The sequence below is a fragment of the Athene noctua genome, chromosome 2 (genome assembly GCF_965140245.1).
Source record: "Athene noctua chromosome 2, bAthNoc1.hap1.1, whole genome shotgun sequence".
Taxonomy (NCBI): domain Eukaryota; kingdom Metazoa; phylum Chordata; class Aves; order Strigiformes; family Strigidae; genus Athene; species Athene noctua.
The window spans coordinates 155,121,805-155,265,983 of NC_134038.1; the positions used below are offsets into that span (position 1 = coordinate 155,121,805).

Here is a 144,179-nt window from a genome sequence, read left to right on the forward strand (position 1 = left end):
TGCTGGGATTTGTAGCCGTAGCCGGAGAGGTGCTGCTCGCACCCCAGCGTTCCCTCCCCAGCACCAACATCCCCCCCTCAGCAGCACGCTGGGGTGGGCAACATCTCGGGAGGGGACACAGCCAGGACAGCTGACCCAAACTGACCAAAGGGATATTCCATAGCATGTAACATCATGCTCAGCAATAAAAAAATAAGAGAAAGGGCAGGGGGACATTTTTTTATTAGGTTTGTCTTCTGGAGCAACAGCTATGCTACTAAAGCCCTGCTGCCTGGGAAGTGGCTAGACATGGCCTGCTGATGGGAAGTAGAGAATAAATCTTTTGTTTTCCATTGCTTCCACATGAGGCCTTTGTTTTTGCTTTCCTAAACTGCCTTTATCTTGACCCACAAGGGGGTTTTTTCTATCTTATTTTCTCCCCTCCCCGTCTTACTGATGAGGGGAGTGATAGAGTGGCTTGGTGGGCACCTGGCATCCAGCCAAGGTCAACCCACCCCATTCTGATATAAAAATGAATTTCTGCTAACCATCCATCTTCTGCACTGAGTTTTCACATAAATTATCCTGCTGCCCATTTAGGGACTGGAGAAACAAAGTAATGCTAACCTTAGCATGGGTGTGTTTAGCACTTGGCTCCAAGTGGCATACATCAAAATAATGAGGCAAAGTCACTCTAAAAAAAAAAAAAAAAAAAAAAAGCAGCCAAAAGTACAGCCACTGTTGTTGTTTTGGAGCTGCATGGATACAAGGTGGGAAAACTGCATGCTCACCAGTGTAATCTTGTTTGCTAAGTGACTTAAAGAAATCAAAGTCCATGGGTGGGATTCTGCAGTTCTTATTCAGGCAAAATTGCTTGTGTGAAAGAACAGAATATTAATGTTGAGAGGAATGAGTGCAGACTAATGTATTTGGCATTTCATGTAACCTCTGAACTCCCTATCATTATTATTTAGGGGTGTTTCACTTCAGCACAGAGAAACCAAGGACCAACACACCTAAGTTTCAGTGAAGAAAGTGGAAAACACTGCTTTTTGGCTTGGAAGGGACCCTGACCTAAACCTACAGTCTTTCCTACATCTGTCTGCAAGCCATGGTGTGTTTGTCAAACCAGTCTTGAGACAGAAGACAAAACTTTTTTTATTTACAGCTGTAAAAATGAAACTTGGCAGCTTGCAAGACTTCCACGGGGTGTGCAGCGGGGCGTTCCCTTCTCATGCAGAGTGAAATACTTCCAAAAGCTGCCACGCACACATATTGCCAGTGAATTACTGAGTCTGCAAATTATTGCATTTCCCGATTCTAAACGAGTGGAGAAGGAACAGAAACTAGAAAGGGCGGACCCACTTGGGGAGGCAGTGCCTCATGTCTGCGAGCACCGGCGCTCAGAGAAGTAAGCGGGTGGACTGGCTGATACGGGGTGCTTCGGCGCAGAAGAAGGAACACTGGGAGAAGGTGCTCATAAAGTCCAACAAGGACTGGCAGCATAAAATGATGTATAAAGCCCTTTCTGCCTAGCTCCTACACCCCTTCTGTTGCAACTGTAGAGGCATTGGTGTGGGTACATTTCAAAGGAAAATATTACTTCGGGGTGGGAGTGTGAGTACAGATCCCTCCGCTTCCTTGTCACTCCATTCAAGAACCTGTGCATCAGAGCTCATGATGGAGGTGCACCCACTGCATGGAAGGGACGGGCCTTGGCACAAGTCTGATGCTAGAAATCGTGCTTTTTACCTCTGCTTCATTTTCAATGATGGGAAAACCTCACCTTGAGGGGAAGAACACCCTTCGTAACACATCCAGGAAAGAGTTGCAGCACGTGTCACAAGCCCTCAGCCGTGCTGAGCTTGAGGGATCTACTGGGCCAACAGCTCCTGCTTTCCTGAGCAGCCAGCATCTCCTGGCTCCTGGAAGCAGAGCACCAAGCCTGGGTAGATGTTACTACATATTACTACAGACCTGCATCTGGTGGGATGCAGACTCAGCTCCCAGCTGAAGGCATTGCATCTATTGTAGTGGCAACATACACCTGACACTGACAACCTGAATGGGTAAACGGACATTGTTCTCTCTCCCTCGCGGACCCAAGCAAACTATACCATACGTCAGGGCCCTGGGGACACCAGTCAGCCTTAAGGACCCTGACTAACCTCACCAGCCTATGGGCCTGGCAATCACAGGGCTGTGTGAACCCATGGTTCCCATCACCGGGCCTGATCCTGACACCCACCTTCAGGCTGACATCCCAGTCTGGCCTCAGCCTGTCCCCATCCCCATCTGCATGGAGGTGCCCAAGGCCCTGGGCAGGGGGCTGCACCCGGCTGCCCTCAGCCTGCCCAGCTCCCTCACTGGGGGCAGTGGGAGGGACCCTGGTTTGGGGAGGCCCTGCCTGACCTGTGCCCTGGAGACCCCCATGTCTCTCCAACCCTTGGGAGCAGCCAGCTGTTGCTGCTCCCTGACACCGTACATGGAAAAATATATTGTTCCTGGTATAACTGCTCCACACGAGAGACTTAGTCATCAAAAATACACTGGCCATAAATGATGTCTCCAGCTATTACACTGATATGGGCAAAAGTTTGTGTTGTAGGTGTGGTTTTGTGGAGGTACCCAAGCTACAGCTCCTATCAGGGTGATTATTTCGGGATGTTTGCTTCACTTTAAAAGCATATCTGCAAACTGACATAGTAATACTGGAGATGAACTTCTGTTCACCCTAGTTTATTTCTGAGGTCAAGAAACTTGTCCCAGAGCAATCAGCTACTTCAGAATAATAGCTTTAAAAGAACTACTAATGGAATCTTAGGTACATAATAAGTAAAGGATAATGCAACACAACTAATGGTAAATATCTGCCTATTTTATTATTTGTCTTCTAGTTTCCCTAATGCTGAAAATTTCCTTCACATCTCTCCTGTCCAATGTATCTTGCCTATTTTCCTTTCCTGTTACTCCTTTTCCATAAAGCCTGACTGCTTAACCTGGTAGTGTCAGCATCATATAGGCTAGTATACTTGTAAAACATCTGAATGTCTATTAGGGCATTTTATAGCCCTCCAAGAAGAGGTCTGTATCATTGTACAAGCAGCGGTCAGTGATCCACACACAATTATTGGTGCTCTTTGCAAAACAAGGGGTTTTGTTCCTTCTGTGCTTGCCACCACCATAGTCCACAGCCATTTTCTGGTGTTATTCTTTATACACTTAAAACAGTTGGGGCACAGTATGTCCTGAGCTGGGACTGAAGTCCTGTGACAGCAAGCACTCTGTATCTTGTTAGGAAAGCAAGATAATCTTTTATACCAAAAGGACTGTTGTACATGGAAGGACTCCTTTAGGGATGTCTCTTAGCTAGACTTTAACTCAACTATTGATAGCAACATTGAAGCTGCAGAAGTATAAAACTCATTCAAGTATCGCACAAATAGTTATCTTCCTTCACTATCTTCTTTTACAGCTGCTGAACAATTTGGAATTACCCAGTCAGTTCAGGACTGTTTACATGAAGTGTAGTCACTCCTGTGGGTGCAGTTCAAATAGTCTTAGAAGGGGCAGAAACTGAGCCATGCCAGCGATTAAGAATGGATAGGGACAGCAATTGGTGTGACCAGGGTAAAGAGACGTGCTCCTTCTGCAGCTGTCATCTCAACCTATTTGCTCTGGAGGCAAAACAGCTGAGCAAGGGGGAGTGGGGAGAAAAGAGAGAATGGTGGAGAACAGAGAAGATGACTGTTTTGGGAAAAACACTCTCTGAGGCTCACTGATACAGGCTGGGACTGGTGAGTCTCCCCTTCAGTGCCTGAAGGAATCTGGAGAAAGGGCAACCAACAGCTGGCATCAAGAGAACAAACCAAACCACGGGGCTTGTCATCAGAGATGAGTCCTCCTGGGAGAAACCCCTAATCATAATAAAACAAAGATACATACTTTCATACTCTTTCATTTTGAAATAAATCCATAAATTTGCCCCAGTTCTGGTTCAGGTAACGTTGAGCCAATAACTTCAGGTCCATGTCCCTGTTCTTCCATACCAGTATGTTCTAATGGGGCACTATGGATGGTGTGATATGGGAATGCCAAAGCCCCAAGATAACTATGACTGCATGAAGCCAATAATGAAAATAATAGTAGCAATAGGCCATTGGCTGCTTTGGAGCATGAAGTTAAAGCCTTAATCAGCAAAGAACACATCCACCCACACCAAGGACTGGATGGGATTTTAACAAGAGAGAGTGGCATTACTTCATGAGAAACAGAGGTGACAGGCTTGGTAACACAGAGGAAGAGGGATGCTCCTAGGAAGAGGTGCCCAAAGCCCAGCAGATGTTTGTGCTTCAGGAAAACAGTCAAGAATCTGTGTAGGCTAACCAGGACAACTAAGTCAAATATGTCCCCATCCAGATCTCAGAACCAGTATGCTCCTAGCTGCACACCAGCAGAGATTGGCAGGGTTTTCTGCGTTTGTTTTTGTAATGAGTCCATGCCAAGTTTTAAGCAGAAGATAATTATTTTTACTGCCAACAGTGGGCACGACCATTGTGGGTGCAGAGGAGCAAACAGCTTTTCCAAATTCCTCTTCTCCCCTTATGCAGTTCAAACTCACAAAACCAGCCCATGACAGTGACTACTAAAAAGGACACCTTCTGCCACCCATCCTTCCAGCTGAGCCAGTGTGATCCCCTCCATCCCAGAGGTACAGTGTGGCTGGCATGGCCATCCTCTACAAAACTGAGCATCCAGCCACTGCACCCCTCTGCCTGCTCCATCCACGCAGGATGTTTCCTCCAGCTGCAGGACTGCTTTCTTGGTCTGTATCTAGTCCTTTGCCTGGTTCTGGAGTTGCTGGCAGGATTTTGCTTCCTGAATTACTTATTCCTTACCCAACGCTCTCACTCACATACATCCCCTCCACTAAATGTCTGCTATGTTAAGATAAAAAAGGAATCAGTGAAAAACAGGTTGCTTTTGTGTCCATTCCATTTTGTACCCTGCAAAAAGGCACATCTTGTTTGCACATTTACTGTCATACTACTAGAGGAAGACATTATAGTGTGATATACTCTGATTACTTTCAAAATTGGTGGGGTTCTCTTAATGTCTGAATACTGGTTATTCAAATATCTTAGCAAGATTTCCACAAGCACTTTTAGCTCTCACATGTCTACACACCTGTTTAATTATAGTCCAAGAAGGAAACAATTTCTGAATTATATGCTGCAGATAGTATTATCTAAAAGCCCCAGAATTCTCTGCAGAATGAGGCAAGTTTTACGCAATTCTGCAGGTCACTCTGCTCTTCTGGTTACGTGGCTCCTCTGAACAACAGCCATGTATTGCAGCACGGGGGTCTCCCTCTGATTGGGCATGTAGCTATCTGCTTTGGGCTTTTTAGTCACTGGGAGCAAGGTCTCTCCGCAGAAGTGAAACTCCAAAGTGAAAATGCAGCAAAGCTTCAGGAGCCCATTTGCCCTCCACTAACATAAAAGCCTTTTTACTTCTTACGATTTCCCCTTCCTTCCTCTCTTCTCCCCTCCCAACTACGGCACAGAGGGTAAACCACATGCAAATGCCAAGTCATTTTTATTTAATTACTGATGACACTGTCATTGCTGCGTGCTGCAAGGCTCAGTGCATCCAAAACCCTTCATGTGTTTTCAGCTGACTGAAGTCCATGGAGCTTTTGCTACTCTTCACATCCATTGAAGAGAAACTAAATATCCTGAGAACAGTGGTGGCAAAAATTCCCCAGACCCTGTCCAGTAACTGAATAGTTATATATTTACTAAAATGGGACATCTAAATTTTAGAGCATGCAGGTTACTGACTGGAGGTGAGAGAGGATGGTTTATCCCCTCTTGCACTTTTTTTCTGGAAACTAAGCTTCTTCTATTTATTTATTTATTTATTTATTTATTTATTTTACCTTAGAAAGTTCAGGAATATATAGGTCATAAGAGAGCTCTTGGCCCAAGACTCAGGTGTCGCTCAAGAGCTAGTTCATCTATTAAAGGAAAGACTGAGTTATTGAAACTTCAGCACATCTATCTTGTCCATTCTTGTAAGGTATTTAAGTTAAAGAGCAAAATCAAAGTGGGACTTTTTCATTCTCTAGTAACCACAATAAAAATTAGGTTAAAATACCCCCAGTATTTACTGCCAAAGAAAATATTAGAAAACAATTATTTTAGCCTGCAGTCCAATCATGCAATAATCACAGAACCACAGAAGAGCCCAAGTTGGAAGGGGCTTCCAAAAATCATCTGGTCTAACCTGTTGTGGGAAAGGGAGCCTACATGAGATTATCTAGCACCTTGTTCAGTTGCATCTTGGAAACCTCCAGCACTGGGGGCTCTACCGCATCCCTGGGGAGATTTTTCCACTGATTGATTGTTCTCACTGTGTCATGTCCCGTTCCCCAGCAAGTGCAAGTGGGGAGACAGTAATTCCCTCCTCCCTTAGAAAGCATTTCACTGACCAGTAATAGTCAGGAGAGTCAGACAGAGGAAAATCAACCCCAAATTTTAATAATCTCTTTCTTTTTCCAATGTCGTTTATCAACTTAATAACACTCAATAGGTATCAGTCATGCATAATGATCTAGAAATTAAGAAGGCAAAGAAGAGGGGAAAAAAGACAGAGAGCAGAGGCTGAAGAAAGATCATGCGACCTGTCCAATGGTCAGGGAGGTAAGCAGCATGGGGTCTCCGTCCGGCTGAAGGGAATTCTGAAGAATGATTTTTGCCCCCCTGCCTTATATCCTACATTAATGCTTAGTAGCGCATGTAGCCTTATGATAAGTTTCTTCAGCTCATCTACTTGCAGTGTGAAGATGTGTGTAAATCATAGATGGGAGCTGCTTGACATAATACAGCATAACAACAGGGGAAAGGAAAACTCTGGTGGTTCATCAAACACCTTTAGTACCACAACTTTTAGGTAACTATTGAGTCTAGCTTTTGATCGTAAATTGTTATAGTATAGCTTAATATAGATGACAGTTCCCAACTTGTTAATAGTACAAGGCCAGTTCTGTGGTTTCTCAGGTTCTTGACATGACTCTAGGCCATAGCCTGTGGTGACGGATAAACAGCAAAAGGAGTGTCAGAGGCATTTTCTGCACACCCAGGGCAGCTGTTAACAGGCTATCCAGTCTCCACTCCGTCCCCGCTCTCCATCATTGCACAGTGATTGCATCCCCTTCTTCAACAGATTGTTTACAACTGAGCAGAGCCTCACACACTGCAAAAAAATTCTTTTTTATATTTTAAGGACACATGTATATAATTGTAAATACATTTATTCTTTAATTTATTTCCATTGATATATAATACTTTTATATAATTAATGTAGTACTTTTAAGTTCATCTTAAGCTTCCCCTAACTGAGACTATGCCAAAAAACCTGATCTTTCAGAGTATACTAAGTCCCAGAGGAAGAAAAACAGTGACAGAACACATACAATGTTATGCAGTAGTAGGTACACCATCAAACATAAGTTACTGTCCAGAGCTTACAAAATGTTTTATAAAGATAAGTCTTATATTCTGCAGAATACACAGTCACACAGAAAATAAGTTATAAAAATGAAGGAAAAAACTAGGGCTTCTGTTTCATACATCTTGACTGGCCCAGAATTTTTGTTTCAAAGGAAAAGATAAGTAGAATATCAGAAAAACGAGCATCATTGTGAACAGCAGCTTGGAAAAAATCTAAACACTGTGGAATGATGCAGTTACTGTAATGGGGGGGAAAAAAAAAAAAAAAAAAGTTGGCATAAATTTGGTCTCATGAATTCCATCTTTATACCATTTTAGGAACATGAAAAATGCTGCCTCCGTACCAATATGTGATTAATTTACATAAGCGTTCTGCTTGTGACATGTTTTAATGTCAGATGAAAAGAAGAGATAACAACTAATGTTCTGGTATGTTTGCAAAGGACAGTTACAGAGTGCCTTGCCTACAGCAGTGTTGTGCCTAAGAATCAGGACTTCGTATGCAGCTAAGTAAACATTTTTGACATTACAAGTGAAAGGCTGAAGGATTAGCACTGGCTTGACAGGACAGGGTCTCAGCACTTGCCTCGGTTATGTTGGCCTAAACTGATTTTGCCTTATTTTAGGGTGATAGCAATTATCTAGTGGTCAGGTTGGGTTTAGGTTAGCTTTAGTTCATCATGGCAACATGTAGTTATTTTTTGTTGACTGTGTTATCTGTCATCCTAGAACAAAATGGGAGGTACAAGAATCAAAAATGGGATGGTACCAGAGGTCCCAGGCTATGAACACAAACCACAGTGGTCATTCATTACAGGAGGATAACCTTGTTCAGATATAAAAGAAGGAACAGACAGCTGAACAATTGAGAACCAATGAAGAGCAAGTTCACATACACAGATTCCATTAAGAGAATATGTAAGAGTAAAAGCAGGCAATCTCCAAGACCAAGGAGGAAAGGACCTCCACCTCAGCATCACCCTTCTCCCAAGGAAGAACCTGGGATGCTGGTCTGTTGGTGACACCCTCTGCAGCCTCTCTGCCTGAGGCACGCTGGAAGATGGAGCATGACACCAGAGAAAGAGGGTAGGTACTCGGAATATTTTTCTGTGTAACAATTTAAAGTGTACTAGTGAGACTTCCCTGTACTCATTTGGACTACAAATGGTGGTAGTATTGCAACTGGGCTAACATTAATGCTCTGTTGGATGTTGGTTAGAATGTCAAATTAGACTAAGGACAAATGCTTAACTCCACATATATGTTGTGTTCCATTTTACCTGTAAGACTTGGAGTGTAACAAGTGTTCAGCTTGTACAGCAGAGTAAATTATTCTTTCTAGGAGATTCAACTATGAATATTTTAACGTCCGTATAAATAAATGCCCACATTCTAGATAGAGAAGTGGTCTTATGGTTAACATATTGAGAGAAAGAATGAACTCTGATTCCAAATTCTATCAGGCATGTCCTAAAGGGCCTTGTACAAATCATCCTGCTCATCTGGGTGCCCTGGAGTCCTACAGAGTGCACTTAATAATAATTCCTTGTCTGACAGGACTGCACACACAGGGTATGATGAGGGGATATAAATACATAGCATATGGACTTCAAAGCTATTTTCTTATCATGAGCTTCCAGAACTTGCTTTCCTTAAAAATACATATAAATGTACAGTAAACTAGGGTGAAAAATCTTAATTGGGGCAATATTTTCTAGCAAAACCTCCTCTTGCAATATGTAAATGCCTGAAGCTATGTATAAGGGCATGCAACGTGAAATCTTGAGCAGCTCTTCTACTCACAGAAGCACAATTTTCACCTAGCCCTGGACCACGAGATACAGACTCAGAATATAATTACTACAGCTTAACAAGTGATCCTGTGTCAGGTGAGCAACAGTAACTGACTGGAATCATATACGGGATAATCAAACTTCACTGGAACGTGAGTCTGGTGCTTTTTTCCGGCTTGGAATGGGGTTTTTTGTGGTTTGTTTTTTTTCTTTTAGGTAGATGCTGCATTAACTTGGAGCAGCTCCTTCTCTGTAAATAGGTTTAGTAATATATCAGTACCAGGAGTGCTATTGCTTCTGCTGTTGATATATAGTCAACGACTGTAGCACAAATTCTGTGTTAATATTTTATTATGTATCCTAAAGCTGCATGAAATTCACTTCAGGCTGAATGGGTCTGTATTCGGCAATGGTAAGGGTTAAAGGAACTGCCTGGACACTCTGTGTGCTTGTCAAGACAAGCTGAAAAGAAGCAGAAGTCTGTGAATCAAGGTTATTTGGTCTGCATTCTCTCTCTTATCTCTTTCTAGCCAACTGGAGACAGTTTTAAGAAATTATCATAAACTTTGATACTGTTTGGCAGTAAAAAGTGTAAGAAGGGTGAAAGATACCATTTCCCATGACATCAGGGAAAATTATTTAAGGGTAAATGAGAAGACATTTCCAGAGACTGGAATATCACCTATGAAAAAAGCTGTTTCTTACAAAGAATTTTATACAAACACTAGCATAAAAAAAAAAAAAAAAAAAAAAAAAAGTTACTTCCTGGAATGCTGCTCAACTTGCTTGTCTTTAAAAATAAAAAGAAATAACTAGGCTGTTTTGCTCAAGCAATACTCATCTTTTAACCTGCTATTCTGCTTGAGCTGCAGTCTAAAACTCTAATAATTTTAACCTTTTAAATGGAATTCATCACTCTTCAGCCCTTTCTCCAATGTAGCAGGTCTCTATCTTTTTGTAGCCTTGCTACAAAAAAAGCTGTGTTACAGGGTGTAGTCTTGTGCCCACCAGGATTTACTGGTTGTTTCCCCTATGTTACAATCCCATACTCCAATTCTTTCTAAACCTTGTTTGCTACTTCTTAATGCTTTCCTTTAATTGCTCAAGCCAAATAAAGCAATGATGACTTTGACTGAGGCACCAATGAATTACAAATAAGTTTAAAAATGGTTTTCTGGGCTTCTTCATACATTTGAGTTGGAATAGTAACTATGTGCTGCAGATAAAACAGTAAGTGGGTAAGATTTGAAAATGGTATATACAATATAGTAGATTAAGATTATCAGACCCAAAACTAGACAGATCTTTGTATTTAAAAAAAATAAAAAATAAAAGTAAAAGAATTCAAAATCCATCTTGTTTGCTGGCACTTGGGCCACCTCTTCTCATCAGTGAGAAGGATTTTGGTAAGACTGCAGTTCTCTCACTGCATTATTTTTTTCTTTTTAATTAAATGGTCCTCTATGTCTCCAGGGGAAAGACTCACTGCATTTCTCTAGCTCTCTAGTGGGGCTGTTTCAGTTTTGTTTGTTTCTAAGAAACTAATTCTTGCCTTCTGAAATTTCTTAGCATTGATTTCTATATATATCAGCTTTCCTCTTTGGGATCTTAAAAAGCATTAAGATTCCAACAGGCTTTTTTCATTAATTCCTCACCACTTCTGTTGCCCTGACACCACTTCGGAGCCCTGGCATCAAAATACACGGGTTATATCTTCCTAAACTATTCAAAATTAAATCTAGATCATTTGTTTTCAAATTGTGTTAATAAAAACAAATGCATACATTATTTATCTTCTTACTAAAAACAAAATATCTAAAAATCAAAGAAGTATTTTACCATGACACATATGTCTCTACCACACTTCTCTGGTGAATTATTTTTAGCAACTAAGTTGTTACTGATGTTTCCCTTCTTCGGTGGATTGTCACACAAAACAACAGTTTAAACTTGAATGTGTCTGAGCAAAGCTTGCAGGGTAGGAACAGGCGGGGCTGACCTTCAGTTGGAGAGGTTGTGATGCAAATATGGAAGTCTTTTGACAGCTACTTGCAGCCAAACAGAAAAACAGATTTATTCACATCAGCTTCTACATGAAAATCAGCAGTTTGGCAGAGACTGCACAAGATTATAAAGCTTCATGCAAGCAACATTCAGTAAGATGAACTGCGTCTGTATGATACAAACTATGTAACACAGGTATAATTAATAAAAGGTGGAAATTTTCCTCCTGGCTGGTCTAGGGCAGATACTGACAGCGCAAATAGCTGTCAGCAACAACAGGGACAAGGAAGAGCTTGAGTAAATGTGTTCCATCCCAGACTGTGTGCTGAGATCCAGCACATGCCTTCTGCTTTCCCGCTCCCATTACCAGCTGCTCTGGATAAGGCTTGTGCCAGGCTGCCTGCGGCCACTGAAACCAGATTCCTCCCCTAGGTTCAGGTCCTGGAGCAGAGCCAGATTCCTCTGCTCTGAAGCTCAGTGCTCCCAATGCTCCTGGTGCTCCCCAGATCGGTGTAGGGTCAAGGTTGGTGCACAGTCTCTCCACCTCTCTTTGTGCCTATTAACCCTTTGCCACCTGCCCTGCCCAGGATAACAGGGGGGCTTGTACCAAAGTCCCGAACCTTCTCCTGCCAGTCAAAGCAGAAGTGCACCATGGCCCAGGTACTTGTTCCTGCAGCCAGAAGGTTCACAAGCCAGGAGGTTGCAGGACTGCTGGCCTCCACCCAGGTGGTTTTTCCAAGAGCAACAAGTGGAGAACCTGAAGTCAGCCTCAAAAGTGGCTTTGTGGAGATCTTTCATGCCTGGGGGCACTGCAGTCACCTGCCCATATGGAGAGGAATTAGACAGAGTGACACTTTATAGCAACCATCCTGGACAGTGCTGAGGACAAAAATGTCCTCACAAGACAAAGCATCTTATAGCAAGGTACTGCTAATCCATGTTTCGAACACTTAATCCTTAACACTCACAAAAAAAAATGGTTTTGCTTCACATTTCTGTCATGCTTTAAACCTGGCTGGCAGTCAAACACGATGTAGCCACTCACTCACGCACCCTTGCCCCAGAGGTGGGGAAAAGAATTGGAGAGGTAAGGGTAAGGAGACTAGTAGGTTGAGAGAAAAACAGTTTAATAATTGAAATAGAATATAATAACAACAACAATAGTAGAAAATACAAATGGATAGTGAACAATGCAGTGGCTCACCACCCGACGACCAATGCCCAGCCCGTTCCCGGCTAGCGATCCCAGAGAAACCAAGATCCCAAATCCACAATCCTGAAGCGAGAGTCTCCACTTCCTGACCAACCATCCTCTATACACTGAGCATGACATTCTGTGGTATAGAATATTTCTTTGGCCAGTTTGGGTCCATTGCTCTGGCCATGCTCCCTCTTGGCTCCTTGTGCACCTGCACGCCTGCAGGACATGGGAAGTTGCAAAGTCCTTGGCTTCTTAGCAACAACTGAAAACATCAGTGTATTATCAACATTCTTCTCATACCAAATCCCATACTGAATGCAAAACACAGCATTATTCTAGCTACTAAGAAGAAAAATTTGCTCTATCCCAGCTGATACCAGGAGACCTTCATGCATTTCTTTCAGGGCCTGCATCTGCTTCACGCACTTGGCCAGGGTACAGCCACACACATGATCATCGGCCTCTTGTTTGAAGTGTCACCTGTGAAGGTATACTTCTCATGATGTTATTTTTTTTAATTTCTGCAAAGTGAAAACTGCTCTATTGGTTGCTGTCAACATTTTGCAATTAATATAGGATCCCAAAAATGAAGACAGGCATTTATGAAGAGGATGAGAAGTTGTTGAAGTTACATTACATTAGGTCAAGAGATGCAAATAGTAAAGCATTTTCAACTGGTATTGTTATCCAAAAGGTGGATTCGTGCCCAGCATGCCAGAAACCAATCTTAACATGCTCAGGAGAGAAGCTGTATTTATTCAGGCCTGGGTGCTCGGTGGACTTTTCCACAAATCAAACACCCCAACAGCAGCTTTTCCTGCTGCTTTTACACACAGAAATCAGAGGTGAGCACTTTTCCAAACACACCCATCAGATAGTGATCGGTTAGCGATTAACATACAATTATAATACACCGTACATAATGCTTCTACTGCTATGCATGCTCAGGGGGGTGTTACCCCGGGCAGGGGTCTTTTTGACCTGTGGGTGTGGTTTTTCGTATTATAATGAAGGAACTTCACTTTTAGGACACTCAAATGTGAGTTTCATTGCTGAGTTAATTAATCGATTAGTCATTTTGTCCGACTGACAAATAACTCATTTTCAACACAGTCCCAGACATTTTCTTCATGGTCTAGGATGTTCTGCTTATTTTCTAGGATTCAGAGAGCAAAGTCTTAATCAAGGTCATCTTGACCACACTTCAAAACCTTGTAATTGTTCCCACATGTGCGGTAACTATAGCTACTAGCACAGTGATTAACCATGACTACTAGCAGATGTGAAGTATACTACATCAATATGATGTCCAATTTTTGGCACTGAAGCTACAAGGCAGCTCATAAACGACATGAATATACTGTGGTGTTTTGCACAGTGACACAGCAACTACACCACTCTGACAAGGCACTGCAGCGATGCTGCCTTCCCAGAGAAGCTTTTGCTTCTCTGAAGCTCCATGTGCAGCTTGCCTGAGAGATGTGGTGGTTGTTGTGCTTAGGGAAGTGCAGTGAAGAGCTGTTTTGCACCAGGTGTTGCTAGTCTGTTATGATCCCAGAAAGAGACAATAGTCCAGACAATCTTGCGTGCCTTTTGATGCTGGAACCTGGAGTTATGTAGCACTGAATGGGCTTCCAGTGCACGTGCAGCGCACCATGCAGACCCTGTCCGTAGAAAGGGTTACTCCATTTTGGTCATTCGAGCTATCGTAGGGTTTTCTTGCATGAAAACAACTCCACTCATCATTTCTACTGTCAAACAGAAAGGATGTTCACATAACTCCTTGCTGAGTTTCTAGATAAGAGCAAGGCAATGCAGGTGGTGTAATCGCTGGTACTGAGGGGGAGCTGCCTGCAGGCTCCTGCATTCGTGAGCTGAGGTCATCGTGCGGTCAAGGGATTTGTGCAGCACAACACAGGCCCAAAGGCCATGCTGGTGTGCAGCAGTTTAATTGTATTGTAGTCCACTAACTCTTCCATGTGCAACGATCAGGATCCCCATGAAAGCCAGCAGGTTTCACTGCAGGGTGGCTGTGACCTTTTGATACAGTGTACTTCACATTTGCTAGTAGCCATAGATAATTATTGTGCTAGTATGGGAGTTGTTTAGTCTGGAGAAGAGGAGGCTGAGGGGAGACCACATCGCCCTCTACAGCTCCCTGAAAGGAGGGTGCAGAGACCTGGGGATGAGTCTTTTGAACCAATAAGCTATAGGACAAGAGGGAATGGCCTCAAGTTGCACCAAGGAAGGTTTAGACTTGTTGTCAGGAAGTATTTCTTTACAGAAGGCGTTGTTGGGTGTTGGAATGGGCTGCCCAGGGCAGGGGTGGAGTCCCCATCCCTGGAGGGGTTTAAGAGTCGGGTTGACCCAGCGCTGAGGGATCTGGTGGAGTTGAGAACGGTCAGTGTGAGGTTAATGGCTGGACTGGAGGAGCTTCAAGGTCTTTTCCAACCTAGCTGATTCTGTGATAGTAGCTACAATTACTGCACATATGGGGATGATTACAAGGCTTCAAAGCTTGGGAGAGTGAGACTTTGAAGTGTGGTCAAGATGACCTCAAGTAGCAGCAGAAAATCATAAAGGATTGATTTTGCTCTCTGAACCCTAAAAATAAGCAGAACATCTCGGACCATGAAAAAAATGACTGAGATTGTGTTATTTAACAACCTGGCAAAATGACTAATCGATTAATTAACTCAGCAATGAAACTCACATTTGAGTGTCCTAAAAGTGAAGTTCCTTCATTATAATACGAAAAACCACACCCACAGGTCAAAAAGACCCCTGCCCGGGGTAACACCCTTCCCCTGAGCATGCACAGCAGTAGAAGCATTATGTACGGTGTATTATAATTGTATGTTAATCGCTAACCGATCACTATCTGATGGGTGTGTTTGGAAAAGTGCTCACCTCTGATTTCTGTGTGTAAAAGCAGCAGGAAAAGCTGCTGTTGGGGTGTTTGATTTGTGGAAAAGTCCACCGAGCACCCAGGCCTGAATAAATACAGTTTCTCTCCTGAGCATGTTAAGATTGGTTTCTGGCACGCTGGGCACGAACCCGCTTCTCGGGTAACACCTTCCCCAGCCGCACTCCCGGTCAGAGCGCCCCGCGCGCCGCCGCCGCCGCCGCCGCCGCCGCCGCCGCCGCCGCTGCTGCTGCTGCTGCCACCGCTCACACCCCGGGGCCGTGACCGGGGCCGTGACCGCGGCCGCACGGCGGGACGCGCTCCAGGGCCGCACAACCCAGCGTGCACCGCGCGCCGCGGCACCACCCACGCCGCACACGTCACGTGCAGTCACGTACCGCACCGCCTGCGTCGGGGGGCACGTCGTCACGCAGTGCAACCTCCCGCCGCCAGGCGGCGCGCTCCGCCCCGACGGCCGCCCGCACGCACGCCCCCGCGTCGCCCCGCCTCCGCAGCACCGCTCCGCCCCCCGCGCCATTTAGCCAATCGCCGCGGAGCCTCGCGGCCCCCCCGCCCTGCCCCCGCCTCCGTCCGTGTTTATTTTTGCCGCGGGAAGGCAAGGAGGCCGTGTGATGGGCACTTGCGTTGCCTAATCGGAGAGCCGTTCGCTCGAGGGGGCGGGCAAGCGGCGGTTTGGCGGGAGCTGGGCCGCGCGGCTTCCCCTCAGCCCCCCTCAAGGCGGCCGCCCCGCCCCGCTCCCTCCTCCTCCGCGTCGTCAGCTCCTTGTAGCCTTCCTCCGCTCGGGCTCCCCCCTGGGCCCCCCCCTCTCCCGTCAGAGACCCGCTTTTTGGGGCTGCCCGAGCAGCCGGTCTCCGTCTCTCGGCTCTGACGCCCTTCCCGCCCGGCAGCCGCCCAGGCCGGGCTCCTGTCACGGCGCCGATGGCCGGCGTGATCCGGCGGCTGGATGAAGCCGTGGTCAACCGCATCGCGGCCGGCGAGGTCATCCAGAGGCCGGCCAACGCCATCAAGGAGATGATCGAAAACTGGTAACGCGGGGCTCGCCCCTTCTGTCCTGCTGGGGCCGCTGGGGCGCAGCCTGGCCTTGCTCGGGGTGGGCGGGGGGCTGTCCCGGGGCTCCCCTCGGGCGGGGGGCGAGGGCGCTGGGCGCGCTGGGTACGCCCGAGTTGGGGTGCTGAGGAGAGAATCCGTGGGTGCTCGTACTGAATATACAGAGGGACAACGCCGTTCGAAAAGGCTTTCTAAATTTGTGTTTGGGTTTGTTTTGTTGTTGCTTAGTTTCTGAATCATTTGCTTTCAGCGTCAGGTTAATAACTTGGTTATTTGTTCCGAAGTCTGTCTGGGATTACAGTTGCTGCCTTTTCCCTAGTAAGTGTAGTGAGCTGTATCAGCTGTGCGAAGTCAAGCAGCAGAGTCTGCAGTAGGTTTCAGTAATGGGTAGAGGTGGTCTACTTGTTGGACAAGTCACCTTCTTAATTTTTAAATTCCTGAAAGTTCTCCATAATTGTTGTGGATGGTGATTTAGAACAATAATCACTGTACTTAAGAAAAAAAAAAAAAGAGACAGTAAGGATTTATTTGAAGCAGAATGAATTCTAATATGAATGACAAGTAGAACAGAAACAAATTATCACTTGTGAGAAAAATTCAATTTTAAATCAAAGTCATGTAGCCCTTTGTTCTCTAGAATTGCTCTTCTCTGCAATGCTTTCTTGTTTTTTGCAGTTTGGATGCTAAATCTACAAGTATCCAGGTAGTAGTTAAAGAAGGTGGTCTGAAGCTCATCCAGGTCCAAGATAATGGCTGTGGTATCAGAGTGAGTAAATGAAGTTGACAGCTGTATACTGATGTTTAATACTACCTTTTAAAATTTATTTAAATTTATTAATGTTTCTGATCTTGAAAAAGTTGGAAAGGAGGGAGGCAACTTATTACTTGTCCCTTTCACGTAGAAAGAAGATCTGGACATTGTATGTGAGAGATTTACGACGAGTAAACTTCAAAAATTTGAGGATTTGGCTAGTATTTCTACATACGGTTTTAGGGGTGAGGTAAGATCTTCATCAAGATTTTTCAAACTGTTAATTGTTGTTATCCTGTTGTAGTGGGTTTTACATACTTTCTCATTCCTAATAGTCTTTACAGAGTACTCTTTACTCTGAGAGAGTCTGCTGTGTGAATATAGTTTAAAATACATTTCTATGTCTTTCAAGATGAGATGGATGCCTAGGGAAAGGTACATATTTTTTTTTAAAAAAGAAATCTTACTCCAGAAAGCAAAAAAAAGTAAACGAAGGCCTGTCTTCTCAGTGCTTCAGGAACCTACAGGTGAAAGATTTGACTGGAAGGTGGATCTCTGATGTCAGACATTTGTCTAAATACAATACTTAAAACTAAATGTTTGAAATGGACATTTGTCTTCCTTTGTTTTTGCTATTAGTCAAAATTAGTATCTCTGACCCCTCATATGTACTAGTTCTCCGTATCCTCAGAAGCTGTCTGAAGGAACAGTGCGGGATGGGTTCTGCTTTCCCCTCCAGATGGACAGCAAGATACAGAAGTACGTTGGCTGTGCTCAGCAACGTAGATCCTTGCATGCTCCGGAGAACAGAATCCCCGAGGCCTCTCCTCACATGCTTTCAATCTAATCAGCTCTGCAGCCAGTAGAGTCTGGTCCTGAGACTGGTTTCAGCAGGCTGTGCAGACATATCCATTGAGTTTTTCAGGAAAACCTTTGTAACTGAAGTTTGTAATATTGTCTACAGGCAGGAGAAAAACTTGGGCAGGGATGAGAGGATAATGGCCAAAACCTCTCAGCTGTTTTTTGTTTAACATGAAAGAAAGGGTACAACTGTAATAACTTTGCAAATTTCTTTTAGTTATGTCACATGGTTAGCTGCTTGCATTGTCAGAGAATATGAAATTCTAAAAAAGCTAAAAGAAGGTTCTGGATAAAAGTCAGTGTTATAGGTACTAAAATTTGTTAAAGATTTACTGACCTGGAATTTTCTTGTAAAAGCATTTATTAATTATTTCCAAATGGTATAGCGAAATTCAGGGGTGCTGTTCAAAGTGTGGACACTCCTCAGTGGCCTCCAGCACAAGGTTTACAAAGATGCTTTCTCTTTCTCTAGGCATTGGCCAGCATCAGTCATGTTGCCCATGTGACGGTAACAACTAAAACAGCCGATGCAAAGTGTGCATACAGGTACGCTACCCGTTGTCCAAGGGACTTCTGCTGCATGCAATAATGAACAGGTGTATTTAATTATCTTTTCAGTGCTGTTAGGAGGAGAGTGGGGTAAGGAATTAAGTGTTTCTGGGGTAGTTACAAAGAAGATCCAGAATGTGAGAAAACGTAGTTTGAGATATTTTATTCCAGACCATAAAGGTAAGCTTTAGCTAAACAATGTATTTTAAAAGTTAAGAGTAGTGGAGGATCTTAAAGGGAATTGTACTTCAGCAGTCAGTGTAAGGTAAACTTTCATCTTTTTCTGCATTTCAGGATAAAATGATGTATATACACAGTCAGCATGTCTTGCGAATTGTCTAAGTCTCTGAGCATTAGTTTGCTTTTGTATGGAGCCTAATCCTATAGAAGAAAAGGTTTTGAATATTCTTCTGAAAACTTACTCTGAATCTATGCAAGCCTATCCATTAATTCCTCAACTACTTTTAAAAAAAAGAAGGTGGGGGGGGGGAAAAAGAGACGCTTTGCATCTTTCTTTTTCAAAAGATTGTGTGACTACGGTCTTTCTTGCATTAAGTTTGTAGGGTATGTGAGAGGGTAAAAAAAAGTATGCCCTTTCAAATTATGCCCCTTTATCACTTGCTGAAAGACCTACATGGGTCAGAAATCTCTTGTGCTCAAAATCCTCTTACAGGCAAAACGGAAACATCTTATACGTAAAGTCAAGAATCTCTTATTAGTACCGCTGAATTATGAAGTCTAGTGGAAAAATTATTATTAGTTCAGGTCTAGCTATTGAAGAAAAATAAAATACAGTAGTCCTGCCTTTACAGGAAAAGTCTCAGTAATACAATTTCAAAACACATATCCCGTTACCTGTCCCTTTTTCTCTGCCGCTGTTCCCACTCTCCCACTGCCCCTCTGGGTCCTACGGTCAGACAGCTTTCCCCTAGCAGAAAGGTGGGGGGGTTGCAGCCAACTGTCAGTGTCCCAGGTCCTTTGCTGGGAGGAGTGTGATGATGATGGGATTTCTGTTGTCTTCTCCCTTTGTCTGTGTCTGACCCCCTGTAAATCTAGATGTCTGACAACTTTTTGCTTGTATTTTCTGCCTAGAGCTGCTTACAGTGATGGAAAAATTAAAGCCCCTCCGAAACCCTGTGCTGGAAACCAAGGAACTCAGATCACAGTAGGTTTTTGTGCCTGTTCTCTCTTGTCCCTTTTCTGTTTCCCGGTGGTTGTGCTTGCACCACTTATGGTATGTGTTTACATTGTAAGGTATATGACAGTAACACCTTATAGAATATTTTCCAAATGGTGTGTGGTTTTGTTGGGTTTTTTGTTTTTTCTTCACCAAAGACAGCAAGGTAAATTTTAGATCCTCTTTTTTTTTTTCTTTTTTCTTCCTTCTGAGGATAGCATCATCAATTACATTCATAAATATTTGGTAATCCTGGACTGCTGAAAGCCTCAGTGGACAGTTTGGGCTACAAGAAGCTCAGAATATGGAGGAGTGGTTTGCGTTATATGAGCCAGGGTGGGAAGATGAGGGCTGGCACAGGAAACTGCCGAACCGCTGTTTGGTTTTCAGTCATATCTTTCATATATACCATGATTTGAATGTGGGTTGGGGTTAGGATTGGCATTAAGGTTATGAAGAATAAGGAGCTCAGAATGGGAAGGTATTACTACATTGACAGCCCTGATTGCAGCAACTGTTTTAACATTCATTTGCATTTCATTAAAACAGGGTGTAATCAGGGAATCCATTGTCATCTGCAGAGGAAGGTCTGTAACTTGTACTGAAAAGTGAGCTGTAGAGTTGTTTTTATTATTGGTAAAAATACTGATGTGCCCAAATATTTGAAAACATACATTTCTCTGGAGTTGGGTTTTGTTAGGAGAACTGAAGCAGGTGAGGAATAAATTGAATGTTGATCATCCATAAACTGAAATATTCTTAGAGAATTTAGTAGTATCTATTAAGAAGATGATTTAGATTAATTATACAGTAAGAGAATATTTTTGTAAAATGCTTTTTAATGGTCGTCTCTTTCTCTGTAGGTTGAAGATCTATTTTACAATGTAAATACAAGGAGGAAAGCTTTAAAAAATCCAAATGAAGAATACGCAAAAATACTAGAAGTTGTTAGCAGGTAAACTGAAATAGGCTCCAATTTCTTATACTGCCATGAGCAGTAATGTTTTTTTTCAGAGGGACTGGCATATGTGTTTGATGTAATTTGTTTTTGTTTTTTAACTGTCTGTTAGCGTAAGATGTCAGATAACGACAATTTGATGCGGAGAATCCAGAGGGAAAACTGTGTACTCAGTCTATGACTATTATTAGTAAGGATTCCAGCAAATAGATGATGATGATGATAGTGTTGAATGACTGAACTCCCAATAAACTTGGGCTGAATAGAATCCCAAGTAAAAACTGTGCAGGAGCATTGAGATTTGGCTGAATGTGAAAAAGCTGACTGACAATTTCACGTCCTCAAAAAAGAAATTGTATCACTTTAGCTACCAGATGTTCCCTTCCTGGGTCCCTTTGTTGCATCCTTTGCCAGGTGCAGGGGCTTGGCAAGCAGGATCTACACAATTTAACCAAAATAACTGCTTTACACTTTTGGTAAACACAAAATCTAGCAAAGAGTATCAAGCCTGTGTGCTAAGTGTTATAGCTTGCTCCCCAAATGAGCTACTTACGAGTCTCTGCTGGCCAGGCAGACTTCAGCCAGGGGGTGAAGTGTCAAAGGCTCGGGTCCTGCTGCTCCGTGGAACAGACTGATCTGAAGTCTTGCCGAGTTACAGGCTTCCAACTCACTGGGGCTTTTTTCCATTAGGATTTTGCATCTTTCCCCCCCCCCCCCCCCCCCCCCCCCCGGAGTTTTTGCGTTACTAACTGTCCCAGTCTGAACAGTCTAACCATGGTCTGCATTTTTGCATTTGTTACCTTGCAAGGCTCTACGGTGTGTTCTTTCTCATGACTTAGCAACTTTCCTGGAAGTTTGAGTCAAGGTTATGCAGCTGTAGTGTATCAGAACTTGGCCCTGGGGTCAGAGACAGCTGAGCCATCTGTGTAGGGGAAGTTAAAAGGGTGAGCCAGACTTTTCAGATTCTTCTTTTTAGTGGTTCAGACTTGATTCTGTTATACTGAGGGGGGGTTGCTGCTCTTATAGTTAAACCTGTGCAATGAAACTGAACCAGCTACATCTGTAGAAGTCGATCAGGTTTTTTTGAGGAATAAGCTCATTCTTGAATTTCATATGGTTACAGGTGAGTTATAAATAGAAAAGATTTATTTTTATGGCCATTTAGTCTACAGCTCAATTTGACTCAAATCACATTACTGTGTAACAGGAGAGGAATAGTTTGTCCCTGTTACTAGCCACTTTTTGGCATCCAGGGAAGGTAACCTTTTCTTTCACATACTGCAGCCTTATGTTTATCTGTTTTTCAGGTATGCCATCCATAACTCGGGCATCAGCTTTTCAGCTAAAAAGGTATGTAAACAAAGTCTTTTAAGTTCACTGTGTGTCTGATATATGTGTAATATGTGTACCTGAAAAGGCCAGAAAACTTGCCCTGCATCTTTTGCAGTGGGACTGGTGTCCAGAGCTTTCCCTTGTACTGAAATGTTCAAGTGTATGTTGATATGTTGATGCAGTTTGGATAGAGAACATACTAGTTAAAAGTAAACAGGACAAAAATATATTTATCAGGAGTTTGGAGTTTTCTATGTGGTCAACGTTTTGTTTTAGCTTTATGAGCTGTTTCAACTTCTTTTGAGAGTCTGGTTACTAATTACTTTATGAAAGCGGATGGGGTAGAGTACCCTCCTTCTGAGGCATTCTTGATAATTATTTACTCAACTACTTATGTTCCTCATGTTCAAAGATGGAGTTGCTGGCCTGAACGGGTTGATGTCATCTAGCAAATCTTGTATTCCTGTGTCATTTACCTTCATTGTTTTTTCTGAACACAAATAAATAAATAATACAAAACGTTATAATGACGTCCCATGCCTTTGTGTCCGCAATGTTATCGTTTAACGTATGTCTAAAACTTCGGCCAGAACTGTGAATTGATGGATACTCATGTCTGCTCTCTTTAGCAAGGTGATACTGTGTCAGATGTTAGAACATTATCAAACGCCTCAACAGTGGACAACATCAGGTCCATCTTTGGAAACGCTGTTAGCAGGTATGTCGATGTCAAGGTTCCTTTTGACATGAAATTTTCTAGTAAGTATCCCTCTCCTTTCTCTTAAAGAAGATGGGCGGTGCTGACTTTTCCTGCTTCCTTCAAGGTAAGTTACAGAGAAGAGGGAGTGTTCAATAATAGAGCTCTCCTTTGTCTTGCAGAAACGTGTGACTCGTTTTTAGTATCTCAGAGGAAAGAGGGAGGTTGCAAAGCTGTTCCTTTAATGCACTTGAAGGGAACCATCTGCTTGTAGCTTTCTGTGTGCTCATTTAAAAAGAGCAAGCTGTACCTGTGTTCTCTACAAGTTCCTAGCCTCTTCCTATGTCATGAAAATCTTGCTACTTCTTACCACAGCCTGCTCCCTGATACATTCTGAGTCTCCTCAGATTTGTTTTTCTGAAATCTTACAGTTTAATATTTTGACAAAAGCTACATTAGCTGAGGCTGAGTAAACCAGGCAGAAAAACTGAAAGTGAATAAAAACAATCAGATTTTTGAAAATACATCTGCCACTTCAGGAATAAGTCTCTCTTTATAAGACATTCATCTGTGAATAACTCATTGAATGAACTTGTGGAATGGATTTGTCCCACCAGTACTTGGGTGTCAATTTGATTCAGTTAATAGTCACACTTCTCATGTAAGGAATGTAACTTTTAATACATGGAAACCTTTATGAAACACAGCGAACTAGAGAGGCTGTTTAGTGGTAAGGTTTGCAGTGTTGTTTGTATTTCTTTGTTACGCATTTGGTTTTGTCTACTGCTAAAGCCTGTTTGGTAGTTTTTCCTTTTCACAGTTTGAATAAATTGTCCATTTCCACTTAAATGTTTTGATTCTACGTTTTCAAATGAAACTTTTATTTTAGCTAATTTAAGATGGTGATTAGTCTACCTTGTTATTTTGACTTAAAAAATGAAAACAAATAAAAATGTAACTCGGTATATATTGAGGTTGATTTGGAAATAAGTACCCTGTAAGACTTTTTTCTGTGTTAACTTTAGAAGTTGGCATAATGCCTTGCTAGAGAGCTGTGCTCACAAAGTAACAAAGTGGACTTCTTCGACTAATGAATCATGAGAACTATAAAAACTATTACGAGAATTGTTAATGTTAGGTTCTGTATGCATGAGCAAGAAAAAATTTTTTACATCTTTATGACTTCTTAACAGCCCACCAATAAATTTTAGACTGGCAGAAGTAGACAGAGTAGTTCAAGAAAAACAATGTTCTTCCCTGGCTGCTGACAGTTTTGAAGTGTCCTTGTCTGTCACTGTCAATGACCTGAAACAGTGAAATGCATATTAGAATTATCGATAGATGTTTATAATACTGTGTATACTGTGATGTGTTAAGGTATTAAAAAGATAATGTGGATAGTTTTACAGACTCCGATCATACGGTGTTACTAGCTTACACTTACTCAGAAAGAAGAAACACTACAGTTCAGGTTAAATATTTTTTGTGGCTTGGCAATGGAAGTTTGAACTCTTAAATAATTCCAATGTTTTCATTAACTGTGATATAAATAGAATATAGAACAACATATCGCTACTTATGAGTACTGTTTGAAATTTGCATCAACAGAAGAATTAATTTTTTGTGTGTGGTACTATCAATAGGGAACTGATAGAAGTGGGCTGTGAAGATGCAAGTCTGGCCTTTAAAATGAAAGGCTACATCACGAATGCAAACTACTCTGTGAAGAAATGCATATTTTTACTCTTCATAAACCGTAAGTTTAGAAAAAAAGGCAGCATTTTGTACAGTCATATGTTACTTATGTAACATTCAGAAAAATGAAAGTTTCTGAAGATCCACAAAATGTATGAACGTTCTTAAAAACCCCAAAAATTAAGTATTACAGTTAATTGTAGATCTTAAGGTGTTTTTCTGTTTGTAATGTGCATCATGCTTTTCACTCTGGTGGAAAGCAGCTAAGACCGGGCCTAAAGAAACTTAAGCTTGTGGAGTATCGAGCTTATGATTGTGTCCTGCCAACTTAGACAGAGTAGTCTCTCTGTTCTGCAGCAACACTGGCTTGGGGTGCAACAGACCTTAACTGTGAAATAATGGTTATTTCAGCATTTGTGGGAAAAAAACAAACTTCTAAATAAAAAACTTACTGAGCAGATACTGTCTATTCCTGGTTTTATATGAAGAATAAATAGGTCTCAGAAAAAACGGGTATAACGGATGCCCTTTGAAGATACAAAGCATGAAGATGTTGGCCTGAAGGAGAAGTTGGGCACTGTGCAGTGTATTTCAGTGAGCCTCTTTGAAAAGAACATTTTGTTCTGTGTTTCAGATCGATTGGTAGAGTCAGCCGCTTTGCGGAAAGCCATAGAAACGGTTTATGCTGCTTATTTGCCAAAAAGTACGCATCCTTTCCTATACTTAAGGTAAAGTAATAGGAAGAAGTAGCCTTTTAATACTATGTTGCAGGATATAGCTAGGGTGAGTAGATTTAGAAGGATGTTTGTGTTCCTAATACTAGTGTTAAGCATTACACTGAGGTAATTAATTGCCAGACAGGAGATAATTAAATCACGAAATAGAAATCTTAAGACAGGCCTTGTTTTTAGAAGTACTCTCTGGTATTTCAGCCTTAAGTCCTTTAACTCGCAAGACACTGCAAGTAATATTTCTAAAACCTGTTTTTTGTAGTAGTACAATGGAGAGATTGGTTTAAGCTTACCTACGTAACCTGATTTTGGTGAGTTTGGAATAGAGTTCTTCAGATTATTTTTTAATATACCCGGCAAATCTGACTGTAGTGCAACTTTAGCAGGTTTCAGGACCATTTTGACTTGGAGTTGCATGGAGTAATGCTCCAAGCCTGACAAATTCTATACTGAACCAGTTTGCACCCTCTGCGATCCATGGGAAATTTTAGGTTAACTTCTTTTAAAATGTTTTCTAGCCTGGAAATAGCCCCTCAGAACGTAGATGTGAACGTGCACCCTACAAAACACGAGGTCCACTTCCTTCATGAGGACAGTATTCTGGAGCGTGTGCAACAGCATGTAGAGAACAAGTTACTGGGCTCTAATTCTTCAAGGATGTACTTCACTCAGGTGAGAATGTGTCTGAAGTGACCACAGCTCTGCACTATTTAATCTATTGTGGGTACATTTATTGTGTTCCATAGTACAATCTGTGCAGTGATTCAGTCATCAGCATTACGCTGGTACCTTGAGATCTTTGCTCTATGTTTCAGGGATGAAACTGCTTTAAGATACCAATGTTAACAGTGTGGTGAGAGAGAAAAAGTGTACAAAAACAGTTTAAATACCTTTTTGTCAAGTATCTGATTGGTCTTTTTGATTTTACAAGTATATTAGCCTTCATGTGTGGTAAACTGGTTTTTATTCTGCCCTGGTTTATGTGACAGTCATGTGACTGAGGAAATTTTTCTTTGTATTTGACGACACTTTGGATTTAATCTAACCAGAAAAAAAATCAGGAAGAAGGTTTCTTAATCTCTCTCTATGTGGAGCATAGCATAAGAATTTTAATTATTTTTAAAAGAACCAAATTTCCTTGTGATTTTTTTTTTCCATTAAAGATTTTCCCTTTGAGACAAAAGAACACTAACTTTAACTGCCAAGATGATGACAGTCATGCTATGTGGATAACAAGTGCAAAGCTTGTGGCCTGTTTAAGCAGTTAACACTGGTTTTGGGGTTTGAAAGTTACTTGCCCCTGAGCAGTAAGATGCTATGAGAAGTGTGACTGATCTGTTTGGGTTTTTTTTCTTGTTGTTGAATCTCTTCTCTTTGTTTCCCTGTATCTGAACGAAGACATTGCTTCCAGGGGCCGACTGTTCTTCCAGTGAGGTGGTAAAATCAGCAGCGAGCTCTTCTGCAGTTACCAGAGGAAGCGGTGATAAGGTTTATGCACATCAGATGGTCCGTACTGATGCCCGAGAGCAGAAATTGGATGCTTTTCTCCAGCCGGTGAACAACCCCCTAAGTACAGGCCCCCCTGAAGCAACAACAGAGGTTACTGCAGGACCTCCGGAGGGTGCGGCCAGGCTGCAGGATGCTGAAATGGAAGATGTCAGTGATCAGGTTGAAATGGCAGATGTTCAGGGGGACACGGTGGTGCCTGGGGGGCTGAGCGAGAGTAGACGCTTGTCTCCTGAGACAGTGCCTCCTCGGTAAGTCTCATCCTGCCTGAGGTCATACAAGGTGACCCCTTTATTTCATGACATGGCCCTGAAACTAAGATTTTTCTTTATCTCTTTGGCCTTTTTGCTTTTTCAGAAGGAAAAATTTTCCTAGAATAATTTTCCATGGTATTTTATTAAGAAATTAAATTTCATCTGTGAACTGTAAATTACAGAACTTGTGATAAATTTTTTAACTGGAATGGGATTTCCACACCTACTGAAAGGCAGAAAGCGGTATAAATGATGCCATTAACTTTAGTTTAGGGAGATTGTACTGGTCTGTCTCTCTTGGGAGACCCTTCTCTTGGGGGGGGATAGAAACTACATAATTGAATTTTGCAGACTTTACCCTAGTAAAATAAGAGCTGTAATATTTTATAGCTCCTGCAGGAGCTGTTAGGTAAGGCCAAAATCTGAGGGAATCTGATTCCCCTCCTGCCCCCCCCCTCCCCAGTATTACAGAAAAATTATCATGCAAAAAATTACTAGAAATACCAATATTTTTTTGATGTGTCCTTTAGAGCCCAGTTCGCTTGGTGCTTAAACAACAGATGTTTGAAGTGATTGGTATTAGAGAAGCTTAAATTATCTCATGAACTACCTTTTCTGAACAAATTGTGCCTCGGAAGTAAAATAAAGGAGTCTAGCATACAGCATGTGAATTGAGAATCCCATCTGTTGGTGTGTTTTGCCTAAGTGATAGAGAATTGAATGTAATTCTTTTTGTTTTGGTATTGCAGAAAGAGACCACGGGAAGATGTGGACATAGAAATGGAGAAAGATGACAGCAGGAAGGACATGACTGCTGCCTGCACCCCTAGAAGAAGAATCATCAATTTGACCAGTGTATTGACTCTGCAGGAGGAAATTAGTAACCAGACACATGCAAGTAAGCAAGCCTTTTGCTTCTCAAGGTTGTTGTTATTCCACCAACTAAATACTATTGTTTGAACTGAGGAAAGTGATATTTAAAAGGTGGCCCAGCCAGCTCACTGTGCCGCTAAGCGAGCTTTTAACAAAATTGTGTTAAATGTCAAGGGCCAAACTTGAACAGGCAGCTGCCACACTGGAGGACTGTTTTAAAGACTTCCATGTATCTTGTTAGTTGATAGGTGTTTTATGCATTCTAAATATTTTGCAAACCTTAACTTGCATCATAATTAATAACACTAGAAAATTGCATCTTGAAAAGCTAAAGCATGCACTTGTACTTTATTTGTGCTCCAGAAGAAGTTTTGCATTAGACTGGTAATCTGACTGTCACTGTTTAAATACTGAAATCAGAGAGTTGTCCCTGAGCCATAAAATGTCCAAAAATGTCTCAAAATACATGGTAGAACTTGTGCAGCAGCTTGAGGTTGCATCTTGTCTTCATACATGTAAGAAGTAGCTACAGGAGACCTTTGGAAGAAAAGAATAACCATTCTCATGATACTGTATTCCTTTGGAAAAGGTAACAATGGAGTTTGGGTAGCATAGTGCTCTGTGCATGCTGTGACTGCACTGCCAGGCTCCTCTGATGAGGAGCTCTTGTGGAATGCCAAAAATGAAATCCAACTTCTCATACCTTTTTTTAAAGTATATGTAAGTGAGAAAGCTGGATACATATTTTGGGAGAAGAAAATAAATAAATGATGAACATGCTCTATCACACTTAAGAATTTAGTCTGACAATACTAGATTTTGTTGCAAAGTTGTTTTACATCTGCAGTTTTCTTTGAAGTATGTTTGTGCTCTGTTACTAATCTGTGGCTGGAAACAAATTCTGAAAGGCTATTCAAGTCAAACACAGATTTATTTTATTTTTTTTTTAATTTGCATTCGTAGCTTAACTGTTATATAACTATTCTCACTTATGTTTTAATATATATGTGTATGCACACAAATGATTGATCTTCCAAAACGTGGATGATTGGTAGTACAGCAGGGGTGTAGTAGTGACTGAACAGTGATCTGAGAATTCAATGCTAAAAAGACACAAACCACAACTAAATAACTAGGGCAGAGTTGCAAATATGAAATTACATCCTCTTGTTTCTTCCCCACCCCTTCAATCGTTTCAGATCTTCAGGAGATGCTACGTGATCACTCATTTGTTGGCTGTGTCAGTCCTCAGTGGGCTCTCGCCCAGTATCAGACAAAACTGTATCTTCTCAATACCACAAAACTCAGGTAAAGAAGCTGTTAGACTTGTTGGCAGTTGAAATAAGTACCAAAGACCAAGCTAATTAAAAGAAGGAAGAAAATGACAGGAAAAACATAATTTTCTTGTTGCCTATCCAAAAAGTCATGAGGCTAAAGATGAAGCAATCTGTTCAGAACAGTGGAAACAAGTCTGGCATGCTTGGGAGAAGCTGCAGGGAATCGCTGTGATGAAAATGCCAGCTACTGTATTGTGTGCTCACAGACTGGGGGGAAGGAAAGACATTCTGTTGGTTTCGTGATCATCTACAGCAGCAACTGGTCTACAGCACGCTGTTAAAGATGAGCAAGCAGAAGCTTCAAAAGAGACAAGCAAAATGTTGTATGTAAAATGTTAAGAGGAGCTGCAGGACATGATCATAACACAAAGTTTGTGGTTTTGCATATGCAGCCTTATGGGGCTGGCTACATACATTTTGTAACAAATCAGAGGCTATCCTTAAGATAGACATGTCTATCAACTTCCAAGCTCCTGTGAATTTCTTGCAGTGCAGCAAAGGAGTAAAGAGGTATCTGGGAATAAAATGATAGTGGCTGTATGCTTGAGTATGTAAACATTTCTGTGCCAGTGTGGCTGATGATGTCAGAAACCAAGAATCAGATTTAATTGTAAACATCTCGATAGTCCATGTGAATCTTAAACAGTTTAGTTTAAAATCTTTGTTAATATGAATGGAAAGAGCAGACATACATATCCAAAATGACCCTTACTTTCCCCTCTTGATTATGGTAACTTGGAGATCTGTGATTCTGTCCATGTAACTAATTTTTGTACTTCAATTTAGCCAAGAACTCTTCTACCAGATACTTATTTATGACTTTGCAAACTTTGGAGTCTTAAGGTTGTCAGTAAGTATAATTTTACATTATATCATACATAAGATTTTTTCAAAATTCATTTACAGTAAGTCTCTCCTTTCAGCCAAATATATAGTTTTACAGGTTTTTTTTCTGCTACAAGAACAACGTTTTGTTTCTTTTACAGTAAGGATAGAATGTAGAAAACTATTAGTAATTTTGTAGCTACTACTGTTAAGTTGTCATCCTGGTTGCTTGTTATTCATGTCACTTATATATATTCACCTTGTTGCTTGTTACATTGGGACAGATAATTAATTTGATTTCTAATCAAATCTATCAGAAGTAGTGTTGGTTGCTAGCGTTTATCCTGTAAGTATCACAGCACTTTGCACGACTGTGGATTGCACAGAATTATATCAGAAGGATATTAATACTTTTTAGACTGGTTATGATAAGCAGAACAGTTTGTTCTGCAGGCCAGAAACAGTATATTACAGTTAGCTTATAAATGTGAAGGGAAAAGCTGTAGATTTCCAGTAGAGCACGTTCATCATTAACAATGGTTTTGCCTTCTCCATATTTAGGAGCCAGCTCCTTTGTATGAGCTTTCAATGCTTGCTTTAGAGGATCCTGAAAGTGGCTGGACAGAAGAAGATGGACCAAAAGAGGGGCTTGCCGAGTATATTGTGGAGTTTCTGAAAAAGAAGACTGAAATGTTGAAAGATTATTTTTCTCTTGAAATTGATGAGGTGACGCTGCTATTACTTCTGACAGTAAATGAATGGTGGACTTGGCAGTGTGAGGTTTATGGTTGGACTCGGTGATCTTAAAGGTCTTTTCCAACTTAAATAATTCTGTGATTCTACTTTTGGTAACAGATAACCACAGCAGTTTGCTTGCAGTTCTTACTAAGACCTATCTCTGGGAAGATTTAGGTGGCTTACCCCCATCATTAAAAATGCTCAGGACATTTGCTGCTTTTAGAAGGGCACTACACGTGAACTTCATATATAATGAGCTACTAAATAAAAATAATTTGGTCACTGCTTCCATAACTAGAATGCAGATCTTTTATCCAGCCTGGTGTGCAGCTTAACCAGCTCTCTAGCCAGGCAGGGCTGCAGCATCACTATTGCTTGCAATGTTTCTTTTTTTTTTTTTTTTGGTGGCCCAATGCATCCCTTTCTCTACACAAAGCTGATCAGCTTCATCAAGGGTCATATAGCCCAGACATGTCTCTCAGATATTCCCCTAGGAAGTGTGATCTCTGTAGTCAGTGGCTGGAGTTGGAGGAGGGGGCTGAATTCAGGTCTTCCTGAGCCGAGTGGCTTAAATCCAGCCCTCGTGAAGTTAAACACCAGTACTAACCCTCTTCCTGCAAAGTCTACCTGGCATCAGGCTTTAAAAACGTGTAATTTCAGATACCCCCAAGGCTCACTAGGTTTAGTAAGCATCAGTTTTACAATAAGTTTTCTTGCATGTACTGCAAGAAAGAACTTTTTTTTTTTTTTTTTTTACTGAAGCAGCAACGTTGCCTTGCAGGAAGGAAACCTGATTGGGTTACCACTTCTGATAGACAACTATGTTCCGCCACTGGAAGGACTACCCATGTTCATCCTTCGCTTGGCCACAGAGGTATATTCTCTTAATGATTTCTAGTCATTCACAGATGACTCTTTCTATTTGGGAAAGAATGAAGTGAACCAAATTAATTCATCAGAAGCTGCAAAGGAAAAGCTGGAGTTGGTTAAATGTCCTGTTAAGACACACTTGATAAGGTTATTGATTAGTGGTGCTTTGCCCCTGTGTTCATAACTACTGACTGAATGAGCAGATATTTTGATTTGAAAGCCTTCACTTCTACCTTTTTTTTTTTCTATACCTTTACCTTATCCAAGACATTATTATGACTTTTCCATTTTAAGAATCTCTATAGAGTCTCAGACTGCTACCTCAATTCTATTAAATTACTACTTTTTCTTGTTATAGGTAAACTGGGATGAAGAGAAGGAGTGTTTTGAAACCCTAAGTAAAGAATTAGCTATGTTCTACTCCATTAGAAAGCAATATATACTAGATGAAGCCAACCTGACAACCTCTCAGGTATGAGACTATGTAACAAGTCATATGAACAACTAACATCACCCAGGAAACTTTTTTTCAATTGTAAACTTCTAGTCCCAACTCTACTTTCAGTGAAGCAAATCAAGTAGCAGTGTGGCAAGAATCTGAAAGAATGTGGCTTAAATTTTCTGCAGTATTGTATGATTTCAGAGAACCTTTTAACTTTGGGTATTGCAATCTACTTTAATAATACTACAGTTCTTGGCCTCTGAGTTTGGGATGTATTTTTTTTTTAACCTGGTGAGCTATGATAAATTTCTATAGAAGAATAAGGATGCATATAACCTAAAAATAGTCTGCTTGTGTCTGCTTAATCATTCACTTAAGCTAGCTCATTCTGCAGGTGACTTTCCAGAGCTTAAAATTAACTTGACTGTATAGAATGAACTTCCCCAATTTTAAAATCGATGTAGTCTTATTTTCTAAAGAAACTTTATTATGTTTCAGAGAAATTCAGTTTAATTATTTGTCCTTTTTTTTTTTCTGTATTTCAGAATGAAGAGCCTGACTCCAGTTCAACCACATGGAAATGGACAGTGGAACATGTACTTTACAAAGCTTTTAGGACTCATCTTTTACCTCCTAAACACTTCACAGAGGATGGCAACATTTTGCAGCTTGCTAACCTCCCTGACCTCTACAAAGTTTTTGAGAGATGTTGAGCAAGTAGTTAGTGGAGACTGGTGCATATCTAAAAAATGTTCATGCTACATTCTGTTTTACTCTGTAGATGATAAAGCTGGACTTGATGGAGGAAAGAAAACGGAGTTTTAATATCATGCTAACACAACAGCAAATGGTCAATCTTTCTTCTTTTGATCAAAGAATAAAAAGAATTGTTTTAGCTATATCTAAACCCAACTGAAGTTCTTAAAATCTCCACTTATGCTTTGAGTTTCACTATTATGCACTATGTGAACTGAATACAACTACTGAAGAAAATTCTTGTGGACTGTGGAAGGGTTCAAATGAAGTTGTGCACCTAGATGAAGTTCAGAGGTTTAAGGGAACTAGATGTATTTTTCCCATGGAGTTTACTATTTGGTTAGGAAAATTTCAGCACTGTTAAATAATAGGTTTTATTTTGTTCTTCTAATGCTTTACTCTTACTTGCATCCTCTGAAACAGATCTTGAATACTCTGAAGTGACATAAGTGATAGACTTGATCTTAGCTTTTTTTTCATCCAGCATTTCCAAAAGGGAATTTTAGGAACAGCATACTGAAGCCACTGCCTTCAGTGTGTATCAGCATTTGTGAAGGAAGATGGACTTCATACACATATATACAGACCTGTTATTTGGAGCAAAGAGGGAGGTGATGATTTTACTGTTGAGGCTTGATAGTAAATAAAGTGAAATAAAATAGCTGTGAAGGTATTCTCAAAACATCTGTTTAAATGTAGCTCTTGCAGACTCTGATAGCATCACTTCTACCTCTTCCTCCCCTTTCCCCTTGTACTGCCCCCAGCCTGGTGTATATTTGGTGCTGTAGCCTCAGCTCCAACAGGATGAGTAAGCCAGTGATGATGTTCACAACTCAAGCCCACCTTTAATAAATGATCTCCCAGCTTGCTTGCAATGTCTTATACCAGAAACTGAGAAGATGAAAGAAATCCTGCATCCACACAGCCCTAGAGAGTGGTGAACATGGTATCCACCTGCAATTCCTGGGGATCATCAAGTTCATGGCTGTGACTTTGACAGCTGCCTACAAGCCCCTGCTGCTAGTTTACTGATATATTAAGACCAAAAAAGGGGAAGCTAGTGTATGATTTAATGCTCTGAGGGGACTGGATTGTGGTGGGAAAATCCTGTAAACTGTAACAGTCACTGCTGCTTCAAAGAGCTGTGATTGGAAGAGATAGACCACAGCCCATCCTGTCTCCTACCCCACAGCGATGGAAATAATACAAAACATAACATAAAAGAATAGGTTGGTACTTAATATTTGCTGTGCAGGTTGCTAATAAAACCTAATGACTATATAAGGAAAGTGACAGCACTTACATTCCTCTTCAGGTAACACCTAATTCCTACCTAAAGCTTTTGATCAAGCATCAGTTAACACTTAAAACCTGTATTTGAAAATACTGACCTACATCAAATGATTAGCTACCTAACTTTCACTACTGAGGTAATACAAGTGTTTATTGGGCCCACTTACTCCAGTTTCCTCCTTGAACTTGAATAACATCCACCACCAGTACAGGAACTAAGTTATTTCAAAAAGCTCCTTGCATCCTTTTGTTATCACAATTGCCACAAAGAAATGATGTTCTACTACCACTGCATCCCTACAGGGGGCCAAACAGCACTGCAACACCTTTTGCCCAAAATCTAGGCAGACTGGGATCCTTGCTACTTCACAAGAAATAAAGGAGTGGTACACATAGATTTTCAGTCGATAAGGCAACAAAACATCATGATGCGTTACCCACGTTTTAACATTTTTATTTTAGAAAGTGAACATACCCATTAAAAAAGAAAAAAAACATGGAGTTAAAAAAAGTAAACATAAAACTAATGACAAATTTGTATTAAACATAAAATAGTTTTACCAAGTGAGTCCCAACAATCATTAAATATACTTCCACCATGGAGTAGTTTTACTTCATTATATTACCAGTCTCTTGATTAGGTACACAAGACAACACTTTCCAGTAATTACCTAGTCATTAGAAGATCAACTTCAGGAATCACTGAAAGTAAATCACATAAAATACATGGACAAATATTTTCATACCACCTGGGAGGCAATCTAATATACATATGTCAACAGGTACATCTTTGTGAGGTATTACAGTACATGGGAACCATTCCCTTTCTAATGAATGAATTCTCCTGTCAGCAGCTCCACCAGCAAGTCAGCCACAGACTCTGTTGCCAGCTTCCAAACCCAAACAATTTCCCTCAGAGATTTTCTTTCTGAAACAGATGACACAAGTCTGGATGAATGAAGAGGCAACTCAAGAAAACAGATACTGAAAACAGGGAGGCTGAAAAGTCATCCACTCTTCCAGACAAGCACTAGATTTTCAAATCAGAAGCTTCAGCTTCTCAAGAATATTTAATACCTCCCCTAGCTTGAGCTTTGCCATGTGTGGTGAAGTGAAAGCCTGGGGCAAGATAATTCCAGAAGTAAATGAAGTATTTTCCAAAATAAGGAAATCATCTCTCATATTTAACCAAAGTAGACTACAAAGATCTGAAGACACCACAGCTCCAATGTAACCCATTTGTAGTATTAAACAGACTGAGAAGGGGAAATACTGAAGGAATTTTGCCCATGCAGTCTTCAAGATGAGTATATTTGTCCTAGAGCTAAACTACAAGAAAATCTCTTCCTAGCACTCTTGCATTGCCATCTTCAAAGAAATACCTCACCCCACTTCCAAAAAACCTGAGCTTTTACACATCTGGTCCACGATTGTCCTTTCCAGGACAGCCAACAAATAAATGCTAGAGACGTTCCACCCCAAGCCTGCAGTCTTTTACACTATAGTCTGGAACAGCGCTCTCAGTCCCTTGGGCCTGATTTAACCAGAACTCGGCAGCAGAGGACCCCAGCTACAGGCAGGCTGTCAAGATCCTGGCGGGATTTCCTGCATGAAGGTTGCTAAGACAGACTGGGTTCAAAGACGCTAACTCCTAAGATTTAGCCCACTATTCAAATTATTTGGGAAGGAATGAAAAAGAAAAAAATATTTTTATGAATATTCAGGTTCTGGCAAAGGAATTTACCTGCTCTTTCATATTTGCTATACAACTGGTTTTTCACTGTCTTGTTTTTCTTCAGAGTCTTCATCAGATCCTGAAAAGGAAGAAAAGGAAGACAAGCTATTAGGGCAGTTTAAAGAAGAAAAAGAAAAAGCAAGCAGCAAACCACCACTGGTAATGGCTTATCGCAAGGCAATTCAAAGCAACTATTTCTCATAAAAGTATTTACTTTTATTTTTTGATTTCTTATGGTTTTGGATGTTTCACACTGAAGGCTTTTTTTAACAGTTATCAAACCCAAAACCCAGCACTGGGATCATTCTTGAAATACGTACCCTGTCAACACATGCAGTTAGCAGGAGCTTCAAGTTTTCACTGCAACACACTCAGGACAATCAACACCACATTTGCTCACTGACAAGCAGCTTTTCCCACTTGCTACATCCTGCCCTTTGGAAGACAACTTCAGAAGACACTTTCAAAGCAGCCAGAAATACTGCTTTACAAATTAATAATTTCTAGTGTTCTGGCAAGAAACAGATTATCTCACTCTAAGCCAGAAACCAAACAGGTCTCTGCCTCTGCCTCTCCCTGCCCAGTTCTCTTCTCCTGTCCCCTGACTGCCCTCAGCTCTCTGCTGCAACAAAGCCCTGGAAGGCCCCAAAAAGAAAGCTGAGCGGGTCACAGGGCTATGCGCCCAGAGAGGGCTCCTGCTGGAGACACTGCTCTGCACGAAGGTGGCGTGATGGATCAGTTGGTTCAGGGAGAGCAAGAGGACACCAAGCAAGCAGGGTGAGCAGTGTGACCCGCCGTTTGGAGACCCAATCCGAGCCGCAGATGTCTCTGCCCACAGCAGAGGTGGCAGTCAGTCCTTGTCGGGGGGACTGAGGAAATTGCCAGCCCAGGCATTTCACCAGACATGTCTCGGGCAGTTTAAATAAGACTCGTGCAGGGAAAACAAAAGGTGAGTAAAGAACTGTCTTTGATAAAAAGTCTGGGAGACTTACTTGGGCTTTTGCCATCAATTTAAAGCTGAACTATGGACCAACATTCCCTCTCACAAACAAGTAATAAACATAATGACAAAGGTGTTAAGCAGGGGTTTTTTTTGGCCAAACTTGTCTGAAGTCCTTTCCTTTCTTGGAATAGCATACCTGCCTTCCAACCATCCTCAAGATAGGCTCACAGCTTTAATTAAAATACATTTATACTGAATTATTAGTTATACTCGACATTATCTTAATGCTTTGTCAACCCTAGATGGAGCTCTAAGTCATTCGTTATGCCCAGATACTCAGCAACCAGACAACCATTAAACTGGAAAGTATCACCAACATGTTTAATTCTATAATGCAAGATAGGCAAGTGTATTTGTAACAATTAGCAGATATTAACATTTTAAATACATTGTATAATACTGCACAGCTTTACAGAAAAGATTTACATTTTATCATAAAAAGACTGACAGGATTGGATGGCTCACCCGGTGTCCTCAGATAACTCAAATCCACTCAACTCATAAATTACTCATTTCCTTGAAATGCCCGCAAACACATTCTTAAATCTTGCAGTATTTGCACTTATTTTTTGACTTACTCGGCTCATACCTCAGGTAGAATGAAACATATGATATGCAGAGTTAAGATGTAATTAACACTTGCCCTCAGTTTAATATACACATAGAACTCACCTTTTTCTACAGAGAGGGCTTTTTCTTTTTGCTACATGAAAGGAAAAGAGCCTCTGATTTAAACTGCAGTTTGCTTTAGAGCAGTTTCAGGTTCACTGTTCATCCTAAAATACTGTAAAGCTCCAAGTTTAGGCTGGATTAAATAGCGCACTGCTGCACGAACACGATTGCTAGCAGATAGGAGATCACAGAATCACAGAATATCTCAAGGTGGAAGGGACCCATAAGGATCATCAATGGCAGAAGCAAACAATAACCACCTCCTTCCAGTTGCAGTGCCATTTTCTTTCAGACTTATCTTGGTTTTAACACATTTGGGGCATGTCAGAGGCCCCATTAAATATGTGTATTGTAATTTGTCTGATAGGTAGTAACTAAACCGAATTACTGATTAAGAAAGAATCTTTCATTTTAGGATTGTAGATTACATTTTTAATTTAAAAAGGCAAATATATTTTCTTCCCTTCACCCTTTCCCTCTGAAGGGGGTGAAGTATGCAGGAGTTTAGTGTAAATACAGAAAATCATTCACTATGCAAAAATAACTACCTGCTACAGATTCAGGAGGAGAATAGAACTGCCCATCAGAGAGGACTCCTGGGTGAAGAAGAGCTGCTCGTTCAGAAGCATCCTGTGCTATCAAAAATCCTAAAAACAAAAAAACAAATCCTCAATGCTATCACATGGCACCTTAAAGATCAAGTATTGATGAAGAATCTTAAAGACTGATGTATTTTATTAGCGTTCCTAACGAGTTACTTCTGTAAATATCCCAAGGAAAAAAAAAAAGTAAACTGTTATTTTAACATTTGTCTTCTACTAACTTTAGGCAGCTAAGAAGACACACTAACAAAACAGAGGCACTCTATGCATGAATTAAGGAATCCTTCCTTCTACAATGTGCAATTGCATGATTAGGATGCCATATGTAAATTCATCAATATTCACTGGCTAACTAAAACTCTAAAATGTATCTTCAGTGATCAGTGTGCTGCCACGCATAACCAAGTAAATTATTTTCTTACTTTGCCACTATAAGACTCCTTGCTAATGGCTTGCTTTCACCTATCTCTCTCAACACATCTAGTTACTCCAAGCTTCAACTCCTTTTGGCTCAATTTCATCTAAAATCAGGAAAATGATTTGGAAATGACATGGGGCTATTCTGGTGTGTTTAATACAGGACAAAAACCAAAAGGGGTTGGGAGAGAAGCTAATTCATCTCATCCCTACTGCCATCAACAGGTCTTCTGATAATAACAGTGCAAACATGACATTTTAGGTCAACATACAGCTATTGAACCTCCATCCTTTACTCTCTGCTGAGAGTACTCTCTACTGATGGGAGAAAAAAAAGCTTTGCTGTTTTACCGAATCGGGAGAGCTATCTGAGGTAGCTGGCAATTATTACAAAAATCTCTCTCCAACTCAAACTACGATTTCTACATACCAATTAACTTATTAAGCAGTTCGAAGTTCCCAAAAGAGACATCTATTTTACTTATATTTCCACCCTGTCCAAAAGAGGAAGGACACTTAATGAGTCACAAGATACTAGAAGACACAAAATGGTTGGATTTTAGCTTTAAATTCTGCTCACGGGAGGGAACTTTTAGAGCTGGAAATCTTCACAGTGGTAAGACAGTTTTGCCCTTTTTTTTTTCTTTTTAAAAAAAAATTACAGACAAAACACCTCCAAATTATGAGTGTTGTTGCACTAGGCAGAAAATTGCTGTAGTGGGGTGGGGGTTTTTTTGGTTGTTTTTTTTTAAAGCAAAACAGTGAGATGGGAAAATTCAGCTTCCACTCCCACTGGAGATAGCAGAGAAAAATACCTGATCGAAAAGCAAAAACTATTCAAATATGCTGTTATTATCCGACTCAGATTTAAGGGCAAATAAGGTGCTCCATAAGTACTATCACACAACACAATCCAAATGTGCCCATCGTTTGTCTGACTTAATTGCTTAATATCAGCATTTTCCAGTGAAACCCAATCTTTTAGGGAAATACGCAGAGTTCAACTAAAAAGTATTGACTTCTACATAAATCCCATCTATTTAAAGTTCAGTAGGAACGAAGTAAAAGAAAGTGTGATTGAATCCCACAGGGATTTATCAATAATATCGATAAATACGATCATCAAGTATTTACATGTGTATGTATCAAATACTTTGTCTACCAATATTCAGTATAAAAAAATGCAAAAGTCTCTGGTCTCATTCTGTCTGTGCATGAAGCAGACTCTCCTCAATACTTCTTTGCTTTCCCTACTCCACTGTAAAATAAGAGGTTAGTGACACTGAGTTACTTATTGTCACCACTCTTCCTAAAAGAGGAACCAGACACTTATTCCATGTATTACGCAGAAAATAAAATTTTACAAGCCCGTCAGTTAAATTTTCATGTCTTAAGCATACAAAACTATGTATGTTCCTGAGTGCTTGACAAATTGCTGATCTGCCACATGTAACTTTTAACTTTACCTCCCTAAATTAAAACTCCACTTCTCTGAAAGCATATGTTCCTTTCCAGAAAAAGAAAAATTCTTCCATATGATTTAATTTTTTCCCACAGCTCTTCAAATTTTGAGAAGCTGAAAGAAGTGTTCTTCTGCCAGATAACATGGGATCGAATGTTGCCAACTGCAGTGATTGAAGGGAATTATCAAAAGCTTACTGTTTTCTTCTTCAGCTTCCTGCGGTAACACTTTAAAGTCCAAGAACCAAGTTTCAATCCAGGCAAGTATGAAGGATATGATGGGCAGCACGTAGCCAAAAGCACCCTGTGAGAACAGCTTCAAGGAAACAAAAATCACACAACATTGCAGAAATTACCCTGAAGAATCTTGCTTTCAAGAAAAAAACAAAGTAAAACAAACGTTTGATTAGAATATATACCTGTGAAATAATTACTTTTGCTAATAAAAAGGCACTGGTCACTGCTGTTGTAAACTGAAAGAGACAGGGTAAGAACAGTTAAGACTAATAAATGGATTTACTTTCTCATTTCTGCCATTATCTATCAGTTGCAACCAACAACATCATAGATTAATAAAACATGACAAGTATGATACAATTAACTTAAAGTGTTATTTAAAAAACCTCCTTAATAAAGGTAACTCCAAATGTTGATTTCCCCACAGCAGATAAGCAGTTTAGATGCTACACAGATGCTGAGTTATACAAATTGTGATCTTACTGTATAATGAAGATGCAGTATTTTATTCACCAAGTCCCTTAACAAAAATAATCTACCTATGTATTTGGGAAAAAGCAATTGCTCCAAATGCTTTTCACTATCATCTAAATCAAAAGATCCATTTCAAATAACAAAATATCTTTGCAGGAGTAAATTTGAATTAATATTTTAATTCTCATACTGATAACTGTGAAAAGTGAATAATTTTGAAGATTTGATACTCATTGTATTCCCTGTCATATTTTAAAAATGTCAGGCTGCATAAAACGTCTAAAAAAATCAAAAAAAAGCAGTGGACAAGTGCTGACCACTTAAGCAAGGCTTCTCACTCTGTTAGTGTGTTTGAGTCCAGCAATTCTTTAAATAATAGCAGAACCTAACTGGCTTCTGGTAAGCACAGGTAGGATTTTAAGATTAATGGCTTCTGCAAAACCTTCAGTGAAGCTTTATATATCTAATTACTTACAACCGTGATGGGTTCACTCTCACCACCTCAAAAACAACCGCATCAAGTTGGAGGATGTCACTAGAAGAAATATACTAAAGCTACACAACTAAGAGGAAGGGATTTTTGAGAGGTGTGCACTTAAACACCATCAGAGCAGCAGTTACTATGACATGTTTGTGCTATGCTAATAACACATTTAAAAAAAAATCATGGCATGTAATCTCAGACTACTAAACGAACTGCATGCTACTCACTTGAAGAAAGTTATACATGAACACATTCTATGTGCATCCATCACAGGGTAAGGGAAAAAAAAGTCTAAGATATACAACATGCTAAGCCAGCAATATTGCCTATTGTAATTACAGTCTATAGTATTGACTGGTGGAAGCATGAGTTTCTCATCCACACAGTACAGCTGCATTAAAGATATTTGCTCCGATCCACTGTGGTTGCCTACAGTTCTCAAGAACTTCCTTTCTAAGGAAGGATGCTTATTCAACATTTTGTATTAGAGCAGGAAGCAACACAGGTGCTTGTGCTCAATGAGTGGCACCTAAAACTCTAAAAAGCTAAGAAGTTCATGGACAGCTGGGTCTCTGGTACAGTAATGCCAATTCTTTTTGAATACAGTTCACTATTTCAAAAGCAAATATATTTCAAACATTAATTAACAAGTCAGAGGTAACAAGGAGTTATGACTAGCCATCCATACAGGATTCAAAATAAGTCTTCAATTTACATTAACATGTTACCACAACCACTGTGCTATTAATTCTTGTCTTTAGGCTGCAAATCTTCCAGAACAGAATTTTTTACTCTGTTACTGTACAGTGAATTTTCATATATAGCATCAAGATGTTTCTTAACATACAAGCGTTAAGAGGCATCTAAAATTTTGTCTCTTTGATCCACTCTAGTTAATACTCCATTATGCTTGGCTACTACTCACAGCTATTGCCCACCAATGGCGCAGTCTGCACATTGCATATGCAAGTATTAACACCTTAAATCGAAAGACTGCCAGTAGCTATAGAGAAAGGAAAAAAATATTTGTTGGTTAATTCAGAACACAGAAGAACCACAAGATTCTCAGCTCACTGAAAATACTAACTGCTTACAGAACAACTTAAAACAGGACAATCCAAGATCTGTTATTGAGAAACAAATTTGCATGTGTGCTCATAAAATGGAAAGAGAACATAATTTCCCATTTGTAAAGCAAATGGCACCACTCACATGCCTACATAGGCTGAAATGTGCAAGCATGTGCAATTCCACAAATAAGTTAGAAACATAAGAAAGCTACACAAAGTATGTTCATGACGATTTTACCTGACTAAGCACTTAAATTAAATTAGATGCAATTAATCTAGCAAATACTTTGAGCATCACTGTGCATCTCACCGAACTTAGTGGTGTGCTACTGCATGAGAGTATCATTAAAAACTGTAAAGACTTCATAAATGCAATCAGAAAGTGGGAAAGTTTTAAAAGCAATTTTCTACTTACTAAGTTTTTAGTAATTATTGAAATATTAATATTGCAACAATCAATTATTCTTTATGGAGATGCCTGCAATAGCAAGCTGTTGCAAATATTCTGCAGTAAATACAGGTAAGATATGGTATTTCTAGGCCAGAAAATTAAATCAATAGCAGAAAGATGAGATTTCTGAGACAAGGACCCTAACCCTCAATTTTCCTGTTCATTCTTCGATATTAGACTGCCTTCAATTCATTTTAAAAGATGTATTCAGGACCTCAAAAATGTGAGACAAATGCTTAAAAAATTAACAGAAATCAAGGATAGACATGGCCAGAGGTATAACAAACTCTCTTCATCTTATGCAAATATACATGTTCCTGTGATGTCTAGTAGTAACAGAAGAAATCCTGCATAAGGCCACAAAACATTTTGCAGAATTCAATAACCTATACTTTTCCCAGGGAATAAGTCTATTATTTTGCATGACATGTTTTTAACCCTTGGTTCAACTACAGGGCAAAATACTTTCCAGAGCACCAACACTTACAGGTAACAATTTTTGCTTTATGCAGTAAGGTATATCACGGAGAGAACGTGCCAGCAAAATAATGAGAGAGAAAGGGAGAAGTAGCAGAATTTGCTAGCTTAAGAAAATTTGTATCCAGTACCTCATTCCATTTGACACAGCAAATGGAGAAGCAAGGATGGGTTTTACACCAGTTTCAAAGAGAGGTTCTGGATACAGTCATCAATATAAAATGACTGATACCAAACCATCTCATCTCTTCCAGACAAGTAAGATCTGGTAGAACTAATAATCTTGCAAAAACATGGAGCCCTTTAGAATAACCATAAAGAAACAGCTTTTACTTTCAGATCAGTAATTCGGCCATGCACTGTAAAACACGTGGAAACTACAGAGCTACAGTGTTGCTAAAATACAGGGAGATTTCCTAATGCCGTAGAGTTCCTCCCACATGCCCAAGGTGCTTATATAGAGCAAAGGAGCATTATACTTTGTTATCTATTTTACTACAATGTTAAAGAACTCTGTTTGAGTTAAACCACAGAAATTTGAAAAACACCTGACCTATACAGGCCAACCTGGGAACAAGTCTCTCCTCACTGCAGCTGACTTATTTCTGTGGAAGGACAAAAATGTCAGTTCAAACAAAATGATTTTACAGCTGGAGGACTATTGGTCTTGTCCTCTTAACAAATTACCTTTGTTACATCAGTCTCACATGCTTGATGGAGGGTTGGTTTTTTTTCATCTGCTTTTTTCACACCCCCCAAAGTGGAAGATGCAATTAAATGTGGCTAAGCATCTCTACCCACAGGCTCCATGAGCCTGCTCCCAAAGCAGGACTGAGCAACCCCTAGACAGGTGAAACTTGGCACAAGTCCTTCTGGTTTAAATTATCAAGATCAGCCCTTTCACAGGACTCAAACTATGAAACATCTGTGGAAGAAGGAATGTGAGAAAACAATATGTTTGCTGCCTTTTTTTTTTTTTTTAAACAACACTTACAAATATATCAAAATATGAAGAAGAGTAGTCATATTGGAGGACTTCTTTCTCTAAGGTAGTCTCAATGCCTCCTTTTACCTACAAAGAAACAACAAGCACAGATTTAGAACAGAATGTACTGAAGCGAAAATACACACAAATCTGAAGGCTGAAATTAGTAATTCCCCACTGGTGTGCAAAAAAGATCATTAAACTAAGCACAGAGGACATATCTGCTAATAATGTCAATTTCAAGATTAATGTCCTTATTTGCTTTTCATGATTATACACAATTTTCAAAGTGAACGCATTTAGGATTACCACCTGGCCTAGCAAGCTACATTTCAGACTGTTCCAAAATAAAAGCAAACAAGTTGAGAGAAGAAATGTTTAAATGTAAGGTTTGTTACACAAATTCACAGAGCAATTTATGTCTCATGAGGAGGATCAAAACAGCTGATAAAAACGCCACCCAGAAACTAGCTTTAGTTAGCCACATTAGCAAATAGGAAACAAAACAATAACTGAATTCATACTCCAGATTTCTTCCTTATCAGCATACATACTATTTGTTTAAAGAGAGCTGAGCAAAAAAACCCACTGTAAAAGACACAGAAGCTGCAAGTATTAGATCATTCTCCCACCAATAACTAATGTCCAAGCTTAAGTCTTTCATCTGCTTGAGGGGATTCAAAATTATATCTTCCGTAGCCCCTATGTTTCTTTCCAGTGGAAGGACTCCTGTTCAAACAGTGTCACTTTCCTGTTCAGACTGGCTTAGTAAGAAAATCATTGATGTATTGGGTCAGAGTAAGAGGAATATATATCTTAGATGGGAGCAAAAAACCTTAGTGTCCATATCCTCTTGTTTTTAATACTAAATTCAGTAATTAAGCACTACATTAAATACTTGTGTAAAGCACTGGAAAACACCACCAACAGAAGGCTTTAATACCGTGTCTGACTACTGTCATCCTTTCAAAGAAAGGAGGTACCAAAGCACACCAACATCCTATGCTCATCATGTCACAGCAATGCAGTCTAGACCCTTGCACACTCTTCCCAACTACACTGCTGGACAGTGTTTTCCTGAGACTATTCATGCCAACTCCAAATTTCTTTTATTTCTTCTCCTCTCCCTCCACTGTATGGCTACCTGACAAAGAACTTTCAAATACAGCTTCTCCTTGGTTGCTCTAATGCATCAGGTGTGATCATCTGTTTCCAGCATAAATAAGGAAGATCAACTTGGCCCCTCCCCAAGTTGTTCACTGGCTGCAGGAGCACCACATTAACTTAAGGATGGACAGAGAACCATGACAGCCTCAATTTAGGGTTTGCTGAAACTGCCATAGAGCTCCTCCCTGAAGCATTTAAAAAAATAAATTACATCTAAGCACACTTGATAATGGTAACAAAGGAAAAACAATACTTACAGGAACTGTGGCAGCAATTCTGAAGTCCCACTATTTATGTGCCAGTGACAGACTGTCCTAATGCAGTGTTATTTGACTTCCCAATGAACAAAACTTAATTTAAAAAACAGATCAAAAAAACTTAATCATGTGTCAGATCCTATATCCCAAATGATGGCTTCTAATATTATGAATTCTGAAGACAAAGAAATAGTTTTCATTCTTGCTGACATTTGGTGGCATAGGACTCCAGTTCATAATATGTTCTCCTTAAAACAAAGATTTTCACAAAGAAAATTGCTAGGATCTTGAGGTCCGTTAATGATGTGGCATTCAAAATGAGACATGAGTTAGTAGCATTTTCTATACAGAGTCTTAAATATTCTGAGAGAACCAATATGAAAATCTGTACTCTGAATTCTCAACAAGAGATACAAACCCAGACTCTGCTCCTCTTCGTTGAACAAGCTGTTGAGAAACTGGCTTAAAAAAAGAAGTGCGTCAGAATACTATGCTGCTTTTCTGAGCCAAGCTAACTTCATGCACTGGATACAAGCCTTTCCAACTAGAGAGATGACGGAAATCTAGTCCCAGAACTACAACATTCAGGCGAGAAGTCTGCTTTCTCAAATTAAATTAGAAAGTGTATTTTTCACTATATCAATGAACTACTTGAACAGTCAGCTCCTGAAACTTCATAACGTCAGATCAATAACCAAGGTTATTTATCCTGTAAAGGAAGCTGACAAAAAATGTTTACTCAAGATCTTGTCTAGAAAAGGGATTCCTCCCATTTTTCCTGTGTGTCTTTTCTTAAATGCATACTTCAGATTATAGCTTAAAACTGAGTCAAGAAGTAGGATGCTACTTATGAAATAATAACAAATCAACTATCCTATTGCTTTCTGGAAATTTCAGGACAACTGCCTTGTTTTCCAAATCACGAACGTTGGAATTAAAAGGTGGCAACTGTAGGAGTTTATGTTGCTTAAATGCATCCTGCCATACACAATGTATGACCAAGTTTGTCTCAAAGAAAATACATCACAGCAAAAGAAAGGGTTTGGTCATTGGAAGTCTTTCCAGGGACTAACACCTCCATGAAATATCACTGACTGAGTTAGAAGGCAAACTCTCGAATCCTGTTCAAATTCACACTTCTTGCCAAATTCAAATATGTACAACAACATTTTTGTTTACTTCCTGCCTGAAAAGTTCACTGGATTTCCAATGGTTTCTTCAGCATGGTTCACAGACTACAGGAACATCAAATGGTTTAATGATAAGAAGATAATAAACCATGTATCCTAATGACTAAAAGTAGATGCAGTTGAGTAGATACTATGCTCATGAAAGCTTGAAAATAAGAAGCTGCTCTAATTTAGATACAAATAGCATAAAATTTGGGATAGAAAAGAGCAACTTATTAACCATTCCTGAAGTGAATAAATACATTAAAGTCTAAGGGTACTGAAGAAAAAACTCACATTTAATTCTATTATCCAGAGCAAGGTTATGAATAAGAGATCAAATGTAACAAACAAACAGAAAGTCCTTCTGACATCTGATATGCCTTTCTTCTCTCTGCCTTCATATGACTCAATCCTTGCCATCAGCTGCGCTGGGTTGATGGAGTGGACATCCCGCAAGGAAGGACAGGACTCCACACTGCTACTGTGAGCATTTTCTGCATCACCTGGCACCCGATTCATCCTGGGTTTGCTTAGAGCGGTGGTCTTCCAGTTTCACCATCACTAGAAGGCTGATCCATATAGGAAGAATTTCTAAACAAACAAACAAAACCAAAACACATTAGTCACCAAAACCCCAGAATTCCAGTAGATATTTTCATCTTACTATGTCAGTTGTCTTTTTGCTAAACCAACGACTAAGAGAATTTGGCAAGTAGGCTCTAAAAATTGTTTCTAAAATATTTCTAGGCTCACTTCATCTCTCAGAGGATTTGTGAAACAAGAGAATTAACGTTCAGTTAGACTGGTGGGAATAAGGGAGCACCATCTAGATTTAGAAGGCTCCATTCTCCATGTTGTTAGAGTGAGATCATTAAATGGGAATGAATAAAAAGCATGATGCTGTGCATCTTTTAAGGTTTCCAATTCGCGTTTAAATGCTCTCAATAGGCAGACAACTTAAACGAAGTTCCACATACAATTCCTGAAAAATGGTGCTTAGCTAACAGCACATCCAGAGCTGACACAACCAAAAGATTAAAAGTCCATTAAAACCCCTGGATACTGTGGTAATCTTTCTATAAAGCAAATACACTGCTATTTGCTCTATAAATTCAGCTGCTATGACAACTTACATGGCTAGACAGGGTCTCTGAAAAAACTGTATGCAACCCAGTGGTTAACAGGCAATGCAATTACATTAAGTCTCTCCTGACTACAAGGCTTTTAAAAAAACAATTCAGGTTAAATTTCTTGTAAAACGGAAGCAGTTTGACGTATGATACACTACATTACTCCATGAGAACCTTTTTCCAATTAGAGTTTCTAGAAGGAATTGACCAAGAAGGTCATAAAAGCTTCAAGGATAATGCAGAGAAGATTTAATTTTATGCAAAATACTTAGAAGATTAAGCTATACATCCTGCAACACAAATCACATCAGACAAGCTACTGTAACGTTGGGGGAATAACCTTTAGAAATTCAAGAACAAAATTTTGTCTCTTCCTGTGTCAGCTGTCTTTCAGTAAACCACAAAACAGAAAGATTAAAGTCCAACAGTGTTTCAACTCCAAGCCTGAAAGAATACAGCCAGCCAAAGCCCAACAGAAAAAGCAGACAGGGGATCTGTAACACATCGCTAGCCAAATATGAGGCTACAAGGATGCAGGGGAAAAGGAAAGGTGGGGCAGAGAGTTGTCAGTGCACCCACATCACAGCCAAGGAAGAGGCAGGCCAGCTAGAGATGGCCAGCATCTATGTCAGGTCACACCTAACAGCCTTCAGGCAGCTCAAAGTCCGCTTTTCTTGGGCTACGTCATGAGAACAGTAGCAGACCTGCACTGAGACAGAAACTACCTTGCCAGCTGAGTCTCTGCCTGCAGGGAACAAGGGATCAGAGGCAAACCAAGATGGCATCAATCACCATCTCATTCTGAGATGCAGGTGTGAGCCGAACCAAGCACTAGGCCAGGAACAAGCACAGGCAGGCTCCTGCCATCCTGCTCCTGCCCATGGCTTTCCAAAGCCAAGCCAAGGTATACGTCTTCTAGGTCTCAGTTGTAAGCCAAGGAACCAGGAAAGCTGACAGGGCTTTTGCTGGGGCTAATCTCCTTTAAAGAGGTGTCAGCAGAGAACACAGGACCAGAGATATTAAATGGAAATATGAGATTGAATCAGTTTCATCATTAACCGGAATAAAGACAGAAATTGTACTGCACTTGCGCCTGTTTCGAGATCTTCACACGTAGATTTACAACTGAGCATCTTCACTACTTCTTATTCTCACCCTTTTGTTTACTCAACTTTGGGCGAGAGATGTCAGGATTCATGCAGTGACTTTTCCCAGTAAGTACTAGTCTCAGCTCTGTAACACATGCTGCCTCCCTTCCTCTCAGTCATGTGCAGCTTAGAGTTCATAAACACCATTCAGCAAGAGGACAAACTTTGAAGTTAAAAGAACTTGCATCGGGTTTCTACTTTAAAAAAAAAACAAAACACAAAACTAACAAAACCCACACCTGTACAGTTATAGTACTGAAAGGAATAGGAAGCTTCACAGTAGGAACACGAATGCAGACTTACTCCACATTAAGAACACCAGTGAACCCGCTTCTCTCCAACTATCCCATGTTGATATACATTTTCAGTCCAAAACTGGTTTGCAATTATTTCTATACCTGTTTCAAATACCAGCTACTAAACATTATGCATCACATTTATCTGTTAGTTTGATAATATCCATGTTATCTAAAATGCCTGTCTACTCAAACCAAAGTGTTTTATTTAATTATTCACTATGCACAGATCTATTTCAGTACAGTACACAGTAAAATTGAGCAAAACCATGGTTAACTCATAACATCCTCTAATAAAGGTTAGTCCATACCCAAGGATTCATGTTGCTTTTTTGAGAAAAAGAACATTTTGAAAAGTAAGTTCTGAAGAACTTCCATTTACTCTGTCCTCCCTTCCCCCAACAGAAATAGGACTAATTGCCATTAATTTGATTAGTACCATCAGACTGACAATTCTATAGGACAGAATAGTTCGGTTCAGTTGGAAGGGATCCACAAGGATTATCTAGTCCAACTGCCTGACCGCTTCAGGGCTGACCAAAAAGCACGGTATTAAGAGCATTGTCCAAATGCCTCTAAAACACTGACAGGCCTGAGGCACTGACCACATCTCCAGGAAACCTTGACAGAAAAATACCTCAAACGAGGTATTTTTTTTAACACAACAGTGCTAGAAGTAAACAACAATTTTTTAAAAGATCTCAAGGAGAAGCCCACATGTCTCTGCACACCAGAGCCAGTGATGGTGCTGGGCCTGCCACAGGACTCTCACACACCTCTACACAGAGCCAACACTTTGCCTTCTGCCCACAAATACCGTTAAACAAAACAGCTGCAGCAAAGGAGGCAAATCCCAGATGAAAGGAGAGGTACTAATTTTGCAGTACGGTTTAGGTTTGTATTGTTCCTTTGTATCCTAGCCCTAAGTACCTGCAGACGCCAACAGCAAAGGAGATCAGAAACAATGCTATATTCCTAATTATTAAAACCATTTTTATCCAGCTGAATCTCCATCCCATCAAATAAAATCTTTCTTTATTTGCTAATCAATTCTCTGACCTACAGGTGAACTGTCTCGGGACATCAAGGTCATCAGCCTGCATCAGCAACATTTGACCCTAAGATTTTCTTAAATCACTGACAATAAATGACACAGCTTCTCAGAAGGGCTGAACTCTGAATAACTACTCTTGTCTAGCATACACCTTTGAAAGATGCTGCTTCTGTTGTGGGCTTGAAGAGGGGCTCTTGCCTAAAGTTTGATGCTTTTTCCAACAATATCAAGCTAATGAAAGATATTGCCTCTTCCTACAAACCTCGTTCTGTCAAAGGGATGGGGTTTCTTTACTTGTGTGTATACTTAGCACTCTGCAGATTTCCAAAGAAAGATGATGGTTTATGCCAGCACAGGTTCTCTCCCGGATTTTTGTCAAACACACTTGCTTGTACACAGGGCAGACTATGAGCAATAGCAAGTGTCCCTTATCAAGGAAGAAAGCTTACCCAAACTGTTAACTTTTCTCCCTGTTTTCTGCCAGCTGAGGCATCCTAGACTGGAAATCCCATTCAGAAACCTATAATGTTTATGTTCTGTGTAGGTGAGAATGGGAGAAAAACAGAAATAAAAGAGCAAGGTGAAAAAAAGAACTGAGAAGAAAAAAGTTTTCTTAAGTGAGCTGCTGAATTTGAACATTGAGAGCGCCTAACTCCCTTCCATTTAATTTCCACCTTGTGCAAGCTCAGGCTGCCAGAATGATATTGCCCTTGGGATTATTTGTTCCAACAGCCTCACTCCTACAGATGTGATGAAAAGGACAGATGGTCCCTGTGGGAAGCTTTAGAAGTAATCAGAGGGAGAAGTCCAGAATGAAGCAAGGCAGGACATGTTCCCTTGCACCTGCTGCCTTTCCCATCACACCAGCCACCCAAGCCGGACTTGCAAAATGGGCAGCCACGAAAACTGAGCCACAGGAAGCAAAGTGCTACCGTGCCTCAAAGATTGGGGCTAATACTGTCTCCATTAGAAGAGCACTCATGTGTTGTCAGACATGTCGCTCCCTAACAAAATCTCCCTCTCTGGAGGATCTCTTTTAAGAGCAGAAGGAAATGTTGGATATCGCCTCCACGGCGAGTCCTGTCCCAGACAGCCAAAAGCACCAGGCAAGGGCAGCCAAGCACAATACAACTTTAAAACTCCCTCCTTCATTTCTACAGCAGCTGCCTGAAACATGGCTGTCAAAGGGCTTCCGAGGAGGAATGGCGTGTGTTTGGTCAGGTGTCTGAGGCGCGGCAGTGAATTTTGGGTCACGGGGACCCGAGGGTGTCAGCAGAATCATTGCGCTCGAGTGCTGTAAACAGCCCTCACTTTGTCCTGAAAACCCTGACAGCGAAGTGCCCTGCTGTGCAACAGGCTTCCTAGGAAAACATTTGGGGTGAGATATGAACCCCAGATCAGGCCATCAGTGGCCATACTTAAAGAAGAAAAGAAAAGCCAAGAAATTGTTAAAGAAAGGAAAAAGCCAAGTAACACCTGCACTTCCAAAAGAATTTCCATCCACATTGCCTGAAAGATGTGACTTCTTTTTTTTGGGGGGGGGTGGTGGGGAGTGGGGGAGTGGTGCGTGGGGCAGTCAGTGCAATTATCTAGGAATTTGATACTTCCAGCCTGGACTGTTGCTACATACAGCACTATATGGGAATGTAATGGCTACAGCTACAGCTAATTACTTCAGCATGTGCTACAGTTCAGCAACCATTTGCCTTGTGGGGCCCTTCGCAAAGAGGAAAGCATGGTTTTAAGATGCACTGGCTACCAGTTCGTTTTCAAGTATAACTCAAAACTTCGGTTTTGGCTTATAAATTCCATACAATCTGAGATGCTTGCTACTGACAGACTGCCTTTTGCCACAAAGCCCTCTGGACAGGGGGCACTCCTGGCAGGGGAGTTGTCTCTAGCCTTGCTCTGCCTGCTGGTCCATCAGATCCATGTTTGGACACATGCGAGGGCCTGTCTCGTCACACTGAGCTGGCATCAAAACGCTGAGACTCTTTAACTGAACAGACGTAGCCTGGCAGCTTTCTGCACTCGTTGCACCAGTTTTACAAACTGATTAATCACAAAGCGTGTGCTAGAAGATTGTTTTCCATAATTTCTTCCATTGTTAAAAAAAAAAAAAAAGATCCTTTGTATCTGAAGAACAGAATCAGTAATTTCATCACACCAACATCCTCAGTTGGTTTCAGGGGGCGTATATAAAGCAAAATCTTCAGTCCTTCTTGGCAGCTGTCTTACAGGTTTGTCTTAAGGGACTCTTTAAAGAGAGGCAGATGCCTTCTAGTGTTGGATGGCCACCTGACCAGCCACCTCCTTACCCATATCAGCATTACCAGCAACAGCGTTCCGCTTCACTAGATGCCTGCAGAATTCATTTTAAAAGCCAGCACCAGTAAAGCATATCACTACAGACAGCAGTGCCACGAACTGCGTCACAAAGACCCACCAGTGTTTCCTGTAGCTTTTCCAGGGTCTGGGCTGATTTGGCAATTTCTCCAATGAGACTTCCAAAATGGAAGCTCAGTTATTGCCAGCTGTGGTTATTTTCTTCCCTGGGAGGCAGACATCCATTTTGAAAGTGACTGAACTGACACTACCAGCTTCATGTTCAGAGCCCACACCGTGGAGGGCTGGGTCTGCAGGTCATGGCTGCACGGAGCAGGACTCCACCAGGCCACTGACGGATGAAAGCCCCTTAGCACATCTCTCAGGCTCTACCCTTCACGCTTTTCTGTAATCAAATGTAGAAACAGTGAGGTTCACGGTTAGGTCTTTTGAATTTAGACTGCAGAAAACCATCAAGACATGGAGGCTTTCTGCCTTCTCTAAAAGATGTATTCACTGGGCACATCTCACTCTGGATTTCAAGGCATCCATGAACCCAAAAGCGCTGTATCTCGCGGTAGAATTCTATGCCCCCCCCTACTCCCTACCAGCGGAAGCTCTGACAGAAGAGATATCCCCTACATCAATAAACCCTGTGTGAAGAACTGCAGGCTGGAAATGGTTAACACAATGTTAGGTGGAGCGCCATGAGTTTCTGCTCCAGTTCGGAAACATCGGAGCAGGCAAATGTTCCTGGAGGCATGACTAGGTCACCGGGTGACTATGAGCCACAGATCTGACACAGGCAAATGCATTCTTTTGTGTCAAGCAAGGTATTTCCACAGGAAAGGCAAGGAGTCTGCAAAGCCTTGGTGAGCACTCACCTGTACCACTATGAGCATTTCTCATTACTTGGGTTCAGGAAAGAAAAATTCTGTCTAGAATGTAAGCAAACAAAGACTAAGCAATCGTTTAGGGGCACGGAGGACCTACTGAAGATGATGAAAATGACAAGAAGGAGCAGACAAACTCTGAGAAAGAAATAAAGGATGAAGGCCAAAGGAGGAAAAGAGCTGTTGAAATTTAAGGAAATATATGATAAAGAATAAAAAAAGACCTCACCATAAACTGCATAGAAGCAAACGTCCCTTGGAAAGGTGAGGAAGTCATGCATGGTCTCTATATCCCTGCAAAGTTCATGCAGAGGGAACTAAACTATTTCTTCCACCTCTGGCATCACAACCAAGTAAACGTATATGGTACAAACGCTCTTTTTTACCTGAATGTACAGATGAGTTTTGGCACAAACATACAAAACTACAATAATACTACCTTCCTTACTCTTTTGGTACTCAAATACTAAATCCTAAAGGAAAAAATAGATTTGCCAGGGCCTTAGATGAGGTAGAGAAATAACTCTCAGAAAGGGGGAAGTCACAAATGAGCTGTGGAAGTTTTACCCTGTGGCTGAAGCGTGTGTTCTTATTCCATATCAACACGGCCAACTGCACAGCTTGGTTTCAGTGGGAAAAGGGGATGTGATGACAGCAGCAGCAATGGGCTAATTTTGCCATTTAGACAAGTCATGGTTTGCCTGGCTGTGCTTTGGGCATGCAAAAGTTCGAGGTCTGCAAATGACCAGCCTTTCCACCACAGCTGTGTCACCTCCACTCACTTGTCTTTCAAAGCCTGCCTCATTTCCACAGTGGTGTGTTAGTACTGTCCCTCCCAGCCTATGGCTCTGTTGGCACTGTGGCTTTCCTGCCAGCTGCAGCTGTCAAAACCATCCCCTGTTCTCCCCCAGAAGAGGATTTGTGTCCCTGGTCCTCCTCGCTGCAGGGCCTCATGGCCGTTAGCTCTGTGGCAGAGAGGGCACAGCTAATAGGGGAGGTCTCTGGGCTGCAGGGCTGGTTTCTGCCATGGCCTGAGAGAACAGTCACAGCCCTGAGTTTGTCCTCGGAGCCGAGGGGCAGAGGACGAGCCAGGAACACCCAGCAGCTGTGCCCAGCGCATGGCCACCAAGGGCAGGGACAGCCCCGGGGCCTCCTGGGCACAGCGACTGCCTCGGGGCCGGCACCCCAAAGGCTTCCTCCGAAGGGGGCTAGGCGGTGGGGCTGCACATGGGGGCCCCTGTCGGTCACCCCCAGGTCACAGTGCCACCCCCATGGCACAATGCCACCCCTATGTCACAAAGCCACCTCCAGCAACGCAGCAGTTGCCGTGCACCAGGGCAGCCCAAAGACACCCGAGAGGAAGCCCTTGAGGAGAGCGGGGGATTACTGGCAGGGGGCTGAGGGAGGAAGACTGGAGCCTGGTCGAGGCTGTGGAGGTTCTCTGCTGCAAGGCCAGCTGCTGGCACGGCCACATTCAAATCTCATCTGATGGATGGAAATCCACCTTCAAGCCTTCCGGGAGCAGACGCAAGTCCCTCAGGAGAGGAGAAGAATCACCAACCGCTGGAGGTGCCCCAGGCTCTCAGGCCGTTTCCACTGGAGAGCCGTGGCCAGCCCCAGGGAGTGCCGCCGTGAGGAGCACTGCAGAGCGCGCCGGCCTCATCCCCTGCGGAGCCAGGGGCAGCAGCCGTAAGAAATGGGATGGATGCAGGGACGTTGCCAGGGCTCCCAGTGCTTTGGAGCACCTGCTAGACAGGCACAGGAAAGATTCTTGCCCCCAGGGTCAATCGGGCCGCGGGCATTTGGCGACTCCTGGAAGCCCCTGAGATGGCTCCAGGCTGAGGGAGAACAGGGCTTGGGCATCTCCTGGGAGGCGTGACCAGCCTGTGGGACGCGGAGGCAGGTCTTGCTCACCTGCTCAGGGAGTAGCCGATCGCCATTGCAGGGGTCAGGAAGGAATTTTCCCCCGGGGCACATTGGCGCTGGCCCGCGGGGGTTTTTTGCCTTCCTCTGCAGCACTGAGCATGACCACTTGCCAGGGCTCCTCCGGCCCCTTTTGGCCGGGTCACTGCCTGCTGCTCGTGCACCACGAAGGCGGCCTCTCGTGCCCTGCAGCTGGGGGGAGGAAGGCTTTTTTTCCCCCACAGTGGGCTAGCCAGTGTCCCCGGGGGTTTTTTGCCTTCCTCTGCAGCGCTGAGCACGGCCCCTGGCCAGGGCTCCTTTGGGCCATGCTGGCCAGGTGCCTGCTGCTCCACGAAGATGGCCCTCGTGCCCCGCATCCGGGGGGAGGAACCTTTCTGGACTCCCAGGGTGGGCCCTTGGGTGTCCCCCAGGGGTTGTTGCTTCTCCTCTGTAGCACTGAGCACAGCCCCTTCTCGGGGCTCAGATGAGCCCTTTCACTGGGTTCTTGCCTGTGGCTCTCGCCCCTCCAAGGCCCCCCTCATGCCCTGGCTCTCCCTGGCTCTCTCGCCCGTCACAAGCTTGTAGCGGGAGTGACTCTGCTCTTCCCTTGGCTCCATTTCCCCGGGGGTTCTTGCTCGTACCCACAGCCTGTGCTTGGAAGGGCTCCAGGCTTGCTGCACCATCCAGAGCTGCCACTTTCCAGCTCTCCCTGCCTGCAATACAAGCGCTGGGCAGGCACCAGAGCGCTTCTCATGCATCACTGGCCAGGAAACACAGCGGAGCAAGTTTTGGAAGGTAAAACGCGTGCTTGTCATCGACACGTGTCATACTTCTGAAAATCGAAAAATATCACGGCACCTCTTCTTCCTTCAAGTGTGATTGGCACTGATCCTTATTCTCGCTCTTTGGGAAACAGCGACTGCTTGGCCTGTATGCGTGCTGCCGCGTTAGTTGAGTTTCTGCATCCTAAGTGATACAGGACGTTGGTTAGAGCCTTTCTTCTCAAAGGGTAAAAGAGAAAAAAAATTACTAACAAAAGACAAAAAATAACTATAAGCTAGGAGGTATGAGAGTGTTTGGGAGTGGCTTTGTTTTCAATGCCAAAACAGAAATTCATAGAAAAAAATTTATTACCAAAGAAAGAAAGTCACGTTCTTAAAGCTTTTGAGTTCCTTCTAGAAAGAGCCTTCTTTGTGCGTCAGCCAGTTATCTGCTTTCCTGTTTCTGGCAAAGGTTAATATCTTATAGTTCATTTTTGCTTCTTCCATATCAGTTACAGATTTTCAGGATTGTTGTATCATCTGTGGGTTGACCCAGTGTCTGCCTCTGCCTCGGAGGAGGCTGGGTTCTGCTGGCACCCTTTCTTTTGGCTCCAGGCAGTCCCATTGTTTGGGTTAGTTTAGATGGCAGCTTCGGGAAGGATGTGTGGTCAAAATAAAGTATGTCCTACGAAGGAATGAAGTTTACAGACCGGCATGTTCATTCCCTGCTGCGCCTGGGTGAAGGACGTTCACCAGGAAGACACAGAGCCCGTAATTCATGATATTGCAAGAAACTCAATGGGCAAACTGGCCTGGAGAGGTGGAGTTCATCGCAACCGTGCTGGATAGTGACTGCGCCGTTAACTCCTTGTCACAAGAGACGTGTGAGCGAGCCAGAAACCGGCATTCCCCACGCAGTCTCAAGAGCACACGGCTCTCCACAAGATGTGGGGGATTTGGGACTTTCTGTAGCTCTCTGGCGTTCCCTTGCCAGACTTCAAGCGATGATTTTTCAAGCTAAACTGAGGATTGCATCAGCCTGCTCCTGGCTACACTTGCACATTGTGTTAATGCTGGGGAGTATCAGCTCTGAAACAGAGTCAGAAAAACAAAATAAAATCCTGTTTCCACTTGTATCCTTTCTGTTATGTGTCCTTGAAAGTGTTTTGGGAGCTGAAAAACCCCTGGCATTTCCGGCAAATAACAGTCTCGTAGTTACTCAACTCATAATGAGTGCGAGAGAATAGCATCAAATACAATCATTCAGCTGGAAGGGACCTACAAGGAACATCTACTCCAACTGCCTGACCACTTCAGGACTGACCAAAAGAAGTTAAAGATGGTATTAAGGGCATTGTCCAAATAAATGCCTCTTAAACACTGACAGTCATGGGTGTCAACCACCTCTCCAGGAAGCTTGTTCCAGGGTTTGACCACCCTCCCAGTACAGAAATGTTTCCTCATGTCAAGTCCGAATCTCCCCTGATGGACGCAGCTCTGAGCCATTACCACATGTCCTGGCACTGGGTTCCAGGGAGGAGAGATCAGCACCTCTCCCCTTCCCCTCCTCAGGAAGCTGTAGAGAGCAGTAAGGTCACCCCTCAGGCTCCTTCTCTCAAACTAGGCAGACCCCATGTCCTCAGCTGCTCCTCAGAGGACATGCCTGCCAGCCCCTTCACCAGCTTTGGTGCCCTCCTCGGGACGCATTCAAAGACCTTAACAACCTTTAAAATGTTTAAAAATTGTGGGGCCCAGAACTGCACACAGTACTCAAGGTGAGGCCACACCAATGCTAAAGACAGAGGGATAATCCCCCCTTTTGACCCACTGGCAATGCTGGGTTTGATGCACCCCAGGATGTGGTTTGCCCCCTTGGCTGCCAGGGCACACACTCCTGACTCCTGTTGAGCCTGTTGTCAACCAGCACCCCCAGAGCCCTTTCTGCAGGGCTGCTCTCCAGCCACTCCTCTCCCAGTTTATATATGTCCAGCATTACGCCATCCCAGGTACAGAATCCAGCCTTTGTTCTTGTTAAACGTCATGCCATTGATACTTGTCCAGAGATCCAATCTATCTAGATTCATTCTGCAAGGCTCGTGTCCCTTGAGAGAGGCAACAGCACCTCCCAGTTTAGGGAGCAAACTTGTTAACGGTGCATTTAACTCCTGCATCCAAATCATTGACACATACACTGAACAGAACTGGCCCTAGAATTGAGCCCTGAGGCACACCGCTGGTGACTGGTCTCCAGCCAGATGTAGCCCCATTCACTGCGGCCCTTTCAGCCCTGCCTTCAGCCTGTTCTTCACCCAGTGCACTGTGAACCTGCTCCTCTCGCAGCTGGACAACTTGTCTGGAAGGATGCTGTGAGGGACAGCACCAAAAGCCTTAGTAAACCCCAGAAAAACTACATTCACTGCCTTCCTTTCATCCACTAGGCAAGTGAAATGACAGAATCTATAAGCTTACTGCAATGTTAAAACATTTAAGAGGCAAATAAAAAGTCTAAGATAAGAATCCACATTATTATATTGCGATATACTGTCTCCTCGCTCCTCCTGACTTCAAGAGAAGATTTTATCTTTTTTCTTCATAACTGCATGCATTCACTTTCACTCAACTCCTACCACTAAAATTTTTAGCTAAGTAAATTTTCTATACAGACCTATTAAAAGCCATAAAAACCAGTTTGGTTTGGTTTGGTTTTTTTTCCTGGAAAGAAGCAAAGTTTGCATCTAATTAAAAACATATGGGTGCTTTTTGGTTTGTTTGTTTGGGTTTTTTTAAAACTTAACTGAGACTTCCAAACAGAGAATTAGATTTCAATTCTTATCTCAGAGAGCTAAAGATTCTACTCTTATTAATAGTATTAACTAGCATAACAAGTGAAAAGTAAAGGAGTTTATTAAAATTAGAGAGGTTAGTACTGCACTCCTTTTCTGCCTTCAAAGTCTAATGAAGACTTCAGTAATACATGGTGAGAGTTAGCCCATGATTTTCAGGTTACATTTACAATTAACGACATAATTTTCACTCATACTGACAGAAGCAGATGGCACGCATTGCATGTGTCAGTTTTACATGTTTTAGAGATGGAGGATCAGAATGGTACTTCTCTTTTCTATCATTATACTACCCCTATTCTTCATTCTATTGTCCTTGGTTTAGATTATTTTTATGTTTACTATTTTAATGTATCACACATGAGCATCAGCACAACTTCTGGTTTTTTGTTTCCAAGGAAAAAATACACAGTAGAATGTAACTGAGAAGAGGCAACAGAAGTGATTAAAAAAAAAGCTTACTCGTAGGGCTAGCAACAGCTCAGCAAAATCAAAAGTGAAAGTGTCACATGGAGGTAGTTTTAGGAAAAGGCAACACTGTTTCAGTTCAAAACATCGGAAAAAACATATTTTCATAAAGTAACCACACACAGAATACTGTGTCACAATTGCTGCTGAGATCTATTGAAAACTTAGAATGCTTTTTACATATGTCTCTGACAACACTGAATACTGCCCAAGAACTTCCACCATAAACAGCTTTTCTGTGAAGGTTAAAAAAAAAATCTGAAAATATATGTATCTTTTTTAATTAGCAAAATAGGATGACATGGCCAATATCATGGCCACGATGGTAAAAACTATTGGCAAACCTACAAGGTTTTCTCTATTAAAGTCTCTCCTGATGAGAAAGCTGATGAAGGGCAGTAATATAACAAGAAAAATAAAGCACTTCCTTGCCAAAAAAATTTCCTCATACAGAGGAAAACAAAACATGCCAGTTGGTTACCTCTCCTTCTCCTTACCAAATAAGATATTTTCTGATAAAAGGACTCATATTACTGCTTACACTGCCTGTTAGTCTCTAGGAACACACTATTGTGGCATAGTAAAACTAAAATTCCTTACAAGACCAGATCTTAATACGGTAACTGGTATTATAATCCTAATATTCAAATATTTGAAGTTATACTTAAAGCCAATTTCAGATAATTTTAACATATATTTGTGTAACAAAACACAGCAATGTATAAGCATAGCAGGCAACATAATACCTACAGGTAAATGCTCTTCAAGTCAGCAAGTTCTGAGTTGGCAACTTTTCAAGTGAGGATGACCCTTGGCAGTATCCCAGCCCTGACCCAGTGTGGGCAGTACCACCACACAGTGGACGGCCTGTTACAGATACTCCAGGATTTACCCAGTCAGCATAGCAAACTATACCAGACCCAAGTTCACTAAATGAATCCTCTGGAAGCAACAAAAGACCTCAGGGTCTAGGAAATAAGTGTAATACTGATGTGCTTTCCCACCATAACAAACTTCAACTTCATTCTTCATCTACGCATAGACACCAATTGCTCTAGCCAACACCTGGGACAGAACATACAATTAACCATAAAGACTGCTTTAGTACACCGCATATACAAAGTCTAATAAACTGAGAGTATCTGGTATAAACCTGTATTAACCTGGAGGAGTATTAGCAGAATTTTCCCAATGTGTTTTCTGCCAGTCCCAGCATAAACCCAGATTAAAAGCCAACACAGATAAACTCAATTTCTGTGAAGTTGAGGTAATGCTAATTGTAAACTGGGGGGGGGGGGGGGGGGGGGGGGGAAATCCCAGAATGCTGGAGACTGCCTTCACAGCTTACCTGGACATTTTTTTTATACCATTCTCTACCATAAAATAACCAAAACCATTCTGCTGACACACTCTCTCCCTCTTCTGTTTATATAACTGAAAGAACTAATTTTCATGAAAGCCGCTTGTAGTGAACACATTACTAGTGACCCCTTGATAGTCATTGCTCCCTTTCCTGAAGGGCACCTAAATCCTTTCCAAGCTGCACTCATTCTGTCTCTAGCTGTACCACATCATTGCCTCAGCAGCATTTCAAGGTTTCAGTGCCTTAAAAAATATTTCTCATTCTGAAGTAATATTCTGTTGGAAACAAGTGCTCCTTGCTAAACATGAGGAAATGTTTAAAAAAAAAAATAAACAGAGCATACATATGGGGAAATATACCATCTTAGTTTCAAAGCTGATTCAGTTGCTTGGTATTATAGCCTGGTCTTGAAAGTACAGATTTTGGAAAATGGAAATATCTCCAGATGTACTTCCATCTTGCAAATTTAAGTTTTAGCTAAACAAGAACCAATATTATAAAGCCCTTGAATTTCACTACGACAAAACATTAGTCTAGAGACTAACAAGCAGGCACACAGTTACAGAAAATGAAGAGAATGAAAACTCAGTAATTTGCGTAGCACAGAATCACAGAAATGTTGGTTGGAAGGGACCTTTGGAGGTCATCTAGTCCAAGCTCCTCCCAAAAGCAGGACTGGTGCTGGACTTGACCAGTGCTAACAGTTCATCAGTTGAGGATCTCAACAGCTGAATCTTGAAAACCTCTAACAGTTTCTCTGGGTAACATGTGCTAGTGTTGCACTAACTTCTACAGAGTTTTCCTATGGTTCAACCCAATCCTCCCAAGCTGCCCCTGGCTGTGCTCCCCGTTGCCACTGAGATCAGTCTGGCTCCATCAGTCAGGCTCCATCAGTCACTACTTTAAGACTCAAGCTCAACTGATTGTATTGGTTAGCCAAAATTCAGGCATGAAAGGAAGCCATAGGAGAAAAAAAAAAAAAAAGCAAAAAACAACAAAACTTGACATAGCAAAAATTAACCTGCAATTATTTTAAGGCAGGTCCAGCCTTTCCTGAACTTTCAGTTTCAGCAAACTAGCTAAGACTCGTGAGATCTTACTGGCATAACTCTGATCGCCAACAATACTTAGAGGTTTAGAGGACCACCTCTAAGAAGTAGCTTTTCTTGTCATGAGAAGTTGCCTAATGAGTAATGCACTACATAGTTTATAACCTTGCTTACTCCTTGACATGCTAGATCAGAAACACAGCATCTGAATCCTGAACTGGACAAAACCAAAAATATTTGATGCCATACTTATTCAAATTGATCCAAATTATCTGTTTTCCTATAAATTACTTCACAGCATATTCAGAAGTTTAAGACTATTCCGCATCCTTTCTTCTATAGGTGTTGCTATTCCAGGTAAAGAGTCCACAAAAATGCACTAGTTTTATGAAATCTAGTTTTAAAAGAGGGAGGCAGAAATTTTTGAACTATATAAATTCGTACACCATGGTACTGGACATGCTCATCCAAAACTAAACACTATTAAATAATAGAGGACTACAAAATAATCAAATGCAAGCTAAAAGAACAGTACTTAACATTTGTAAAGGAGACTAAAATAGGAAAGATATGTAATTTTCACTGATGTGGCATTCTAGTTAACATTCAGGTCACATTTTATCATCAAAAGGCCCAAACACAGAACCACCATTTACAGAATTAAAATCAATTGCTTCAAATCAATATTAAGTGGGCTGTGTCTGAGGAGCAGGCACAACTTAAAACTCATGGCTGCACACTGCACCAAGAGGCCCAGGCTCTGAACAGTGAGACTAAGTATTATAAAGCAACATGAAGGTACCAGAGCACCTGAAGAAGCCTAATGCTAAAAACATGGTACCACAGATACCTAGTCTGATAATTGTTCAGTCCAAAAAAAAATCTTCCTTCAACCAAAATGTCTGTCCTTCGTTGCTCCTGACTTGCACAGGATTGTATTTCCTTTACTGTTCATTTGTCTCCTGTGTCTCCCTTTCCTCTTAAGCTTTATTCTCACAAAATTCCTGCAAAGTGGTAAATCACATCTTCCTATTCTGGCTGTAAGAGTAAAATCAGCTCCACAATGCCTACTCCAACAGAAATTTCACCTAGTTACGCAGTTAAAGATACACCTTATCTTACAGTCTATCCTCTAAACTGACTTCCTAGCTAGTTATTTACTGAAAAAACCCGAATATTCCAGCAGTGTTGCATTCCACATGCACTAGAGACTTTAATCAAAATACGACTGAAAAATTCAAACTGCTGCACGCCCACAAAATTCCCTGAACATAAGCACAAGATACTGTGTGTAACTTTTTGGCAATACTCTAGATTTTTAATTAAGTGACGCAGCAGGAATTACAAGTTACAAATACACAACACATTTAAAGACTGCGAAGACTTCCCATCAGAGGGGTAGGGCAAGACTTAGCATCTAGGAGAGAAGCCCTTACAAAGAGTTTGGCTTTACCCAAGCATTCAGAACTAGAGTAGCTTTGCTTGACCCTGAAGTAACAGCTCTTACCTCTCCCTGAGGCCAAAATAACAGTTCTCATCCAACATGCAAAATGAATACACAAAATATGCTTGAGTACAGTTCGTATGTCATACAAATTACTCTTATATTTATAATATACATCTGGTTTCATATCAATGAGCCCTGAAATAAGTTCTCACCAAGATTCTGAAAGGTATGCTGCCAAGCAGATGGCTAGGTGTCAGACAAAAACAAAGCAAGAGGAGCAATTAACTTGCGTTGGTTAGAAAGCGAGTGGAAACACAAGTATTTGTGCTTTTGCTAGCAAATTGATGTTATTTTGTTTTTCCCAATTCCTCTTATTTCTTCCACATGAGGTTTAAGTCTTACTTTCTGCAAAATGATTACACAACTTAATTCTAAAGTCATGCTATTTACTTAAGAACTGTATTTGAAAAATACTTAGATAACTTCTCCCTGTAAAAAAAAAAAAAAATCCACCGGTTTGTTTTTAAGTTTCCTTGAGAAAGAGGTTTCCTCAATTTCCTATGCTTTAATGGTGATCTAACAAAAGTAACAGGGCAGTTGCACAAATCACACATTTGTACTGAACAATATTTTTCTCAGAACATTGGAAGAACGTGCAGGACATAGTTTGCAAGCTAAAAGGAGAAAGAAAAAAAAGTAAGTCGATCTTTTGGGTCAGTAGGACATCTGAGGGAATAGCAACGTCACCTCCCGCCATCCCAAGAGTGAGACTCACAGATTCAGAAAGTCAAGTGAAAGTGCTCCAACCTTGGACTAATTTTTCCTGACAGCTGAAGAAGCCCTGCTACTGAACAGTGTCATGCAGAATGCTGCTGTCCTTTCACAGTCACTCCACTTCTTGCTCTACAAGGGCTGAGAAAATGGGACAGTAAACAGCTTGTAAATTTGGTATTGGCATTACTCTTATCCCCATTGCCACTTTCTCCTCTGGGTTCAGACATTTTACTTCTAAAATGAGGAAGGAAGATTTTGTGCCTGCATATGAGTATGCTCAAACCAGACATGGGAAGCAGCATGTGAAAGAACAGTTCTTCAGAGTTAAACAAACCAAAGTGACTTTGAAAATATACTCCATGCTGAATTCATGACACACTTGAAAACACACTTTGCCAGAACTCAAAATGCGTGGAGTTCTGCTTTTGTTTAATCGAGTGTGATCTTAAATATGCAACTGTATTCTATTTTAAGAAAAATACTAAAAACTAACATACAAAAAGGATGCACCTTCCAAAGGTGTGCCTCAGATCTCAGCTGCACCTAAGATATTTAACCACTCCAAAGTACAAAACTGAAGCCTGTGCATTTTATCACTGTTACATCCTTAGACCATACAAAGAACGAGTATTTCAGTTACAGAATTGACACATCGCCCCATTTGAGACCAATACATTCCAATCAATAGTATTCACTTAATTAATTACCAAAACTAAGTTATTGTTCCCTTAAAAATAAAATACCACCTCTTTTTTGGTTCAGATGTTCTAGACTAGTCTTGCCAAAGACCTGAAACTACTCCAGGAATTTAATGTTAGATGCAATCAGCTTCCCACAGTTAGATTAACGTATGTATACAGTATTTTTTGTATGATTTATGTACATGTACAAATGGCAGTCACATGCAATAGTTGCATGCAATAAAAAAAATTTAAAATCCAGTGATTTCTTGCAAAAAACAGGGAGGGAGAAGAAGTGGACATAAATGGGAAGTGGCACAAAGAGCACAAAGACATTTTAAAAATCTCTGCCAAATCTGGTCTTAACTCTTCTTCACATCTGTTACCAGCTCTCTGAAGCTGACTTTGTAGCCCACCCAACATAAGCTCACAGAAATAAAGATTTTACTGCAATTTTTACTTCACTAAGTACTAAATATTAAGCAACAAGGGATTATAATCCATTCAGTTTCCCATAGTTAAAACAACTGGAATCCAAATAAACCTTCTGGGTATCAAAAGTATATCTTTTTTATCATGTCAGCATTTCTCTAAATACCAAATACAATTCTTTAAGCAGACCAAACATCTTAATGATTGCCTCAAACATCAAGCATGATACTGGTTTGTTACGTAGGATACTCATACACTTTTTTTTCTATGTTCTCTCCAATTCAACAGCAAACATATACCCCAGGGCTGCCAGCCAGATACTACCTGGACAAGAACAACTCTTCTTTTGCTAGCACAGAATTGTGGGACTCTTCCTGAAATATGTCAGTCATTTTATGTACTAGTGGGAAACACTCAGGATTCCATCACCCCTCCAAAAACTATTCAACAAAACAGTGCGAAAATTTTCTCCAGGCAAATTCATGCCCTGGAAATTCTTCAGAGCTCTTAAGAAATACAGTATTTTAAGAAGCTGACGTCCATTTTAGAATATAGGATAAACTTCTGTAAGATTTTTCGCTGTTAACTTCTATACAAAAGGAAGCATCAGGTTTTACACATTACCTCCATTTTTCTCCTTACAAGACTTTAAGGGCATTGTAAGCGAACAATTACCCAGCCCAAGTAGCAGCAAACTTTAGCTAAGATCTACATCTGAACCTTCAGCATACTTATTCCAACACATCTCCACATAATTCATCTAGTTTTTCTGTCAATGCTAGATAGAAATTAAGCCCTGATGTCTGAAGTGATGCTGTTTCAGAGCTTCAGCTGATGACCGAGTAGCTGATCTTAACATGAAAAGTGTGATGTCATTCCAAACCATTTGTTTGGTTCTTTACTTTATAATCTTCATGATTTTTTTCTTTCACACTTTCATTTTTAATCTTACTCCTAGGTTGAATTTAACAGAGAGACAGAGAGATAATATATGTTATCTTTTAACAGGATTGCTAAGGGTTTCAAATTAAGAACAGATTTTTAGCAGATACAGTTAAATTAGAGAACATTTTAAAGGATCACAGATGTGTTGCTTAAGTGACTCAGCTAATTTGCTGGATGCTGCTGGCTAACATGTGAAATCACAGTCTCTGCTGTCACAGGTGTGATCTACCATTACCACATCACCAATTTCTTCTGCAAAACCACTGATAATATTATGCTTGCTGACTGAATTTACTGAATGAAATCCATTAATCCTCCCTCACTAGAAATTAGGTTTGGCCCTGTAAAACATTTCAACAAATACTGTTATTAAAACATGTTTAACTAGGATGGTCTGACAAAGTTTAAAATGGTAGTCTAAATACATTCTTTCATGTGACTGAAGGCCTAGAACAATTGTGCTAAACTCATTTTGAAAAACTCATGGCTAAACTTGAGAATTTATGAAAACTGGAATGCATCATGTCAAGAAATTCACATTCTCACCCAAATGCACCAAAAAGAACATCTAATCCATCTGAACTAAGAGTTTAGTAATTCACAAATTTCAGCATTGCTGAAAAGATCAACTATTTCTTTCCTGCCATACCAGGACTATAAAGAACAACATTCATCCTGAAAGAGTAACATGCAAATAACAGAAAAATAAAGTTAAGGATATGTGTCATAACAGCGGGACCACTGGTGCATTTTACCCAAAATATCTGTCCCTGAATACTATCAACAAACAAACAAAAACCCAATCACTCTGCATCTGGCCTACTTAAAACTGCAAAGCTGATGAAAAACATCTACTAAAAATAATAATAACCCTATTGGCTTATAAATAGAAACGAGCCTTCTCACAAGGTTGGATTGACTAACAATCCCCCAAAAGACCAGGATTTCCAGAACAAAATGACAGCTCTCATGGCAATTAATGCTCAACACAATCCCACACCATGTTATAAAAGCCAAGATGACATAACATGCCTAATAAGGTACTGACAACACTGCAGACATACCATGATGGCCTTGTACCTCTAAGCATACTAACATGACTTTTTTTAAAAAAAGTCTCTTTCTCCAAGTTTAGTATTTGTGGCGAATATTTTCCATGTTAAAGTCGATCACTGTACTTACACCTGACTACCACGAAATTGGGAACTGACTCACGGTTAGCACTTCATCAATGAGTAACTTTAACTGCTACTGCTGTAAATCTTAACCATCTAGCTCTGCAGACGTGCCAGTGTAATCCTTAAAATCTATGCAAACCCCTACATGTCAAGAATGAATGACCCGCTTCTAATTCCGATGCTGAAATCGGGCAGTGCCTCTCCAAAGTTGCCTAAATTCAGTTCAACGCCAAAATTGAACCTCAGCCTAACATTCTCCCAGAATGGAAACCAGCGGACTGCACGCCCTGGTTTGTTTCGCACCGTTATCAGGAGGACAAACAGGCCACAGTACCTCCGTGAAGATGTTCTTTGCTGAACTAGGACCTCAGAAAGAGAGGGAAAAACAATCCTCCCCCCCCCCCGCCTGCAGGTCGGCCAGGAGGAGGAGAGGTGCCGGCCGTGCAGGAGGCCGGGGAGCAGGAGTGGCAGCACTACAGCCCTGCCGCTGAGCATCCCCCCAGCCCGGTGAGGGGACCCCCACCCCACCCCGCCCCGGCTGCCTCCCGGCACATGACCGCCTTCCTCCTCCTCCTCCTCCTCATCTCTCCCCACCCCCGCCAAGGGCCGTTTCTCCCCGCTCCCCTCGCCTCGCCGCAGCAGGAGAGCGGGCGCGGTACCTGGGGGACGCAGCCGCCCTGACGGGGCGGGCCGACCCCCCGCCCCGACGGGGCGGGCCGACCCCCCGCCCCGACGGGGCGGGCCGACCCCCCGCCCCGACGGGGCGGGCCGACCCCCCGCCCCGACGGGGCGGGCCGACCCCCCGCCCCCTCCCCAAGGACAGCGGCAGCGGCGGCACCGGCGCGGGAGGGAGGGAGGGAGGGGAGGGGAAAGACGGGGAAGAGGGAGGGGAAGGAGGAGAAGGAGGGGGAGGCCGCCGGGCCCCGCCCGGGCCGCCCTCGCGCCGCTCCCCTCAGCCGCGGCCTCCTTCCCGGGGCGCCGGCTCCCGCCCAAGGCGCGGCCGGGCCGGGCCGCCCCTCCGCCAGCAGCGCGCCCCGCACCGCTCTCGGCGTCTCTCCTCCTTGCCCTCGCCCCTTCCCCTCGCTCCCCGCTGCCGGGCGAGGGGCGGCGGCAGCGACGCTTACCCTGAGCGCGCCGCTCCGGCCCGGGAGAGGGCCCGCGCCGCGGCCACGCACCGCCGCAGGCCCCGGGGACTGGCGGGGCGGGGCCCGCAGCGGGGCGGGGCCCGGAGAGGGGCGTGGCGTGGCCCGGAGAGGGGCGGGGCTCAGCCCGCAGTCCCCGCGGTGGCGCGGGGTTTTGAGCTTAATTTTGAGCTTCGTTAAGGGTGCGGGGCGCGGCGCCTCCGGGAGGGTCCCGGCACCCCCCTGCCGCTGTCAGCTGGGGCTGCGCCGCGCCCCGGCTCCGCCGTGGTGCGAGGGCGCTGGGGGCAGCGGCCGGGCGGAGTGCGGGTGGCCCACGCTTGGCCGTGTGCCCGCGGGGGCGGGGGCTCTTCCCTTTAAATGTTGACACCCCCAGATGATAATGAAGCAATCAAAACGAGCAGGGAGACTGATGAGCTGTCGTTGGCCTAGATTCTGTTTAAGCTCCTGGTAGTCTTCTGGTAGCACGGTCCTTACATTTACAGAGATTAGCCCCAGGAAATCCCAGCGTGATGGGCATCATTGCGAAAAGGTGACGGAAACTCAACCAACCAGCCGCCTAAGAAAACCATCCTTTCCTTTGAGGAAGCACGGTTCCTGTCCTTAATGAAAACCAAAGCTTGTCAAATGCTGACATATGTCGTATGGTTTGTCTGCAGCTCGGTGTTGCAGGCCAGATCCATGCTACATGTCTTCTAACAAAAAATGCGTAGAGACAATGTACTCTGCTGTGCGTATCGAGTTAGACTGGGAAAAGAAGAGCAAAATAAAATTCACAGAATCACAGAATGATCTCTGTTAAAAAGACCTTGAAGATCATCCAGTCCAACCATTACCCTCACACTGACTGTTCTCAACTCCACCAGATCCCTCAGCGCTGGGTCAACCCGACTCTTAAACCCCTCCAGGGATGGGGACTCCACCCCTGCCCTGGGCAGCCCATTCCAACGCCCAACAACCCCTTCTGCAAAGAAATGCTTCCTAAGAGCCAGACTAAACCTTCCCTGGCACAACTTGAGGCCATTCCCTCTTGTCCTATCACTTGTTCCTTGGTTCAAGAGACTCATCCCCAGGTCTCTGCACCCTCCTTTCAGGGAGCTGTAGAGGGCGATGAGGTCTCCCCTCAGCCTCCTCTTCTCCAGACTGAACAGCCCCATCATCACAGCTTTTGCATTAGAGCAAGACAACAGGAGAAGAAGGAGTAAAGGAGGGGTCTAGGAAGAAAGCCTGCAACTGTGCAGCTAGTGGTCACCCAGCCCACCCTGCCTGGCTCCGCAAGGCCCCACGCATCTTCAGGCAGATCACTGCACAGCAAATGCAGCAAGGTGATGCTGGCTGCTGGGTGCTCAGCCCAGAGTTAGAACACATCTGGAAAAAAAGCACCCTAAGTATTTATTATAAAATAATTTTTTGTAATTGTATTTATTATAAAATACATTATGGTGAATGAAACTGAAGCGAATTCATCCTTGTTCCACAGACCCAGAACTTGCGATACAATGCCCCATTCGCTATTGCCTCCCATTAATGGGGAGAGGAATTCCCTCAGCTGTGAGAAAAATCTTGCAAGATCTCTTTTTTTTTCCAATCATTTTTTCTTAATCAAAGTCTATAAACACACAATCACATTATGCACTTTTGTGCTTTTTACCCATGTTAGTTTACTTTGATTATCTTTGGTTGGTTGGTTGGTTTGGGGTTTTTTTTCAGAGTTACTGTATTAAAGACCACCCCAAGCTTTCAAGCAGCTAGCTTTGTTTAGAAATTATTGTTACTTTTCATACAAATACAAAGAGAAAGACTTCTGAATCTCAGCAGCAGCCTGTGTTTGAATTACATGCCACCAAAGAGTTTTGATACAAGTTTAACACATTGAAAAAAAAAAAAAAAAAAAAAAGAAAAAAAAAAAGCAGCAGCCCTCTTTCACTGCATACATTGAAATAAGTGTATCTTGAAATAAAGTGTGGTTGACATTTAGCTGAACGGATTAGGAGCATAATTTGTGAAAACACATGAAAAGGACAATTATTCAGGCTTCATTAGTGGTTATCAAACTATAAAAAAGACCAGTGTTACATCCTGAAAATATAGCCAAGCTCAGTAGAGGCTAGCTTTCAGCAAACAAAAGCCTGTGGTGTGTAACCATTAACATCACAAGTAAAGCAAAACTCTCAATATTCCTGCATATGCCTGACAGAATGAATTGTTATAAACCAATAAAGAAATATGATAATTATAACCAGCTGAGACTCAGACCTGATAGCCATACATGTTCACAGAACCAGCCATCTGGCTGGTTAAGCAGAAGGCAATCAGATTGTGGCTCTGGAACAGCTCTTCTCTTTTGTAGTTATGCTAGATAGAGGGTTAGAAGAATAGTTAAAAAACCCCAAACCTGGATTCCTGAAAATGCAGAAGTGATGTAAAGTAGCACTGAGATCAATAGAGAAAAATATTTTTTAAACTATTTGTATCAGGTAGTTCAACTTCTCTCTCTCCTCTTCCAAAGTACTGGTGAGAACTGGGAGAATTTAAGATATAGAGAGGTGGAGAGCCAGAGAAAGGGGTGGCTGACTTTAAGGAAAAGGCATGAAGCAACTGTGGAAGGGAGGGAAAAAAGGGATCCTGGATCAGATCTAGGAGAGAGGAAAATTCTCTGTCTTAAGATAACAAACTGATGTCTGAAGACCTGTCCAATTAATGTTTGAGTCTCTTCCTCCTCCTAGGTGGCCTGTCTCCTCTCTTCTGCTAGCTTTGTCAAAATATTACCTTACAGAATCTCACTGGGGAGGAAACAGTGGTTGTTCTGCTTTTCCTGTTCTGCAGGGTGTGTAGAGGGGATCCTGGTGGGTGAAGAACTGTTTCATTTCCTACTACAAGGAGTCAATCACATGGTGCATTATTCAAGGAAATTCAAGTAAGGTTTGCTGAGAAGACTTTACTAAGCTTTATTAAAAATAGTAATTAAAGTGCTTAGGATAATACGCTGAGGCTATGTTTTCAAATCTACTGAAATTCTGAGAACCAAAATATCTTCTTGCGTATCACACACAGTATTATTAATGGATGCCTTAATTTCAGATCTTCTTAGTGAGCAAAATGACACCTTAATTTTGTGAGCTGATAATCAACTTCTACTTTTGGGTAAGAAATTGAAAGATTTATAGATTTACATTCTGTAACCACTCAGGTAACTTTAGACAGATTAAATTACGTAGAAGTTGGCTTTGAAAGTCCTAATGAACAAATTTAACCAAGCAATCTTGTGATTGCAAAGCTGTCCAAAGAGAGGACATTTAGTAATGCAGACCTGGGAAAAATTAGCTGATCATGAGTTAATGGGCCCATTTTTCCAGGCTGTGTAGAGGTATTTTCCTAACCTTCAGTGGATCTGAACATAGGGAAGGACAGGCAATATCTGATCATGTAAGGAAGGACTCTGTCGTTTCTTCAATAGTGCTTTGCTAAGAGAGGCATGTCTCTCTCTCCTGACGCTGAAGTTTAAATGTGAGCAACTGAGTTTTGTGTGCAGGTAATGGAGTGCCTGCTCCACCTTCTAAAGGAGTGGAGCAGGTTGCACCTAGGTCTTGAACAACATTCCACTTAAATTGTTACCTTGGACTGTGTTCACGTGTGCCTGTTACAGGGCATTAAGGAAAAAGTGTCTGTAATCTTCTGGAGCAAGAGAAATGGAAAGCGAAGCACAGGGTCAGGACTCATAATTTATATCCTAAAGCCTTCCTCATATGGTTTTCCTCTGCTTCTATTTAAGTTCCTCTTTCCAGTTTTTAGGTCTGCTCCTACTGTAAAAGGTTTGTGACAATAATAGGTTCTTTGACCAAATAGGTAGCCAGCAACCAGGACAAGTTGATATTTGTGTGTTGTTCTCAAAATGCTTATTCTCAGCTTTATATTCTTTCTTTCTGGGGAAAGACTCTTAAGGTTTGGTACTTTTTTGAGGGCTGAAGGGATCCTTATTCCTATTCAAAAGTGCTGTCACAACTTGACAGATGATAGGTAAAATCTAATTAAAGCCACTGGATGTAAATTGCTTTCTAAAGATTCCTCAGCCTTAAGTTGTGGCAGGGGTAGGGCAAGAGAAATGCCAAATGGAGGCAAATACGCCTGAGCTCTTCCTAATGCCGCTCTTTAGAAAGACAGATGTGTCAGTCTGCATGCTGGTGGATGGGAGTTTGGGAAGGAGCCAGAAGACCTTCTTGTCACTTGGATTTCCCAGAGGATGGGTTGCAGTGTAGACCTTCCTAGCCTGCGCTGGAACTGAAATATGGGTTGTCATTTCAGCATGTTCCCTCGTCCAGGGCAATTAGCAGGTCTAAAGGCAGAGTGCCTCAGTTAAGGCAGGACACTGCTCTTTGCTGTCCACACAGGTTTTGGGACATCAGTTAACTCTTCTCACAGCAGCTAATGCTCTAAGGTGAAGTCTGGGCGCTGCAACAGTTATGTCTAATATGCCTCATTACATCAAATAGATGGATGTAAGATGAGCCACTTTCTGATGTAAGAGTCTCAAGTATTTCTTCCTGCTCTTTTGTGTTGTGGTAGACAGCCCAAATGTGCTGTACAGGATATACACAAATAATCCTGTAGTTAAACATAGTGTCTAAAGATAAACACTAAGATGTACAAAGTCATTACACCCCCAAATCTCCTTTGAAATCAAAGGAACTGATCTGCTTAAATACATTTCAGGATGTGATGGGAGGTTCATATTCCTGTGCATGACTGGTTCTCAAACCTCAAGCTACAAACCCATGACCAAAGACGTCTCTGGTTAGCTGAGTTTACACCTCTGGTTCTCTATCTGGTCATCTCTTAATGTATATTTCTTCTTCAAGAAAAATGCAGTAGGTTGCACTGTGAGGGATCAGATTTCCTCCCAAATAGATAATACAGGTAGGATGTGATTAGATATTTCTACCATAGGGCAGGAAATAAAAAAATCTCTTGACTAAGAAACTGCAAAGTTAGCATAGAGTTAGGATTCTCACATAATTTATTTATTACACTTCAATGTTAAAGCTGGTGTTAATGCTTTCTTCCATGATGTGGTTCAATTTAAGTGAATGAACCACCCAGTGTAGGAACTGTAAGCTCACCCTGTGGCAAGAAAATGACTAAGTGAAACCAAGAGCCAAGCTCCAACCATTTGTCAGGTATTGAAATAAAACGTGGGGTTTTTTAGATCTCTTTTTCAGGATGACGTGATGGTATTAGTACAGGCAGTAATTGCTGCTTAATATTCAGTGCAGTAGCTGAGCAGCACTGTTCAGCATATTTCATAACAATACCATAACAATAACAATATTAAAGGCTGATGTGCCACTTTTGCAGGCACCTTTTGCATGCCATGAAATCAGATAATTCCCACCTACACTTGTTTTCTCAAATGCTGAAAGCCCCCAAATTTCTAACAGGCACATGAATCAAACCTGCTAACCCTGGGCTCTCAAGAGATCCTCTTCTTCCCTGGAAAAGAAACCACCCGAAAAATCTCACTCTCTCTCTGATGTTAATGAGAACTTTATTAGACTGAAACCCACAGCAGATTGCTAGTCAGCTCAGTGACAGAAATGTTCTCTGAGCTCTTGCCTGTCATCAAAGCAAGACAAATCCTATCTTAAAGATAAGAGCTTATTCACTTAGGATGAAGAAAGAAATGCTTGTACTTTAGTTTTAAACAAAAGACCCCTTTGAATTTCTGTTGGCTTTTGGAAGGGGCTTTGAGCACACAGAACACTGACAGGCCATTTAACAGCCAATTTCTCATGTTTTAGCCATGCACACTCATGTTCTATCTCTCTGCAAACCCTTTGTCTTTTCCACTACTACTGCCTTATCTTTCTACTGCATGTTATTATTTTCTATCAATTTTCCCTCATCAATTCCTCTCCATTCCATCTATAGACAGCTTGTTTCTATACATGACTTTTTCAGACTGTGCTTGATTTTTTGGATTTTTTTTTTTTTTTTTTTTTTTTTTTGGTATTGAGTTCTTCTGCCCTAGGAAAACTGCTTTCACCCACAGTTAGAGTTTTTGGGTTTAATAAGAGCAAAAATGATTAGATTCAAAGACTTAACGGAGATTTTTTTACAGTTTTTTTTTTTTTTTTTCCCCCTAGAAACTGATGATAAAGCCTCTACTTGTACCTAAAACTATCTTGCTAACTTTATCAAAACTCTATATTCTGTCCTTATACACATCAATAATTACTGGGTTTAGCTATGGTTTTGTGCATAAACTCTCTGCCTTATTCTTTTATCTCATTTTATGAATTTTTGGGTTTAATTGTCCATGTTTCTACCTAAACAAGTTCCTTTATACGTAGAAATATCTCTAGTAATGTTAAACTTAAGAATATGTGTATATGCCTGTAGGACCAAACCAACATCTGGTACTTTCATGAAGCTTTAAAAAGAAGGCATTATTTTTGTCATTCTTGTGACCAGACTTTATTGAAACTTTAAGTGAAAAATGAGAAGTAAAAATTAGAAAAACCAAAAACTCCACCACCCTAGGCCAGAGACTTTAAGTGTGATCGTTTGATAGATTTTGTTCTGCTAAAAGAGGAAATATTTCTAGATTACTGTACAGAAACTGCCCTGTAAGCAAGACAGAGTTTTTCACCAAACTGGACTTTACCCAAGAAGTATTTATAATGCTCACTCTGCAAAGCCTGAGACAGCAGAGTGACAGAATTAAGTGCAGTTACAACCTTCAATAAACAGATGTACAGTTATGGTATTATCAGTATGACTATCATAATCTCAGTAGACTGTCAATACCTCTCAGATTTTAGATTTATGTGGTTAACAATGTAGCAGTAACACGAGAGAAACTGTTTCCTGGATCATTTGCATGTGTGCAAAGTCCTTTGCTCCCAGTTACATTCACCAACATTTTCTGGACATAAATACACTGAACTCTAAGGAAATAATGTATATTTAAAGCACCGTCAGTTCTAGAAATGTTGAAAATGCTGACATGTTGCTTCAGCAAAAGGGTTCCTTAAAAGGGTGTTTTGACAAAACCTGTTAGGAGTGCTGAATTAGCTGATGTCCATTTTTTTTCACCTTAAATAGGTGCAGGTGAATAGGTCCCTCTAGCCCTTGTTTCTTCCCCCCTTTTGTCCTCTCTGTTTTGCTTTAAGAATGTTTTAATAGGAACACTGCTAATGGAAAATACGTTGTTCCTGTTGGAATGACAAATATTTTTCTGAACAAAACATTTCTGGGGAATTCTCAGTAAAGTGGATGGAAAACGACTAAATCACGCAAATAAAAAATGAGACAAGTAGAATTATGCAAGTGGCAAGGAAACCCGAAAAATTCAAATGACTAAACCTTGTACTTTATTTTTCTTCCCTCTGTGCTTTAGCACACAATCACGTATCAGGTTTTAAAGTATCTACAGTCCTTTCCCCCAAAACAATATGCACAAAACCGTCAGAATAATCTGCAGAATCCACCGTTTAATTTTCTGCATTCAAATTTAATGAAGCTTGTGTATTCTGTTCTTTTAACTCACTCCTATCTGAAAGATGTCATGTGCTTCTTTCCAGCTCTTTTACTGTTCCCACAACTGCACTCACTTTCCTGTGAAATTCCCATGCAGTTTCGGTTTGTTTTCTAAAATAATATACACGGACCTCATGAAATTCAGTTGAAACTACTTAGGCAAATTCCTCTAACCTGAGAGGCTCTTTCTGAAGGTTAAAAAGGACCTGTGCTGGCACGGCACCCACTTCTTCAGTTTAGTCCCTTGCAAAGCCCCTTTTGGCTCGAGGGGGATATAAAGCTTTTCAGAGTCACGCTCAAGGTGTGCAGGAACGATCTGTCAAGCTGCTCAGAAACTTGGTGGTCTCTCACCCTGGCTGGGTACAACCGGGACCCTGGTCCTTTGCAATTGTCCTACCGACAGACTCGGGGGAGATGCGCGGGTTTTTTTGGTCATCAGTCGGTTTCTGGCGAGTGCAGACGGGAGACCAGAGGCTGGGGTGAGGGACGGGGCGGCGGGAGCCTGAGCGCTGGTGTCCGTGAGCCGCCGCTCAGGCTCGGCTCAGGCTCAGGCTCAGGCTCAGGCTCAGGCTCAGGCTCAGGCTCAGGCGGATGCCGGGCCGGTGGCGGGGGGCTGGAGGGGGCGCCCCGCCTCTCCCGAAGCGCTTTTTGGGGCCGGGAAGCCAGCCCCCTCTTCTGGGCAAGCGGCACGCTGCACCTTCTGCTCTGCAAGCAGAGCCCCGAGGCGGCTGGCGGGGCTCCCGCCGGGCCCTTTCTCCGCCAAGCCGGGCTTAGCCAGCCAACGCCTCTTAGCTCCGTACGCGGAGACATTCCTCTCGTCCACGGTTGCAAGGGACCATGAGAATCTCTGTGGTTCAGCACGGCAAGAAACACCAACTTGCAAGAAGAAAACCAGCATCTCTCATCAAGCAAAAGACAGTCTGGAAAGGATGCAAGTCAGAAATTCATTTGGTCTTGAAAATGTAGAAGATGAGATGACGATGCATCAGAACAGCATACGCCGACAAAAGCCTTCAGCTGCCTGAAACATCTCGTCAGCCTTCATTTGGTTGTCAGCCAAGCTAAAACACTGAGCTATTCTTCCTACAGTTCAGTCTAGCAATCCTGAACCGCTGCACTATAAAGAGAAAGAAAACTATCAAAGCTTAAACAATAGTTTATCTTTAAAAGTTTAAAACAGCTGTATTTGAGCTACCTCTTTTAGAGGCTTTAAAAAACCCCAAGAAACATTATTTCCAGGTTTTTTGTTCAGGAGCATTTCCTTCTTTCCAGGAAATAACACACTGCAGGGGAAACTCCTTGTTTTGCGCAGCCATCTTTTCATCAGAAAAGGCATTTTTGTCATCTGTATCACAGTGGACTGCAATTTCAGAAAACAGGGTTGGATTCAATAGGTCAAGTTCACGTGCATTACAGACATTAAAAGATTCATTAGTGAAATGTAGATACAATACATATTGCACTTCATAATGATTTGTACCCATGCAGATTAATTTGTGTAAAGAAATCAATTCAGCGGGCATCAAGAGCATTATCTTTCTTCACATATGTATTAAAGATACTTCATATATGAGAATAGACACATTTTATTCCCTTTTATGCTGAGATTGCAATCAGACATAATTTATTGACAATAAATGGTTCTGCGACTTTAAAATCATACAGATTTTTGTAGTGATGTATTTTGTATAATCTTATACTGGTACCCATTGATAGTAATACAAGTGAGAGAACACCATTTATATAGACATTATGTATGTAAGAGAATACAAGTTAAAGAAGAGGTAAACAAATCATCAGCTTCAAAAATCTAACTTTAGCTTTAGAGAATGAAGCTTTTCAATAGCTTAAGCAATAGTTTATAAATTCTAGTTTTAACTAAGAATTCTTAAACCTGACGAATAAAATTCCTAAAAGAAACTACTGTGAGTTTAAAGAGACTGTAAGCATAAAGTGTTGACAGTTTGAGAAACTTTATGTTAAAGCTAATTATTTCAGTTGCAAAATTATGTGCTTGCTAGAGTTAATTAAAAAGGGAGAAAGGCTGCTGTTCTAATGCTGTATTGAACTCTGCCCTGCACTACAGAAATAGGGAAGGAAACGCTCATGTTTTCCAGTCTGTGACACTGAAGCCTGCAACCATCCCTCGTTATGGTGGGAAATCCCATCGGTCAGGTAGAGAGCGTAGGGCGGTGCAGGCAGCTGTGGGCCGCAGCCCCTGTCACTGACTCTGTGGGAGCTGGATTTCATTTTTGTGATATGTTTTGACTGGTAGTTCATTTAGTGAACACAGCCAATTTCCTTTCCAGCACACAGGAGAAACTCTTGAGTTGTCATCTTGTGGCACTGAGCCCACAAAACATGTCCCCTGTGGGGACAGGCTTTGATTTTGAACTTGCACCTTATTAACAACTGGTGTTGTTGCCAGCATTGTGACTTCATTCCCACAAGCCTCTTTTGCTCAGGAATACCTCACTGAACTTCTCTGGAAATCCTGACCCAGGCAGCATTACGTCTTGCTCCACGCCAGGAGGCCAGTGGAGATGGGGTGGGTGCGTCGCTCCCAGAGCAAGGGCTGATGGAAAAAATCCCTTCCTCCTGGCTCTGCTGGCTTCTTTCCTCTTGTTTGCAGTAGGACCATGCTGCAATTATCATGCATTTCCCATGTGTGTTCAGAGTTACACGTTGTTACTTCCTTGCTGGGAGATACTGTCTTGCTCTCTTGCTGTGATTTCCCTTTAGGGGGAGAAACACGCATGCAGTTAATGGGTGGTTATTCGGCTCCAAGCTAGCACCTGTTGCTGCACAATGGCGTTGACAGCTTAAGCTTTTCCCACACTGGGCAGCAGCTCTGCCAAAAGCTGGTGTCTAACTACATGTGGCAAGAGATGCTGTCTGTAAGCGTGGTGGGCACCCGGGTGCCCTACCACCAAACCTTCGGGGTTTTGTGGATGCATTGACCAGGTGAGGGATGCAGAGGGTCATTCATCCCGGGCTAATTTCAGGTCTTGGGAAGCTCTGGAAACCATCTGCGCCTCTGTTTTGTTAATCACTGCATTGACAGGGAACACTCCTAGGATCTTCTTCAGGGAGACAAGATTTAAAAGCCACTCTGTTGAGCTGTTAAAGGTGCAAAGTTACTGTCTTTGAGGATGGTGATAGCTAGATTTCAATGGGACCAGAATAGGGACTCCCAAAGACAAATTTTTCCTGGAACAATTTAATAAGTGAGGCATCAGATGAAGAGCAGAATAATTAACTCATCCTTTACCAAATAAAATATCCAATTTGAAGAGTACATATGAAGACTGCAAAGTCAATAGACCACACTTTACACAGTTCTGGGCCAGAGACTAAGAGGTGGGAACAGAAAGGCAGTTCAAGGAGATTAATGCAAAAAGAGGGCTAGACAAATTTATAGAGCACAGGTCCCTATACAAATAGTAAATAAGTAATACAGAGAGCTCAAATTTTATTCCCTTTTATACCGATGTTGTATTCAGCTGTAATTTATTTGCAATAAATGGTACTGCAACCTTAAATGTCTTACAGATTTTTATAGTGAGGATACATAAGGATCGGTGAATGGAGGGGTGCAGAGACATACACATGCCTCTACCAGTAAACACTTTCATAAATATCTGTAGACATGCTCCCATTCAGAAGGTGGCAGAGAGCTCAAGGCTGCAGTCAGATGCAGTGGGCTGTGTCCTGAGCACAAGGTTACAGCCTTCAAAGGGAAAATCTCAGCTTCCCAAGGAGAAAGTCTTTCTCAGACAAATGTTTGTTTTAAAAGTATTATCTGCCTGAGCCTCTATGAAGAAGGACTATGGTTGGTTTGTTTGCTTTCCTCCCAGGCTTTGGGATCTAAGTCTAGATTTTATTTTTTAGCATGGTACAGGGAATGGGAGCAGTTCTGCTCTGTTTAAAACTAGTGTTTGCCTTTAGAAAGAGACTTCAAATAAAGCAAACAGTAACAAACACTAAAACGGGGGGATGTATCAGAGCCAAAGTAAGCTGACTTAATGTTCCTGTGATCTAAGCCATAAATGTAACCAAAACCTCTTCCTAATTTTTGGAGACATAACTTATGATACACTTAGGGCTAATTAGAGAAACATTTTAATTTCTTGAATTGGTGGTGAAGTGTGAACCAGTTCCCTTGCATTTTCAGTTATGCTAGTTAATTCTGAAAGTCAGTGAGAACAACTCAACTCAGCACTAACATGATAATGCTGTGGCTTTTTGAAGGGGGATTGGACTGCACCAGGTGTGCAGCAACACACTTGGAAGAGGAGAATGGAAGCCATGAAAGTGCAGATGGGTGTACGTACAAAGTACAGAAAACAACATGAATTTCCAAGAAGCGCTGCTACTCCAAGAGCAAAATACTAAAACCAAAACCTCAAAATCAGCTCATAGTTGACTTACTGACTTTTGACCTGTATGCAGATCTCCCAGATCATTCTGATACTAAGAATGAAAGCATCAGAGCATTACAACAAATCTATTATCTGTGCCCCACATTCACAAAGTTAACAAATACAGCTGAGGGACTGTTTAAGGAGTGCAAGGCTGCCAGATGCACAGATAACAAAGCAGCAGATCAGCAGAGGAAAAAATGATGGTATGGTTAGATGGAAATGTGTCAGAAACTTTTTTATTTAATAGGTACCTTAGTAAAGAGGAATTCAGCTAGGCATGTTTCATCGGTCAGGTGCCATACAAAGAGACAATCAGGAAAGGAAGCTTTAAAAGAGAAAGCCAAGTCAAAAAAATATATTTTATTGAAGAATTAGTAATATCTACTAACAAAGTAGACTAAGCTAAGCTAGCCATGCGTTGGTAGAACTATGGCAGTGTTTTTATAGACTGTTCTGCTTACAACCTAAAAAAAAGCAATAAGGATTTGAAAATATTTGTTTTTCTGATCAAAATCCTGTGTATTGGGCACTAGTGCAGAGTTACGGTAAGCCTGAACTTTTCACATCTCATTCACAAGTGATGGGACGGGATAGAAAGCTGATGTTTCAGTTGTGGCTTGGTTCTACTCTATTGTATTTTATTATAATTACACTGGTTTGAGAGTGAAATTACTGATGAAGTGGTGCATGATTCCCATGTCAACATAAAATCTCTACAAACAAGGGTTTGGTCTCTAAAATACACACATCACAACACACTATCCTATCATTTACATCTGACAAGACATATCCAGTGTTTTGGTTGGCCATCAAATACAAGGGAATAGCCAAGTTTCCAATAGCTTCACTTTCCAAACTTCAAGTGAGACTTCAAAAGCTGTAGAAATGCAATACAGGACTATGAAGTCCTATACATACAATATCAAATCTTTTGAGAAGGAAGAACTGTGGGTGCAATTATTGTTATGCTAACTGACAGTTTCTGGAAATTGCTCGGGATTTGTTATGAAGGCTTTAAAAATCTTTTCCATCTGTTCTTTCCCTGGGTTATTTTAGGGTGCATTTATAGAAATGCATCCACAATATATCACGACCACAATATATAGACAATATTTGAAATACCCATTTCCACTCTAAAGCTACGTTTAAAGTAATATGAACACTGATTTCCCTAAAGAGGCACCCAAAGTAATGCTAGGACTGAGGGTGGCTGAAGACTCAGACTGATACTCTTGGCTAAACAATAGTCTGAGGAAAGAGAAATTCACTTGGTCATTAGTCTCAAAAGAGTGAACATTGTCTTCCTGTTCAATGCACATCTCAAGCCTGGGAAAGGACCTAGTTTTAATTCACACAGACATACTTCAGCAAAACAGGATCCAATCCACGGAAATACCCATCCTGCAAAAACTGATCATCTACCCCACAAAAATTAGGAGTCTGCACATCCTGTGGTAAGAACAGGATAGTTATTACAGGTTAGTTATGAGCTAGCCAAGATGCTGACACTATGCAAAACACTCTCACTACAGTAAGTCTTCGGCTGTGGACCATGCTCTCCTCATGCTGACTTGATTACCAGAGAGATCAGGCACACGAGACATTTTCTTTAGCTGCTTTTCAGGATAGAAGTGTTTATAATACTGATATGTACGTGAGGTGTAGTGGTTCAGTTGTGGATGAAAAAAATCACCAGAGGACCAGGGCTCCAAGTCATGATTTAGGCAGTATGACTGTGAGACACCTGGCCTGCAAGCGAATATGTTCTCTTTAAGGGGACCTCTTTCTGAAATAGCTGTTGCATGTTAGGCAGATTTTTGCAAGCATTACTAACCCCACAGACAAAAACTGTACAGCAGGCTGAGGACTGATGCAGTCTAAGGGGCTATAGTCTCATCAGCAGGAAATTAACCTTGTGAGTGAGTGGTGAAGGAGTCAGAAGTAGAGACAGTCAGCTGACAACTCTGGAGAAATTATTTGTTTGTTTGTTTGTTTGTATGCTATCCATAAACTACTGCTAAATTTCCATCACAAAAGAAAGCAAAGTGGAGGGGATTGTAGCTGTTTGGTTTTTTTCATTATCAAGGGCATTTGTGCACTTCTGAAGAGAGAGGTGATTTCTTATTTCCGGGTATGCCTAAAGTCTGAAAGAACCTTAATGTTCCCATGCACTGCTGAAGCTCCTGCAGAGCTGTGGTGACAAGAGACTAACTCCATACCCTCAAGAAATTTTCAAAGTAGGATTGTCAAGTTGGCACAAATTTTCCTTAGCCTATGGAGGAGGAACATTGCTCCACCTGTCTGGAGGTCTACAAGCAAAGCAATTATAAAATCCAATTAGAAGCTAGTAGGATCTTGAAAAAAAAAATCACATTTTAGTCTATCATAGTTTGCTTTTACAAGATGTATATGCAGGGAAAAAGTTGCATTCCCTGGCCCCTGCTCTTAAGACCAGGACTAACATCTTCAAGCTACAGGTAGGATGTGTGCATCTGCTCAGTTCTGTGGCAACAGCTCAGTTTCTCAGCCTCAGCTTCTTCTTATCCTCTGTCCTCTCCAAATATACTATTGAAGCAAGTGGTAATTTCTCTTTTTAGACACCAGATGCAAATCTATACATGAAGCCAACTTCATATATCCTTGAACAGAAATAATAAGACAGACCTTCTGGGAAATGCAAGCAAGTTCAAAGGGCAGATATACTTCCAGCTGCATTTATGTTATGCTTACACAAGCCTCAGCACCCACAGCAAAAGTAAAAAAAACATTGGAAAGTAAAGTTTAGCCCAACTGCAGGTAGTTAGACTACCATTACAGAGGAGCAAACTGTTATCAGTGCATTAGTTACCAAAGAAATTCCAGCAGCCATCATCTTTTGCCAGTCATGCTAATCACAGCTTTAAGTGCAGCATCATGTAGAGTGGAGGGTAACATGTCATCCCCAGAGAGCGTGCAAGGAGCATCCAGACCCAGAGAATGGCCCTTGGGCTGCTGTGTTCACTCCACCCCATTGAACTGTGAATAAATATCAGAGGTGGATGGAAGGGAATGAAGAGGAGCACTTTATTTGCTCATGTGTGGGCTGAGAAGAAAATCAGACATCTGCTCTCTCCGCTTGTAAGAGAAGCCCTGCAGGACAGATGAGAACTAAAGATTGCTGCTACTAGTCTCTCTGAAGAAATGAAGTGCACAGAGTGTTGTTAATAAATTGCTGTTGGTTTGAGCTGCTTATTGCTGAAACCAAAATAATGCCTTTACTCTTTTTGTGCCAGCCTGGGAACTTGTTAGTGGATTTTCCTAATGCATTTCCTAATCCTTATTTGTCATTCTGGTCCATCCATCAGAATGGCTGGTAGAATTTAGGGACATGGTGACATCTGTGGGTGTTGAGGGGGTCAAACCAGATGTTTCTTGATGTGACTGTGACTGCTGAAAAAGAAATGCCTAGAAAAAAAGGATGGAAACCAAACTTTATCTCCACAAACCTCTAGTGTTGATGGTCATCAATGTTGTCTGTTGCCTGAGCTGGCTTTGTGCTACAGTATAAGTCTGGATGAGTGGGAGGTCAAGAAAGGAACATGGATCTGCAGATGAATAATCTGGTGACCAAGTGGTTATGGAGTACTGGGTAGCAATGGGATAGTGACCATGTCTGCATGGTCAGTGACAGGCTGAGAAGACAGTCACATGGAGGGTTTGGTAGGCACCAAGTAGTGGCTTTTAGAAGTATTGTTAGTAGAGGGGTGCAGAGGTAGCTAAGTCCCCATTGCAACAGCAAAACTTGTTTTGATAATGATTTGAAAGAGCTTTTTGTTCCCCACACTGCTCACACACACACACACACACACACTGCACCAAAAGACTTAGTTCTGAGGTTTTCCTGGGTCACACCTATGCCAGCACTTTACTGGCTGATTTATTCAGTGAAGCCACAGAAGGGCAATACACTTGGAGGACCACCAGGAAATATAGTGTATGATACCATATATGAGTCTGCTTAGTAGGAAGAGAAATGCTAACCAGTTTTGATATACACAAAGTCAAATGACCAGAAGAGCACCCAATAGCAATCTACAGACACTTTCATCATGCAGCATTGTTGTTTCCTACTCTGAAAGTAAATGACTAGTGAGGCAATAGGCGTAGTCATCAGAAAAAAGAAGTGACATTTGGGGAAGTCAACTAGACTGTTCAAACTTGTAGCAGCTTGGTTTCCGCTATGACAACCTCCATAATCACAAAACTAGGACTTGTAAGACCCCGAACCAAAGAATAACATGATCATTGCAATAACACTCTAAAAGCAAGGTGGTTTTTCTTTCCATCCTGGAAGACCTACGGACATAGCTGAATCACACAGACAAAAAAAAGCACAAACCCACGAGCAGTATGTATTCCACGTTAGACATACACTAAGTAATTGTCACAGAATGCAGTACTTGCTTTGTTTCTATTTTATGAGCACTGGACACATATATTCAGCAGAATCTGTTGACGTGTTTGAGTTTGGGTAGAATCTGTTGGGAAATTGAGCCTCTCTTAGTGATTACCCTTATTTATCAATAGGAAATTCAACTCCTCTTTAAGCATGAACAGCATTACAGAGACCCATTTAAGTAACTGAAAACAAAATGATGTTCATTTGCACTGAAGGATAACATTTACTGAAATGACACCTGTCATATTATTTGCTATTTCTCACTTACAAAGCTTTGGTTGATGTACTAAGGTCCAGATGGAAATTATATCTACAGCTCAGTGACTCTGGTGAAGGTTTACTGAATCTGGATTGAATGGTGTGGTTTTATGTTCACAAGCAAGGTTGAGGCACCCCAGGGCTGACCACCTCCTGTGTGGAGTTCCATGGCTTTCTCTCTATCTCTGGACAGGCTTCTCAGTCACATAGAAAGAAGACAAACCTGCAAGAACAGTTTTGTGCCTCCCCAAGTCCTGAGTCTTCCGGATCTGTCTGAGGTCTGGCAACTCCTGCTGCCATTCAGTGAAAAGATTGGGGGGAAGAGCAAGATTCCAGATTAGGAGCCTAATAGGAGACCAAGAACATCAGCATTTGAATTTTGGCAGCCAAGGTCTGTAGTATCAGTTGTCCTTGACTGTTGTAAGGTTGCATTATGGGTTTCACGGGACTCCCACTGATTGAATGGAGTCAAGCCCAAGACCGGTTTCAGGCTCGGTGAGTTTATTTTGACTCTTCAGGTCCAATTCGAGAAAATTTGTCCCTGACATAAACAACTAGATCAAAGAGTGCCCATTGGTGATGAATACTGAGGACTTCAATACTTTCAATTCTTAATCTTTCTATATATTTGGAGCTGAAGAATCTGAACTACTTATTTCTAGCAGCCACTTCTGACTAGCCTTTAGAAACACCCGGGTTCGAATCTGTCAATATTTTGATGGGAATCTGTCAATATTTTGATGGCACGGTTGTCTTTAGGAAGTTCTCCTGGCCCCCATCCATTTGTCAGAAGTTGATCAAACCATAACAGTTTTTTTTCAGGGTCTTCTGTGCTTCAGATGACTAAATAAATTTTGATAGGACTCAGATACATAAGATTTGAATTCTGATGTTCAGTTTCACTTCTGTCTCTAAATCCTGCCCAACCCTTTCACTGCTGAAGATTTTAAGCCAGTTCTCAAGATCTTGATTTCTATGCCCTTCCAGCCTAAGGGTGCTGAAGTTGTCAGCTGCCTCCACAATTTGTTTGCTCTCTTGAATGTCTTACATCTTCGTGGTTTGGACAAGGAAACAGTTTTTGCCTTTGCTCAAGAAACCCATAGGGTAAGTACTACTGTAACACCTGAAGCTTATTGGTGCTCTTTTGTGATTTGTCCTGGCTGCAAAGGATGTAATAAATTATATATATGAAAATATTTTAAATGCAAGTTTATTTTTGTCTTCCTTTTAAGGCATATACTAAAGAACCTCAAATCCTTTCATTTAGGAGAATGTAATGAACAAATCTGTGTAAACGTGATAAAGCCAGGGACTATAAACATGGTGCCTGTTGCAGTGAGAGCAACATGTGTTTTCCTTTGGGATTTTAAATAAGGGTTTCTGGACTATATGCTTATAACTTCCATGAAGTCTAATTAACCATCCACTTTAACCCTTTCTAGATTAACTGTGCTTCATCCTGTCATTTGCTGTGGAGGAAACCAGAACGAAATGTCACAGTGTGGGCACAGGGTCTTGTTACCATGATTAGGCATAAAATAAATGTATTTGTTTTCCAGTGGTCAAAGAGGGGTTTGAAACTTTATATTGCTTGTGGCCAAAAAATATTTCTGAGAGGACTTTTGGTCATAAAGGGAGACTATGTACTCACATGGTTGGTATGGCTATATATACAGTAGAGTGTGCAGTAATATTTTTTAGTTTCATAAAATGTAAAAAAATTAAGTGTAACTAAGAATTACGTAGCAATTTTCTTGTTAAATGGCATATAATTAATTTTTTTTAGTACTTTTTTTTCTACAAAAATGTATGCCAGCAATGAAATACAATATTATGGGACTAATACAAAAGAGCTGATTAATATTACAAACCCAGTAAGTATCATTCTGATATTATGTTAAGCTTTCTACAAGAGAAATTTTTGTATGATGAAATACAGAAGTAACAAAGGTCTTTAATGGGTTTATAGATGATACCTGTGCAAAAATGTGCTATGTTTATTTGATAGACAGCTGTGTCTCAGGCAGCTGCTCCCTTAGTTAGACATAAATCAGTACACCAGACAATTGCAGGAGAATTTTCTGAAATGACTCACTGTGGGAGCAGGCTGTTGAAGGATGAGGTGTGAAGACAGACAGCAGAGTCATCATTAAATTTTAAGCAAAAGGCAGATAAAGTCTGTGAAATTGCTGGTTTTAAGAAATAATTGTTAACCCAGACTATAGAATAATCTGTTTCAATTAAAATAGGCAGCTCCATTTTCCCTGGAGTCAGCAACATGAATTGTCAAGACAGGATTTTAGACCAAATTTTGGCATAAACTGAAGGGAGACCTGAAACACACCAAAGTAAAATTCTGTAGATAAACACGGCTAAAGTGAAATTCCTACAAGAAATAAGAACATTAAAGTAACTGATTAATTATGATTATTTTAAAAAAATAATGTGTATTATGTATCTTCACGAGTTCCATTCAGCGGATTGGCTATTTGGCTTTGCCATCTTTGACCATACTTTGCTAAGGAAGTGATTGGTCAGATTCCATGAAATCAGACTACAAAGCCAATGATCTGACAAAACAGCTTTGCTAACAAGGAATTTTAAAAGGACATTCAAGAACTTGCTTGGGTAGTTTTGTAATCGGTGGCATGATATATGGTGTTTATGTCATGCAGTGGACTTGCCGTGTTTTCTTTGCTGCTGGAAGGCACTTCCTTTATTCAAAGTGTTCTCATAATAACTAAAACCCTGTAATTTGATAAAATAAGTACTGCCACTGCATAGCATCAGGGATGCCAAGTATGAGATTCAGATTTGAATCATGCTACCACTGCTAAGGAGAGCAACTGACAACCAAGAAGGAGAAAGAACAGAAAAATTAGGTGGATTCATAGCCTGTAACCGCCAGAAGTTAAAAGACCAAACAGCACACTGTATGGATGGACATGGATTTAAACTTGGGCTTTTTTCTGAGGATCACAGGTACAGCCCATATCAAGTTCTTGGTGTAGGACATGGAGAGAAATTATAGACTCCACACCTTGCTGAGCCTGCAAGACATATCCAGCCTTCATGGAGATCGCTGAAGGTGATGGATGGTGTCAGGCAGTGCTACTGTGCCAGCAGTGGGAAATCCGAGGGGTTGACAGCAGGGAGGGCAGTGCTTTCTTTTTCTTGGTGCCAAGATAGAGCTGGAGGAGCAGAGGCTGCTGAGCCAAGCCCTGCCGGGATGATGCAGGGCTGTGTTAATGGAAAGCAACATGGAAACACAGAAAGGGGCATGAGAAGCAAAACACAAGCCCTTCCAAATCCATCAGAGCAGCATCAATGAATGCCCCAACAGTAATGCCCAGTTACATGTGTTTCTCCCCAGTAAAGCTCTTGGTGACAACTGACCTACCCAGTGGCTGTCCTTCATCAGGATACATCCTGCCCCATCTGATATCCCGCCCAGTGAAGATTGGTTATGGAGGATATATGGCTATAAAATTTTCTTTCTTTTCACTCTAGGGTACTGCAGTGGGGCAAGAAGATGACCACAGGCCACTGGGACCTGCTGCTACTAAGTTTTTCTATTGCAACGTTCCCCACTGGCTACTGCTTTTCACCATGAATGCCCATCTTGCCTGTTGAGCACCTTTGGAGCTGTCTGGCTTGCTTGCTCTGCCCTCCTCTAGTTGTTTCCTCTAGGCATGCTGGTTGGGGTGGACCTTGTAACAGCCTATTTCAGTAAGTGATTTCTTTAAAGAAGGTGCAGTGGCGTGCAGGATCCACACAGAGTCCTTGCCACATAAAAAATGAAGGCTTCCTAAAAGGAGTCTTTTCCTTTCTTAAAAATCCCTCTTTGCCCAGCGTTTTGATAATCTATGGCTTTAGCCTCTAATTAGGCTGGCCACACACTCCAGGCATGTTGTGCACAGTGGAGTTGCCTATGGTTTTCTCCGCAGGGCAGTAAATGTCTGAGTCTTCCCACCTTTAGGAACTCAACGATTTTGAAGTGAAATATCCCAAAATATGGTAACAAGGGACATCAAATAGATCTATGTAGGCTTGTCCACCAGTTAGTGTGCATCAGATCTCTGAAGGCTCTTCCAGCAGCCAGCCAGGACTCGGATGGAGGTAGGTGCCAGAGTGGAGCTGCTCTTGCCGCAGGCCATCAGCCAGGTCTCTGCAAGGCGAAGAGTGATTGCTTAAGCCTGCCATTCTGAAAATTACATACTGGTGCTAGATGCAAAGAGTTTAAAAATATATACATATATATTTATTTTTGCAAAATTTACAACATTGTCAATATAAATTTCAGGTAGTAAAAGTAACAGCTCGTGTCACTGCATGTTAAAGAGGTATAGCAATTTCACCTTTTGCTCTATTAGGGGAAATTTTCAAAGAACACTGACACATGCTATCTTAAGTCCCACTAATTTTCCTTCATTTGTTTCTGGGATTTGTATGATAACCAACTATTAAGTCTTCCACAGGGTACGTTTCTTTAACAAGTATTATCATGGCACCTTTATGGATATTTTCAATGTATGAGCCTGCACAGTGCTTTGCAATTCCCCCCCAAATCCTCAGGACTGCTTTTAAGCACACTCATAGGTTACGAAAATGTTTTTCTAGTCTCCTGTTCTTTCATTTTAGCCCTGCTGTCCATACACAGGACCCTTAGATACACATCTGCAAACACACAAACACATACACTCATATTTTTATATGTATGCACATCTATACGCAGACATGCAAAGACACACATTAACTTGTTTCCCAAGAATGTAAAGCATATCCAGGATATGCTTAGCTTTATTATTCCCCACTTTTTTCTTGCATAATATTCTTCAATAAAAGTCTGAAAGCAAAACCATTTCATGGCAAAGGCAGAGGAAGGGGGAGAGCAATGCACACCTTGGGCAACTGTCTGAGCTACAGGAATTGCTCTAGTGAAGCCAACACTATATTAAGACTATAGAAGTCTTAATACCCTGATTTATTGTGCTTGATGAAAATAACATGGAGACGGGGAAATCAGAAGATCCATTAGCTCACTCTGCTAAATATGTAGTCACATAAAATGGCCGTATAGATCATTGTATTGGGAATAAAGAAGAGCAAAACCACTACTTTTGCACGACAGAATGAAAAGTCAAAACTTCAACCTTTAATCTAAACCTTTGTTTTATGGGCTTTAGTCATAAACACAGACACCCTAATGGTTACTATGATTTTCCCTTTGGGAGGTGGGGGAGGGGATGCATGTATTTAGAGAATTTTAAGACTAATCTTAGAAATGCTTATTGTCTTAGTGACCAGTGGCTGCTTTTTTTTTCTGTGTTTTTTGTTTTTGTAGAAGCTAAAAATAATTTAATTGGTTTGTGTTAGCAAGAAATGCTTGGTTTTTCTTCTGTGCTGCCATGTGGCATAGTCTGGGATGTGGGTTTTTAATGGCCCAAGTAGTTTGTGCTTTGTCCCCACAGTATCATCAACACCACATCCTCCAATGTACCCTTATGTTTTTACAAGAAAATGAAACCTTCAGTCACTGCAGCCTTTCTTTTAATAACTCTTCCACCTGCCAGACCTGAGTCAAAGTTAGACTGTACAGCTTTCTGGTGTTATATAATGCTTTGGCAGAAACCAGAGTTTAAAAACAACAGGGGTTGTTCACAGGTGCTTTTGGTACTTGCAATACCCTTTTGTGATTCTGTTTTTTATTAATATTTCAACACTCCTCACACTGGACCTCAGAGGTACTGCCTTCATATATTAAAAACAAATTTAAAAGACATTCAGGTGAGGGCAAGGCTTCCAATGTCTGAGTTTAAGCAAATTTATGGACAAAAGGAGCTGCGTGACCCTGGTGCTGAGTTATGGTTCGTTGCAAATAATGAGCCTGTGAAACTGAACAAGAATTGCTGGCTTACACCGCCATCTGTAAATCTTTTAACTTGTAGTAGTAGTTGAAATTATATACTTGATGCTACAGATCCTAATCAGCTAACCTCTTGGACCTGGGAGGGAAAAAAGGCAGGTATGGGAAGGAAAGAGGAAAGACCACTCAGGTGGTAGTCACATATTACCCGGCACTTTTATTCTAGCTAGTATAAATCATCCTGTAGCACTATGTCAAAGTTTGGAGGATAAAACAGGATGTGTTTTATCCCAGAAGATATGAAGACCCTTATGCTATGCCACTGGTTCATGTTGATCAAGCCGAATAATGCTTTAATGTTTTAGACTGTAGAATTCTGCCTTCCAGCCTTGTTCAAGGAGAAGATTTCAGTTCAGGAAAGAAATGGGGCAGTGTGGCAGAGCCAGTTGTTTTACTCATCTCACTAGTGTGGTGGTCTCTAGTATCAGGGCACTGTAGAAAAGTATCTCTTGCAAGAAAAGCAAATATAATGAGATATTGCAAAAAAATCCCCTTTCAGCTGTATCATCTATATATATTACGGGCAATTGGAATCTACAGAGTTTTCAAGCAGGAACTGTTTATGAAGAGGAGGGTAATTTTCTCCTTCCTGTTGCTGCATCTTCTTTCCCCCTCTAGCTCACAGTAAAAATTGCCTTACAAAGAAGGATTTGCTACTGTCTGAGACTCTTAAAATAGCCTTTGCCTGATGAAGTTGAAGTTTTGTGTCAAGATTCATGCTGCTTAGAGGCTTCCATCATGCTCCATATGATTAAACATCAAGCCTTTTATTATGGCAGGGCCAACCATGTGAAGTTTGCTTGCTCTGATATCAAACTCCTTTCATGTTTTTCACTTACAGCTGAAAGAGCTTTAGCTATGACTTTTCAGGGGCATTTTAAATCATGTTCCATGGATTTTATTTGCTATGTACTATTAATTTGCATAGGGGTTGGTGAATGATTTAAAATTTTTTTTACTGTGGGAGTGTCTGTTGATACTTAAGTATCCCCATAAAAATATCTCAATTGTCAATTATATCAAATATCAGATATCAATTATATCAAATAAGCGATAGAAAAGGTAATCCAGTCTCTGTCTCCTCTGAATGTAGTAAAGCACAGATTTATGTGTGGATGCTCAAGCAGTCAAGGTTTTGCCTTCCACTTTGTCCATTACCATCATCCGTCCCCACTGAGAAGGCACAGTTATGGAGCTCCACTACCACCTCCATGGCCAGACCACTTCTCTTAAGAAATAAATGTGTGGATATTTAACAAATTGTCCTACTGGTCTCCTGTGATTTCCCTGAGAAAATATTATTTTGTTGTACTCTATCCAATACCTTAAAAGCTCATATAATAACATTCTTAATCAAAGCAAGTATTTATTTTAAATCAGTCATTCACCAATATCCATGCTGGTTTTTCTCTGTGCTTATTGTAAGTTTTGCTTTAGCTTTTTGGGGGTGTGTATACAGTAACTGTGAGCAGGCACAGAGTTGGCAAGGTACAGAACAGCTAGAGGAAACATTAATCTACCATGATAAGACATGAACTATGGATCTGACTCAGGGACCAACTTATGAGTGAATGTTAGAATGTGGCTAGAAACCGGGGTATAAAAGCCACGGTTAATGCCACTGAACGTTGAAAATCATGATAATTACATGGTTGTATTTGCCTTTACAGCCATAGGAAATTTGTGGTAAAGCACAAACTGAAAAGCCAGCACAAAAACACTATCAGTATCTCCAAACCGGTGTCAGATTTTTACAAGAACATAAAGAAGTCATTTTTCAAACCTCTTTTTTAATCTGCTTTGGTGTCCTAAGGAATAGGAAGGCCAAAAGCTGTAGTTGATAAGTTTGTGAGCAGCCCTTAAGATGCAATCCATATTGCCCTGCCCTGAGAGGAGATGGGGAGTTGCTGTCCGAGCTGCTAATAGGGACCAAATAGCCCCTGAAAGTGCACCCTGGAGGACTCCCTCTGAGCCCCGCTGAGACCTCAAGAGTGTCAGTGTCAGCAGGAGCGGAGGCAGAGGGCAGCTGCTACATGTCCTGTAGGTAGTCCTGGAAGCAGGATTTTGCCTTCTAGGCCCATCAATGCAGAGTGCTAGGGCACAGCATGGTCTTTGAGTTGTCCTAAAACCTTGATTCATCCTCCAAAGTTTCTGAAGTCAGACCATTTTGCAGGTTCAGGGAGCAAGAAGAGCGGTTATGTAGTGCTTCTTGAATTCTTTATAGCCTTCCAGTTATACTCACAGCTATGTCATGGTTTCTAGGGAATAAAGGGAAGAGGGGAGGGTAAAGATTTTGCTAAATAACCTGACCTTTGTCTGCAGATTGTCTTGGGGGTATTCTTTGGCCATTTGCCTAGATGTCAGTCCTTTTTAATATATCAGGAAAGGCTTGGGACATATTTATGAACGCTTTCTTAAAATTCCCAACTTGATGTGAAGCCCTGTGGTTTCACAAGGTGCACCTTGGGAAGAAGGTGCAGCTGGAGTGGGAGGTGGTGAAGGGTGACCAGCGTTTGCTCTGCTCCCTGTCAGTCCTGGCTATGTGGATCCAAAAGGAGCTGTTGTAGTGAGAAGGAAAACTCCCTAAAATACCAGTGGTTTTTGCGGACAGACTGTTACCTTTGCAGCAGGCTGGGATCCTTCCCATAACATATTAGGATGCTTTTATAGGACTCGTCTCTCTTCAGCTCTCTGGGTTGGAAGTTGATGTCTACTGAAGCTCCTTGAAGTGTTTTGTTTTGTTACTGGGAGTTTGAAGCCCTGGGCGTGAAGACTGTGACCAATGGCCCAAGGGATTCCCCGGGCTGCAGCCGCAGCAGCAACCATTTGTTTTCTTTTGACAGCCTGTGGGGGCCCTGAAGGCAGCTCAAATCCACCAGTTGACTACAAGCTACAAACCACAACCCCTCTCCACTGTTTTAGAGCATGTACCTAACGGGAATATAAGCCCTGGACACCCTAGCTGTGCTTTCCCCAGTGTGGGACTTGCACTTCACAAGTTTGTTTCTTTGTTGTTTTTTTTTTTTTTTTTTTTACCCAGGATTTGCCCAAAGGAGCTTTCTTGTATTTTGGCATTCCTAGAGGTGATGATAACAGCTCCACCTTTAGTCTTGTCTTCCAGGGAGGTACCTAGCAGGAGAGATTTTCAGAGGGGTGGGAAGTCTTTCCTACTCCTTCAAAGTAACTTGGATACCATAAGAGGTCTGCAGAAAATATGTTGTCCCATGTTACAAGTGTCAAGAAAGAGTGTGTGAACCAGGTTAGGAAATTACAGAAAGGATGTTTCATCCCTGAAGCTGTCTGTGAGACTGCTGTTTTCATGTGCAAGAGCACTTTCTAGAAAGCATGGCTGGAAGCAATTTTAGATAAATTTGAGCTGAAGGAAGACCATTTCTTCACTTTGTTCAGTGAAAAATATTAGACCTCAATGGCCTGTTCTGTCATTCCAGTAGGTTCAGGCAGAGCAAGGCGGAGCAGGTTGCTAGCACAGACCCCACCGCCACTGCTAAAAATTCCTTTTTCCAAAACATGCAGGAAAAGTCTTGAAGCTCCTATGAGAGTCAGATAACTATTTTGGATTTGTGTTCATTTAGTGATAGTGGATAGATGTTATAAATGAAGGACTGCCTCTCCGCCACTCCCTAGTTTTGGGTAGATTAAACCTTGTTGAAGACAAAGAAATAATAATTAAAAAACCCCCAAACGTATGTACCACATATGAAGGTTTGCAAAACCCAACACTTATTTATGGATATAGCCAAACACTATGAATCCTGCCACGTACAATGTCTGACATGTCAATCTCTGTGGAAAGTTGGTATTTTTCTGTAAGCTGCCTGGTAGACAGTAATCTCCCCTAAACTCAGCAGTCCAAGAACCAGCTCTACCAAAGGCTCTACTTAGCCTACACAACCAGGCTGGAAGTATAGTTATTATTGCACTGTGGTGGCTAATAAGATGTCTTTTCAATTTTCTCCGTGATAAATTTACACAGAGGATGGATGACATCCACCTCAACTGTAGTGTGTGGTGCCTTTTACTCTAAAACTCTTACAGAACTCCAGGGGAGATATAAACACAGCTGAACATCTCAAATGAATGGTGGGTGTCCCACGCTCAATCTGCTGCATGTTATAGTTAAGCCCTACCAAGGTCAGTAGAACATATATCCTGCAAGGGGACGGAGTGGCAAAATGTGACATAGCCCCTTACTGAGGGATTAAGCATGCCAGGTTCATCAGGAGAAGAGAAAAATACAGTTGCTTATTGCTTGGGGCTTTATCATAAACAGGTCTGAAAACCATTTTTTAGCAGTGCACAGCTACAAACACAATATTATTTCTAGAAACCACCCATGGCCTCAGTGCTGAAAGATGCAGAGGGGCCTCAGCATGAGGAACGTCAAGTTCTTGTGTTCCAGACTGCGGTTTCCTTACACCTCTCCATTTTGGCATAAGTTTGCAAAGCCACTCTCCATTTTTAATATTTAAAGGTTAGCTGACGCACCAAGCATATTCTTGGGAAATGGTGTAGCTGCAATTCCAATAGGCATAGTTGAAATTGGGGAAAGTAACATGGTTGTGTATCTCACAACAAATGGAGTGACAAGCTGCATGAGCCAGAAAATCCATTTTTGCCTCGCCTAGAGAGTAAGTCTTACTTTTTGCTTCAAACTATAAAGATGCTGGTTAAAATTAGATGATTCATGTTGATTCACTACAGGTTTAAAAACAAAAAGCCTCTCTGACCGAATTCCTTAGTGGGCAGGAGAGTCTTCTTTGTTAAAACCAAAAAACCTAAAAACAAAAAGCACAACACACATGCACATTCACACACGCTTAAAAGTTACTGTTTTTTCCCTGGAAAATGTGGTTTCTCTAATTGAGGGTTGTAAAAAAGAAAAAAACCTTTTCAAGCATCCCACTCGATTAGTCATTCCAGGGTGGGTCAGTCTTATCACATCACGTGATGTCCAGTAATGGTGATGCAATAAAACAGATGCTGTCCGAATTTCGTGCCACCAGTCAGCAGCAAAACTATGCAAATCAAACCACCGTCCTTTTCTGGAAATTCCAAAACATCCCATCTCTTCCAGGCCCCGTGCTTAATAGTCTTTGCCTTCCCAGACAAACTAAACACATGATCATTTCTTCTTCAGCAGCACATGACAAGAATGAGGCCCAACTACCGGGCATCAGCTGGGTTGAAAACCTCCTTGTGTACAGAGTGGTACTCCATCTTCTTGGAAGAAGAGGTAGGAAAAAACTAAGATTTTTATAAATCGATTACAGTCTGGCAATCTATACTGACTGGCAGCCAGTACTGTATATAAAATCTCATAATGAGGCAGGATCAACTCACTTAGTCTTTCCAAGACACTGTATTGTCCCTGGAAGTTTTTACCCAAGGAAAGAAGGATGATGACAACAAAGTGGTTGGATATTTCTCATCTAACTGATATGTGGATACACAGAAAGGAAAGGTAATGTGCTGTACTGTCAAAGTTAATAGCTAACTTATTTAAACACTTCCTATTAAGTACCCCTCCATGATAGAGAATGTGACTTTGAGTGACTAGTTATAATCAGCTTTTACCTAGTAAATGAGGGAAAACTTCATAAACGTGTTACACACCAAGATTTTATTGCCACAAAGTGAGATAGTGTTAGCAACATATGAGAAGTACAAGGACACAATCAGAATGACTAGTACCAAGCACAGCACTCCCTATAAATCAGACTCTCTGAATAAGTGATAAGGTATGATTTTTATGTTGAATCTAGCTTTACTTGAAAAAGTGGCAATATTTCTGCTAGAACATGAAACCTGGAAGTTATTTATGACCGAATTTTTTTTTCATTCTCCATCTGCCAACAACAAATCTACAGCAGCACTATCATATCCCTTTAAACACTTTCTTGAGATATATGTCCTGCCAAGTTGTGGATGAGTTTTCTATCTTAGAAGTAAAGTTCTCTAAAAATTTCTGAAGCTACTTTGAGTATATAAGTAAATCTTAATGGGATTTTCCCGAGTGGGAAAATGTACTCCATCTCCAACCGCACTTCTAAAATTTATAGACATGATTTTTATGGCTAAAGAAGTGGTACCAGAGATTAGTTTGATTGTGTAATTAATGCCTGAAGGATGAATAGCAGGATTTTCAAAATATGGACCAGCTGTAGTGAAAATACAGGTTGCAATGGCAGTGCCACGCAGCAAGTGCAATTGGGTGAAGAACATGTCACCATTGGCTTGCTGCTGATCAGAACTGGCCAGTGTAGCCAGAGAAGAGCCAATAGATGCCTTCCTAAATAAAGCTCCAGAAATGTATGTTGCTATTAACACCAGAAGTTTGCTCAGGCACTGTAGCATGTACACATCAAATAAGTCAGCCCAGCTAAACTGAGCTGTGTCAGAGTCAAATCATCCCAGCACTTACCCTCTGTGCTTGAGTAGTTTCTCAGTCTTCTTGCTGTGGGCAGCAATGGTGACCCTGTGAGGCTGAGGTGTCAGAAGCTTACTGCGAGACAGCTCTGTGCCCTCCAGCATGCAATGAAGCCAGCATGTGGTTTGTGGGAAACAATTCAGGAATACAAGATATTCTGAAGGGTCTCCAAGTGCTGGCTCAGGGGGAAGGCCTGGGACTTAGACTGGAAAAGGCCTGGGGTAAGATCAAGCAGTGACTGGTGGAATTAACTACTTGGAGAAGTCAAGATTGGGGCAATGTAGTGTTTGGCCTGAGTAAGGGAAATAAGGAAACAGACTTCTGGCAGTTTTTCACTGGAGGAGTAGTTGAGGAAGCCTAATTTGCAACAGACTGATAGTGAAGTGTTCTTGAGGACTGAGGGGTGGTGAGGTAAACTGTAAAAAACCCTTTTCTTTTCACAAGACAACAACTTTCCAAGTTGTTCAAGTTTTCCCTGATCAAATATTCCAAAGAGCTTCAACAGGGCTTGCATAAGACCTACAATGCCACTGTTTGTACCCTGCTGCTGGGTTTCATTCTCAGTCCTTTCTTCACCAGTACGACATAGAGTAGCTGATGTGTGAAGGCTGAGAGTCTGACTTAGTAGCAGCCTTGAGCTGCTTTGAGAGGCATGACCAGACTGGATATCTGGGAAAGGGCTGCCAGTACTGGGTCTCCTTGGCCAGTATCTCCAAGTGGAAAACATCCTCCAGTCTCTGCAGACACATGTTCCCAGATCCTCCTTAAAAGAGAGTCCCCATCCTCTGAATGATGCATGATGCTCTAGCATGAAAATTTGGAGCAATTGAGCAGAAAACAGCAGTTTTCTGAGCTAGGGTGGAGGGTTGCAAATGGCAAAGAAGAGGAAGAACAGGAACTGAAACCTGTCAAAGGAAGACTGAGAAAATGGAAAGATAATTTCCCTCCAAACAAGAACTTTGAACCAAGTATTTCAATGGCCCTTATACAACAAATTGAGGTAACTTATTGCAGTCAGAAATGAGTATGCAATCTTTGTGCATTCACAGGAATGTGAGAGGCTTAAAACCTCCATAATATTATAGTTTACAGCCTTTACTGGAGACAAAAAAGACATGGAATAATGTGATGTTTAATTAGGGAAAGGAACACATTTTCTGGTTATTTTTTATTTGCATTTTGTTTTAGAGAAATAATCCAGCCTCATTAAACATTTACGCCTTGTGATTTTACCCAGGTGAAGTCTATGAAACCAACACAGAACAAGAGAACACCCATTCCACTTGGAAGAGGCATTAGTGTGAGAGTTTTGGAACAAACTGAGGGAGTGAAAATGCACTGTGTTGTAGTGATGTTGTGCTGTCTTTTACTAGTATGCTGTGTGTTTAAGCTTGTTTATAGGCCACTATACACGTACCCTGCTAGGCTTAGCTTTCTGATTGCAAGACTGAATACAATGAAGGAATAATTCTGGAGTAACTTATCTGAAATGCTGCAATGTCAAAATGGTTAAATGAATTATCAGCTTCAGAACTGACCATGTAGCATGCAAGGTCAGCAATGGCAGCACTGGTTTCACTTGTTTCTCTGTGATGTTTAGTAATTTTTGAACTTTTCCGCCTGCAATATTATGAATGCAAAGAACCTTCTGGAGAAGACCTAGATTCTAGAAACATTCTGTTGGGTACTTTGGCAGACAACAATAGTACTGAAAGGAAAGAAAATGCTTTTCTAGGCTTAAAAATAGCCAGCGTTAACAGGTCTCTAATCTTGCACAGATCTGTCAGCTGGGCAATGTAGTCATAAAATAGAGTACTGAACACTTGCATCCTGATGTTTCCATTTCTTAATAATTCATAGTGCTTGCCAAACATAAGGAAACTTAAATTCCAAAGATGCTCTGATGCTGTGTCAAAGAGGAATCAATCATTTTCCAATAGATGATGTCCAGGAATGATGCCTGCCAGAATCTCAGTGGGAGGCTCTGAAGGCATATTTTCTTTAACTGAAGGCAGAGGCCAACTTATTTCACACAGCTCTTCAGCCTGATTAAGTTTTCCAATGCCTGGTACCTCTCTGAAGTAACCATGGCTGTTTCATTTTGCTTTCTGTATTCCCAGTGTTGGATTATTTACCTTTCTTCAACTGCAGCTCTCAGCTGCAGGGCTTATTAGTGGCTGACACTTGGAAATTTATATGTATGAAAGATGTGAGACAGTGAACTGATCATGGATTAGATCACTCATCTATGTCTTCTGTGTGCAGGGACTTGCAGGGTCCCTCAGGCAGGAAGGGACCTCAGGAGGTCTCTGGTTCAAGAAGGGTCAGTCAGACCATGTTGCACAAGGCTATGTCCACTTGGGTCTTGAAAGCCTCTTCTTGGTAACTTCCTCCTACACCTCAGAAAGGTACACTAAGGTCCCCAACCAGGCAACCCTTCCAGGTTAGTTTGGCCTGAGGAGCCAAGCTAGATGGTGCCATACAACTGAACGCTCGGGCAGCATCAAAGCACAAACATTCAAAGGCTTCCCCTGCATTTGGGTCATGCCTTCCCCTGGCCTCATATCATTTTTTCTGTTCACTGCACTGGGGAAGGGTGTCATGAGGAGGGCTAGCGGAGACCTGTGGATTCTTTCTATTGACCTAAGGAGTTGTATTTAAGATGGAAAAGGCATAGGAGTGTACTAACACACCATGGTCAGGATAGTAGCATAGCACATGTGAACCCTGTGTGGGAGAAGAAAAGATTTCACAGAGCCAGAATAAAACACAACTTCTATTATCCATCCGCTAAAAGTGACTTGTCCTTATGTTTTCCACTCTTAGAGCTGTGGACTTGGACAGGCAACGGAGGAAACCTTCCCTTCCCAGAAATTTTAACCAAGCTGGATGAATTTCTGGGAGAGAGCTTAAGTGGCTGACACTGATGGGAAAGATAATCAGTTCTAGGGTGAATGCTTTACTTCACTGACTCAGACATTGCTCAGTTAATGTTACGTTCAGTACTTGCAAGATCCCAGCACAACCCTTGTGGCTTTCCCCATTTTTTTTTCTTCGCTGAATATCAGTTCCTGGTAGGGCCAAAGTGGAAGCAGGAGAAGAGAGGTGTGCACAGACAGATGCAAGTAATATGGGTCCCACCAACTGATCTAGTGCTCTGTAATAAAATACAGTAAAGGAGTATAATGTAGGCATGAATAAATTAAAGCTGGAAAGTAGAAGGTGTCTAACTATTAGAGAAGGGAGATCTTGCAACACTCTATTCATAGGAGCAGCAGGAGGCCAAACAATGTGATTATTTTAAGATGGAGCAACCCTGTGCTTGTGAAAGGAAAGTGTGGTAATAAAAGGACCTGGCCTTGCTGCTCCAAGAAATCCTAGTGCTCCCTTGATCAGTAGGAAAGGTGAGTTTAAGAAAGTTGCTTATTCATATAGTGCAAAATAAATTACTTTTTCTATATGCTGGAGATGAGTTATAATGGGCATCTGTAATGTGAATGAGTGAGGAAACACTCGTAGCTTCAAATGCAGAATACTCCATCAAAACAAGGAATGAAGCCTCTCTATTTTTTAATTTGTCTTGTGGTTAATGAAGCCCTGGGAACATTTTCCTTGCCCAATTAAGCGTCAGTTATAACCAAATGTTTGAAGAGAACTGTCGTGTTTCTGGGTTCTTTGTTTTTTACAAAAAATCCCAACAACAAAACCCTTCAAAAACAGATGTGTTACCCTTATCTACTATTGGGTAAACAAGTCTTGGATTTTGGGATTTGGGGTTTCATGACCTGTTTGTGCCACAGCAGCTACCAGCATCTAAGGCACGTCAAGTGGTTTCAGTTTGGCTCATGCACATGTACAAAATCCACAAATGCTAAAAATGTGACTGCCAGAGCACTCACTGCCAGCCCTGGTCCACTTTAAGATGTGCTGCAATAACCTCCCTGTATCTCTGTGTGAGTGTTCAACAAAACCTCCTTTATGCCTGGCTGACCTTCCACTGAGGGTGGTCTTCTCCAGCTGCCAAGCTAAAAATCAGTGATATGATACTTACTGTCAGGGTACGCTGTTGGGTGTTCAATTTATTTCCAGTCTGAAATACCAGTTCAAATAGTCCTTGTATAGAAGGTTAACTGGTTACTGTTCACCACAGCTATTAATCACCTTTATCTGCTCTTGGTTGTCTGTCAAGCTGACTTAATTTCCTCCTGTCATAGACTTTGTTGTCAAAGGAAAAGCAGTAGGTGTCATATATCTTAACCATGTTTCATAAAACACTCATAAATAAGCTAGGGAAGCCTGGTCAAAATGAAATTAATATTAGGGGGAGGCAGGGGGGGTAAAGCTTCTAGAAAGCCATATCATCTAGGAAGCCAGAGGGATGCAGTGAGCAGGGTTTCACAGGGGTTTAATCTGAGTCTGACACTATGCAACACTTTCACAAGTGGCATGATGATAGAATTAAGTATCGTATTCAATTTGCAAACGACACCAAGCTGGGAAGAAGGGCAAGGTTGGAAGTCAGAGAAATCTTGCCAAATTGGAAATATATTATGGAAACAAAATGAAACAAACCACTTCTCAACAGGGACAAGTGTGGGGTGTGCAGACACTGAGGAGTGACAACTGGCTAGGCAGTACGTCAGTAGGAAAGGGACTACAAGCTGAATGTGAGTCAACAAAGTTGTAGAGCTACAAGAAAAGCAAAAACTGGGCTGCATAAACAAGAGGATGACCTATAAAACACACAAATGGAAAAAACAACCATTGTGTTACAGCACAGCCGCAGCTGAATCTCTATGTCTAGCAAGGGGGACTGCACATTAAGAAGGACATAGCTACTTGGAAAGAGTCCAGAGAAGAATAATGACAAAGAGCAGAAGCCTAGAAAACACAGTCTTTGAAGAAAGATAAAATTTACTTGTGTTTCTCCTGAAAAAGGGATGGCTAAGCAGGGATATCACAGGTTTCTAAATCATGAAAGGCTTCTGCAGTGGTGAAGGGAACAATCATTTTTTTATACCCATAGGGTAAGACAAATGACTGTGGGCTAAAAATCATCTAGGACACTCCTAAGAGCATGGGAAGCAAAGCATAAGATAAATGATCAGAGGAGGTCTTCAATGTCGGAGGCTGCTAGGAGCAGACTCATTAAACGTTGATCAGGAATGATGCAGATGGAGCTGACCCAGGCAGGGGGCTGCAGAGATGGGTTAGACAGCTTTGCTGATGTACCATCCAGCCCTCCGAGCTGGAAATCACCGACCTGGTAAAACAACCCTGGGAAACATGGATGAGGGCTCAAAGTTATTTTAAAAATGAACTCGTACCACTTCAAAGAAACTACAGCTTCACAGTTCTTTTTCAAGCCTGCCTGGAAATGTTGGGCAGTTGTGCTGTGGGGTGATGGGGCTGTATAATACCACTTGAAAGCAATTGCCATAAAGCAAAGGTTTAATGCTTACCATCCAATGGTGGCAATAAAGAGTTTCTGTGCTAGTGTCTGGTTTAGGCTCTCTCTTCTCACCATTGCAACATAACCAGGAAAGCATTTACCCCATGTCTTAGGTCGCAACATTTGACCTTAAGAGTAAAAAGGTGATATGGAGTTTAGTTTGGGTTTGTTTTTGTCCCAGAGTACGTGCAAAATAAGGTCTCTATGCCAAAATGGCCCTGAATTACCCAGAAATCAGGTCCTTAGATAACTTCAGGGGCTTTCATCAAGCATTACCACCATTTTGGATAAGTTCCAAAATGTGCGTGAGCTTCTTTCAGGTACCATTCAGGCCTCTTCTAATAACTGTATGTCTCTGGGGATTATGGGGAAGAAAAAAAAAGCCGGATCAAAACCATCCCCGTGGATCCTGTGGTCAACTGATCCAGGTACCCATAACTAGAACTGGTCCTGGCACCACTTTCAGAAGCAGAGAGCTGCTGTTCCCAAAGGTTTTGTTAGACGAGGCTCTCTCCTGGTGTGAAAGGACCAAGAGGGGGATGTTTTAGTGAGTGAGCCCCAGTAATACATCTTCTGGGCCATTGTGATACGTGATATGTGACATGTAGTGAAACACTGTCTCTCAAAAAGAAAATGTGCACAAGCACTTAACAGTGCTTATGGTGAAACAGCTTCTGATAATGCCTTGGGATAAAAGGCATGTCTAAAAACTGTGGGGAGTTGATGTGAAGAATAACATGTCTAATAGATTTTGGTTAAAAATATTCTAGTGCTTCAAATAACTGGGTTTTTTTTATGTTATTTTGGTGGTTTGAGATGTTTTGCTGAGAACTGGAATTGTGCCTCTCTTGAAAATTTACTATGCACATTTACTTATCAAGGTTTTACAAGGAGTAGCTCTGAAGTTTAACCTTCATAATGTCTATGAAAAGTACTCAGAAGACAGAAACCAATCTGAGTGTCATCAAAAGTTGCACAAAGATACAGCAACATGGAGGTGTGGAGGTTAATCACAGAATTATATTGTCTCGAGGTCTTCCTCATCCATTATACTGCAGCAGGCTGCTGCTACACAGATGAAAGAGATTTCCTACCTGGTAATAGTTTCAGTCTCAGCAAAATCAGCAAACAAAATCCTGCAAGGGAAGGTATTGCTGAAGTGGTCAAGATACTGAAGATCTAACACATTTACTGCTGCATAAGCAAGTTTTTACATAAGATTTCTGGGCTGTGGAGGCATGAAAACCCCTGGAATGCTTTCATTACAACCAGATGGTACACAAGACAGAGGAAATGTCAAGTGGGAAACCATTAAGACAAAGAGGTCAAATATCAGCCACGAAGGTGGTAAATCTGGATGTTTAGTAAGCCCATGTAGGAAGAAATTCAGAAGTCTCTTAGAGGGAGTGCTTCATTTTCAAGTTAAAGAAGTGCATAGATGATGGAAAAATTCCTTCATTTCTTACACTAGCAAAATAAAACACGGTTTTGTTGTCTGAATAACAGTTCTTGTAATGATCAACACCTTCTCTTTTCCATCTGTTTGATGATTAATGGTGAGGCTGACAAGTCTGCCTTTCAACTCCATAACACACTGTATCTCCTAGACCTTAATACGATCATGTCTTCTTTTTCCCCCACTTCCTTTTAGAACAATGAAAGCAGAAAATGGTGTTTGCCATAGTGCCAGAACTGAGTTTAATAAATTTACAATAGCTAATGGAAAGAAACCTTATTTCACAGGTTCCTGTGACCAGAAATATGAGGTGATGTGAATAATTCTGTCTGTGAATTTGCCCCAGTTTACACTGCTGCTGACAGGAGTAACACCTTAACAGCTCTCAGTCAATGCTTGGAACTTGAGAATATTTTCATGTATTACATGACAATTGCCATCAACTTTATTCTTGTAACATCAAGGCACAATGAAAATTATTTCATCAGCTTGAAGTTTAACAGCAATTAGTTTCAGTGTCAGACCAACAAAAACTGCAAACATGATGATCAGAAGTGAGTAGCCTTCCAAACACATCTGGCACACTTAAATTTCATGTAAATTTTTGAACTTGCTGCAATGCACTTCCTCCGAGGAGCTCTCTAGGCCTGAAAGACATAATTTAAAAAAAAAAATAAAAATCTTGACATTAAAAAAATATCTTTGCAAATAATATTGTCTTTTTTTATAAATGGGTTTATAAACCAGAGGTCACTCACCAAATCTGTCATGGTAGTTTTGGGAAGCCAAGAGGAGCCTGAGTCAACCAGGTCTCTGAGGTCCCAAATTGTAGTTTCCTAGCTTCATGCTGAGCTCAATATGAAATTAGTTGCCTAAACAATTGTTCTTAAATTTTTGTAAAATCTCTAGATTTTTTAACAGCCACATTCTAGATAATGGAATAATTACAAAACCATCTTCTTATATTAACACATAAAACAATCTGCAGGTAGCCTGCTACTAATTATTTGAATAGTGGTAACATTATCAGACAGCAAATCCTTTGCTACAATCTCAGTTCAAACAACCGTCCTCTCCCAACCAATGCAAATTGACTGTTTAAAAGAAATAAATATATCTCTGAGGAACAATTCTAATGCCTGACTTGGATATGCTACATTTCTCAATCGGTATCTGAAGGTTAAGTCCTTGCATGTAATAGATAGAAACGAATAGAAAGAGAAGAACGAGACAGAATGATAGAAAGAGACAAGTTTCTCTAAGTAAGAGAAGGGTCAAGGGAGGAAACATTTCACTGTCTTGAAGTTGGTTTGAAGCAGTTTTTGAAATGTTTTATGCTTTAATAATATGGCTGGAGGAGTGGGGAGTTTTCACCTAGAATAAAACTGGAAGAATGATTCACTGCATGTCTGCAACTGTTCCTTGATCCCAGTTAAGTTTGACACCACTAACACCTATGAGTCAGCGGAGGCTCCTTGGGATGGGCTTTGCCTGCCCTGTTTTGAGCCTGTTACAGTAGGATCTTTACCCAAGGCTGGAAATTGGCTCCCAGCATTGCCTGTGTCAGTTTTTCCTACCCACTGTCAAGTATCACCAGCCTCCACTAAGAGCAGGGATCTATTACTACATCCCATGATCTCTGCAATACAGCTGTAATAATCTACACTTTACCATTTATGTCCAGTACCTCAATACTCTTTACCGTCTCTTTGTAGCCAAGATAACAGATGTTCCCATAGGGACTTTGTGACACGATGTTGAAGATGAACATCTGGACTGGTCAACATAGCCTAAAAAAGGATGGCTGTCATAAACAGCAGCCAAGCTGTGGGAAGGATTTGCATGTCATGCTTGAGAATCCCTTAATCCCCTTGAATTTTCATGTTCTCTGTGCTTAGGTTTAGAAAAAGTTCTACTTCTGAAAAGATATGATGTAATTTTGGGATTTGACAAAGTAGAAAATAAGGGAGCTCTTCCATAGATGATGCTATGTTTTTCACATCTTACAATATGTCTTTTGTCTTGTTCAATTCCAAGATTGCTCGGCCTCTGAGTTGCTTCAGCTTTCTGCCTTGACTTCATAGAATCATAGGATGGTTTGGATTGGAAGGGACCTTAAAGATCATCTTGTTCCAAGCCCCCTGCCATGGGCAGGGACACCTTCCACCAGCCCAGGTTACTCAAAGCCCCGTCCAACCTGGCCTTGAGCACAGCCAGGGAGGGGGCAGCCACAGCTTCTCTGGGCAACCTGTGCCAGCGCCTCACCACTCTCACTGTGAAGAACTTCTTCCTTATATCTAATCTAAATCTACCCTCTTTCAGTTTAAAACCATTACCCCTCATCCTATCCCTACACTCCCTGATAGAGTCCCTCCCCATCTTTCCTGCAGTCCCCTTAAGGTACTGGAAGGCTGCAATAAGGTCTCCCCAGAGCCTTCTCTTCTCCAGGCTGAACAACCCCAACTCTCTCAGCCTGTCCTCACAAGGGAGGTTCTCCAGGCCCCTGATCATCTTCATGTCCCTCCTCTGGACTCACTTGAACAGGTCCATGTCCTCCTTATGTTGGTGTCCCCAGAGCTGGACACAGCACTGTAGGTGGGCTCTCACAAGAGTGGAGTAGAGGGGCAGGATCACCTCCCTCGACCTGCTGGCCACACTTCTCTTGACGCACCCTACAACTCCCTAGACAACTGTTACAACATTTACATTTTTGGCTAATGAACAGGCTTCTGTCTTCTGGAGCCATTTTCCAAAAAATGTGATGAGCAAATATTAATAGGAATACTGGGAAGCACATTTGATTGATGTGCTTACTACATTTATTCAGAGTTTGAATATTTCACTGTAGTTCTCATGATTTCTTTTAGTTCTATACCTAACCCTAGTTGTTTGTTGGGTTATTTTTTTCTGGAGGTGAGGTGGTGCTGTTATTGAACATCTTATTAAACAGTCTTCTCTATACTGCAGTAGAATGTACTGCTGGCCATTCTGCAAAATGAAATAATTTCTGAGAGCCAGTTTTCTCCAGATTTCTATCAGCCACCGTGTGCCATCAAAAATATTTTATATACACAGCATATAGGCTCCTTCTTAAAAGACAAACATTAGCGAACAATATTGACAAATAATTCAATAAATGTGGAAGCAAGATTAGTTTAAGCTTTTTGCCAATAGTCCCAAAACATCAGCAACAGGTCTGGAAGAGAAGACATTATTTTATGTGAAAGCAAGGGTGGATGCATCTTCCAGATTTCATTTCAAAGTATTCATTGCAATATGAACTATTGGACAGTGTTAATGGATAGTCCAGATAAGGAAAACAACAAGTTTTCAAAGAAATCCCTATGTCTGTAATGCTTGCTCTGCACATACTGGTTGTAACAATTTTACACCTAAAGTAAGACCAGCTTTGGGAATACAGAGTAATGTGTTTGGGAGACATTTGGCAGATGTTTAAACAACTCTGCAAAGCTCTTCAGAGGGAAGATTATCTGCTAAATTTTTCACTTCGCAAAAAGTGATGAGTAGTTTTCCATGTCAGTCAGTCTGAGTAAGCAATGTCCGCAGTGGTATCACCTGGAAAAGCAATGATTAAGGGGTTAGTTAACATTCATGTCAATCATATAAAGTCATCACTGCTGTTTATGATCACAGGTTTCTGGTGTAGAGGAATGGTTTTGTTTCTCATCTGTTAGCTTCTGACTGAATTACTGAGATGAACTTCAGTTATACTTGATGCTTTTCCTGAAGTCGAAGGCATCACGGGATTCAAGTGGCAGCTTGGTACTGAAGGCTGCGTCTTTCCATGGTACATCACACCCACGTGCTGGGAAATGAAACACTCCTCTGTTGAATGCAGAGTAGAGTTTTGTCATATTGGGTTTTTTTCATAAAGCCTTTAACCGGGTTGCAATTATTTATCTCGGTCTCTGTCTCTTCCTGTGCCATGCAGTTTATAGTCATGGTCAGAGCTGCATTCTTGTTCACTGATAGATGATACAGTTTTCTTTTGGAGAAAGGAAAAAATCCACTGTCATTTGGCTTTCTGGCTTTCCTGAAGGTACAGAGTAATTCCATTGCGCCAGGCTTCAGGTTATGCACTACTTTGTTAGTTTCATTGATTTATTATTGCCTGGACAAAACCAGAGTTTCTAGAGTGGTTTATTTATTAAAAAAAAAAAACAAAACAAAAACAACAACGAAATCAAAACAACACAACAAAGAAAACAGCAGGAAAAAACAATGGTTTTTGAAATGCTTACTTAAAAGCTTTATATCTGTGTTTGTTGCTTTTGATTGCCTTCAAAATTTGCAATCTCAAAGCCTGACACAGCACATCCTGCCTGAGTTTACACTGCCCTTGAACTTCCATCATGTCTTCAAAAATGAGGGAAAAGTACGTTTTTTTTCCTACAGTCACGCTCTCTTTCATTCAACAACTCCAAACAAAAAATTTTTTTTTAAATGACAAATATGTTGTTATTTTAAAAATATGTACAGGAATAATTTCCATCTTGTCTACTCACCAATTGGAACACTCTTGGCTTAAATTCTCTTTACAGGCACCCAGAATTCTAACTGTAAAAAGTTGTATCTTTACCAAAGCATGGTCTTACAAGAAAAACTGAGGTCAAATTCAGAAAAACTGTTCCTGTACTGTCTGTGATTTTAAAACTCCTTCAAGCCTGGCCACCCATCTCTTTACTCCTCTAGAGCTTTGAGAGCAAAAGATCGGAGCACACTGAGCTATTACCTTGGGATAAGGTCTTTTAACCTTTAAGGTAACTGCTAGCTCTGTAATTATTGTTCTTTAAGTTTGCACTATGTGATAATTTATTTGCAGGAAGTTTTGGATGTCTCCATGTTAAAATATTGGTTTTGTTACAACAAAAGACCTCATATGATTGTTAAATTTGCAGGAAAAAAAAAGATTCAACAAACTGGTTTGTTTTCAAAGAGTATGTAAAAATAAAGTTAAAATATTATCAAAGGGCTATTTGGGAGGAATTTTAAAATACTTCTGCCAAGAAAAATACTTTTAGAAGTTGATGGCAAGGTCAATATTTGAAGTTTTTATTCTTTAACTTGGTGAAGAAAGTCTTTTCAGTACAAACAAAGATACCCTATCATTAGCCATCCACTCGGACAGTCCTGCTGGATTTTCTCTCATAACTCTGAAGAATGGTCATAAGTCTTCATGAAGGAAGGCAAAGTTTTAATGTGCCAAAAGATATAAGTGAGCTGGAGGTGAAACATTTATTCCATTATAGGGTCCTGTATTTTAAAAATAAATGGCCTTTTAAATGGTGCACAAGAATTTCCCTCCAGACTGGTCTTGTGAAATGCAGTGGCTTCATCTCTGTTGTGGTTTGGGTTGGAGGCCTTTTGGTAAATAATAGGTTTTTTTAGTTCTCATTCAATTATTCCTTCAGATGCAGTCTAATATCTGTCTAGGGTTCCTTCTGGGGCAACAATATTATTACAGTAAGTTCTCTATCTTCAATGAAGATGAGAGAAACGGATTTTAAGAAGGGACATTCAGCTACACCAAACTTTTGCTGTCAGATGACCTGCAACTATTTTTCCCTCAAGAGTGGGACAGCAAAAGGACTTGTATTTTATCAGTCAGTAAATCTCCTTTTAATTCTGTTGACAGGTACAGACCTTGAAGGCATCTCCAGAGCTCTGAGGGCATTCATGTCATTGCCAGCCCTTTGTGGCCAGGTGCAGGCTAGGGTACAGGCCAGCAGAGGAGAGGAAAAAGCAATCTGTCACAGGGTCATGAGAAAGTGCACACTGTGAGGGCTGCTCAGCACCTCCCTCTTCTTTCAAAATGAACTTCCATCATGTCTTCAAAAATGAGAGAAAAGTACGTTGCTTCCTACAGTCGCTTTCATTCAACAACTCAAATAATTTTTTTTTTTTTTTAATTTACAAATATATTGTTATTTTAAAAATATGTACAGGGATAATTTCTGTGTGTTAATGAAATAGTGGTGGTACTGACAGGGTGGACACTTTCTACAAGGACCAGTATCATTCTTCCTATCTGATATGGACTTTTTCCATCTAGGTTTTTTAAAAGGATGCTAAATACCCAAAAGTTTTACTGCAAATCTGTAAATAACTATGTGCAGCCATAGCACAAAGCTGCATAAATACAACTGTTGTACTGAAGGGTTTAAGAGCTTGTTAAAAAATAACACTATTTATTTTAAACACAAGCACAAAGATTTAGCAGAAATCTAAGCATGAATCTTAAGGTGTTGATGAGTAGCTCTTAGTTTCTTGCCTGCCTGGGGATGACTGATTTACCCTGACCAGGAATGTTAAGGCTGGATTTTTTTGCCTTGTATTGTACAGTATGAGAGTTTGTGTCTGGAAACTTCTTAGGTTGTTGGAGGAAGTGAAAAATAAGTTTGAGGGGAATGCTTGGTCTTCCTAATTATATACCCAGGTGCTTTACTTAGTTCAGAGGTGGGTGAACGCTCCACTTCAGCTAGAGAAAAATACTGCCATATTAAATTATTGGTTATGAATTCAGAACGTGAATTTACATCAGCCACTGAGGTTATGTTTGGAGAAACTGCTTAGGTTTAAAACTAAAATTTGCCTAACTTTTCCAAGTCTCTGTTCTCTATACTCCTGGGATTTATACTATTCTCTTTTTTTTTTTTTTTAAGTTATCCTTTAATTTTGAATGGTTGAATAATAACCTAATAGGAGCTTTTACAGCTTTAAGTTGATTGAGAAAAATCCATAGAGGCACTGAGAAACAGAGCAGACTATGCCTGTGTATCAACCTTGGTATTATTTTTCCCGTAACTCCTATTGTTGTTAAAGAAGTAAATTGCTTTCTCCAGTGTAAGCCACAAACTCTTCTGCCTCACTGCATCAGAAATTGGAGTATTTACCACATCAAGTTGACATTTCAGTTCTAGAGGATGTTTCTCTGTCTAAATGAAAGTGAAAACAAGTAAATTGAAGTAATTTTCCTCTGTGATCTGAAGGTGATTAAATCTGACTTGTATTTGTATTTTGTGATATTCTGAAAATATAATTTGAGTTTAGAAGACCTGGATTTTTATCAGTGTTTCTAAAACTGTAGCTGGTGTTATTCAAAGTTGTTTCAGGATAATATTATTAATAAAGATATTGTAATAGGAGACCAAAAATTACTCTCCATTTTACAAAATAAGGCCGTCTGCATATGTGGCTTACCGTGCCATGTCTGTGAACTTCATCTACTGTGGATGCCTCTTCATTCTCTTATGTGTCAAAATACATAGTGCCTTCAATATAGATCAGTATGTCATTCTTAATGTTCATTATTTCATTCATAATTTTCTAACTGAAAATTAGAGGGCTTGATTTCAAAGAGAAAATGGCAAATATTGTAAAATACTGATGAAAATATTAAAAAAGTCTTCAACCCTTCAGATTTTCTGGAATTAACTTGCCATCTACTCCATTCTTCTTACCACCTCTTTACATACACTTAGGGAAGACAAGTGAAGGAGACTGAGGTGCAGGATTCGATAGCCCAGATTTTGTAAATCTCTGCAGATCACACAGCAAGTGTGGCAGAGACCAACATTTTGGTACCTTTGGACTCAGAAAGAGGGAAGTTCTTCCCAGGATCTTGAGCCCTAGGAGCTTTTGGTGCATACCAGAACCAGAGGGCTTCTCAGGGTGCCTGAGATGGAGAGTGACCTGCAGGGGCAATTGGTACCACACAACCACCAAGGTGGTGGTATCATGTCTGAGCTGGGCACACAAAGCAGGCAAGGGGGAGAATAGTTGCTGCCCTTCACCTCTTGAGGTCTGGCTAGAGAGTGGATGGAGCCAGGCTGAGGTGCTCATGGAAAAACCAGGAGGCAAAAAGACTGAGATCTGCAGAAAGGGAAATGCTGGTTAGTTATAACGGAGGGAAAAAAATCCACTCGGGTAGTGGTGCAGCCCTGGGAGAGGGAAAGCTCCATCCCTGAAGATGTATTCTTTGGAAAAATTCAAGATACAGATGGGCATGGTCCAGAGCAACCTGACCTCTCCTTGGAGATAGCCCTGCACTGAGCAGGACTGGACTTGAGAACCACCAGCAGAGAATTCCAGACTCAACTATCCCTTGGGTTAATGACTCTCATGTAAGATCTCCAGGTAGGGTAGGGCTGTGAAGACCTAATAAAACCTTCTCACACCCTTCAGAAGGATAAAGCTAAAGAAGATAAATGGCTCCAGAAGAAAGGCTTAGAATAGAAATTCAGATTCTCAGGTTATAGAAAATACTCTGTAAAATTCTATCATGGATGCACTTTTTGCAACATACCATGAAAAATCAGTTGTCTTCTGAGAGGCTTTACTTCAAATCCTTAAGTCAGCAGCGAGCATCACAATAGTCAGTGTTAAGCAGCTGAAAACTTGCTATCTGGGCAATACAGATTCTGGAAGCTAAGCCCTCTTTCAATTGCTTATGGCATTGTGGGTTTCATTTTCATTTAAGAGAAAGTTCTTGCTAGAAAACATTCGCCGTGTCTGTAACGATGATATTATAATAAGTTTAAATGAGTGCAATTTTCTAAAATCCTCAAAAATGTTCTACCATGTTTTTTTCTCTGTCAACTTTTTCCAAAAGTAGTTCTGCCTTTACTGCCTTTGCATGTTCTCTCCCTGAGAAAAAAGTACTTGCAGTGAGACTGGAGGAAATAAAGCTGTTCATAAGTCAAATGAACTTCTTAAAGCTGAAAATACTCTGAAAACAAGACAGGTAAATCCTTTTCTAAACTGTTGAATAAAAAAAAACTACCAGTCTTTAAATCTCATGTTAACATAAGGCTTTCTGAACATCAGCTGAGGCTTGCTAGTCCTCTGCTAAGTACACAGACATAAATAATCAGTTTTCTGAATTTGAAGTCCCACCCAGAAAGGTTGTGCTTCATAAAATGATAATCTAAATGTGAATTAAAAACCTGACTTTATGAAGGAGTCCATGAGTAATGACTTTTTATACTGCTTAGGTTTAAAATTCCTCAGTAACAGTGGTTAAAATGTTTTAAGTGCTAAATTACAAGTTAGCTTCCCAAACTAATTCAAGTGGATGGTACATTAGATTGCAAACCAAAGTTTGCATCTTTTCCTTGAGAGACTGGTCCAAAGCCAGTTGAAGCTAACTGGCAACTTTCCAGTGAATTAGCTTTGGACTTTGGAAGATAAACAATATGTAAGTGCTTATGTCTTTTTAATCCCCTTCTTCTCCCATGCAGGATATGCAAAGAAAGGGGAAACCAATGATTGGATACAATCTTCTGAGTGCTGGATCTCGGGTGCAGTAGTGACATGTGCTAAATATCCCATTTCAGTGCTATGGCAAATAGTCTACACAATCTACAGACAAGCACTGACAGACACCTCTGTTACTCATCAGTAATGGTTCACCATTTCAGGCCGTAGATCTTACAGGGGCATTGGGTCATCCTCCAAAAGAAGACAGTCCTTCCTTGGATCTGCCCCAAGGCTCCTGCAGCCCCTTCACCACCATGATTAATATAGCTGCAGGAAACATCTGCGATGTGCCCAGGGTTTAGCTTCTCTTACTGGTATCTCTAGGTGTCCACGGACTGTGTTTGAGCTCTTTGCTTGGCATCATCCTGCTGCTAAGCCTGATCTCAGTATTTCCAAGTGCATAAACTATAGTCTTACATCTTACCATGGTGCATGAGATTCTTAGCTCTATCTCATTCAGCCATCTGCAACATGTTTTGAAGTCAAAAGGCTACCTGAAATTAAAAGGTGTTTTTGATGCTCACCTGTCTCATAGGTACTGGCATCACATGGCAGTCAGACAGGTTTGCAATTCTTTTCTTTTTGCATCAGCACAAATGAGTTTTGCACACACAAAGCATAAAGGGGAGTAGGACAGAAGCTCTGGAGAAGCCAGCTTATTCATTCTGCTGCTGCTGGGAGCTGGGAGGAGAGGCACAAGTGGGGCCTGTTGCTATCAGGAGGCGTCACCCCTATCCATGGCCCAGACACTACAACCCTTGCCCCCTGTTCAGCCCTTTGTATTTATACAGAATTTTACATCTGCATGGAACGGGGTTGTGTGTACTTTAGGTGGCAGGGGCTGAACTTGGTGAAGAATTTGCATTGTCTCCTGTCAGAACTGCTGTGTCTGCTAATTGCTACAGCCCCATAGTGTTTAAAAATGCATTGCATTTTAAAATGTTTTTGCAGAGCTAGAGGCTAGCAGATCCCAAGCATTTCAGGAAAAAAAAAAAAAAAAAAAAAAAAAAAGTATTGTTCTGAAATGCTGGACATCTGCATCCTATAATGGCAAAATGCAAGTTTAAAACTACACTCCTGTCTGCTCTAGCTCCAAGTAATGATGCACAGACCTGTAACAGTGAGAGTGTTTCCCAACAGCTTTCTGGGGATTTAGATGAAGTTCAGTGGCGATCTTGGCGATAGATGCTCTGACGTAGTTGAATAATTGATGAAAAAGTCTGCTGTGAAACGATTAGCTAGGCACCGAAACACACCACCTGATCGTGCTTCTTTCATTAGAAACACTTGCACAGCCAAAGACTGAGCCCTCTGCCACCCGACACTGAGCTGCTTGCTTCTTGCCTCACATGACAAACTTCTTCCCTCTTTCTTAATGCAAAACTGCTGATCTGGCTCCTTTTCCCCACTTTGTTCTTAAGTTTAAATCAAGGTCTGGGTGAAGTCTTTCCAAGGTCACCAGTGTCCACGCTCACTCTGAAAAAAATTTTGCTATAGTACCATCTGATTTGCATGCATAATCTCTAAATATTAAATGTAAATCTTAGCTCATTCTGAGGTCTTTTGTTTTGCTACTGTAGTTAACAGTTGACTGTAGGAAGCCTGAGCCTAGTGCCTCAGCTGCAATACAGTGAATGTTTAAGGTAAACTTCCCTTTCCCAGCCCCCAAAATTTACCCACTCCCTAAAAAGCCCAGACCTTTAGAGACTAATGCTTGTGGGCAGACCTGGACCAAAACTGTTTGTGAGTGTAAAGCAACATATACAATGAAAAATATGTAGATTACAGGGTGAAGCTATAATTATTTTGTTTCTAACAACTATTTTCTATCTTAGCTGCTGGAGAGGTGGAGGTGCTAAACGAGCTACAGCCTAGATTTGCCTAATGTAAGGGGTTAGGGCATGAGACAAACACAAGACTAATGTGGAAAAGGGGCTGGAACTTTACTGGGACTGGAAAGCTGTCTATAAGCAAGATGCTCTCTGAGTAAATACCTTTTATGACTTTCCTGTCTTTGGATAAAACACCTAATGTAGACAAAAAGCTTCGCCTTGCTTCAGGAAGCCTGCTTGTTTGCCCACAGAGGTTAGGCTGGGTGTCGGGACCCATTCCCAGTTGCTCACGCTGCTCGAGAGAGCCACGTGGCAAATGCCCTTCTTCTGCAGGGCAGGATCCAAACCTCACTGCACAGAGAGCAGACCTCGGCAGTCCTTCCTTCCTTAAATATCAGCTACCTGTCAGTCATAGGCTTTGGAGCTGGCTTTCCAGGAAGATGAAAGTGCTCTACACACCAAAGAAAAATCTACAATCATCGACACTGGGCACATGGACAGAGGAATGCTGTCTGGGCAAAATACAAAAGGCAGCAATAAAACATCCTGCTGCTGCAAAGCATTCCCGTCCAGCCTCATGGAAACCAGCCTGGAGCCAGAGAAGCCTGTCTGTAAAGGAGGTGGAAAATTTCACAAAGTGAGAAAAGCTTGAATCTATGCAAAGAATCTGGGTTTTCCCTCCCGAGCACCATGATAGGCAATAGCCCTGGCCACAGCGTCGGGCCTCATCTTGTCCTGCCATGGGGACCATGGGGTGTCTTGCAGCATCTCCAGCACCCCACTGCACCAGGCAAACTCCCTTTGGGAAACTTTGTCCCCACTGGCATGCAGGAGTGTTCGACAATGAGTTGCAAAGAAACAATTGCACATCCACTGGCAAGATCACACACGTTAATTTTAGAGGGTTTAAGTGACTCTCATTATATGTGGGAGCATTTCTCTTAATGTTTGACTGCTTGAGTCTGGCAAAATAGCCTTAGTGGATGACATTTGGTGCTTCATATATTTTCCATGCAAGGTGAGCCAACAAGCCTGAGGCAGCTGGGGCTGGCCAAGTCCTTCTCCCTGTTGTGCAGACTCATGATATGCCAGGGAAGCCCCACAAGCAACTGCACAAAGGTGGGAAAGGCGCTGGGGGGAGAGGAAACCTTGGCGGCTCATTTCAGTGCTCTTCAAATGGCTCCTAACATCCAGGAGGAGAAACTACTGAGGAAACCTCTCCCTGCATCCACAGCCTGGCTAACAGGAGACCTTTCTACTCCAGCCCAACACGTGATGGTCCTTTATTTGGATGCAGCTCCTTTCCCACCCCCTCACCACCGGTGATGAAAACCCCCAAATTTGTCCCAGAAACAGTGTACCTGGTTGTGTGGAAAAGGACAACTGTCTGCTTCAGAAAGAGCAGCAGATTGGGCTGTGGTTACTGACCCTGTCTGCGGCTAAGGGCTCTGCTGATGGAAGAGCCTATGTCCGGCCCTCTGCGATGCTCCCGCCTTCCAGAGGTGGCTGGCAGATGTTGCTGATGTCTTTGGCTGCCCTGAGTGTCCCTTATTCAAGGCCCTGAACAGAATTGTCTCCTCTGCCAAAAGGTTAAAAAAAAAAAAAAAGAAAAGAAAAGAAAAAAAAGAGACTTACATTTAAAAAAACAGCTTGGAAAATATGTTGCTTAAAATCAACCCCCATCTGAAAAAATTAGTTCAAGATGTTGTCACTTCCCGAGCCAGGAGACATTGGGAGCACAATGCAGGAAGCCTGTCCAGCCCCTGCACTCCCGTCGGACAGGGACAAGTTATTGGAGCGTGGGTGAGATAAAAAAGGTTTTGAGCACCCAGACAAAATTTTCCTTTGACTCTGTTCAGTGTACGTGTAACCCAGTCTGTGACCTGCTCTGACCAGGGGGACGGAAAATAGGTTCATGGGCCTTTTTCAGTTATACCTCTATGAACTCACTTGTTTCGGACAAATTACAAACAGCAGCATATACCCATTCTGTGGTAAAGCCTATTTCTGCCATGTTGCCAGTGGGATGTGGCTAAAGAGGGCTGCCACTGCCACAGACCCCCTTCACCCACCACAGGCCACCCTCAGCTCAGGTCCAGGCAAGCTCCAGACCAGTCCCATACCATCAGCAGCGGGTGAAAACCTGTGGTTGCATCACACCTGCCTGCATGGCAAAGCAAGTGCTGCAAAAGATCTGTCAGTGTTTGAGGTTCCATATCTGAGGGTCCTGCCAGTGTCTGAAAGTGTGACAAAGAACAGCTGAAAAAGTTGGTGGAGAAACGCAGCAGCACAGTGCAAAGAGGGGATCAAACTTAGGACTGTCAGGTAGAGATGCAGCAAGATGCTGATGCTGAGGACTGCAAGAGGATAGTGAGCCAACCATGAGAAACATAAGAATAATTAAATCTTTTAAGTGAGCAAGAATACTGCTCCATGTATGTGTTTGTTGGGGTGTGATATACACGCTTACATTATCTGTGATTCTGGTACCACAATATGTGTTTGTTGGGGTGTGATATACACGCTTACATTATCTGTGATTCTGGTACCACAATATCTGTCTTCCAGCATGACCATGCAATCACATTTACAAATTATTTGGAGAGGAGAGGAGAGGAGTAGGAGAGGAGAGGAGAGGAGAGGAGAGGAGAGGAGAGGAGAGGAGAGGAGAGGAATAGCTTTTTTTCTTTACCACTGCAGGATCAGATCCAAGTCTCTTTAAAGTCAGTGAGCATCTTCCCAGTCATTAGATTTCAGCACATATCCTGGAAAAAAATGGCATTACTATATAACAAGATAAACCTTCCATCACCTTTAATTATCAGTAAGTTTCAGTGTGAGAAAGACATATCTCATATTTGGGAAGCGATATATTGCTTACTAACTCTCCAGCAACACTGGGAGGTATGTGCTTTTGGAAGACTCCCTAGAACTGAACATCCCAAAGAAAGGAGAAATGTAACTGGGATCTGCAGTGGATAAGGTGTCATTTCCAAGAATCCCTTCTTTTTCTTCTTTTCTTTCTTTTCTTGTTCCTCATTTCCTTAGCCCGTCCAACCTCCCCTTATCTTCTTTTATCCTAAGGTTTTTATTTCAGTCAGCCAATGCTCCGTGTGTAGAATATGGACTCCAAGGTGAATTTTTTTGGTAACAGTTTTGAAGCAATTCAGATTTAATTTTTCTTCATTTTTTATCATTGCAGCTCTTTTCAGTGTCTTATAAACTAAAATATATGGTATTGTAGTATGAAATAAAGGCTTATAAGACACAGGAAAAGAACTGCAAGTCCCATTTGCAACATGCATTTTAATAGACAGAACCATATGTCCATTAACTTAAGGAACTGTATAATTTAATAAGAAATTGTAGATGTCTGTAAGTAGATCTTGCAGAATTATTTTTTCTCAATACGATTTGTATACATTTCTGAAGAATAACAAAAATGTAGTTTAAAGAGTCTAAAACATATTCTAAAATAACTTTTAGATATAGAATATTATGGCATTGAAGCTGGATGTCCCAGGATCCTCTGTAGGAAGGACTGTATCTCCTACTTTTAATGTTATCAAAGTCTCAACTCTAATTTTTGAAAGTGAATGTCAGAAGTTAGGCTTCAAGTGATTTTGAAAGTTGAGTATCATCTCTTTGGCTTCATTTAACAATATTTTTGAAAGATTATTGCCTGTAAACTAACCTTAAGATTTATACCTATACACTGACAAAGTTTAATTTCATAAAGTGATTTGAACAAAGTATTTTCCCCTCTCACTTAAAGACACTTCAGAGATTAGCTGATATTTGCCTCCTCAGGTTTTGGTAGAAGAGAAAACCATCTTTTTCTCCTTGAAGTCAAAAAAGTCTATTTTTTCCTCAGCTGTAGGAGCATTTGCTCCATATTTAAGTAAATGAAAAGCTTGGCTACAGACTAAAAAGTCTGAATTTCAAATCAGATAATAATTATAATAATACTCCAAGAAATCAGTTATATGATAAAGGACGATGAAAAAAATATCTAGGAAATTAATCACTACATGATGTAAAGTTTGTATTACTATCCAAAGGGAAAATTATAGCAACCCTTGTTAAAATATGCAGTACGAGGCAATAATATTTGCACAAAAAAATCCTGAGTTTGTAAACAGAGACAAGTATCACGTGGTCCAAGGCAAGTGTCAACGAAGTTACCTGTGCTGCAGGTAGGAGAAGAGATTACTGTTTAGTCAATGAAGGTTATAAATAGGCATTTTGAGACACTGATTTGTCTCCTCCTAAAGCAGACTTCTCACTCAGGTAGCAAAGCTCACTCCATAAAATGTCTCTTTTTATCCATTGCCTCTAAGGGGAACTGAGATTTGTGAGCCAGATGTAGACCTTCCCATGCTGGTATCTAAAGTGGAGTACAATGAACTCTACCCAAACTGTCTAAATTGCACATGTAGCTTTGAAAATATCAGAGTGATTTTTAATTAAGAAACCTAAATCTCTGACTTGTGTTGTTGTTATCTTTTTACAGATAATGTTTAAAAATTCCCGCTGAACTGAAATATTTTGTTTATTTTCAGTAGAGAGATATAAAATGAGTCACAAAGTCTTTGACCTAAATGCCTGTTTGCTTGCATAGGTTTTCTCCAGAAGACAGAACTAAATATTATTGTGCTTTAGGTTACTTTTCAACATATATGCTACTTTCTAAATTAAATGTAAAAAGAATTTCTACTCAGTTATGCATGTCTGCTACCTGTGGCTGCTTTGCCCTCTCTTTCATAGGCACATCTGTGCTCTGCATTTCCCTCATTGAAACAGAAAGAACACCTATTCAAAGTTTCTTCATAAATTGAACATATAAGCAAAGAGGGTCAGAAAAGGCTAAGCATATTTTCTAACACTACAAATCCATTCAAGCTATAAATAGCAAGGCGATTTGGTTTCCTGATGCTTACCATGCTTTAAAACTAGTAATAAGGAGTCTCCAGTGCTGGAAAGTTGAAGATTATTAAGGGTTATGAATATCAACCAGAACTTAGATGTTAGAAATGGGGGTATAAAACAGGCCAAAGATGTGCTGGGTCTGAAGAAGAAAGGGTTAGGAGCAAGGCTGGCTGAGTTTATGCCAGAGAAATTCTTGCTTGAACAAATCATTCCACGAAATCCACTGTACCTTGTCTGTATGCCAGCAGCTTTCACAAAGACAAGGCATCACAGTGGGACATTTTTCTGCTTGCCTCGTGCAGTCTGGTGCTGAGCACCGTGTATGAGCAAACATGTCATGTTTCAGACCTCCAGTTCAGACTGAGACTGACGTGCTGGGTGTGACAATGGCAAAAAAATGGACAGTCCTTCCCCAGGAAGGTAAAACTTGCTCTGGAATTACCTTGATGGCATTGGGTTAACCTTTGAGCTGGACTTTGAGATGCACATTTGCAGTTCTCTGGTTAGGGTTTGGGTCTTGCTTTGAGTTCATTCCCCTGGAACAGATGCATTGCTCAGTATCATGAAATCCTGGTGTTAGCAGAGTGTTATGCACTGGATTTTTCAGAAGGTTTTCTCAGCTTTGCTGCTCTGGTTCAGGTCTTCCCCTGGCATCCTCACAAATATCCCTGTGGCCTAAGCCTGGGTCCTTTCAAGGCATTTCATCCAAGTGGCACTGGTTATCCAGATTATTAACAGAGGATGCCAGAAACTACGTTGTACAGAAACCTCAAGCAACAGAGACCTATTGGGTTTACACACGTGTCTGTATGTGCCCTACAACTTGGGAGAGCAAACATTACCTTTTCTGTTTGTTGGGTTGGGACTACTTTTTGTGGTGCTCCATGTGCATGGAGGTTAGACCTCTTGGGGTCTGTGCACCAAACAGGACACCCGGGCAACGTCACAGAGCCTGTGAGTGATGCTGATGAGCACTAAGTTGAGCATGAGTAAAGAAAATCCAATTTGTGCAGAGCACCAGCTTGAACCTTATGAAGTGCACTTACTGGCAGAAGGCTGCTGTTTGCTTCCACTTTCTTTTTTGCTGGAGCTGTGTCTTTAATCACAGTGAGTGCCACCCCTGCGCGGTCTGGCATGTGCTTCTTAGGGGATGCTGAGCTCCGAGCAGCCTCCTGCCAGGAGTTCATTAATTACAAGAACAGAAGCGCTGCCTGTGCGTTGTGCCAGTGTGTGGCTTCCAGGTCTTTGATGGCGTGTGTTTATGCAACTGCGGACAGCACTGGCGTCTGCTGTGCCTTACAGGGTGACAAAGGAAATGACAGTAAATTCAAGGGTGTGCTTGTCCAATGCTTACGTGAAAACATCCTGCTTTCATCATGCCAGAGAGGCCAATGTCAGCACTCAACATTATGAGGTCACTTCACTGGTGTCATGTCATATGTCCCCTGGAGTAGTTTCATGGACAGACTAGCAAAGGTGAGGGGATTCATATTTTTTTTTCAGAGACAGTTGACTAACACACCATTGTTGAGGTCAGTGAAAATGGAGATAAAACAGGGCCAGGCTGTATAATGGGAAGCTCTCTAATATGTCCCTTGGAGCTCCCCATCATTCCCAGCCCCAAAGGGTTGTTTGCGTGGACTTCAGAGATAGCAAAGAGTAGGTAAGAGTCAGTGGCTTACTCAGTAATAGCCAGCATAGCTCCACTGGATGCTGTGGACTGACACAGGTTTGCGCCGTGTCAAGGATCTGGTGCATGGCCTTTTGGGCCTCCTGATTGTTGTGAGTCATCCACATTCCAAGTGAAAAATAAACCCATTTTAAGACAGTTTAAAAATGTAAAATTAGTGCTTAGTTTCTTGACTTCTAGCATTGAATCCAGGCAAGGCAGCTATCTGTAATTTTAGAATGTCTCGAAAAGATTTATAGAGATCATGAAAACACTCTTTTCCATCTCCCTGGTGATTTAGCCTTCCACTTGCTTTTTAGCTTCAGTCCATCTTTAGATCCTGTGGAAACAACAGTAAAGCTAAACACAGAATGAGAATTAACTCACACCATCTGCAAAGACTTCTCCCTGGAGATGCTGTGTTTAACTTAGGAAGACCCCTACCAGGGCAGCAGGAGTTCAAATGGCAAGCTTTCTGCAGTAAGCAGATTTTAAGGATGTTATACAGAGCATCACACTTCTGATATCCTTGCCTGGATTTGCTACAAAGGAACATCAACATAGAAACGAGTTTCATGAGCTGCTGTCAACGTTTTTAATGTTAGACTGAAACAAAGCTTTATAGGAAAAGGAAAACAGAGGAATAAGTTTGGAAAAACTTAATATAATGATCATAGCAGAGTGGAAGCTTCCAAACATGGTGTTATAACTGTTGCATGTAACAGTCTTTGTAACAATAGTTCCTACATAAATAACCACAGTAATAATAATTAGTGCTTTCATACTTGGCAATTACATATGTTATCCTTGTATTGTACATATATATATAACATGCATCTGTAATATAATAAGCTGTTAAGAGTGTGGGGTGAGGTGTTCTCAACTGCTGTCTCAAAAGGCATCAAGCATTTTAGTACCATAAAATATACAATATACTAGTGTTTTACAATACTCAAAAAATGGAAGGAGTGGAATGGAGTAACTGGGGAAAAAAAAGTGGTATGAGAGAGCTTGGAGCAAAGGCCAGCTCTAGGGTGGGCAGAGAAAGGAGGACTTCTGACAGGAAAGTATAAGCTTAAACTTCAATGGGTGACAGCTAAGCTCTGCAGCTACTGCAGATAACTTGAAATAAAATACTAGGAACTATAAAGCCAAGAGACCTGTGCTCTTCCGAGAAGTGCATAAATTTAGGACACCAGTTTTTCTTCTTAGAGTTTTCCAGTCTTCCAGAAAGATATTCACAAGGGAAAATAAAAAAACACAATGAACAATGAACAAATACGGAATTCAGATCATTGCCATATTGGACCTGGAACCAAAGATATTAGACAGACTCTTTCATGATGTTCCTTCATGCCCATCTGTAGATTTCAGAGCCCTTGAGGCTCCTGCTACTGAACGCTGTATTGTCAAAGTTGAATTGTCTGCTAAGATGTCTCTTTCCTGTTATACTTGCCAGGCAAACATGCGGCTGAAAGTCTGAGCTGAAGCTGAATACTTTATTTCCATTATTTGATGTTATGCAATGGGTGAGACTAACCTCTCACTGTCTGTCAATGAAATAAAAAGAAGGACTCTTTGGATTAATCTCCCAAGATCTGTCTGGTATGAGGAAGATTTGAAAGTCCAGCTAAATTGCCCTTGGATCCATACTTCCATAAACTCACAGACAGTTTAGGCTTTAAGTTTTCTGAACAAATTAGATAATGCATTAGTCATGTGCTCTTCACAGAAGGCTGTATTACAAGTATATTACCATTACAACCAATGAACAAGAGCTATACTCTTGAAGGTGTTCTTAAATTCCCTTTCTGTAGGCCAGTTAGCCAACTATGCTAATTGACTTGCTATGGAACCAGAGGTTTTTATGCAGTAGGGATCCCTGCTGCCTGAATGCTATCCAACATTATTCCAATTTGCAAGAAGGGAGTGAGGGAAGACCGAGGAAACTACAGGCCTGTTAGTCTAACCTCAATACCTGAAAAAATTATGGAGAACATCATACTGAGTGCTACCGAAAGGCCTTTAAAGGACAATGCAATCATCAGGCACAGTCAACATGGGTTCACAAAGGCACAGTGCTGTTTAATTTGATATCCTTCTATGATAAGGTCACCTGCCTAGTGGATGAAAGGAAGGAAATGGATGTAGTTTTTCTGGGGTTTACTATGGCTTTTGGTGCTGTCCCTCACAGCATCCTTCCAGACAAGTTGTCCAGCTGCGAGAGGAGCAGGTTCACGGTGCACTGGGTGGAGAACAGGCTGAAGGCAGGGCTGAAAGGGCCGCAGTGAATGGGGCTACATCTGGCTGGAGACCAGTCGCCAGCAGTGTGCCTCAGGGCTCAATTCTAGGGCCAGTTCTGTTCAGTGTATGTGTCAATGATTTGGATGCAGGAGTTAAATGCACCGTTAACAAGTTTGCTCCCTAAACTGGGAGGTGCTGTTGCCTCTCTCAAGGGACACGAGCCTTGCAGAATGAATCTAGATAGATTGGATCTCTGGACAAGTATCAATGGCATGACGTTTAACAAGAACAAAGGCTGGATTCTGTACCTGGGATGGCGTAATGCTGGACATATATAAACTGGGAGAGGAGGGGCTGGAGAGCAGCCCTGCAGAAAGGGCTCTGGGGGTGCTGGTTGACAACAGGCTCAACAGGAGTCAGGAGTGTGTGCCCTGGCAGCCAAGGGGGCAAACCACATCCTGGGGTGCATCAAACCCAGCATTGCCAGTGGGTCAAAAGGGGGGATTATCCCTCTGTCTTTAGCATTGGTGTGGCCTCACCTTGAGTACTGTGTGCAGGTCTGGGCCCCACAATTTTTAAACATTTTAAAGGTTGTTAAGGTCTTTGAATGCGTCCTGAGGAGGGCACCAAGGCTGGTGAAGGGGCTGGCAGGCATGTCCTCTGAGGAGCAGCTGAGGACATGGGGTCTGCCTAGTTTGAGAGAAGGAGCCTGAGGGGTGACCTTACTGCTCTCTACAGCTTCCTGAGGAGGGGAAGGGGAGAGGTGCTGATCTCTCCTCCCTGGAACCCAGTGCCAGGACATGTGGGAATGGCTCAGAGCTGCGTCCATCAGGGGAGATTTGGACTTGACATGAGGAAACATTTCTGTACTGGGAGGGTGGTCAAACCCTGGGACAGGCTTCCTGGAGAGGTGGTTGACACCCATGACTGTCAGTGTTTGAGAGGTATTTATTTGGACAATGCCCTTAATACCATCTTTAACTTCTTTTGGTCAGTCCTGAAGTGGTCAGGCAGTTGGAGTAGATGTTCCTTGTAGGTCCCTTCCAGCTGAATGATTGTATTTGATGCTATTCTCTCGCACTCATTATGAGTTGAGTAACTACGAGACTGTTATTTGCCGGAAATGCCAGGGGTTTTTCAGCTCCCAAAACACTTTCAAGGACACATAACAGAAAGGATACAAGTGGAAACAGGATTTTATTTTGTTTTTCTGACTGTGTTTCAGAGCTGATACTCCCCAGCATTAACACAATGTGCAAGTGTAGCCAGGAGCAGGCTGATGCAATCCTCAGTTTAGCTTGAAAAATCATCGCTTGAAGTCTGGCAAGGGAACGCCAGAGAGCTACAGAAAGTCCCAAATCCCCCACATCTTGTGGAGAGCCGTGTGCTCTTGAGACTGCGTGGGGAATGCCAGTTTCTGGCTCCCTCACACGTCTCTTGTGACAAGGAGTTAACGGCGCAGTCACTATCCAGCACGGTTGCGATGAACTCCACCTCTCCAGGCCAGTTTGCCCATTGAGTTTCTTGCAATATCATGAATTACGGGCTCTGTGTCTTCCTGGTGAACGTCCTTCACCCAGGCACAGCAGGGAATGAACATGCCGGTCTGTAAACTTCATTCCTTCGTAGGACATACTTTATTTTGACCACACATCCTTCCCGAAGCTGCCATCTAAACTAACCCAAACAATGGGACTGCCTGGAGCCAAAAGAAAGGGTGCCAGCAGAACCCAGCCTCCTCCGAGGCAGAGGCAGACACTGGGTCAACCCACAGATGATACAACAATCCTGAAAATCTGTAACTGATATGGAAGAAGCAAAAATGAACTATAAGATATTAACCTTTGCCAGAAACAGGAAAGCAGATAAATGGCTGACGCACAAAGAAGGCTCTTTCTAGAAGGAACTCAAAAGCTTTAAGAACGTGACTTTCTTTCTTTGGTAATAAATTTTTTTCTATGAATTTCTGTTTTGGCATTGAAAACAAAGCCACTCCCAAACACTCTCATACCTCCTAGCTTATAGTTATTTTTTGTCTTTTGTTAGTAATTTTTTTTCTCTTTTACCCTTTGAGAAGAAAGGCTCTAACCAACGTCCTGTATCACTTAGGATGCAGAAACTCAACTAACGCGGCAGCACGCATACAGGCCAAGCAGTCGCTGTTTCCCAAAGAGCGAGAATAAGGATCAGTGCCAATCACACTTGAAGGAAGAAGAGGTGCCGTGATATTTTTCGATTTTCAGAAGTATGACACGTGTCGATGACAAGCACGCGTTTTACCTTCCAAAACTTGCTCCGCTGTGTTTCCTGGCCAGTGATGCATGAGAAGCGCTCTGGTGCCTGCCCAGCGCTTGTATTGCAGGCAGGGAGAGCTGGAAAGTGGCAGCTCCGGATGGTGCAGCAAGCCTGGAGCCCTTCCAAGCACAGGCTGTGGGCACGAGCAAGAAATGGAGCCAAGGGAAGAGCAGAGTCACTCCCACTACAAGCTTGTGATGGGTGAGAGAGCCAGGGAGAGGCAGGGCATGAGGGGGGCCTTGGAGGGGCAAGAGATGCAGGCAAGAACCCAGTGAAAGGGCTCATCTGAGCCCCGAGAAGGGGCTGTGCTCAGTGCTACAGAGGAGAAGCAGCAACCCCTGGGGGACACCCAAGGGCCCACCCTGGGAGTCCAGAAAGGTTCCTCCCCCCAGATGCGGGGCACGAGGGCCATCTTGGTGGAGCAGGAGCAGCAGGCACCTGGCCGGCATGGCCCAAAGGAGCCCTGGCCAGGGGCCGTGCTCAGCGCTGCAGAGGAAGGCAAAAAACCCCCGGGGACACTGGCTAGCCCACCGTGGGGGGAAAAAAAGCCTCCCTCCCCCCAGCTGCAGGGCACGAGAGGCCGCCTTCGTGGTGCACGAGCAGCAGGCAGTGACCCGGCCAAAAGGGGCCGGAGGAGCCCTGACAAGTGGTCATGCTCAGTGCTGCAGAGGAAGGCAAAAAACCCCCGCGGGCCAGCGCCAATGTGCCCCAGGGGAAAATTCCTTCCTGACCCCAGCAATGGCGATCAGCTACTCCCTGAGCAGGTGAGCAAGACCTGTCTCCGGGTCCCACAGGCTGGTCACGCCTCCCAGGAGATGCCCAAGCCCTGTTCTCCCTCAGCCTGGAGCCATCTCAGGGGCTTCCAGGAGTGGCCAAATGCCCGCGGCCCGATCGACCCTGGGGGCAAGAATCTTTCCTGTGCCTGTCTAGCAGGTGCTCCAAAGCACTGGGAGCCCTGGCAACGTCCCTGCATCCATCCCATTTCTTACGGCTGCTGCCCCTGGCTCCGCAGGGGATGAGGCCGGCGCGCTCTGCAGTGCTCCTCACGGCGGCACTCCCTGGGGCTGGCCACGGCTCTCCAGCGGAAACGGCCTGAGAGCCTGGGGCACCTCCAGCGGTTGGTGATTCTTCTCCTCTCCTGAGGGACTTGCGTCTTCTCCCGGAAGGCTTGAAGGTGGATTTCCATCCGTCCGATGAGATTTGAAGGTGGCCCTGCCAGCAGCTGGCCTTGCAGCAGAGAACCTCCACAGCCTCGACCAGGCTCCAGTCTTCCTCCCTCAGCCCCCTGCCAGTAATCCCCCGCTCTCCTCAAGGGCTTCCTCTCGGGTGTCTTTGGGCTGCCCTGGTGCACGGCAACTGCTGCGTTGCTGGAGGTGGCGTTGTGACATAGGGGTGGCATTGTGCCATGGGGGTGGCACAGTGACCTGGGGGTGACCGACAGGGGCCCCCATGTGCAGCCCCACCGCCTAGCCCCCTTCGGAGGAAGCCTTTGGGGTGCCGGCCCCGAGGCAGTCGCTGTGCCCAGGAGGCCCCGGGGCTGTCCCTGCCCTTGGTGGCCATGCGCTGGGCACAGCTGCTGGGTGTTCCTGGCTCGTCCTCTGCCCCTCGGCTCCGAGGACAAACCCAGGGCTGTGACTGTTCTCTCAGGCCATGGCAGAAACCAGCCCTGCAGCCCAGAGACCTCCCCTATTAGCTGTGCCCTCTCTGCCACAGAGCTAACGGCCACAGGGCCCTGTAGCGAGGAGGACCAGGGACACAAATCCTCTTCTGGGGGAGAACAGGGGATGGTTTTGACAGCTGCAGCTGGCAGGGAAGCCACAGTGCCAACAGAGCCATAGGCTGGGAGGGACAGTACTAACACACCACTGTGGAAATGAGGCAGGCTTTGAAAGACAAGTGAGTGGAGGTGACACAGCTGTGGTGGAAAGGCTGGTCATTTGCAGACCTCGAACTTTTGCATGCCCAAAGCACAGCCAGGCAAACCATGACTTGTCTAAATGGCAAAATTAGCCCATTGCTGCTGCTGTCATCACATCCCCTTTTCCCACTGAAACCAAGCTGTGCAGTTGGCCGTGTTGATATGGAATAAGAACACACGCTTCAGCCACAGGGTAAAACTTCCACAGCTCATTTGTGACTTCCCCCTTTCTGAGAGTTATTTCTCTACCTCATCTAAGGCCCTGGCAAATCTATTTTTTCCTTTAGGATTTAGTATTTGAGTACCAAAAGAGTAAGGAAGGTAGTATTATTGTAGTTTTGTATGTTTGTGCCAAAACTCATCTGTACATTCAGGTAAAAAAGAGCGTTTGTACCATATACGTTTACTTGGTTGTGATGCCAGAGGTGGAAGAAATAGTTTAGTTCCCTCTGCATGAACTTTGCAGGGATATAGAGACCATGCATGACTTCCTCACCTTTCCAAGGGACGTTTGCTTCTATGCAGTTTATGGTGAGGTCTTTTTTTTATTCTTTATCATATATTTCCTTAAATTTCAACAGCTCTTTTCCTCCTTTGGCCTTCATCCTTTATTTCTTTCTCAGAGTTTGTCTGCTCCTTCTCGTCATTTTCATCATCTTCAGTAGGTCCTCCGTGCCCCTAAACGACTGCTTAGTCTTTGTTTGCTTACATTCTAGACAGAATTTTTCTTTCCTGAACCCAAGTAATGAGAAATGCTCATAGTGGTACAGGTGAGTGCTCACCAAGGCTTTGCAGACTCCTTGCCTTTCCTGTGGAAATACCTTGCTTGACACACAAGAATGCATTTGCCTGTGTCAGATCTGTGGCTCATAGTCACCCGGTGACCTAGTCGTGCCTCCAGGAACATTTGCCTGCTCCGATGTTTCCGAACGGGAGCAGAAACTCATGGCGCTCCACCTAACATTGTGTTAACCATTTCCAGCCTGCAGTTCTTCACACAGGGTTTATTGATGTAGGGGATATCTCTTCTGTCAGAGCTTCCGCTGGTAGGGAGTAGTGGGGCCATAGAATTCTACCGCGAGATACAGCGCTTTTGGGTTCATGGATGCCTTGAAATCCAGAGTGAGATGTGCCCAGTGAATACATCTTTTAGAGAAGGCAGAAAGCCTCCATGTCTTGATGGTTTTCTGCAATCTAAATTCAAAAGACCTAACCGTGAACCTCACTGTTTCTACATTTGATTACAGAAAAGCGTGAAGGGTAGAGCCTGAGAGATGTGCTAAGGGGCTTTCATCCGTCAGTGGCCTGGTGGAGTCCTGCTCTGTGCAGCCATGACCTGCAGACCCAGCCCTCCACGGCGTGGGCTCTGAACATGAAGCTGGTAGTGTCAGTTCAGTCACTTTCAAAATGGATGTCTGCCTCCCAGGGAAGAAAATAACCACAGCTGGCAATAACTGAGCTTCCATTTTGGAAGTCTCATTGGAGAAATTGCCAAATCAGCCCAGACCCTGGAAAAGCTACAGGAAACACTGGTGGGTCTTTGTGACGCAGTTCGTGGCACTGCTGTCTGTAGTGATATGCTTTACTGGTGCTGGCTTTTAAAATGAATTCTGCAGGCATCTAGTGAAGCGGAACGCTGTTGCTGGTAATGCTGATACGGGTAAGGAGGTGGCTGGTCAGGTGGCCATCCAACACTAGAAGGCATCTGCCTCTCTTTAAAGAGTCCCTTAAGACAAACCTGTAAGACAGCTGCCAAGAAGGACTGAAGATTTTGCTTTATATACGCCCCCTGAAACCACCTGAGGATGTTGGTGTGATGAAATTACTGATTCTGTTCTTCAGATACAAAGGATCATCTTTTTTTTTTTTTTTTTAACAATGGAAGAAATTATGGAAAACAATCTTCTAGCACACGCTTTGTGATTAATCAGTTTGTAAAACTGGTGCAACGAGTGCAGAAAGCTGCCAGGCTACGTCTGTTCAGTTAAAGAGTCTCAGCGTTTTGATGCCAGCTCAGTGTGACGAGACAGGCCCTCGCATGTGTCCAAACATGGATCTGATGGACCAGCAGGCAGAGCAAGGCTAGAGACAACTCCCCTGCCAGGAGTGCCCCCTGTCCAGAGGGCTTTGTGGCAAAAGGCAGTCTGTCAGTAGCAAGCATCTCAGATTGTATGGAATTTATAAGCCAAAACTGAAGTTTTGAGTTATACTTGAAAACGAACTGGTAGCCAGTGCATCTTAAAACCATGCTTTCCTCTTTGCGAAGGGCCCCACAAGGCAAATGGTTGCTGAACTGTAGCACATGCTGAAGTAATTAGCTGTAGCTGTAGCCATTACATTCCCATATAGTGCTGTATGTAGCAACAGTCCAGGCTGGAAGTATCAAATTCCTAGATAATTGCACTGACTGCCCCACGCACCACTCCCCCACTCCCCACCACCCCCCCAAAAAAAAAAAAAGTCACATCTTTCAGGCAATGTGGATGGAAATTCTTTTGGAAGTGCAGGTGTTACTTGGCTTTTTCCTTTCTTTAACAATTTCTTGGCTTTTCTTTTCTTCTTTAAGTATGGCCACTGATGGCCTGATCTGGGGTTCATATCTCACCCCAAATGTTTTCCTAGGAAGCCTGTCGCACAGCAGGGCACTTCGCTGTCAGGGTTTTCAGGACAAAGTGAGGGCTGTTTACAGCACTCGAGCGCAATGATTCTGCTGACACCCTCGGGTCCCCGTGACCCAAAGTTCACTGCAGCGCCTCAGACACCTGACCAAACACACGCCATTCCTCCTCGGAAGCCCTTTGACAGCCATGTTTCAGGCAGCTGCTGTAGAAATGAAGGAGGGAGTTTTAAAGTTGTATTGTGCTTGGCTGCCCTTGCCTGGTGCTTTTGGCTGTCTGGGACAGGACTCGCCGTGGAGGCGATATCCAACATTTCCTTCTGCTCTTAAAAGAGATCCTCCAGAGAGGGAGATTTTGTTAGGGAGCGACATGTCTGACAACACGTGAGTGCTCTTCTAATGGAGACAGTGTTAGCCCCAATCTTTGAGGCACGGTAGCACTTTGCTTCCTGTGGCTCAGTTTTCGTGGCTGCCCGTTTTGCAAGTCCGGCTTGGGTGGCTGGTGTGATGGGAAAGGCAGCAGGTGCAAGGGAACATGTCCTGCCTTGCTTCATTCTGGACTTCTCCCTCTGATTACTTCTAAAGCTTCCCACAGGGACCATCTGTCCTTTTCATCACATCTGTAGGAGTGAGGCTGTTGGAACAAATAATCCCAAGGGCAATATCATTCTGGCAGCCTGAGCTCGCACAAGGTGGAAATTAAATGGAAGGGAGTTAGGCGCTCTCAATGTTCAAATTCAGCAGCTCACTTAAGAAAAAATTTATTGGAAAGGAATGAACAGGATCATAAGCACTGACTGTTGATTTCCACTGTCTAGAGATGATTTTGCATTCAATCTATCCACTTCAGGGGGCGGTGCAAATGTGTGGTACTTCCTTGAAGTGAGCCTGAAAGGTCAAATCCATCCAAAACCTCCTTCCCTCCATGGGGCACCTGAAAGCTCTGCCCTGGGCCCCACGGGGCTGTCAGGCACTGAATGAGCAGTTTCTGCATGAGCAAACCCCACAGGTATTCTGTCGTGCTGGTCTGGTCTTTCAGGGATTTGTATTGCCTGAGAAGAAATGTTGATGTTTAGGAACCTTTAAATTGGGATTTGGTACCCCATGTGTTTTCTATAAGCCCTAAAACAGTCTGAGAAGGGGCAGGCAAAGAAGCTTCTCTGTTGCTTTTCTTTTTATTGTTTGTGCTTGGTTTGGTTTTTTGTTTTGGTTTGGGTTTTGTTTTTTATTTGAGCTGTGGTTGCCTGATTTCTGGGCTACCACTCTGTTGGCATACTTTAATTTTGCCTCATCTTACCTCTTCACTGTTTTTTTTACTCCATTCTCACTTACACAGAACATGAACATTATAGATTCCTGAATGGGATTTCCAGTCTATGATGTCCAAGCAGGCTGGAAACAGGGAAAAATGTCAACAATTTGATTAAGCTTTCTCCCATGATAAGGGACACTGCCCGTTGCTCATAGTCTGCCCTGTGTTCAAGCAAGCACATTCTACTGAAAAAAATGTAGGACTGATCCTGTGCTGACATAATCCATCATCTTTTCTTTGAAATCTGCAGAACACCAAATGTACACACAAGTAAAGAAACCCCATCCCTTTGACAGGACAAGGTTTTTAAGAAGAGGCAGTGTATTATTTCATTAACTCGACTGACACGGTTGGAAAAAGCATCAAACTTTAGGCAAAAGCCCCTCTTCAAGCCCACAACAGAAGGAGCATCTTTCAAAGCTGTACGCCAGTTGAGAGTAGTTACTCAGTTCAGCCCTTCTGACAAGCTGCATTATTTGTGTACTTTAAAGTAGAAGTTCTAAGGCTGAAAATCTTTAGCTTAAAGCTACAGATTGTTTTATCGATACAGCTTCTGTTTCACTGCAAGTCTTTAGAACTTTCTACATTCCGTTTCTTTAATTCAAAAGTCCACATTTTCAGCCGATAACTGTTTCACATAATTGCTGTAGAAGCATGCTGGGTGAAAACATCTGTTTTTCTGTCCGTCTGTGAAGCAACTGCTCAAGAGTGAGCTATGGTCACGCATACAGGATTTAGTACAAGATACTAAAGTACTTTGATAAAGTGAATGCAATACGGGCTGCCCAGCATAGCTCCTGATTTTCCTTTTGAGAGGTCTGGGTTATTTCTTGGGGGAAGTGTCTACAGCCTCTCCAGAGCCCCCTCCCCAGAGCTTTAACACTGTTGTGGTACTTGGTTGTCACTTGGGCCACCAGTAGCAGGATCTCTGCTGTCACTCAGTGTTACTTTCAGTATTTCCACCCCCTGTGCACTTACTAGCTGCTGCCAATATCAAGAATCTCTATCACTATACAAGTTGCTGAGTATGTGTTATTGCAGCAGTAATCAAGGGCTGCTGCCTGGCTCCAAGAGGTTGGTAAAAAAACCCAAGCTCAGGATTCCTATGATAAATTGCCCCAGCAAATTAAAAGTAGCAACAGAAGAAGAAAGGCACCAGCTGAAGCAACCACATAAAAAATTAACTGTAAAAAGTCACCGGCAAGAGAGGAAAGGCTTTTCCCGCATCTTTGCAAGACCCATAGGGAAGTGAAGACGACCCACCAGCCCTGTGTGTGGGCACAGCAAGGTCCCTGCTAGACCCTTATTTGTTCTGGGGAGTGGGGGATGGAGAGGGGACAGTGGGGACAGGATGAGGAGCACTGTCTGGCCACCCAGGGGCTGTCACAAACCACTCGGTGGGGGCAGGTGGCATGGGCACAAACTCCTGGTAGACAGGCTGGGATGGCAGCGGTGGGGGCAATGAGAGCGCACATGCTTTCTCCACTGAAAACAAAACAGAGTCCCTGGCCTGGCCCGAAGGATAATTTTAGTGCAGAGGGTGAAACCAAACCCTTTCCTTCAGCGTGACATGGGCTGTAACGCAGAGCTGGCAACTCAGCTGCTGCTGTTTCAGGAACGTCAAAACTGTTTATCAGTGCTGGGCAAGCGTGGGAAAAACCTCGGTGGGGAGTGCGGTGAGCCCAGCAGGCTTCCCTTTCCTCTCCTTTCCTTTTGCTCGCGAGCCTCTTTGCCTGGCGTCAACGAAGCCTGAGCCGAGCCCAATTAATGATGGCGGCTGAACGCATAAGCAACGAGCCCATGCACTGAGTGAGCACACAGGGGTGCAAAGATTAAGCCCACACGTGCAATACACACGCATAATTTTATAACAAACTGTAAGGCAGTGGCTGGAAACCCTGCGTGACATTTGTGCTACTGCAGCAATGACTCAAGGCCTCTGCGGGCCCCACTGGCTGTGGTGGGGATGTTGGCCCAGAGCTATCACAGTCATGGAGACAAGAGCAAGTAGAAAACAAAATCATTGTTCCCGCTTTGCAGAGTGGGAAAGGAAGGAGCCTGAAGCGGGTTCCCACGTACCAGGTGGTGAGAAGAGTAATACTTCTGTCCTCTGGCATGCTCAGTGGCAGCAGGCAGTGCCCCTCCTGAAAGGCACATACATTCCTGTAGCTAAACAGGCGGGTCACCGGTCACTCACTCATCTCATGCCTGCAAAATGTGCACTGATGGGCTACTTGTCCTTACTTCATACAAAATATCATACTGTAACTACATTCGTCATTTCATTCAGTATGCAGTTTCAGGTTCTATGCTGAAACCACATGGGTCTTTACCCTGAGCATGTAAAAACCAGTATGCACTCAAAGTAATGGTTGGATATTTACCCTAGCAGCTTCATAGCAGCATTCTTATCCTACATATCTGTCACTGTTTTCTGAGACTACTCATTGAATCACAAGCTTTTCTCCCTCTCCCCTTACAAAGCAGTAAATGTTCAGAAGTGTTTAAAGAGCCTTCCAAGCTTGCTTCATTTGATCCTATGCCTAAGTGTCGATGTGAAGATTAAATCTCTATGTGCTTGAGTCCAGTCTGTACATGCTGCCTCCTGGAAAGGTAGCTGAGGGAGACCTCAGGATCTTTACAGTCAGGGACCTCTGTCTTTTTGTGGGGGTGCTATTTTGAAATCTTTATTCCTCAGGACTAGGGAGCAGGCAACTAGCTGATGATTTCTTTACGTGCCCTTTTGACATTTGGGAACATCCTGCGGCTTGTCTCCAGCACCAACTTGTGGCCAAGGATGCAGGAGATGCAGGATATGATGCAGGTGCCGCACCGACACTGCTTAGCAATTGGGATTTTGAGGCACTGGCAATTGCACCTGAGCCAATGCTATGCTTACTGTTGATCACCTACATGTAGTATGGCATATATTGTTCATGTTTAGTTATGGCTGGCTCTGCTCTTGCACTGGAGATGAGACTGCTGGCAAAATTAAAGAGGTCAGGTCCAGATCAGATCCATCAGGTATTTGGGTGCTGAACTCCTACTGAAATAAATGCAACTGAGGGTTGTAAATGCTGTTCTGAAGTGGACTCCACTGACATTAGGAAGTAAAGGGTGGTGGGTAAAGAGATGCAAGGTTGTGAGGAGTAAGCATGAGCACTAGAATGAAATTAACTTCAAGGTGGAAAACACACTAATTTTGTTAGAGTGTCCCTAAGTAAGAATATTGTATTGTTTAGAGATTTCTTGACTAAAATTTTCTTTGACTATGGATTGTTGTATATCTTCCTACATTCTTCATGAAAGTTGGCATGCCCTGGTAAATGGCAGCACTTCCATGGTGTGCAGCATGGCTTGAGGCAGTAAAATCTGGCCCTAATACTAGAGTTAAGCAAACTGTTAAAATAGGAACTGAACCAAATGTCCAGATCTCCTCCCCAAACTCAAACTAAACCTGTTTTGAGGTTCAGGAATGTTTAGTTAACTTTAAATAAAACAATGTTGTGTTTCTGCACATCCTGCTTTCAGCGAAGCCTCCAAGCAGAAATACAAAAATATGGCAGGCAGATCTATGTTTGCACTATTTCTGGCCCAGCTGAAACCAGGAAGCACTGGAAATCTCACAAAAACGGCTTTGTCTCACAGGCTATCCAGCTCCCAGGTTCTATCACTGTTACCCAATAGAATACAACGCAACTCATGTACATACCAATTTATTATTAATTTTCTACAAGATAACTGTCATAAACAAATTCCCCAGACTATCAGACATCTTAAAACCCCATTTTCACTTTACTGTGGCAGCACACTACATGGCTACTTTAAAGTCCTTTCATGCTCGTTGTTATGGAGCCACTGGCATAGTCACATGAAGACAAAATGTCTCTTGTGGCATCTAACAAATGGTAACAAAGATAACAAACCACGCATATACATTTCATGCTTTATAGCTGGGTCGTGGCTAATTTAAAACATGTAATCTAAAAATTTGTTGTTTGGCATCTCTTTCACAGCTCTCTTTATTGAATCTGCAGAGCATAAATACAAAGACAACAGCTTTGTTTTAGAGGTACATATTTAGCCATAGAAAATTGCCCTGTATGTCATGGCAACATTTTTAAAGCACTTCTGTGTACCAGAATTTTGCAAATTCATATTTAAATGAACATTTAATGTTATTGCTAGAAATTATATCAGTCAGCAAAACATAATACAAGCACCCTGATTACTCAGCTATCTGCTCTACCACAACAGTCATCCCAAACGATACAGTACCACAGCTTCATGTTTGTTAGCCAGATTTATTATATTTTCCAGATTCTAACAAGACACAGATATTAAGAAATGCATGTTAATAATTACCCTAATGAGAACAATATGCAGTTAGCATTTAGGTTGTCACAAAAAATACAGAAGGCGAGTACGGGCTAAATGAACTCTAAATTTAACAAAACCAAATCCTTCTTTCCACTAGCATGTTTCAGTGTAATAGTCATGTCCGAGAAAAAATTTTTAAAGAACTACCTAAATTTTAGCAGGTATGTGTATATGCTTTCATTAGGCACAAGGCAAAGTAGAATGCCATTCTGACCACAACTGTGAAAGCAAAATAACTGCTGTACCACTTGCTTACGTACAAAAAGCTATGAGCATAAAAAGCACTAAAGGCCTGCCCAGCATCTCTCCTTCAGAGACACCAAACTTCCCAGTGTTGCACTGTTTTCAGTCGTACAACTTCTGGAGCAAACAACTACCCAACACATGTAAGAGGACATAAATCTGGCTTTAAATGTATTTGCAAATAATAAATAAAATGCATGCCTAAGCTTACGGAACAAGCCAATTCATTTCATTTGGTAAAAGTGCAAAACCCATCACCATTCCACACTTCTGAGGGCCTGAAGGTGCATGAAGATTTGGTTTGAATTTTCTAAAGCAAAATATGTGTGCTTCTTGCGCTTTTTTGGTTATTTATTCCCCTTAAGGAAACTTTCACTCTGCCCACCAGAAAAGTATGTGGAGATGATGGTTTGAGATGATGACGGAACAGCAAATAAGGCAGGCACCAATGAGGTGGGTGCAAAAGAAAGTCAGACTGTAAATGCTCAGACTGCAGTACCTTGCAGTCACATCGCCCAGAGGATGTCTAAAACCTCTCCCTCCCATTCCTCCTCCCACCTCCTCACACTGGTCACACAGCTCTGTCTTTCACTCCATCCAGATCACCAGGCACTATGTGAATGCTGATTTTAGCCTTTACTAGTTACCCACTAAGAATGGATTTTTTTCACTTCTACCTGGAATTATAAAGGTGTTTCCATACTCTTTGAGTAAAGACTTTTGAAAATAGTTACAAAATACTAAAGCCACTTAGAGTGCAGTACCTCTTAATCTCTTTGCATAGGTTAAAACTAGTATTGCCTTGAAAAGTGGGTGCTAAAGTAAAATATGACTGAAAAATGTCTCATCACACCCACCAAAAGTGTAGTAAATGCAAGAAAAATTTGGCTTACTTTTTGGGGGGTTTACCTCTCCCTCCTCCCCTTCCTTTCACGCCATTCTCCCAAGAAACAGAAAAGTATTTTTTGTATGCCAGCTACCATTACATGAATAGAGCTACTCCAGTTTCTTTTCAGAAAGAAAAAAATCAGCTCAAACATTAGACTACCAGCTTTCTGAAGGGCAGAAAGAAAGAAACACAAAGCAAAACAAAAGCAAGAGAATGAATTTCCACAGTTTTGATGTACATTGTTTAAAATGGGGTATTTTTCGGTTAGGGATGAGGCCTTACCCAGGACATATTTCCCCTTCCCTCAAGTTCCCAGAAGTAACAACAACAAAATCTAGCTTTTCCTTCTAGATGTTACCATTATTGCAGTCTGCTTATGCTTTATCTTCTTGAAAACATAATGAAACCTTTGTAAAAGGAAAATCATCCACAGCTTAAATAAATAATATCTATAAATATTGTCTTAGTGTTAACTATATAATACTGCAAGTGCATCACTGAACAGCTTAATGTGATGAAAGATATCTTTTGTGTTACATATTTTACTCAGTTAAATGTTTATGTTCCTCTTCAAGTGAAAACTTACAATTCCCAAAAGAGCAACAATAAGCTTGAAAAATCAGGTTAGACGTCAGCAGCTGACTATAAATAACCATCCTCTTCGATAATATTTGTTTGCCTGGGGCAGCCAGTGTCCATAATCAGCATTCATCTTTCATCCTCCTCAGCTGGGCTGTCTGGCAGGTGCTGGGTGGGGTAAACACTGAGGGGTCGGCAATGCCCAGCTGTAGATCAAAAAAGCGAGTGGAGGTTGTCACGCTGTAGTTCTTCGTATAGGTTTCCTGTACTGGGTAACAGTCTTTGACTGTGTAAACACCGACCCAGGATTCCACTGTAACCAAGCAGAAATGCAACTACTTTAGATGACAAGAATGAATGAATGTGTCACATGATGTCAGTCAAAAAAACAGCCACTCCTCAAGCCTATAGGCTGAAACTCCCCATAGTTCTGTCCGTACGAATGGCAACACCAAGAAAGGCCACCAAACTGGTATAATTAGGACACCGCAATGATCTTAAACCTGAACATCTTGGTGTCAAGCACATTTCAAATCATGATACTGTCATGGCATCAATACATCACCTCTCAAGTATACGTCTACTGAAGGATCGACAGTTCTGCTTAGTCCCACATTTAGCTCTGTTCTGCACACGTCTTATCTCTTCCATCTCTCATGCCACTTTCATGTCAGCATTTACTTCACTAGTAAAGCAATGAAATGCTTTGTTTTCCCAGAAGAAATTTTGGTGCTACCAGCTTTGGTAGCACGGGGGCGTTTCATCTTACATTCTTGACAAGTTCAAAGGTGTGATTAGTGAAAGCAGTGTTTGCCTTCCACACAGCCTTTGGCACTCTAAAACACTTAGTCCCCTTAACTATGTGGGACGTCTGATTCCTTTCTGTGCACAGGAAGTTCTGCACTCACTACCCAAGGTATCACAGAATCATTCAGGTTGGAAAAGACACTTGGGAGCATTGAGTCCAACCCTCAGCCCTACTCTACAAAGTTCTCCCCTACACCATAGCCCCCAGCATCTCATCCAAATGACCCTAAAGCACTTCTCTGCTGTGCTGGGGACTCCTCTGCACCACAACTGACAGACATAGCAACTTGCTTCCACAGCTTTTGGTCCTATAGTCTTAATTGTCATTCTTACACTGGTGATACTCACCACATCTTTAATCCAAATAAACACGACCTTGCTTCACCTTTTTCCATCTTACTGTCTTAAGCGCAGAGGGTTTGTCTCATTAAAAGAGCAACATTCCCAAATACAACTCCAGTACCTCTGTCTTGTTTTAACTCACTCCTTCCATTTACCATCATCTATTCATATCATCATTACCATGTTAATTTTTTAATTCCTATTCCTCTCAAACATTTCTACCAGCTCATTATTTCAAGACTTCACTCAATGCTGATCTCTTCCACATCTGTGATGTAGTAAGTCAGTCCCTTGTTTTAACTTAGTTTAATTCCACAATGTGCTTATCTCAGAGGTGTTCCTTCACTCTCTTTCCCCCGCAGCCTCTGCCTCACCTCTACGTTCATGACTATGCTATTTCCGTAGTCAATACTATCGAAATGGTTTCCTTTGATTACCCTTCACTTTTAAATCTTTTATTAACTCCATGCACCTCTTCTGTGATCTTTCTTTACCCTTCCATCATACACCACTTCATCCATTTGGTTTATATATTTGAGATCTCTTGATAGCAGAAACTCATGAGGTTAAAATACAAAATTACCTACTGAGATCATAAATCAGTTCTTCTGAGTGATGCCTGTAACAACTTTTTCCAGTCCCAAGGAGGTTTATTTTCTCACACTCAGTAGCAATCGAACATATTTATTTTCTGTCCTTGCAGTATTGTGTCATACACTGTACGGCAACCACATTATCAGAAATAGATAAGCTGTGACATGAAACACACATACAGTACCTAAAGAAAGGTTGGCAAGCTGTGCAGTATATGAACATACCTCTCCAGGGCATCCTAATATACCAAAAACATTCTGGCCTCAATGAGTTTGGATTTGAGTATCCAGAAATGAAGGCTTGTTTTCCTCAACAAATCTTCTATCAGAATTTCGAATAAAAAATTAAAGTAAAATATGATGCTACCAAGCCTACTTTCTTTGAGGTAGGTGTTCAGCTGCTAAGTGCAGAACTAAGCCTTGAGAACAGATTTTTCTTACTAGTGTGGCAGATAACAAAACTTAGGTGCACATTAAGAATGTCCATTGCTGCAGAACCATTTATTGGATGTATTCTATGATATCGTCTGATAGTAGTGTGTAGACACACAGTGACACCTGCTTTGTTTCTATTATGCACTCTCTAGTTTGAGTGTGCCCCTAATTATAGTACCAGTTCTTCTTTAGATCAATTTAGGATACTGGCTGCTAGATTCAGAGGCAAAATGATGCTGTTCCATGCCAAAATCTGTATAATATGAACTAAAATACAATCAAGTCTCTTGATCCATCTGAGATATGAAATTTTGTTAAAAAAATGCATTGATAATAAAATGATACGTTGTGCACAGGGTATATTTCTTATTTCTTCCAGCAAACTTTATAAACTATGGAAAGCTGGGGTGAAACATGAATAATCTTATTTTTCTCTGGGTAGCAGAGACAATGATTATTATTAAGATGAAACAAAAGCATGCACATACATTTCCTGGCTGGTTTTCTGTCAGACCATTCCTGTACTATAATTTTGTCTCCAGGTCCCCCAATGTAGTATTGATCTTCGTAAGTTGAATTGGCAGGAATATCATATGGATCCCATGGCTCCGTCAGAGCAATCTTTGAACAAAGCTTTGTAACTTGTTCAATCTGAAACATCACTGCATCTTTGTAGAGCAATATATACTCAAAGAATCTGAAATATTAAAAAAAAAGCAGTTAATATATATAGTAGTCTTTTTCTATACTCAGCAAGGATAGTCATGCTGATAAGTAAGCTTGCCTTTGACTTCTCGGTATAAGATCATTTTCACTTACATTAAACTTTGCCAAACTTTGAGAAAGGCTAACCAATTGGGCTGAAATTTCCCATGCTTAAAGTTTGTCTCAGCTAACTCTTTCCAAAATAAATAATCAGGCTGAACTGCTTCAGCCATTTCTGAGAACAACAGAACAACTTTTCTGAGAACAACTGGGAGAAAAACATGTTATTATTCCTAGTTTTGTTTTTTAATAACTGTTTCATTAAAAAGCTCTAGTGCCTCCATGTTTTGGAGAAAGGACTTGAAATTTGGCAGGGGAAAAGTTTTTATTAAAAGTTGCCCAGATTTGGCTAAGTTATAAGCCTCTGAAAAAACCTGTTTGCATAGGCTGGACAGATTCAATTCCCCATGAACGTGGCAGAGCCTTTCTCTGTGCTGGTTAGATATGGTATATGTCATCCTCACTGCTGCTCCTCCATGGCGACCCATGTAGCTTAGTGGAACATGCCAGCGAAGGGAGAAGTGCATGGCCTCAAGTGCAGAACTGAGAGGCTCTCTGTCCTAATGACAAAGTTTCACTTTGGAAGCCACCAGACTCAAGAAGTAGAGAAAGGAGAAATCAGAGGAGCAAAATACTAAGGCAGAGATAAGGAAAGGTGTGGAGATCAGTGAGCTTGAGAGGCCAGAAACTGAGGTCAACAAAATGGATAGTTAATAAGGTTTTAAAAACAATCTTCTGTAGAGTATGAAGTGACTGATTCCTGCTCTGAGGAGAGATGATAAACCTCTTCACGGACATTTTCATCTAGTTACTAGTTATAGCAGTTGGGTCTACCACAAACACTGTGATGCTTCATAGCTATAAAAAGGAGGTGGTATGATCCTTACCTTGTAACTGGGGACAGAAACAGAGAGAAACTGAAATCCAAATTATCTGAAGTATCAACTGATTTTGAATACACAGCCAGAAACACCAGAAGTCAAACTTCTCCAGCATACTTAGCATTATCTATCAGATGATGAGTCCTTCAAAGCACAACTCAAAGCATCCTCATGCATGCTCTGCACCTTTCACAAAGGAGACCCAAGGGTCACTCTCTAAGCCCCCCCAAAACTGTGTACTCATTATTAGAAGCTCCCTGTGAATATCTTAGCTCAATATTTGGCTACAGTCTACTGTTACACAGTGACTCTAGAGAAAAGGAAGGGACGGTATTAATTCCCTCGAACAGCCTCATCTTGCCTATCTGTAACAGTGCCTCTTTCCGGCTGTAATTTCTTGCTTTGTTCATGATGCTGTCTCCATTTCCTGCAAAAAAAAAATAGATAGCTTGGGTGTCCTTCGGACAGTGGTGTCTTCCACTTCACTTCATGCTAGCCCCTAACGGTATTCATCTTGTGCCATCAGCAAGATGGGAAGCTGGAGGAAAACAGTGCACAGACCATTTAATCGAAGAGATGATGCACAAAAGCAAGAGGGGACCTTCTCTGTGGTATTTCCCAACTCCTGTATGTTTCTCTTTGCAGTCTTCACATTCTTTTGGGGGGCATGTAGAGATTACTTAAAATAGGGCTGACAAAACAATTTACAGTTTTAATTGTTGCACTATGAAATTGCATCAGACAGGAATCACTTTACCCACCACTGACACAGAAGCATTTAAAGGTTGCACTATGAGAAGCCTCAAAGCATGGCTAAAAGCATCTGAGCAACATCCCCTTTGCTTCTTGAGAGGATCCTTCATCCAAGTACGTGTGGAAACATAGGCAGGTCAGACTGAATGGTGACAAAGAATTGAAATGGGGACAAGGAGGCTGACATGAGGTAAGCTGGGGCATACCTCTCACACACGACCTTGCACAACATGGGAGATAGATTGTCCCACTTTCTGTGAGGGAGTCAGTTACCGGGAACTTCCCACACGTTAACAAGACTTGCACAGAGAGGCTGACAAGCTGCAAGATTATATATTAGCTTCCCTGTGGTAAATCATTCTCCTGCCCATATCTTAAAATATCCCTGCTTCTGTGATGACTTTTACCAGCCTAAACTCGGCTACTATTTTCTTAGTTAAAGGCAATGTCTCCACAGTCATGAAACACTACTGAAGAATCCAGTATATATAAACTGGTTCCTTACTCAAGCCTGTGACCACATAAGGACATCACATTCAGTCCAGAGAACATACTCAAAAGAATACTAAAATACACTTATTTATGTGTTTGCAACCAGGCTCTAATGACTTAACTATTGTTCGGATGGCTGCCCAGGCAGCTTCCATAGGAGTGGAATGGAGAATGCCTTACAGACGAGTCTATCGATGTGTCTGAGATATCTGAGTGATAATACAGTCATTTTGTGAAAGAGCAAAAGAGCAATATATTAGCAAAGTATTACAAACACTGGGAATAAAATGTAAATAATTACAGTTCTTTTTTATTTTAAATCCTTACTTAAAACTTATTTCACACAGGAATTTTATTTGCATTTTTAACAATATTTTTTTCACATTT

At 41.9% G+C, this 144,179-nt stretch overlaps 3 protein-coding genes across 11 annotated transcripts in view; 1 reads left to right on the forward strand and 2 right to left on the reverse strand.

The window, feature by feature from the left end:
- Positions 1-16,056: 16,056 nt before the first annotated feature.
- MLH1 (mutL homolog 1) lies at positions 16,057-33,714 on the forward strand. 7 transcript variants are annotated; one of them, XR_012633235.1, is made up of 19 exons: positions 16,058-16,442; positions 17,140-17,230; positions 17,367-17,465; positions 18,549-18,622; positions 19,718-19,790; positions 20,666-20,757; positions 22,068-22,110; positions 22,722-22,810; positions 24,433-24,545; positions 25,119-25,212; positions 25,734-25,887; positions 26,614-26,972; positions 27,725-27,873; positions 29,048-29,156; positions 29,972-30,035; positions 30,572-30,736; positions 31,511-31,622; positions 31,977-32,090; positions 32,606-32,744. XR_012633235.1 is itself a non-coding variant. In XM_074900787.1 (19 exons), exons 1-19 carry the CDS (start codon positions 16,336-16,338, stop codon positions 32,771-32,773), a joined length of 2,250 nt encoding a protein of 749 aa, XP_074756888.1. In that variant the 5' UTR covers positions 16,060-16,335; the 3' UTR covers positions 32,774-33,714. The 7 variants fall into 7 exon arrangements, 5 of the variants coding, with proteins under 5 accessions (XP_074756892.1, XP_074756889.1, XP_074756891.1 ...); XR_012633236.1 differs by having other exon boundaries at positions 31,514-31,622; XM_074900787.1 differs by having other exon boundaries at positions 16,060-16,442; positions 31,530-31,622; positions 32,606-33,714.
- A 2,139-nt stretch (positions 33,715-35,853) lies between these two features.
- On the reverse strand, positions 35,854-68,668 carry STARD3NL (STARD3 N-terminal like). 3 transcript variants are annotated; one of them, XM_074900792.1, is made up of 8 exons: positions 68,586-68,668; positions 47,068-47,364; positions 44,187-44,264; positions 42,120-42,197; positions 40,419-40,472; positions 40,198-40,315; positions 38,068-38,166; positions 35,854-35,923 (listed from the first exon to the last, which is right to left on the reverse strand). In XM_074900792.1, exons 2-8 carry the CDS (start codon positions 47,290-47,292, stop codon positions 35,871-35,873), a joined length of 705 nt encoding a protein of 234 aa, XP_074756893.1. In that variant the 5' UTR covers positions 47,293-47,364; positions 68,586-68,668; the 3' UTR covers positions 35,854-35,870. The 3 variants fall into 3 exon arrangements, with proteins under 3 accessions (XP_074756893.1, XP_074756894.1, XP_074756895.1); XM_074900793.1 differs by lacking the exon at positions 40,419-40,472; XM_074900794.1 differs by lacking the exons at positions 40,419-40,472; positions 42,120-42,197.
- Positions 68,669-136,364: 67,696 nt separating this feature from the next.
- The window catches only part of EPDR1 (ependymin related 1), a 34,945-nt gene continuing 27,130 nt past the window's right edge, over positions 136,365-144,179 (reverse strand). The window contains 2 exon segments of the mRNA XM_074898150.1: positions 136,365-139,037; positions 141,390-141,598. Of these exon segments, the coding sequence (XP_074754251.1) occupies positions 138,847-139,037; positions 141,390-141,598 (400 nt within the window). The 3' untranslated portion in view covers positions 136,365-138,846.

What these genes read in the sequence shown, in the direction of transcription:
- MLH1 (XM_074900787.1), top strand. Translation starts at nt 16,336, where the DNA reads ATGGCCGGCGTGATCCGGCGGCTGGATGAAGCCGTGGTCAACCGCATC. An exon ending in CATACGGTTTTAGGGGTGAG is followed by an intron (nt 17,466 to 18,548) that starts GTAAGATCTTCA and finishes CTCTTTCTCTAG; the next exon opens with GCATTGGCCAGCATCAGTCA. An exon ending in CATCCTTTCCTATACTTAAG is followed by an intron (nt 25,213 to 25,733) that starts GTAAAGTAATAG and finishes AATGTTTTCTAG; the next exon opens with CCTGGAAATAGCCCCTCAGA.
- STARD3NL (XM_074900792.1), bottom strand. Translation starts at nt 47,292, where the DNA reads ATGAATCGGGTGCCAGGTGATGCAGAAAATGCTCACAGTAGCAGTGTG. An exon ending in CAAAAGTAATTATTTCACAG is followed by an intron (nt 40,316 to 40,418) that starts GTATATATTCTA and finishes GTTTCCTTGAAG; the next exon opens with CTGTTCTCACAGGGTGCTTT. An exon ending in TCCTCCTGAATCTGTAGCAG is followed by an intron (nt 35,924 to 38,067) that starts GTAGTTATTTTT and finishes CTTCCTTTTCAG; the next exon opens with GATCTGATGAAGACTCTGAA.